Here is a 141,329-nt window from a genome sequence, read left to right as displayed (position 1 = left end):
AACCCTCGACAAATCAGGCAGCTGCTGTGGAGGGTGAACCTGCTACAGTTCCAGATCAGTGACCTGCCTTTACCACATTCTCAAGGGAATTTGGGGATAGACAAGAATTGTTGACCCTGCCAAGGATACCCGCATCCTGAAAATGAAAAACGAAGATATCTTCCCACAAGAAACATGGATTAGTAAGAATGTCTGGTCAGGGGAGATCGTCATTTATCTTTCCGCACCCATCAGTGTACCTTAACTTCTAGTGTTGATCTTTTGTTCTATTCGTGAAATGAGGGGTAAGGCAGACTATATCAGAATGGAGCACCTAGGAGAGGAAACAAAAACGGAAGATGGTGGAAATACTCCGCAGGTCAGGCAGCGCCCATGGGGAAATAAACAGTTCATCAGAGTTAACAGTAAATGAATTTTTTTTTAAAAGCACAAGGTGTAAGAACTCAGCAGGGTCTGGTGAAGGGTCCCAGACCTCAATCATTCACTGTTTCTCTTTCCATAGATGCTGCTTGATCTGATGAACTTTTCCCATATTTTCGGTTTTCATTACAGATTTCCAGCATCTAGAGATTTTGTTTTTGTTTTCAGGGAGAGGATGCAACCACAGGACAATCCACAGCATTTTACAGCTGATGAAATAGATATTCTGCGTGGTCACTGGTGCCAAGGAAGAACCGTGTCAGTCACCAGGTTCCACAGGCTGCTGCAATCTCCAGATAACCCAATAAACCTCTCAGGGTGCTATTCATTGATGACAGCACCCATTTCACTTTCATTGGCACAATTCATGGGGGGCACAGCTGCTATTCCTACCACATTGCACTATCTGCTGGAGCGCACAAGTTTGTCTGGGATCATCCATGCCCATACCAGCCATGACCTGTTCAATGGGTGGATTTATCTGAAAAATGTTTGTGGAGACTGGTTTAGAAACATAGATAGAAACATAGAAAATAGGTGCAGGAGGAGGCCATTCGGCCCTTTGAGCCAGCACCACAATTCATTGTGATCATGGCTGATCATTCACAATCAATAACCTGTGCCTGCCTTCTCCCCATATCCCTTGATTCCACAAGCCCCTCGAGCTCTATCTAACTCTTTCTTAAATCCATCCAGTGATTTGGCCTCCATTGCCCTATGTGGCGGAGAATTATACAAATTCACAACTCTCTGGGTGAAAAAGTTCCTTCTCACCTCAGTTTTAAATGGTCTCTCCTTTATTCTAAGACTGTGGCCCCTGGTTCTGGACTCCCCCAACATTGAGAACGTTTTTTTCTGCATCTAGCTTGTCCAGTCCTTTTATAATTTTATATATCTCTTTAAGATCCCCTCTCATCCTTCTAAACTCCAGTGAATACAAGCCTAGTCTTTTCAATCTTTCCTCATATGACAGTCCTGCCATCCCAGGGATCAATCTCGTGAACATACTCTGCACTGCCTCAATTACAAGGATGTCCTTCCTCAAATTAGGAGACCAAAACTGTGCACAGTACTCCAGATGTGGTCTTACCAGGGCCCTATACAACTGCAGAAGAACCTCTTTACTCCTATACTGAAATCCTCTTGTTATGAAGGCCAACATGCCATTAGCTTTCTTCACTGCCTGCTGTACCTGTACGCCAACTTTCAGTGACTGGTGTACAAGGACACCCAGGTCTCGCTGCACTTCCTCCTTACCTAACCTAACACCATTGAGATAATAATCCGCTAGTTTCTGGTGGTTCCTCCAACTTCTATTATAAGGATTAGTAAAAGATGGCACAGTGGTACATCTGGTAGAGTTGCTACCTTGCCACTACAGAAACCTGGGTTCGATCCTGACTTTCGATTCTGCCTGTGTAGAGTTTGCACATCCTGTTTAGAGCCACTGAGTTGTTCCCTAGTTGATGGAACTGTGGGGAGAACAGAAAGAGATTGGTGTAGCATTAGTGTAAATGGGTGCGTAATCCCCATCTGTATTGGGTGGGCTGATGGGCCTGTTTCCATGCTGCATGATTTTATGACAGAAAGGTTCAGTAGTCTGAGGGTTTTTAGTGAGGTAGATACTAGCTCACTAGTTGTTGAAAGGATGGTTCAGTTGCCTGACAACAACTGGGAAGAAACTGTACCTGAATCTGGAAGTGTGCATTTTCACATCTATACTTCTCACCTGAAGAAGGGTCTCGACCCGAAACGTCACCCATTCCTTCTCTCCCGAGATGCTGCCTGACCTGCTGAGTTACTCCAGCATTTTGTGAATAAATCAATATACTTCTCACCTGATGGAAGAGGGGAGAAGAGGGAGTGACCGGGGAGAGACTCATCCTTGATTACACCGATGGCCTTGCTGAGGCAGCGTGAAGTGTAAATGGAGTCAGTGGAAGGAAGGTTGGTTTGTGTGATGGTCTGAGCTGCGTCCACAATTCTCTGCAATTTCTTGTGGTCTTGGATGGGGCTCTTTCCAAATCATGCTGCAGAAGCTGGCACGAGTTGTTGGGAACATACCAAACTTCCTAAGCCTTCGAAGGAAGTAAAGGTGTTGCACTACTTACTTGTTAAAAGTTACTTTGTAGAACATGGAAGGCTCTGTCATAAATTTTCATTCATTTCTTTCTTCCCTCATTCGAGCTCTTGCCAAACTGATAATAGGACGGTGACAAACTAGATATGTGACATCCAGGCTCTTAACATATGTTTGAACAGCAAGCCAGATGAACTCGCCTCTATGGGTGCAACTGTCTGAAATAATGAGTAATACTAAAGATAGCTATGTTTTTCAGGTGTAATCATATTCATTCCAGGGACCCAGCATAACACTGGTCTAATAATGGAGGTTTTTAACCATTGAATCAATTCTAACTGTGACCCTGATAGGATATGTAACGTTAATAGAAACAACAGGATCCATTGGTCTTTCAAGCCAATCCCTTACACATTGTTTTCGCCTCTCCCTAATTTCACTGTCGCTCCCACCACACCCACCACACCCACCACACCCACCACACCCACCACACCCACCACACCCACCACACCCACCACACCCACCACACCCACCTCCCTCACCTAGGATCTCCAGGGAGAAGCCAAATGGAAGAGAACAGAAAACGAATTATAGGGAAGAAACAGCATACATTATAATTTGATTACTTCAAGTTATTAAAGTTAGGCAAGTAATATGTGGGACATGTATTATCTTTGAAGGCATTCCCTTCTGCATGGTGTGAACTTTGAACAACATTCTTCCCTCCGGCTTTCCATTTCGCTCCTCTCCTTATCTAACTCCCTTTCGTCTCCTTTTCACCTCTAGTCTTGGTTACTTACTCCACCCATCTGCCAATTAACCCTTACCAGTATCGACCTATTAATTGCCAGGCTTTGTCCCGCTCCCACTTCTCATTTCCAGTTTTCTTCCCGCTACTCCAATCAGTCTGGAGAAAGGTCCTGACTTGAAATGTCACCTGTTCACCCACTCCCCAGATGCTGCCTGATCCGTTGGGTTCCTCCAGCACTTGGTGTGTTTGCTCATGATTCCAGTATCTGCAGTCTATGGTGTCTCCATAATCTCTGGGCAGTCTGATCAAAACAAATCCAAGCTCTGTGAAAGAGAGACATCAGCCCAGCAAAGCAGTGATTTAAATGATGGGAACGATGTTTCCATCTCATTGTTCATGGTTACCCTGGCCAGCCAGCTTGAAAACCTGTTCCAAGCGAGTGAATTACAAGTTTATTTAATCAAAAGCATCACTCTGCGAGCCAGTGTCACTGCAGACTGCGTTAGTAACTTTAACTGAATTCAGACTGCATTATTTAACTTTTGAAGCAAGCTCTCTGTGGGACTGTAGCGCACATGAAGATTTGGTTCAGTGGATTGCTTGCCTGCCTTTAAGTCAGATGTCCCTGGGTCCAAGTCCCATCCCAGAGAGATGAAGACACAAATATAGGCTGACGGTAATAGAGAGGGACTGCTTGCTCTGTCAGAATTAATTCAACTGAGACTATCTCAGGTGGTTGCAAGAGATTCCAGGCTATTTAAGTAAAGCCCAGAGGATTGATCTCTGGTGTATTGACTGATATTTATCTCGGTTCCTATAACACAGAAGAGGACTTTCAGCTCATCTATTCCATCTGTCCCATTCCCCTGCCACTTCCTTATACCCTGACAATGTATTCTCTCTCACTTGCCCATGAGCTCACATCTGATTCTTTTGCCACTCTCCTACACTAAGGGCTAATTTACAGCAACCAGTTAACTTACCAACACCCATGTCTTTGAGATGAGGAAGAAACCAGAGCAGCTGGGGCGAAACCAAGCAGTCACAGGGAGAATGTGCAGACTCCACACACACAGCATTAGAACCTAAGTTTGAACCTGGGTCCCTGAAGATATAGGACATCTCAATAGACAATAGACAATAGGTGCAGGAGTAGGCCATTCAGCCCTTCGAGCCAGCACCGCCATTCAATGTGATCATGGCTGATCATTCTCAATCAGTACCCCTTTCCTGCCTTCTCCCCATACCCCCTCACTCCGCTATCCTTAAGAGCTCTATCCAGCTCTCTCTTGAAAGCATCCAATGAACTGGCCTCCACTGCCTTCTGAGGCAGAGAATTCCACACCTTCACCACTCTCTGACTGAAAAAGTTCTTCCTCATCTCCGTTCTAAATGGCCTACCCCTTATTCTTAAACTGTAGCCCCTTGTTCTGGACTCCCCCAACATTGGGAACATGTTTCCTGCCTCTAATGTGTCCAATCCCCTAATTATCTTATATGTTTCAATAAGATCCCCCCTCATCCTTCTAAATTCCAGTGTATACAAGCCTAATTGCTCCAGCCTTTCAACATACGACAGTCCCGCCATTCCGGGAATTAACCTAGTGAACCTACGCTGCACGCCCTCAATAGCAAGAACATCCTTCCTCAAATTTGGAGACCAAAACTGCACACAGTACTCCAGGTGCGGTCTCACCAGGGCCCGGTACAACTGTAGAAGGACCTCTTTGCTCCTATACTCAACTCCTCTTGTTATGAAGGCCAACATTCCATTGGCTTTCTTCACTGCCTGCTGTACCTGCATGCTTCCTTTCAGTGACTGATGCACTAGGACACCCTCTCAACCTTACATCAATAAACCAGATTGGGCTGAAGGTCTGGCTGGATGATATCCAAGAAAAACAGGTGTTGCTGAGTATTTCCATGGCTTTCTGTTCTTAATTCAGATTTCCAGTAGTTCTGTAGTTCTTTTTTCCTTTTCCATCCAGGCTATGATCAGTATGTAAAGTATGTAAATAAATTGGCCACATTGCACAGTTTGACTGTTAGTTTGATTAATGGCATTAGGAATTCACACGAGTGTCGAGAAGAAAGAAATCCCCACCAAATTCAGGACGTTCCAAACGGCTTTTCCATCACTGATCGGCACAGACTCAGGCAGAAGGGCCTATTTCCACACTGAATCTCTAGTCTAAAGTCTTAAAAAACAATGAGTTTTTCACCGGATAACTTGTTTTTGGTGTTAACTGTTGGGGAAATATCTTCATATTTCTCTGGTGCAATTGTGCCTTGCCCAAAATTAATTTAGAGACATGTGGTCATAGAGTACAGTTCAGTCTACCATGTCTTTATTGACCCTTTTGTCTTTCTACACTAATCCCTCTATTAGGTCTGTTGTCGTCTTTGCCTTGCCTATTTCTAATTAAATATTCCTGAATCACAATTGCACTCTCTCAATGAAGAATCAGTTTCAGCCACCAGCTCGAATCGAGCCTTATTAAAGGGTCTGGTGCATTTATCTTCCTTTTACAGACAGAGTACTGTGCATCTCTGCCAAACACATCTCCAGCATGACCCAGAGTGGAATCCTAGTGCCACATTCCTGGATGGTTTCAGTAGGTCCTTTAACGCAAAGTGAAGTGGTCACGAGGCCAGAAGAAATCCCGCATGTACAAAACAGGAGAGCAGCTGACAGAAGAATTGCCACTCATGACAGTAAGTTGCCAGAAGTGGATTTCAATTAAAAAACTTTGGGAGCCCTGCACTGCAGTCAGATACTCCCTCCAACAGTGTTTGCAAGAGTCGTATTCTTCAGTAGTGGGAGGTTTCCTACTTTTCTCAATGCATTTTCTCTCAACATTGCTGTAGAGTACTGCATGCTGGATCTCCCAGCAGGGACAGCCTGCAAGGATGCTGAGGCAAGGTGACCCTGACCTCCAGAGAGATTTGTGCAGATACTTCTAGTTGTTCACTACCAGTTTTTGACTCTCTCATAAAAGCTCTCATAGTTACAGTCAGATTTACCTTTGTTGTACTCCATTCCCTTGGCAACAATGGCCAATTTTCCATTTGCCATCCTAATTGGAAGCTGGTGGAGCTGCTGCCTCACAGGACCAGAGACCTGAGTTCGATCCTGATTTCGAGTGCAGTCTGTGTGGAATTTGCACGTTCTCCTTGTTACTACCCAGGTTTCCTCCAGGTGCTCCAGTTTCCTCCCACATGTCAAAGGCATGCAGGTTTGTAGGTTAATTGGCCTCTGTAAATTGCCTCCTAGTGTGTAGGGAGTGAATGAAACAGTGGGAAAACAGAACCAGTGTGAATGGTGATGTTGGTCGGCGTGGACTTGGTGGACTGCAGGGCCTGTTTCCATGCTGTAGAAAAGATGTTGCTTGCTGTGCCCAGATCCTTTGGTGCAGAAGCATTCTCGATTTTTGCACACCCTGTGACAATAGACAATAGACAATAGACAATAGGTGCAGGAGTAGGCCATTCAGCCCTTCGAGCCAGCACCGCCATTCAATGTGATCATGGCTGATCACTCTCAATCAGTACCCCGTTCCTGCCTTCTCTCCATACCCCCTCACTCCGCTATCCTTAAGAGCTCTATCCAGCTCTCTCTTGAAAGCATCCAACGAACTGGCCTCCACTGCCTTCTGAGGCAGAGAATTCCACACCTTCACCACTCTCTGACTGAAAAAGTTCTTCCTCATCTCCGTTCTAAATGGCCTACCCCTTCCTTACCACTGCCTTCCTTACAACTTGTTTTCTCACCAATCTGTGCTGCCTGCAGATATACTCATCCAAGTCACGACAAGAATTGTAAATGGTTACAGTACAAAGTGACGGAGTAACTCAGCGGGTCAGTCAGCAGCTGTAGAAGGAATGGATACGCAGTGTTTCCGTTCCGAAAACCTCTTCCACCCAAAACGTCGCCTATTCATTCCTTCCCCAGATGCTGGACGGGCCCGTCAGTCTCTGCAGTGGTTCACAGCCAGAGTGATGTCCTCTGAAGTTGCCCAGCCAGTCGCTAGGTTATTGCAAATTGTTTCAGATCTTCATAAACCAGGTCTCTGACCGGCATTTGTTAGGTAATCCGGGATGGGCAATTAATGTTAGCTTTGCCAGAAGCTATGAGAACTATTTTTAAATAGCACTTCCAATCCCTCCATTACAAGTGGAAAACTTGGAATCAATTTTTAAAAAGATTATCAGTTACGAGTGACCACAAATGTGCTCTTAACCTGGAAAAGTATTGTGCTTTGTATTCAGTAAGGTGAAGAAAAATAATGGACAGTGTGATTCGTTAATGTACAGAACATGAACCTGACAGATCTTGAAATTCAGGCATGTGATATTCATGCCCAGGAAATTAGCCTATTGGTACACAATTCCTGCTTCTGTTCCAACTGAAGCGTTCCCTCAGTGTGAGCATTGTGTGAAGAATTAATGTTTCTAGTGAAATAATGAACAGGTGTAGTATTATGTAAGCTCAGTTGCTGACAGAACTCCAAAGCTAGCTGAATTTCAGCTTCAAATTATATTGCTGACTATTAAAAATATATAATTCGACACGTTTCCTGCCTTTTGTTGTATCCCAGTTGTTTTCTCAACCTCAGTCTCCAATAGTTGGCCTGACTGATTTTTTTTCCAATACCTTACATTCAGATGTATATTGGTGGTTTAGCCAAGGATACAAAGTGCTGGAATATTCCAGCAAATCAGGCAGCATCTCTGGAGAACAGGATAGGCAACGTTCTGGGTCGAGGCACTTGTTCAGAGTTAAGGATGCTTCTTTGGAACTCACAGATTTATAAAAGCTGAGAGCACAGGAAGAAAACATTTCGCCATTTGTAATTGTAATAACTCTTAAAAAAAGGACCAGCCCATCTCATCCCCATCTCTGCTCTTTGTCTTGTTTACGTATGCCATACCTTTGTCCATTTTGAAAGTAATTATTGCATTGCAGACATTCCCAAACTACCATTATAAAAATGCCCTGCCTCTGAATCCTGCCATAACATCCTCTCCCTTGAAGTGAAACAACCAACTTAATCAGATTCGCTATGTGTAACTGTGTGTTAACATTTCAGGTTAAAAATGCTACATCTGGTTCCAGTAAATCTTGATTTCACCTTCTCCAAGCCCTTGTTAAACCTCCTTGAAGCCTGATGCCCAGAGATGAGCACAATGTTGTAACAATATATTCTGCCCTCTGTTTCCTGTAATACGATATTCTCCACTTTATTTCCTTTCTCAAAGGTTTTTCACTGCGACACGATACATGACAATAATAAGCTAACAACAATAAGTTGGCTGGTTTATACCAGCATCCCCTTCCTTTCTCTTACCTTACCCTATTGTTTAGCAGAAGTGCCTGATTTTATAACAAGGGAGGCCCATAAAATGTGCAGGGAAGAAAGCAGCTGGAAAAACAATGGGCAGGATAAGTCTACTGTTTTATTTCTTTAAATTAATCCCTCAGCATTAAAGTTAAAAGAAGGAAAAATTCCCGTTCATTTGGAGTTTTTTAAGGCAATTGGTCTTTGCTGGTGGGATTTGGAGGTGGGGTGTAGGGGTATAGATTTGGGATTGGTAACGGTGTAGATCTTTGCCTCAAGGCACATGCCTTTTCAACTCCCCTTCCTCAGGTAAATATTTGGTCCCCACTCCAGGACTGATACTGGATCTGCAAGCAAGAGCAGCAAGTTGGCAGGAGGACGGGATTGAATAAACCAGTGCCTCAGTGCTGAGAGCCGTGGCCAGAGGGTGCAGCAGCTGCCAAGTTTGAGTTTCCTCACCAGACCTGTCACTGTGCCAGTGTGGGGGGGATTCTCCATCAGAAAACAAGGAGATATCAGAAATCGGAGGTGCAAAGGGACTTGGGAGTGCTGGTGCAGGTTTCCAAAAAAATAAATCTGCAAGTCGAATCGGTAGTAAAGAAAGCAAACTCAATGCTAGCATTTATTTCAAGAGAGCTTCTGTATAAAAACTGGGATGTCATGTTGAGGCTCTATAAGGTGCTGGTAAGGCCACATTTGGAATATTGTGAGCAATTTTGGGCATCCTATCTGAGGAAGGATGTGCTGGCTCTGGAGAGGGTCCAGAGGAGGTTTACAAGAATGATCGCAGGAATGAGTAGGTTAACCTATGATGAGCATTTGTCGAACTGGGCCTGAACTCGCTGGAGTTTAGAAGAATAAGGGGGGACATCATTGAAACATACAGAATAGTGAAAGGCTTGGATAGAGTGGATGTGGAGAGGATGTTTCCACTAGTGGGAGAGTCTACGACTGGAGTTCATAGCCTCAGAATTAAAGGATGTTCTTTTAGGAAGGAGATGAGGAGAAATTTATTTAGTCAGAGGGTGGTGAATCTGTGGAATTCTTCACCACAGAAGGCGGAGGCCAAGTCAGTGGATATTTTTAATGCAGATATAGGTAGATTCTTGATTAGTACAGGTGTCAGAGATTATGGGGAGAAGGTAGGAGAATGGGGTTAGGAGGGAAAGATAGATAGAAACATAGAAACATAGAAACATAGAAACATAGAAACATAGAAACATAGAAACATAGAAAATAGGTGCAGGAGTAGGCTATTCGGCCCTTCGAGCCTGCACCGCCATTCAATATGATCATGGCTGATCATCCAGCTCAGTAGCCTGTACCTGCCTTCTCTCCATACCCCCTGATCCCTTTAGCAAAAAGGGCCACATCTAACTCCCTCTTAAATATAGCCAATGAACTGGCCTCAACTACCTTCTGTGGCAGAGAATTCCACAGACTCACCACTCTCTGTGTGAAGAAATGTTTTCTCATCTCGGTCCTAAAAGACTTCCCCCTTATCCTTAAGCTGTGACCCCTGGTTCTGGACTCCCCCAACATCGGGAACAATCTTCCCGCATCTAGCCTCTCCAACCCCTTAAGAATTTTATATGTTTCTATAAGATCCCCCCTCAGTCTTCTAAATTCCAGTGAGTACAAGCCCAGTCTATCCAGTCTTTCCTCATATGAAAGTCCCGCCATCCCAGGGATCAATCTGGTGAACCTTCTCTGTACTCCCTCTAAGGCAAGATCAGCCATGATTGAATGGCGTTGTAGACTTGATGGGCCGAATGGTCTAATTCTATTCCTATTTCTTATGACCTTATAACCTTAAGTGGCAGTGAAGCAGCTCACTTGGCGCAGGTATCCAAGGTTGTGCTTCCCACTGTGATTCAGCTGTTAGGCTCCATGTATTGACTTCATGTTTTAACTCTGCTCTGACTTTGGATTCAAGGGAAGTTCCCACACACCTGCAGTAGGAGTTACAGCCTGCTTGACACTTGGAAAAGTTAAACTGGTATCATGGAAAAAGGAAATGCTGGACACACACAACCGGTCAGGCAGCAGCTGTGGAGAAGGAAACAGAGTGAATGTTCCAGATCAACGACCCTGCATCTTAAACTGGTGCTGGCAGGACCGAGCATCCTCAGGCCAGTAGATTTAGTTGTATCGTAGGCCATCCCATGCACCATGCTCTCACTGGCTGAGATTGCCTGCTTTACCACTTCAGTCTTGAGTTGATCAATTGCATAGCTCTTTATCTGTGGAGACACAAGAAAATGCAGATGCTGGTTTACAAAAGAAACACACTGAGTGCTACAGTAACTCAGCAGATCAGGCAGCATCTCTGGAAAAGTGATGTTTCGGGTTAGGACTCTCCTGCAGTCTTTTGGCCATTTGAGGTGACATACCCACGACTACTGTCAACAGGATTCTCCTGATACAATGCCTCTGACCCAGCATATAACAGCGCACTGCGAGATGGATCAGGTATGCTTGGCTTGACTGTCAATCCTATCACATATCCAGCCACCAGACTTCAGAAGAGACTCCCAGATGTTCTGCCTCTTCATCCAGCTTTGCGAAAGCACGGAGACTCAATTGCACAGTGACTTGAACGTCCTTGGTGATAAAATCCAACGTTCCCTCTTCAAAGCCCTCACATGCAATTTCAGTGGTGAGACATCTGGAGAGCTTTCTGGAGAAACGAAACATTTTTGGCATCAATCCCAGTGTTAGGACCGCCAGGTTTTGACCCAGTTGGAACGACTGGTGCAGATTGGATCACATCTGGACATCTGATGAAAGATGCATCCAAACTGTCTAAAAATGGTGCCCATCTTGCACAAAGAAAAAAGCACACTCACTTTGAGTGCACTCTTCACACTTTTCCATAGACCTGACGGACATCCGCCAATGCAAGTTCTGGGTCATATCTAATTTTGCCGTTATATTGTGTGTAAGATAATGCTAGTGTATGAGATCACTGGTTGGCGCGGACTCAGTGGGCCGAATGGCCTGTTTCCATGCTGTATCTCTAAACTAAACCAAACTAAACTAAACTAAACTAAACTAAAAGAAAAGCTATCGGAGATTTTTATTGTATCCATGCCTGGGACATGAATGCTTCTGTCAAGGCAAACAGTCCCTTTGCCATCCCTTCTTTGCTCCTTGAGAAGGTGAAGGCAAAGCTTTGGAGTCTGCTGAGTGAACGTACTCCCACGATTCCGCGAGGGAGCAACAACAAAGGATATTTACTCCTCAGCATAAATCCGCTCCAAGGAAACACAACTTAGTTCCTTTGCTGACATTGGATTTAATATTGTTGTTCAAGAAAGGGCAACAGATCAATTTTTCCTTGAAAAATTTATGATGAAGTTGCTTTGTAGCTACTGATGTGGACATCTTTATTTCAGCCCACACAGCTGAACGTGTCACAGGGGGTGAGTCTGAGCAAAAAAATAAAAAACTTGCTTTCATGTCGCACTTTTCAAAATGTATCAGAGCCAGTGGTGTTGAAATTTTGAGATGCAATACTGAAAGTGCAATATTAAGGGTGGCACAGTGGACCAATGGTAGAGTTGCTGCCTTACAGCACCCGAGACCTGAGTTCGATCCTGACTATGGATGCTGTCTGTATGGGCTTTGTACGTTCTCCCCGTGACCGCATGGGTTTTCCCCTTGTTCTCCAGTTTCCTCCTACACTCCAAAGACGTACAGGTTTGTAGGCTAATAGGCTTCAGTAAAATAGTAAATTGTCCCTAGTGTGCGTTGTGGTATTGCAAGGACTACTTTGTTGTATTACAAGGACTATTTTGTTTGCCCGTATAGTAACATGTATATAAGAGAATGAGGTGATTTGGTGGTCACTCTGGTTCCAGGTGGCCGTGGAATAAACAGCCTGGATTTAAGCTCCAGCTTTTAAACCTTTTAAACACGTGTACTTGTGGTCCGTCCAGAGTCATAACAAAGGTATAACAGATACCGGACCACGAAGTACAACAGTGTGTAGGATAGTGATAGTGTTCGGGGATTGCTAGTAGGTGTGGACTCGGTGGGCCTAAAGGTCTTTTTCCACACTGTATCCCTAAACTAAACTAAACTAAACTGAAATAAACTAAAGATTAGCTGATAATGATCAAAATGTCTTTTCTTTAGACATTTGTATGAGTGGGAAATAATGGACATACCATTGAGGATAACTTTTCTATTACTCTTCAGAGTGGTACTGCAAGAGAGCAGAGGGATCTCTGTTTAACCTGCAATCTGAAAAGTAGCCCCTCTAAGGAATCACACTGAAGCTTAGGTCTGGACTTTTCTTCTTAAGCATCTGGCATGCAGGTGCATCTTAGGACATCCCTTACTTGGAAGTAAGGGTTCTGATAAATGCAGGTGACTCTGCCCCTTTAAGAGTAAGACTGCTTCTATTTGGCTGCTGTGAATCATATTTGTTAGTAATTAAAGACCTTGTAAAGTATCCGCCCCTCTAATCAGTGATGTTGGTGTGCATGAGTGATTTACACCATCCAAAGTGGTGATCACCCATTAAGGGCCCATTATCTGTGATAGGTTGAATAGGGCCCTGACAGAATGACTACAGAGTACCTGCAGATTGACGTTTAATCATGTTTAAGTAGTATAAGCAAGTACTTTGATCAGCATTAGTGCAGCGTGTTCAGGAGATTTGCTGCTCTTGTCCTGGTGAAATAGCAACTCACTGCTAAGGAAGATGCGGCTTGGATGTCAGGGGAAGCCGTCAGGGGTAGAATGGAAGGATGCTTGTGTTGTTTCATAACCACGTGGTCAGTGGCAGATGGAAAATGGTGCTGTGCAAAGCAGCCACATGACCACCTGCGAACCTCCCTCCCACCCCCAACCCTGGGACATCTGACCACTCATTGTCCTGAGTGCTGGAGTAACTCAGCAGTTCAGCAGTCAGCATCACTGGAGAAGGGACTGAAGAAGGGTTCCGACCTAAAACATCACCCATCCTTTTTTTCCAGAGATGCTGCCTGGCTCGCTGAGTAACTCCAGCACTTTGTGTCTATCTTTGGTATAAACCAGCATTTGCATTCTTTGTTTCTACATCTTCACCTACTATCCTATTTCTCAGCGACCTGGCCCCTCACCATCCCACCCACTCACAACTTCCCATCCACCCAACCACCCATCTCCAAACCCTGGGACATCTGACCACCCGTTGTCCTATCTGTCGGCCAACTGACCCCTCACCATTCACCCACCCTCAACCTCCCAACCACCTCACTAACCATTGCTAACTCATTGCCAGTCACTAGTCCATCATCTCTCTGTTGCTTGAACATGTATTGCTCATTTACCCCCAACTTCCCAGTCATGTGTCCACCGTTCCCCTCTCACTCCCCATCTCTTTGTCATTTGACCACCCATTACGCACTCCTCCCCCCCACCCCGCACACCCCAGGCACTTAATCAATAATTTCCTGGACAAAAAAACTACCTGAGCCCCCCTCACCCCCCAACAACCCCAGACTCCTGGACCAGCTGTGTCTATTTCAGTTAAAATCAGGGTTTCACCATAAACTATATGGTGATCTCAGTGCATAATGTAAAGACAACAAGGCGAGCGAGATTGGAGTGAAAATTGGGCAAAGTATGAATAAAGGTTTACTTTGAGTTAAATGCTTGTTTTATTATTCATAAGACCATAATGAAAAAGAACAGAAGCACTAATGCTCCTCAATAAGTGTACCAATTCTCAATCTATTCCATATTGATCAGTAGCCATGTGTTACTCATTTAAGGTTGATTATAAAGCTAGTTTCATGGAAACATTAAGCTTTATAAAAGGATCCTCTTTAATTCATCTGCAAATGTATCGAAATGCACCCAGTTGTAAGAAATGCCTATTAAAATAAGCGTTATTCCTTTATGGCCATTGGTGCAGACTTAAAACAGTCTGGTTAAGTGAAGATTACAATCTCCAGTATTATTATGGAATTTCAGTGCTCGCTTCAGTTGAGAGGAGGATTTTGTTTCCAGAGGGACTCATCAGCCCTCAAAAGTGTTTGACTGGCAAAGATTGTTGAATTGTGAAATTTCCTTCCCAGCTTCAATAATAAAACACACGGAGTTCTCGTTAATAAGAATTATCCGCCCTCCAGACTGCGAGGAAGACATAAAGTTCTCTCCATCCCCCAGTGCGATCCAATTATTGATAAATACATTTCAGGCCAGTTTTTTTATGTTCCCCCTCCATGGTTATCATCCCCAAAGGTTGTTTATAAATTTGATAACAGCAGGTGCAGTATTTTGATCCAATATCCTAAGATTGTAAGATAGACTTATGTGGGGGTGGGGGGGAATGGTTTTCCAGCCCTCAAGTCAGTATTATATGGGAACGTAAGGATTTATTTTCAAGAACTAACCTGGCAAGGAGCTGAAAGGAAGGCTCGCTGAAAGAGCAGGGGCAACAAATGGTAGCGGTCTCTTCGTGTAAGGTTTTCACGGTTAACAGTGCAAGTGACAGAAGCTGAGGAGCAGAAATAGAAATGGGGTGGATGAAGATGACAGCAGAGATGAGCAGAACGCTCTTATGTATTTGTGTAGGAAGGAACTGCAGATGCCGGTTTAAACCGAAGATAGACACAAAATGCTGGAGTAACTCAGTGGGACAGGCAGCATCTCTGGATAGAAGGAATGGGTCGAGAAGTCTGAAGAAGGGTCTCAGCCCGAAACGTCACCCATTCCTTCCATCCTGAGGTGCTGCCTGTCCCGCTGAGTTACTCCAGCATTTTGGGTCTCTCTTCGCTTTCATGTATTTGGCAGCTTTAAACATTTCTGAGCATTTGGATCTAATGCTACGGGTCTCACGGTGTTTATCAGTTCCTACTCCCATTGCTGCACTCCAGTTGACATGAAGCCCCATTTCACCCCTCTCTACAGAGTGGAGCACTTGTGGCTTTCATTGTTTGGCGAAAAGTGAACAAACTAACCTCAAGACACCCAGTATAGTATGGTTTATTGTCAATTAATTATTTGCTGAAATGCTGCAACTCTTGTAATACAGGAAAGGGAGGGAGAGCAGATAATGGATTAGACATTCAGTGGCTCGACACAAAAAGCTGGAGTAACTCAGCAGGACAGGCAGCATCTCTGGAGAGAAGGAATGGGTGACGTTTCGGGTCACCCATTCCTTCTCTTTAGAGGTGCTGCCTGTCCCGCTGAGTTACTCCAGCTTTTTGTGTCTATCTTAGATTTAAACCAGTATCTGCAGTTCCTTCCTAGACATTCACTGACACCTGAGAAGCTACCATTCAATTTTGTGCAAGTTACCGGGGTAGCAAATACTTGCAATCAAAAGCCAAGGTGTTTTGTGCGATAGAACATGCGAGTTGAAAAACACAGATAACCATAAACATATTTCCGTGCAACATTGAAGGAAGCCATTCAGCGCTTGGCGTCCATGTTGGCTCTCAGACCAATCCCGTTCTCATTACTTCACTAATCTTGACTGAAACTATTCTCCTCACGTTCCCAATGTTTCCATCAACAATTAGGGTGATTTTACTTTGGCCAATTAACCTACTAACCTGCATATCTTTGTGCTGTGAGAGAAGACCCACGCAGTCACACATATATAGAACCACAGAGGCCGGGATCGAACCCAGGCCACAAGGGCTAAGGCAATTTCTCCACCAGCTGCACCCACTATGCCACCTCTCTGGGTAATGGAGTCTATGTGCCTGTGATGGTGTCTAAATCCAGCCCAGTCCTCTGTAAACCACATTCATCCCTGCCTGACTCGCGTGCTGTCAAGCAGCAAAACTGATTTCTAATGGTCCCAATTAACTCCCCTGTTACCCTTTTTCCATTACTGTACTGATAGAATCTCTTTGGATTCTCTTTAATCTTATCTGCCAGAGCTTTCCCCTTTTTGCCATTCTGATTTCCTTTTTAATTATGCCCCTCAATCCTTTAAACTCCTTCAGGGTTATACTTGATCCCAGCTGCCTCTAGGTGACCCATGCTTCCTTATTTTTCCTGATCAGAGCATTGATTTTTCTTGTCATCCAGTGTTCCTTACACTTGCTTGCCTTGCATTTCACTCCAAGATGAACATGCCAATGTTCACCCAGACTCTCCCGATCACACTTTATTCACGTTATTCCCTTTATCATGTTCACTGTGGATGGCTCGATTGTAATCATGTGTTGGCTTTCCGCTGACTGGTTAGCGCGCAACAAAAGCTTTTCACTGTACCTCGGTACATGTGACAACAAACTAAACTCAACTGAGCTAAAAACATCCCACATTCCAGACAACCCTTTGCCCGCAAACAACCTACTATAATCAACTTTTACAAATTCTTGTGTAATACCATTAAAGTTTGCTTTTCCCCAATTTAGAACTTTAACTTGTGGATTAACCCTGTCATTATCCATAACAATTTTAAAACTAATAGAACTGTGGTCGGTAATCTCAGTAGGATTGCTCACTGACATTGCAGTCACTTGCCCAGTCCAGTTCCCTAGGAGTAGGTCAAAGCTTTGCCCTCTCCCTTGTGGGGCCCTCTATATATTGCCTCAGGAAATTTTCCTGAACAAGCTTGACAACTTTCACTTTGTCTAAGCCCTGGGTATTATGACAGTCCCAATCAACATTTGGAAAATTAAAATCCTCCAATTTGACAACCTTATGAGTCTTGTAGCTGTCTGCAATCTCCTGACATATTTGTTCTTCTAATTCCCATTGACTATTTGGGGGCCTATAGTACATTGCCAGCAACGTGATCATCTTGTTTCATTTTTCAGCTCCACCCATATAGCCTCGCTGGACGAACCATCAGTAATATCATCTTGGACTACTGCCCTGAAATTCTCTTTCTCTTTCACCACCACCGCTATCTCTCCTGTAGCACCTGTACTCTGGAACATTGAACTGATGTTCCATTAGCCCTCCATTAGCCAGGTTTCTGTAATGGCTATATTGTTCCTGTTGCACATAAATACCCATGTCCTGAGTTTATCCACCTCATCTGTCAAGCCTCATCTGAAATAAATGCAATTTATTGCAAGCATCTTTACCCACTCCCTGCCATGCTCCTACTTATCCTGTCAACTGAACCTGCTATCATTGACTTCTGCACCCAATTCCAGCCTCCCACCTACCTGACTATTGCATTGAATCCCATCTTCCTGCCGATCTAGTTTAAATCCTCCCCCACTACGAGCATGTCACCAGGACTTGAGAGCCTGAGCTATCGGGAGAGGTTGGACAGGCTAGGACTTTACTCCTCGGAGTGCAGGAGGATGAGAGGTGATCTTATAGAAGTGTATAAGATCATGAGGGGAATAGATAGGGTGAATGCATAGTCTTTTATCCAGAGTAAGGGAATCAAGAACCCGAGGACATAGATTTAAGGTGATAGGGTAAAGATTTAATAGGAACCTGAGGGGCAACCTTTTCACACAGAGACTGGCACATATATAGAACGAACTGCAGGAGGAGGTAGATAAGGCAAGTACAATGGCAATATTGTAAAAAACATTTGGACAGGTTGATGAATAGGAAAGGTTTATAGGGATAATAGACCAAGTGCCCGTTGGGCCCAAACCTCTCCTGCATTGGTCCAGCATCCTCTCCTCCCCCACTCTCCTCTCCCCCTCCTTCTCACTCCCCCTCCCCTCCCCCTCCCCCCCTACTCACCCACTCGATCCCCCCCTGAAGCCCCCTTGTCTCCCCTCCCCCTCCCATGACTCACCCACTCCATCCCCCCTCAACACCCCTCCTCCCCTCCCCCCCTCACCCACTCCATCCCTCTCAACTCCCCTTATCTCCCCCTCCCCCTCCCCTCCCCCTCCCCACCCCCTCCCCTCCTCAGCCATGTATTCACCTGTCCTATCTTTCTATTGCTACACTCATTGGCATTTGACACCAGGAACAATCTCAACACCAACACTGTGGACAGACCCAACACCGACCCCTGCAGAACACCACTAATCACCAGCAGCCAAGCAGAGAAAACCCTCCTCATTCCCACATTTTGCCTTCTGCCATTCAGCCAATCTTCTACCCATGCTAGTATCTTCCCTCTAATACTGTGGGCACTCGTCTTGTTGAGCAGCTTCACATGCGGCAACATATCAAAGACCTTCTAAAAATCCTAATAAACAACATCCACTGCTCTCCTTTGTCTATCCTGCTGGTTACTTCCTCGAAGAATTCCAACATATTTGTCAAGCAAGACTTCCCTTTCACAAAACCATGCTTATTTTATCTTCTGCCTCTAAGTACTTGGAAAACCCATCCTTAATAATGGACTCTAAAATCTTACCAACCACTAAGGTCAGGCTAACCGGCCCATAGATCCCCTCTTTTTCCTTGCTCCCTTCTTGAACAGTGGAGTAACACTTGAAATTTCCAGTCCTCTGGGACCACTCCTGACTAGTAATTCTTGAAAGATCACCACAAATGCCTCCACAATCTCTAAAGCTATCTCTTTCAGAACCCTGGGGTATGATCCATCTGGTCCAGCTGATTTATCCACCTTCAGAGCTTTCAGCTTCCCAAGCACCTTCTTGGTAATAACAACTTCACTAACTACTGTCCCCTCTTCAATCTCTGGCATGATTTTGGTGTCTTCCGCTGTGAAGACTGAAACAAATTACTTATTCAATTTGTCCACCATTTCGATATTCCCTATTACTGCGTCTCCAGCATAATTCTCCAGCAGTCCAATGCCTCTCTTTTACTCTTTATATATGTGAAGAAACTTTTAGTTTCCTCTTTTATATTATTGACTAGCTTACCCTCATATTTCATCTTTTCTCCCCTTGTTGTCTTTTTAAATGCCTTCTGTTGGTTTTTAAAAACTTCCAAATCCTCGAGCTTCCCACTAATCTTTGCAATATTTTACGCCTTCTGTTTTACTTTTACACTAAGGGAACAATTCAGTTCGATAAATGGCAGGGATTGTACACCAATGCACTCATTTTCTGGGAATGAATATTGCATGCCTAAAATCCAAGATCTGTGGGGTTCAGGTTCGTCACATTAATGAATCACACTATCCATTATTGCATTTTTAGTTGCCTTCTGTGGGTTTTTTAAAACTTCCCAATCCTCTAGCTTCCCGCGAACCCTCGCAATATTATATGCCTTCTCTTTTACTTTTATGCTGTCTTTGACTTCCTTCATCAGTCACGGTTACCTCATTCTCCCCTTAGAATCACTCTTCAATTTGAAAATGATCTCTCAAAAACCGTCCATATGTTAGAAATGGCTGTCATTGGCTGTCATTCTTAACTGTGATCATTTCAACAGTTGCCCAGAGAGGAAAAAATATGAAACAGTGAAATAGTCATAGAATCATGCAGTATGGAAACAGGCCCTTCGTCTATGATGATCATGATGCCCCATCGGAGTTAGTCCCATTCGACTGCATTTGACCCAAATCCCTCTAAACCTTTCCTATTCACATAGACGTCCAAATGTCTTTTAAATGTTGTTTCAGTACCTGTCTCAATTACAACCTATGGCAGCTCTTTTCATATATCCACCTGTGTGAAAAGGTTGCTGCTCGTGTTCCTATTAAATCTTTTCCTTCTCACTTTAAACCTTTGCTCTCTAGTTCTTGATTCACCTACCCTGGGAAAAAGACTGCATTCAGCCTATCTATTGTCATCATGATTTTATGCACCTTTATAAGATCACCCCTCAGCCTCCTACACTAAAGCTCTAGCCTGCCCAACCTCTCCTTACCGTTCAGTCCCTCTAGTCCTGGTACCATCCTTGTAAATCATTGAAGAAAATTTAATTGGGCTCCATTTTCATTTGCTGCCCAGGTGCTAAGGTGACACTAACCTTTGGAGTAATGGGAACCAGGGAATGAATTGTGTGCCAGATTATTGTACAGGCAACAAGATTGGAAATGTGGCCCGGAGCCTCGATACTTTTAGTTTACTCCTGGCAGCTGTTAATAGAACAAAAATGGAAATAATTAATCTTCCACTGCTGTTGGAATGGATGTTTAGAAAGGACAATGGTCCATTCCACAGTACAGATGATCCCAGTTAAAAACTTGAGATGAACTTAATTAAAGAAAGCTGCACTGTCATTCTCAAAACTTGTTCGAGGAGAAGCAGATTCCTTTGATCGTTGAACCACATGTGCAGTTCGATGGAGGCAAATCGAGTATAGAAGATGGGATGTAATGTTGAAATTGTACAGGGCATTGGTGAGGCCGAATCTGGAGTATGGTGTGCAGTTCTGGTCGCCAAATTATAGGAAGGATGTCGACAAAATGGAGAGGGTACAGAGGAGATTTACTAGAATGTTGCCTGGGTTTCAGCACTTAGGCTACAGAGAGAGGTTGAACAGGTTGGGTCCTTATTCTTTGGAGCGTAGAAGGTTGAGGGGGGACTTGATAGAGGTTTTTAAAATTTTGAGAGGGACGGACAGAGTTGACGTGGGTAGGCTTTTCCCTTTGAGAGTGGGGAAGATTCCAACAAGGGGACATAGCTTCAGAATTGAGGGACAAAGGTTTAGGGGTAACATGAGGGGTAACTTCTTTAGTCAGAGGGTTGTGGCTGTATGGAATGGGCTTCCGGTGGAAGTGGTGGAGGCTGGCTCGATTTTATTATTTAAGAGTAAATTGGATAGGTATATGGATAGGAGGGGATTGGAGGGTTATGGTCTGAGTGCAGGTAGATGAGACTAGGTCAGGGAGAATGGTCGGCGTGGACTGGTAGGGCCGGACAGGCCTGTTTCCATGCTGTAGTTGTTATATGTTATATGTTATATGTTATATGAGGCGAGTGATTATCACTTGCTCCTTTTCTGCCTGTCCCCTTGGACTCTGCTTACCTCTCCTACCTCCCCTAACACAAATCCTCTGACCCTAATTCAGATAACATGGACACTACTCAATATTATACCCAAGTCTGTCAATTTATCACACTGCTCACAACAAAACCATTCATAAAATATAGAAAGTTAGAGTGAATAAAAACTGTTTTAACACTTGAAAATCTTATTTATTTTACTGCATTTCCAAATAATTCTCGATTCAAAACTGCAAAAATTAAACCCTTTCCTTCTCTTGACGTTGGTACCTATGCAGCGGCATCTTTAACTGCTCTGCCACTTGCAGTTCGTGTGGCTCAGCCCGAATTACCAGACATTTCAGACTTTCTTTGGAAAAAAAAGCCTTTTATTTGAGAGATGGCTTCCAACGAAGCTTAACATAAATGGTTACCATGGGGATGTGGAGCAGACATTTGGGTACCTATTGAAAGGCTGGGTGGTGGAAAATGGAGATTTGCTGGGTCTTACAGGGAAGGATAATCTCTGTCTTCATTGAAAGCTTTCTGTGGAAAATGAAGAATGCATTATTGTAACTTGGCTTTCCTCCAACACACACACACACGATGAAGCAAATACACACACACTTTCCCCCTGTCTGTCTCGTCATCTATCTATTTGCCTCTCTCGTTTCCTCTCCCTGCTTCTCCCTCCCCTCCTCTCTCTCTTTCATTCAGTTTGCCCTCTTGTAATTTTCCGTCTCATTCTCCCACTCTGACAAACCTTCTTTGACATAGATTCCCCCCCCACCCCCCTCTGCCTTTTTTTTGGTGCTGTTTTTAATCTATGGTATATTAATTAGTTGAAAGAATTTACATCCTCTCAAAGTGCTTTAAACCACTGACGTAACACCTAAGAGGTACAGTTGCTATTGTGATGTAAAACCTCTGTCAGTCAATCAATTTGTGTATAGCAAGCTTTTACAATAGCAATGTGAAAATTACCAAATTCTTGACACATGAATTAATATTGCCATGAACTCCAGAAATAACACTCTGCTTCCTGAAAATAGACCCAGGTGGGATCTCTTGCCTCTATCTGGGAAATTAAGTGGAGTCTTGGTTTAACATTTCCTCTGAGATGGAGCATCTCCTACAGTATAGCCTCTCTGCAGCACTACCCTGCAGTCAGCCTTTGTGCTTAAGTCTCTGCATTGAGCCTTGAACACACAACCTGCTGACTTAGAGACAAAAGTGCTGACATTGACAGGCTGGCAACTAACACCATGCAGATTTGTACCCATTTTCCTGAGGACAGTTTTAATGTTCCACATCCCGTGGTAGCCTTCACTTCAGTTTTAATGGTTCACATCCCGTGGGCCTAAATAACATCCAAATATTCTTTCAAACGCTCTACATTTAAATCAGCATTGTATTTAGGCAGAAATGAGTCTCAGCACATTTAACACAGATGAGATTTGTTATTTTATTTTTCTGAAGAATCAGTCTCCAGCCCTGTGGAAATTACATCCAGGCACTCAATCAACATCGCAGACTAAACTCCAACACTGCTGTTGAAAACACATTGACACTTTCTATGATTAAATTGCTCCAAGACTATAGCTGCTCAAACCAATTTCTAGATACCGAAAGGTCTAATGCATATCTACTTTACCCATTATAAATGAATGTCTGTGGGTTGAAGATATTTAACAGGATGCATGTAACTTATTTAACAACCTACGGTCTCTTATCTTCCTCCAACAATAAGCCGTTGAGCTTATTTAGTTTCTCCCTCTTGGGGAAGTTAATTATTTTCCCTCCACAATGCAAATTTCAATGAAAAACTTATCAGGAAACCCGAGATAATTGTCGTAGCCTCATGTGAAATTCTTCGTTGCTATCTCGGACTGTCAGAGATAGCAGAACTCTGCAGTGAAAAGTAGAGGATAGAAAGGGTAAAACGCAAGACCAGAAAAGCAGTGTGAGCATCACGAACAGCCAGCGAACAGGTAGAAGAGTGTTTACATCAGGTTGGCCTTCATCACAGAGGTGCTGGAATACAAAGGGTGCTACAGCTCAAGTTCTGATCGCACCCTGTGTGGCACTGATTAGATTTTCAGCCGAGGCACAAGAGCAGCTGGCAGACTGACAAGCATGCCAATTAGGAACCCGAGTGGCCACTTGGCCCTTCGAGCCTGCTGTGCCGTTCAATAGATGATGCAGATCTGAATGCAACTTCAACTGTGTATAAATCTGCGGAGCATTTGGATAGAAGTAACAGGATCGTTCCGAGTCAGCATGGATTTACGAAGGGGAAATCATGCTTGACTAATCTTCGGGAATTTTTTGAGGATGTAACTAGGAAAATTGACAGGGGAGAGCCGGTGGATGTGGTGTACCTCAACTTTCAGAAAGCCTTCGACAAGGTCCAACATAGGAGATTATTGGCCAAAATTAGAGCACATGGTATTGGGGGTAGGGTACTGACATGGATAGAAAATTGGTTGGCAGACAGAAAGCAAAGAGTGGGGATAAATAGGTCCCTTTCAGAATGCAGGCAGTGACTAGTGGGGTACCGCAAGGCTCGATGCTGGGACAGCAGCTATTTACAACATACATTAATGACTTGGATGAAAGGATTAAAAGTACCATTAGCAAATTTGCAGATGATACAAAGCTGGGTGGTAGTGTGAACTGTGAGGAAGATGCTATGAGGTTGCAGGATGACTTGGACAGGTTGTGTGAGTGGGCGGATGCATGGCAGATGCAGTTTAATGTGGATAAGTGTGAGGTTATCCACTTTGGTGGTAAGAATAGGAAGGCAGATTATTATCTGAATGGTGTCAAATTAGGAAAAGGGGATGTACAACGAGATCTAGGTGTCCTAATGCATCAGTCACTGAAAGGAAGCATGCAGGTACAGCAGGCAGTGAAGAAAGCCAATGGAATGTTGGTCTTCATAACAAGAGGAGTTGAGGATAGGAGCAAAGAGGTCCTTCTGCAGTTGTACAGGGCCCTAGTGAGACCACACCTGGAGTACTGTGTGCAGTTTTGGTCTCTAAATTTGAGGCAGGATATTCTTGGTATTGAGGGCGTGCAGCGTAGGTTTCCTAGGTTCATTCCCAGAATGGCGGGACTGTCATATGTTGAAAGACTGGAGCGACTAGGCTTGTATACACTCGAATTTAGAAGGATGAGAGGGGATCTTATCGAAACATATTAGATTATTAAGGGGTTGGACGTGTTAGAGGCAGGAAACATGTTCCCAATGTTGGGGGAGTCCAGAACCAGGGGCCACAGTTTAAGAATAAGGGGTAGGCCATTTAGAACGGAGATGAGGAAAAACTTTTTCAGTCAGAGAGTTGTAAATCTGTGGAATTCTCTGCCTCAGAAGGCAGTGGAGGCCAATTCTCTGAATGCATTCAAGAGAGAGCTAGATAGAGCTCTTAAGGATAGCTGAGTCAGGGGGTATGGGGAGAAGGCTGGAACGGAGTACTGATTGAGAATGATCAGCCATGATCACATTGAATGGTGGTGCTGGCTCGAAGGGCCGAATGGCCTATTCCTGCACCTATTGTCTATTGTCTATTTACACCTTTCACCTTCTTCCTGATCGAAAATCTGTCTACCTCTGGCTTAGAAATATTAAAAGACTCTACTTCCACCACCCTTTGAGAACAAGAATTCCAAAGACTTATGGTCGTGAGAAAAAAAATTCTCTTCTCTTCACTTCTCTGTTCAAAATGGCTGACCTCGTATTTTTAAATAGTGACCCCTAATTTCACATTCTCTCACAAGAAGAAACACCCCATCTATATGTAACTTGTCAGTATGTGTGTGTGGGCATGTGTGTGGTATAATATATTCTCTCTGCATTTAAACAATGTTTTATTTTTCTGGGTTTTTTTCAAAAGTGACTTACTCCACGTTTCCCTCATTCTAATCCATTTCCCAAGGATTTGCCCATGCATTTAACCTAACCATTGAATCTGGGTCTCTGGAGCTGTAAGGCAGCAATTCTACCACTGCATCACCGCGCCGCCCTTATTTATGTGACATTGTTTGTGGGTGCTTTTTGCGGGCACATTGGTTGCACCACCGTGCTGCCCTGTTGTGGACGATTACAACCAACGCATCAATCTCCCTACAGCCTCTTCTCTGAAGATCTCTGAAGGTCCATGCCAACAAGACTAGTCTCCAGCATCTTATGTCCAATAACTGGAATTGTTTCCAGTTCTTCCCTTTTGCCGTATATTTACTTTTTTTTCAGCAGATTCAAAATATTTGTTCAAAGTCTAGCTCATTTCCTTATAGCCCATTATGAATTCCCAAGTTATTTCCTCTTTGGTACTAATATTTATCTCAGTTACTCCCTTCCAGTATATACACTTGTAGAAGGCAACTGCTCTTTTTGGGTTATATACTCGTTTATTTTCATCATCCACTTTATTATTTCTTTACATTGAGGTTGGGGGGAGAACCATTCACACATCAGCTCGCATTTTATCATTGTGCATAGTATGGGGCATTGATCTCTTAGTCAACAGCCCCAGATCTTTCTCCTGCTGAAAGGTGGGTGTTGTTGAATGGAGATAAAGCAGTGTATTTGAAGAATGCAATAGGCTAACATGGAACATAGCTGGTTTGTAGGTGTTAGTGAGGGTGCACTTTGGGACCATCGCCATAGTTCAATTAGTTTTTAAATACTTATGGAAAGGACAGAACTAGTTCACAAGTTAAAGTTCTAAATTGGAGCAAGGTGAGTTTTGACAGCATTGGAGAAGTCATTGGTTGATTGGAGAAGTCATTTGTCTGGCAAGTGCGAGGCGCTTAAAAGTCTGATAGTCAGAATTCAAGGTCTGCGTGTTCCTGAGTAAAGGGCAAGGCTGGAAGAAGCAGGAAACTCCGGATGATAAGAAATATTGAGGATCTGGTCAGAATAAAAGGAGGCATGGATCAGATACAGGTGACTAGGAGCAAGTGAATCCCTGCAGGAGGATAGGGGATGCAGGATGGTTCTTCAGGAGGAAATCAGGAGAACAGAAGGGGAGCATGAGCTGGCTTTGGCAGAGAAAATTAAGGAGCATTCAAAGAAAGTTTATTAGTACGGGGAAAGGAATAACTAGGGAGAGAATAATGTCCCTCAAAGACCACAGTGGACAACTACATGTGATGCTGCAGGGCATGGATGCGTTCCTCAATGAGTGCTTCTCTGTGGAGAAAAACAAGAAGATTATGGCACTCAGGCAATCAGGGAAATGGGCAGCATGGTGTCACAGCGGTAGAGTTGCTGCCTTACAGCACTTGCAGCGCCAGAGACTCGGGTTCGATCCCGAATGCTGGAGCTGCCTGCACAGAGTTTGTACATTTCCCCGTGACTGCATGGGTTTTCTACGGGTGTTCCGGTTTCCTCCCACACTCCAAAAGACGTACAGATCTGTAGGTTAATTGGCTTGGTATGAGTGTAAATTGTCCCTAGTGTGAGTATAGGATAGTGTTAAAGTGCAAGGATCGCTGGTCGGTGCGGACTCGGTGGGCCAAAGGGCCTGGTTCCACACCGTATCTCTTAACTAAACTAAACTAATCTAATGGAATAGTCAATGTTAGAGTGGAGGAGGTCCTAGATGTCTTAAAGCTTATGAGGGTAGATAAATATCCGGGTAGGAAGGAACTGCAGATGCTGGTTTATACTGAAGAGGATATAACAAAAAGTTGGAGTAACTCAGCGGGACAGGCAGCATCTCGGGAGAGAAGGAATGGGTGACGTTTCGATAAATCTCTGCATCCTGGACAAGTATACATGAGAACACTGTGGAAACCTTGAGAAGAAATATCAATAGCCCTGGTTGGAATATTGGTATTGGTTTATTATTATCATGTGTACCAAGATAGAGTGAAAACTTGAATTGTGTGCTATCACACCATATGGAAGGATATGGGCAGCTGGGATAGTGTAGCTGGGACATGCTGGCAGGTGTGGGCAAGTTGGGCCGAAGGGCCTGTTTCCACACTGTTTCAGTCTATGACTTTGACTATAAGTCAATGGATATTTTTAAGGTGGAGATTGACAGATTTCTGATTAGTATGGGTGTCAGGGGTTATGGGGAGAAGGCAGGAGAATGGGGTTGAGAGGGAAGATCAGCCATGATTGAATGGCGGAGTAGAATTGTTAAGCCAAATAGCCTAATTTTGCTCCTAGAACTTATGAACTTATGAATGTACCCTTTCCTTCTTAATCACCCTTTCCTGGCAATCTGCCTGGTTACTTGTGCCCACTTCTAGACATTCCTTGATGCAATATGGGCAGCTGCTTTTGCGATTTGTCCTGTTATGTCTCGCACAACCAAACGTGCACTGTAATGTAACGGTTAATGCTAATAAATTATTCCTGTCATGACTGTTGTAACTTCAGTGAGTTTTTGCAATCAATCTATTCGCTGATTTATTTTCCACCAAGTTTCAATGCCTGAACCATATGCTCAACACACCCGTCCATTTTACCTTAATTGAAAAATTACAACATGTAATTCCGTTGATGTTACTCAGCGGAAACATCAGCATATGGGACACATTACTGTACTGAGCAACCTCTGAATTCATGGAATGTGCACACTGTATGGTCTCAGTAAGAGAGTGCCTGATGTGGCAGAGGATGCACTGCTAACTTTTACAGAAAAATCTTGTATTTCACATATATATCGGCAATAGCATCAATAATATCCTGAAAAACCAAATGTAGGATTAGACATTGTAAATAGACAAATGGCTCCATTAAGTCTGGGTCCCTAATAATACGTCTTATGCGAATCAATTTATTGTAGGAAATTTTACTGTGCTGTGATACACATGGAGATGCAAAGGCACCAAGAGACTCTCTTCTACAACTGACAACTTCAATGGTCAAGTTTCTTGAAATAGTATGTGGATAGTCCAACCCAAGAAGGGAACATACTGGAGCTTGTGTTGGGAAATGAGCCTGGCCAGGTAACCAGTGTCTCACAGAGTACCAGTGGAAGAGCATTTTGGGGATAGTGATCACAACTCTGTAAGTTTTAAGATTGTTTCGAATAGGGAGAAGACCAGACATTGCTGGAAGTTACTAAAGTGGAGTGAGGCTAAATACAACTTTATTAGGCAGGAGCTTGAGAGGATACTCTGTGAGCAATAGTTATTGGGTAAGTCCATGCCTGACATGTGGAAGTCGTTTAAGCAGTTGATTGAAGTTCAGAATCGGCATGTTCCCGTGAGGAGGAGGTATAAGGATGCCAAGATAAGGGAAGCTTGGATGACCAACGACGTTGTCAGTTTGGTCAAAAAATAAAAGGAAGCACTTGCAAGGTTTAAGAAGATGGGATCAGACAAGGCCTTTGAGGAATATAAAGAAAGGAGGAAAGAACTCAAGCGGGCAATTAGAAGGACCAAAAGGAGCCACAAAAAGGACTTGGCAAATCAGATTAAAGAAAATCAGAAAGCTTGTTATACTTATATTAAAACCAAGACTCTTGATTTGTTCTTGGGATCTTTTGGTAATCTGCCTACCTATCTGTTCATCTATCTCCTGCTTGCTATTGGGGTATTAGGCTTGCAGTCCTATCTTCTCCCTTTTTTTCCATATATATCTAGGGAGAAGGTAGGACTTCACAAGGATGGATAAAGGAGGAAATTTGTGCTTGAGGTCTGGGAATGTAGGTGAGGTACTAAACAAGTACTTTGCATCTGTTTTCACCAAGAAGAAGGACATGGAGGACAATATGATCAGTGTGGAGCATACTAATATGCAAGGGCAGTTTGAGATCAAGATGGAGGAGGTGTTGGGCTCCTAAAGGGTATTAAGGTGGATACATCCACAGGACCTGATTATATTTACCCTAGGTTATCGTGAGAGACAAGAGAGGAGGTTGCGGGAGCCTTGACAAAGATCTTTACATCTTCTCTAGCCACAGTCAAGGTCCCATAGGACTGGAGAGTAGCTAATATTTTCCTTTATTTAAGAAGGGAAGTAGAGAGAATCTATGTCCTACATATCCTCATTTCACACAATTCTCTTCTCTTCCTCTCTCTGTCTCCAGTCATCTTGGCTTGTAGCTGACCACAAGTACCAAATACAAAACCAAACATCACAATTGGGCAAAGACACAAAATGCTGGAGTAATTCAGTGAGTTAGGCAGCATCCCTGGAGAACATGGAAAGGTGCTATAGACACAAAATGCTGGAGTAACTCAGCGGGACAGGCAGCATCTCTCGAGAGAAGGAATTAGTGACCTTTCGGGTCGAGACCCTTCTTCAGACGGGTCATTAGGTGACATTTTGGGTTGGGACCCTTCTTCAGACTAATTAGTCTGAAGAAAGGTCCCAACCCGAAACGTCAACCATCCTTATTCTACAGGGATGCTGCCTCATCTGCTTAGTTACTCCAGCATTTTGTGTCTTTTTTGGTAAACCAGCATTTGCAGTTCCTTGTTTCTCCATCACAACTGGGCACCCTTATGCTTACCCTTGCTACCTCTGGCACTAGCTTTTTATGTGTCTTCCCAGTTGCCCAGACCCCACACCATGCCTTCCAAGCTAGTGGAAGGCCGCTGTTTGTCAGATGCACCTCGCCTGAGATGTGGCCTGAGAAGATCCACTTTAGACGACACCCTCTCTCCGTGAATGGCACCGGTCTGGACTGGTTGGCAGGGACGTTGGTGCATTGACAGAGGTTTCAGGTCAAACACTATCAATGTGAGAAATCAGCCAATCTGTTCTTCTCTCTAATGAGATAGAGGAGGTTCAACTGGTTATCTATTGCAGGATGATGGTGGGGTGCCTTTTTTAACATGCTTCTGCAAGTTTTCCCCTCCTCCCCTCTCCTTCCTATGCCCACCCCCACCCTGCTGCACACCCATTTCTCCCCCTATCCTGCCTTTTCTTCCCTCATCCCCTTCCACCCTCCCACTGGCTTTACATTCACTCCTCTCCTTATCTGAACCCACTTGTCTCCTTTTCATCTCTAGCCTTTGTCCACCATCTACAATCAAAATCCCCCTCACCCGTATCCATCGAAGAAAAGTCTTGAGCCAAATTATCACCCATTCCTTCTATCCAGAAATGCTGCCTGTCCCGCTGAGTTAGTCCAGCTTTTTGTGTCCACCTTCCATCTATCACTTGCAGGCTTTGTCCCACCCTCACCTCTTTTCCAGCTTGTTGCCCCCTTCTACAACCAGTATGAAGGAGGGTCCCGACCTGAAACATCGCCTATCCATTCCCTCCACAAATGCTGCCGGCCAGCCTGTTGAGATACTGCAGTACTCTGTGTTTACACTCTCACCAGTGTTGTCCAATTTAACCCTGAAATGACCAGTGCTGGTGAATCACACACTGTGATCTCTGCACACAGTCACCACTGTGGTTCAGTTTTGTCCTGGTCTATCTGGAGTCTTCCCTTTCCCTGTAGGGAGTGCAAGCGGTAACGTATTCTCCACTTCCTATGGAAGAGGGTGTCGAGGGCAAGTTACGTTTTGGTGAACTTTAACGTGCTGGGGAACATCTTGCTCCCATCATCCCCCTGTGATTCTGCAGGCCTGGATAATGAAGACATTATATTCTTGTCATCTTGTCATCTGCAAGTCAGTGTGCACTCAGGTCATTAACATTCTGGTGATATATAGTCTGCAGTGTGACCATCTGACCACACTGTTTAAGACCCACACATGATGAGCGGTTGATGACAATTATGATGTTAATGTCTTCTCACATTTCCTTTGGGTCGCATGGCCAGTTCAGTCCATCAGGTTCATTGCAAAGACCTGCAAGGGCAGACAGAAAGAAGGGATGGGTTAATTGAGCAGATTTAAGAGCAGGCATCAGGCTTGTTTATAACTCACTGGCTTCACCCATGATGTTAAGAACGAAGCCCTCCATGAGCACAGAAGATTGCCAGCATTTGTTGCCTGAAGTCCCCCTGCAATTATGTGCTATGTCTCGTTGAAGCGAGAAACACATGCCTTTGAAATTGCTGTTCGGAGAAATGAAGAGCAGATGCTGAAAGTGAGAGAGAGCTGCTGGCAAAAGTAAGACAAAGGCTGATTCTTAGAACTGGACCTCCTTGAGCAAATCTGCAGGCCTTGACGGCATAAACTCCGACAATCAGCTGTCCAATTGCTGGGAAGTCCTGATGGTTTGGCGTCAGCTCACGGGGTGATGTTCCTTGCATTCTCTTTAAGCTCATTGCACCCAGTTTTCTGTCCTCCTTTTAGACACACTAGGGCCCCATTCCCACGCTCACTTTAAATTCACCTGGTTCACTGAAGAATTTCTAGAACTACTATATAAAATCTTAGAAAAAGCTGAAAATGCTTATGTGTATTAATAAGAGTAACATTTAATAATCCAGAATATCCAGTGTGGCACCATTAAAATCTCAAGGATCTCAGACAGATGGAGTTTGGACAACTAGAACTCTCAGCATTTATTTATCCCGTACTTACAAGATTGCCAATCCACTGCATCCTCAAGGGACGGCAGGGAAGGCAAGATATCAAAAACAATTCCCTGATTCTGAATTGGATCACTAAGATCAAAGAAAGATGAAAGCGATATTTTGGGACATTGGCAGCAAGTATCACGTATCCAGTGGAAGTGCACTTTCAGTCGTGAGCTTATGGACATCTGAGAAGTGATTCAACCATTCCATTCTTTCCTTTATTGACCACCGATGATACTACCTTGCTGAAGAGGACCGAGGCTCTTGATTTAGTTTACTGACGGAATTGCTAAAGGCAGGTTTATCCAGGGTTCCATGATATTTCTGGCAATGTGTAAAATGAGAACTGTTTCTGCTGCTGTTACCTGAGCACTCACCTACATGATCACCATTAAAGATAGAAAATTTGCGTCAATAACAAACTGCTCTGTGCCTGTACTGAGCAAAAATAAGAGAGCTGTTTGACTGGTGTCCTCCCATTATAGCTTAATTGAGAGGTCTAATTCTATTATCTGTGACTGTTTCTTTTGCATTCCAGTTGCCATGGTTTCAACAAGATACAGGCTTGAATATAAGATATTAGATTGGTAGACAGCGCAAAATGCATATATTTGCAATGATCTCTTATAATTTAGTAAAAATAATGGAAATCAGCAAATGTCAACCAGGAAATGTAAATTAATTTTGCCACCAATACATGTGCTCTTTGTATACCAAGCACTGGCAATATTAAGACTAATACGGAAAGTACATTTAGTTCCATCTTATTATCCAATATGAATTAATTCTGCAGTGAAGTGTCAGACTGAAACTATCTACACTTTAACAAATTATATTAAATATTTGAGATCAAAGTGAAGAGCCACCACCATAAGTCAACATTGTGTCTTTTACGGATGTGCGTTTTGACCTATTAGTGGAAAGTAGTAGGTGTCACATGGAGAATTCTTGCCACTCTATCTTATCGTACTAAAGTATACCAAGTGATCTATCTCATTTCCTTCAGGACATACGCCATACAACATGTCAATGGATAGCTTTGTTACAAACAGGTGGCCGATCAATACTTTTAAAACTTGACTTGAATCTTTGATATATCATTGGCAACTGGAATGAACTGATTCATTGTACAATTGAAATGATTCTTACTTTTGAAATGTAGAATCATGACAACTCCTCCAGCCGGCGCGTTTATCGAGCCCCCAGGCACTAACAGGAGTACTAGAAAAGACAATGTGATAGATCAACCACAAAATGATAGAATTGCTCATCAGGTCAGCCAGCATGTGAGGAATTCACGTCAAAGGTTGATATTCTTTCCGTTTGTTTTCTGACAATCCTGCAGCCAACACCACATTCCTTTGCAACCCACGCACTCCAGAACACCAGGTGTTCCCAGGTGGCACCACCAGCAGTGGCTGCCTCGCCAACAGTCTGTCTGTCCTTTCTTCTTTTTGTTAGTTTTAGTATGTGTTAAAAAGTATGTTTTAGTGTTCCTTGGTTTGTTTTATGTGAGGAGGGGGGTGTTGAGGAAAACCTTTTTTCAATCTCTTACCTCGACGGTGATGCAAATTTTTCCACATCACATCTCCGTCAGCACTGCGGCCTAACATCATGGTCTTTCCTGGAGACCGACGGGCGCTCCAAACCGCAGGAGTCTGCGGGACTTTAACATCGCGGAGCTTGCGATCCCTTTGCTGGGGATAGAAGTTCAAACCGCAGGGCCTGTGGACTTTAACAACATGAAGCCCGCGGTCTCTGGTAAGAAAAGGCCGACTTGGGAGCTCTATGCCACGGAGAGAGATTCAACCGCCCCGACGCGGGAGTTTCAATCAACCGGACGGGGGCTTCGATTGTCAGCTGCCCCGACTACGGATGGTTTGAACTTTATTGCCTTCCATTCACAGTGAGGAATGCGGAATCCACTGCGGTGGAAGTTTATGTTAAATTTTATGTGGTTGTGTGTCTTTTTGCTTTTCACTTAGTATGGCTGTATGGTAACTCAAATTTCACTTTACCTTAATTGGTACGTGTCAATAAACTGACCTCGAAACCTTGAAACTTTTACTTTCTAGATCAATTCAATGTATCAATCATCATAAAGTCTGGTTACGTCTTTCTGCCAATGCAAAGAGTTCCGTATATCTAGTCTATATTGGAGTGCTACTGATATTCTGATAAATCCAAGATCAATAAATCCACTTGATTACATGGTGCTCAGGATTGGAAATCCAAGTGCAATCAATGTACCTTTCACTCCTTGTCATGCTCAGAATGTCACAGAGCTGGTAAAGTGCATTGAAGTGTACTTACCATTGTAATGTAGAAATACAGCATGGATTATAAAATAAAGGTGAGAATTTTGTATTCCAAGCACTGCTCAAACAGGAGGAAGTGTAAGTCTGCAGGAAGAAGAGCACTGAACAAATTGAACTGGGATCGAGGGAAGAGACCTGGGTTCGTTCCTGATTATGGGTGCTGTCTGTACGGAGTTTGTACATTCTTCCCATGACCTGTATGGGTTTTCTCCAGGATCTCCAGTTTCCTCCCACGCTCCAAAGACATACAGGTTTGTAGGTTAATTGGCTTGGTATAATTGTAAAATTGTCCTTAGTGTGTGTAGGGTAAGGTTTGTGTGGGGATCGCTGGTCAGTGTGGACTCGGTGGGGTGAAGGGCCTGTTTCTGTGCCCTTTCTCTAAACTAAACTAAACTAAACTCTGGAGAAAATGAACGCATGATGTTTCAGGTCGGGACCACATTTTCTCCAGAGATGCTGCCTGAACCACCAAGTTACTCCAGCCTTTTGTGTCCATCTTTGGTATCAACAAGCATATGCTATTCATTTTTATTACATTTATTCCACCTTAGAGCAGCATTAACTTGGACTGATTACAGGCACTAATGAAAATGTTCAAGCTCTTTTCAAGTGCTAAGGCAATCAACACTGTGGTTCGAAGCAGAAAATATTATAATTACCAGGCAGCACGTCCAATTATCTGGCAGTGTCCCTTACTGATGATATCAGCATGACCTCTCTCTATGCTGTCATAAACAAGAAAGAGTGTACAGTGCTATAAGGTGCGACGTAATGTGGACCCGCAGAGGCAGAGGTATTGACACACAATGTACTCGAGTTATCTGCGGATAACCGAAAAATATGGCCTCATCAGGTAGATGCACAGAATCTCTTGCTCAGAGTAGGGGAATCAAGGACCAAAGGACATGGGTTCAAGGTGAAGGGGAAAAGATCTAATAGGAATCTGAGGGGTAACCTTTTCACACCAAGGGTGGTGGGTGTATGGAATAAGCTGCCAGAGGAGGTAGTTGAGGCTAGCACTATCCCAACGTTTAAGAAACAGTTAGACTGGTACATGGATAGGACAAGTTTGGAGAGTTATGGACCAAGCGCAGGCAGGTGGGACTAATGTAGCTGGAACATGTTAGCTGGTGTGGGCAAGTTGGGACGAAGGGCCTGTTTTACTACACTGTATCACTCTATGACTATATCTGCTCATCTGATTTCTTTAATGTGTATACCATTGATTCTGGGAGTGGGCATCAGTGGGCATTTTGTGTTGCCTGACCTCTGTTGCCCTGACAACAGAACCTGGTAGTCATGTTGACTGGGTGCATAGACAGACCAGATGGAATAGTGAACTGTCCTCACATCACTGATGAATGAATGCAAATCTGTTGTATTGCCGTAGATCTGAATGTTCTGATGCAGTCTACAAATCAGATCTCTTTTACAAGCATTAATGGACGCTGTGTATTTTAACTATTTTCATTGTCTATGTAGACCGAGTACATGACAGGCAGGCCATGTGCAGTTATAGGAGAAAACACAATTGCTCTGCTACTCCATGTCTATGAATTATGGAATGAGTGGACAGCACAGTGATAGCCAGTAGAGCAGCTGCCTTGCAATACCAGAGACCCCAATCCTCACCCCATGTGCTGTCTGCATGACGTTTGTCCATTGTTCCTGTACCTGCTGGGTTTCCTTCAGGTGCTCTGGTTTCCTTCAGGTGCTCTGGGTTTCTCTCACATCTTGGCAACGCATTGTTTTAGAAGTTCAATTGGCACAATGAATTGTCCCTAGTGTGTGGATGAGTGCTGCAGTCTGAGGGAAGTTGTTGGAAAGAGTGGGGAAATTTAAAAATAGGGTTAATGTGGGATCTGTGTAAATGGGGCGGTTAACGGTCAGTGTGGACTCGGGAGGCTGCAGGGCCTTTCTCTGTGCTATATCTCTCTACAACTCTATAAACCAGGTATCTATACCTACTGCTCTCCCTCTCCAGAAAAGATGATTAATTATCAGCACACCCCACCTCATTCCCCACGCTAGCATTTCCTTTCCCTTCTTCCCTGCAGATCAACACAATCCCGATCACAACAACACGTAGCTAAGTGCAAACCAACCCCTCTACAGACATTTAGAAGGCACTTACTATTTCAGGTTGACTGCTCTATAGTTTGTGGGACAACATGAAAGCTTCCCGAGTCAGTCTGAAGGAGCCATTGGAATAAAAAGTCACACTTGTTGAAGCTCCTGAGCCTCAATGAGTTTGTCCAACACTTCACACTGTGGTCAAACAGGGAAGACAGATGTTACACATCAGTATGTTTTTTTGCCATTATCATAAACCTGTGACTTCTGATTTCCAATCCTTCTGCCAACAGAAGCAGCTTAACTTGAGTGTCTTTGTTTCAAGGTGAACAATCCCATAATCACTCTGTACAACTGAAGTGTTTTTTTCCTGGTTTTCAAACTAATAAATCTCTTCCACATCTTGACCTCCTACCTAATATGTGGTTGCCCAGAAATGCACTCATTTTCTTCCCACTGAGCCTTTAAGTATCAAGTGATTGATATAGGACCAATTAGTTTGCACATTTCCATCAGGATGAAACTTTATGCTGTGTAATGTCAACAGCAAAGGCTTTTATTCCATTAAGATGTAACTGGTACCCAACCACTTGAGCAGAACATCAACACCGGCACCCAGTGCCACTGTTGAAGGCAATGTTTCAATGCCGCCGTTTTATCAAAAAATAAAAGCTGAAAGGCAACTACATGGACAAGGCACCTTACACCTGAATCATTTCTCTCTTCATAGAAGCTACCTGACCAGCTGTGTGGTGTGGCTGAAACATCTTGCTGGTAAGGCCAGAGGAAGCAGATTCTGTGGAAAGCTTCCAAAGAGAGCCTACTGTAAATGTAGATAAATGAACTAGTGGAGCCATGATGAAAGGTCAGGTGAGTGGGATCAATTGGAGGGTATTTCCAAAAGGCTGGTTTGGTCAGATGGGACGAGGAGCTTCTTCCGTTGCCAATTACATTACCAGCTGTGTCCGATAATGACTGATATGAAAACGTTATCTGTGTGACTAATGAGTCGCTTAATACTGATTGCACTTTTCAATCATTTTATGCGACCTCAATGCTTGGGGTCATGAGACTCTAATCAGGTTCTAATTGGCCCTCCTTCAATTATATTATCATCGTGGCAACGTGAAAGACTACAAAGTAGTCCAAAATTAAGCATAGTCGCTGATTTCTGGAGTGCACGTATATCAATTCGATATGACTCATTAATAGCATCGATGCCACGAGTAATGTAAACTGCTCTTTCTCTCTCTCCATGGACACAGATTTAAATTCATGTGATAAAATTAATTAAGTGGTGCACAAAGCACTGGTCGGCTTCACCTCCGTGTGTGCACTGCATTGTAACTCCCTTGAAATTATTATTTTTTAAAACCTCAGATGCTGGAACAAAAGCAGAAAATGCTGGAAACACTCAGCAGGTGAAAGACTCTTCTCTGTTGCACAAAACCATCTCCAGCTCTCACCTCTAGCTTTGTTTTTCACATGAACTTAAAACAATGTCCCCAGGTTATTGCCTCTGCTGCAAGTGAAAAGATAATTTGCTTTTATGGGCTCATAACAATTGTGAATGGAATCATTGCTTTCCAATACTTAGAATATTTGTCTCACAAAATGCTGGAGTAACTTAGCAGGTCAGGCAGCATCTAGGAGAGAAGGAATGGGTGACATTTTGGGTCGAGACCCTTCTTCAGCTGGTAGAGCTGCTGCCTCACGGTACCACAGACCCAGGCTCAATCCTGATCTCTGCTGTCTTTACGGAGTTTGCATGTTCTCTCTGTGGCCGCATGGATTTCCTCCGGGTGCTCCGTATTCCTACCATATTCAAAGACGTGTAGATTTGTAGGTTAATTAGACTGTGAAAGATTGCCCCAGATGTGCAGGAAGTGGGTGAGAAAGAGAGATAACATAGAACTGGTGTGAACGTGTGATCGATGGTCAGCATGGACTCAGTGGACCGAAGGGCCTGTTTCCATGGCACAACTCTAAAGAACTAAACATCCCATCTCAGGAGAGGAAACGGACAAGGACTGAGTATTACAGTTAAGTGGGAGACACAACTTTTTACCAGTATCTATATACTAAAACTCTCGTTTGTTAGCTTGTTTGGCTGAACTTTAGCCAAAACGGTACAGGATAGCGCAACAATTTTAGGCCCACCTTACTCACCATTGCCACTTTAGTGATAATGCAAGTAGTTTCATTGAAATCGGTGTTATATTTTTAGTTATTCACATTTTAAAGTTTAAAAGGAGGGGGGGAGGGGGGGAGGGGAGGAGGGGGGGAGGGGAGGAGGGAAGGGGGAGTGGGGGAGAAGGGAGAGGGGGGGGTTAAGGAGAGAGGGGAGAGGACAGGGTGCTGCACCAATGCAGGAGAGGTTTGGGCCCAACGGGTCCACTTGGTCTAGTGTTGATTAAAAAAGTCTCTTGACGTGTTTACGCATCCATTGATGCTTGATGGTCCACTTCAGATTTACAAAAACTCCTCAATACATGGCCAATTTTTGCTCTGTCAATGGTCAATGGTGCTTTATTGTCGCATGTGCAAATGTATAGTGATATTCTTCTTTTGCACAGAATTCAGTAAGGTATTGCCATAACTAATCACAATTCCCGATTAGCAAAGTGTGCAGAAATAGTCCACTAAGACCGCATGCAATAGGGGCAAGTCTCTGGCGCTATTTTCAAAGTCCAGTCCGCGCTCTAGACGTTATGAGTGGCGCCCGATCCAGGCAAGCCGCAGGCTACTGCAGAGCCTTCAGCCATCGCTTTCCTTGGACGTCTGGATCATCAAGCAAACCAAAGTCCCTCTCATCACCTGTCCACCTTAGTGCCACTGAGGAGCTTCCTGCTGCCGAACAAGACCAGGGTTCATTTCAGGCTTTGTTCCTCGCGTCCGTCGTCACTGAGAGAAAGTGAGGATCAGGATTTGGACGGGCTGGAATTGTGCAAGCAATTTGTAAAGCTCACATGAATAGAAGGAGGCCATTCAGCCTGTCTAACCTGTTCTTCTAATCAATCAATGCACAGCTGATCTGTACCTCAAACCCAGTTCTCCATCAACCTTTTAATACCTAAAACTTCCGATCTTCATTGAAAGCTGTAGTTGAGTAGCAACATCTTCCTGGAAAACAAAATTCCAAATTTCTGTTCCAGATATTGTATGGAAAGCTACCTTTAATTTCCTTCCTGAATGTTATGTTTTAAGATTATTTCTGCCTGGTCTCCCACACCATCAGGGATAGATTCTCTTTTCCTAACATTGTATCCTTTTAAGATTATCCATCAAGTAAAATTTCTCTCAAACTCCCAAACCTTGGGAAACTAACCCCAAGTTTACTCACAACTTAAGCGTGATACAGTACGCCAGCAGGTCAGGCAACATCTGTGGATAAAGAAACAAAGAGAAGGTATCTGTTTTTAGGGAGGGATGTCTTTCCGTACCGATGTTCCATGCCCACCACTGCCTACCCTCAGTGCTGATACCTCCAGGACCCAACCTGTAGAGTCCAGCCTCTCCACCCTAAGAGAATGATCTTTTCCCAAGTCATTCACACAATCTCGCACGATCCTGAAATTCTACCATGTCCAATTCCTGCTGGACCTTCCGCAGGGTCTTTCCCTGAATTCTGCAGTGCCTACACCCAAACCCTTGCCCAATTACACACAAATATCCCCCTCTGAATACAGCTCGATTGTGTATTTAACTTCTTGATTCCTATTGTACAATCTGGCAATTCATCATTTTATGCCACTATTTAATCTATTGAAGTCTTCAATCATTTCTTCCCAGTGCACTAGTTGTCTCTTAACCATCACTTCCATAGTAGATGAAAGACTAGTGTCGGGAAGTGTGCCAAAATTATTCAGTCATGCGTGACACCAGGCACCTCACGTAGGATAGAATTTTGTTGCTATAGGGTTCTTGTGCTAAAGGGATCTGCACAGCATCAATTTAATGTCTGTCTGACAGTACGTTTCTTGGTCAATCTCCTACATAAGTTTATCCTTAGCCAGACCTTGTAAAGTTGTAAAGCTCAATGCCTGCAATTGTGTAGAGTTAATCCAATGCAGGCACGTGAAGCAAGAAATAACTTCCGTATTTTTCACCAATTCAAGATGTCTTAAATTCACTTTAACCATTTAGTACTTTGAACTGTAATCATTGTTGTAATGTAAGAAGTTTAGCATCGCAGTTATGTACACAAAGCTACAATAAACCCCTGTGGGATAAGAGAGTAGATCTTTAATCTCAGCAATGCTGAGTGAGGGTTTTACATCAGTGAGACCATTGGGAGGAATGGAGTGATCTTCTAGAAATTGTCCCCCAGTTTGATCGTGACTATGGGTGGGTGCTGTCTGCACAGAGTTTGTACCTTCTCCCTGTGACCGCTTGGGGTTTCTCCAATTGCTCCAGTTTCCTCCCACATTCCAAAGACGTGCAGGTTTCTAGGTTAATTGACCTGTAAATTGTCCCTAATATGTAAGATGGAACTAAATGCATGGGTGAACATTGGTCAGCACAGACTCGGTGGGCCGAAGGGCCTGTTTCCACTCTGTATCTCTGAGCTAAAAATAAAGTATTTGGGTGTAAAGCACATGTGGTATGTTCTTTATTGAATTAATACTACTTTGAGAAACTTCTCACTTCTTTGCTTATAATATGCTCATCGTTAGAAACTTCTAATATTTCTGATATTGCACCTCATATTCTGCTTGAGTAGCTTTGAACTTAACGTTATGAACAAAGAATTTTCCAATTTTAGGCAACAACCCAACTCCCATTCCCCTCCCCCTATTTTCCTTTCTCTTCCTAGTGCTCCACCCAAATGCACACACAATTCTCCCACTGTCCCACTTTTTTGTTGTCTGGGCTGATATATCAGTGAATGGGTTTTTTTAAACTCTAGAAATCAGAAGATGATATTAGTTAAATCAACTATGAAGTTTTTGGATTCATGTAACAATGCAGGTGATTCATTCATGCCCTATAAGGTCTTGGCCTGGACCTGATGACACATAGTTCACCTTTAGCCGCCTTCTGAGGTTAGATGATGTTGCACCAAGTTGCTACAAAATGAATGATTAATGGTCAAAAAGAAGACCTGGCATTGTATATTCAAGATGACTAGGAATGTGCAATGAAGACCAATGATACAAGAGTGGGTGGAAGGATATATTGTGATGATGATATTGCAACTCTGCAGTGGAGTGAGGATAGGTTGAGTGAATGGGTGAAGACTTTTCAAATGGAGTTTAATGCGGGACAGTGTGAGGTCATAAGAGGATTCCAAAGGCAGATTACTATGTAAATGGATGGAGACTGCAAATGAGTGAAGTGTAACAAAATCTAAGTGTTCTAGTGCATCAATCACAAAAAGTCAATAGGCAGGTGGAAAAAGATGTTATGATAACAAACAGAATAGGAGTAAATAGGAGTAATAGGAGTAAAGAGGTCCTTCTGCAGTTGTACAGGGCCTTGGTGAGACCACATCTGGAGTATTGTGTGCAGTGTTGGTCTCCTAATTTGAGGAAGGACATCCTTGCTATTGAGGCAGTACAGCGTAGGTTCACAAGGTTAATCCCCGGGATGGCGGGACTGTCATATGAGGAAAGATTGGAAAGACTGGGCTTGTATTCACTGGAATTTAGAAGGATGAGAGGGGATCTTATAGAAACGTATAAAATTATAAAAAGGACTGGACAGGCTAGATGCAGGAAAAATGTTCCCAATTTTGGGGGAGTCCAGAACCATGGGCCACAGTCTAAGAATAAAGGGGAGGCCATTTAAAACTGAGATTAGAACAAACTCTTTCACCCAGAGTTGTGAATTTGTGGAATTCTCTGCCACAGAAGGCAGTAGAGGCCAATTCACTGGATGAATTTAAAAGAGAGTTGGATAGAGCTCTAGGGGCGAGCGGAATCAAGGGATATAGGGAGAAGGCCGGCACGGGTTACTGATTGTGGATGATCAGCCATGATCACAATGAATGGCAATGCTGGCTCGAAGGGCAAAAATGGCCTCCTCCTGCACCTATTATTCTATGTTTCTAGAATATTGTCCTTTATTGCAAAGGTGATAGAGTTTAGAAATAGGGAAGTTTTGTTATAATTGTACAGGATGTTGATGAGGCCTCACCTGGAATACTGTTCACAGTGATGGTCTCCTTCCCAAGTAGATTTGGGCATTCTCCAAATGAGTTTCACCAAGCTAATTCCTGGGTTGCCCAATCAAGAGACATAAGACAGTTTGGGTCTGTGCATATTGACATTTAGAAGAAAGAGTGTAATCCGATTGAAATTGTAATATATAAGGTCCATAAGGGTCTTGACAGGATATATGGCAGGAAGTTTCTACAAGTGGGGAGTATTGAATGAAGGAACATAATTTCATGACAAGGGACTGGCTAGGTTAATATCAAAGCACGTCATATTTTCTTCTCTGTGCATAGAGTAGTGAATCAGTGGAATTTCTGCTCCAGAGATGTGGAGAGTAGCTCATCAGAAGCATTTTAAATGGATATAGATATATTTTTGAAGAACCAGGAGATTTAAAGCTGGCACAGAGGAGTTGAGGCCTGGTGCAGATCAGACGTGATCTTGTTGAATGATAGGGCAGGCTAGAAGCTGGCCTACTCCTGCTCTTATTTTCTTGTGTTCTTGGGTCCTAGTCTTCTTGACTGGCCTCACCAGCTCTGATTATACCATGGGTTCAAATTTAAACAACAGCGACATAAAGGAGCAGCCCTTTTGAAAGAATCACCTGCTAAACATTATCCAACATGTTCCTTACATTACATCATTTCAGTTGTATGCCTTTTAGACTGTAAAGCATTTTGAAATCGTGAAAGGCACAAAGAATTGCAAGTTTCTTTCTTTTTCTGCAATCCCAGTTTCTCTTGCTCCATTGAACACAAACAAAAACTCTTTCAGTGAAGGGGATGAGTGTCAAGCAAGTACTATAAACTAAATGCACCCCTACTTTAAATGATCCACAGCTGAATGCTCACAATTTGTTTTTCCCCCACATCCATTGAAAAAAAATAATTACAACTGTCCATGTGAAAAGATATGCAGTTGAAACTCTGTTTAAAAAAAACCCTTCATTCTTTGAAGTACAAGGAACGTGGTCTAGGAATTCCGAGAGTCTGCTTTACAAATTAGATGATGGAAGTCAAGTTTGCTGGATGAAGTGCATCAGGAGTGAATGGTGTCTAGCTGGTTACTTTGGCTATGAAGTGCTGCTTTTGATTAGTAATACCAGCCAGGCAAAGGTACCATCATTCACAGTGATGGGGTGGGGTGGGAGAGGCAGCCATTCAACCAGTACATATCTATCCAGTCACGAACATTGCAGAATGAACAAACCCTTTTTCACGGGAAAAAAAACCTGAAATGTTTATCACAACATTTAAAAGGCGTTTGGACAGTACACGGATAGGAAAGGTTTGGGATTTTTGGCTAAACGCAGCCTGATAGGACTAGTATAGATGGGGCATCTTGGTCGATGTGGGCATGTTAGGCCGAAGGGCCTGTTTAGTTTTGTTTATTGTCACGTGTAACGAAGTACATTGAAAAGCTTTTTGTCACATGCTATCCAGTCAGCGGAAAGACTATACATAGTTACAATCATGCAGGGCACAGTGTACAGATACAGGGTAAAGGGAATAACAATCATGCAGGCCACAGTGTACAGATACAGGGTAAAGGGAATAACAATCATGCAGGCCACAGTGTACAGATACAGGGTAAAGGGAATAACAATCATGCAGGCCACAGTGTACAGATACAGGGTAAAGGGAATCACTTTTAGTGCAAGATAAAGTCCAGTAAAGTCCAATTAAAGATAATCCGAGGGTGTCCAATGAGGTAGATGGCAGCTCAGGACTGCTCTCTAATTGGTGATAGGATTGTTCAGTTGCCTGATAACCGAACATTGATAACAGTTTTCATGCTGCATGACACTGTGACTCTATGAAATACCAGTGAACGAACTGGACAGGAAAATTCCTGTTGATTATCCAAGCATTATAATGACTGTGGTTGTGGACTTCCCTTTTCCAACCCCTAACACCAATACATTCCCTGCAAAATTCAGTGTGCCCGGCCTGGTATGGACTATGAATCCTCCAGAGTTTTATTTAAATATGCAGTAAGCTTGTTTGAAAAGAAAGCAAGTGCTGGGATGTTTCTGAAGCTTTCATATTTCCTGCCTAAAATATAACCTGTGAAGTGCAATTTGATTGATATTCTTTTTCCACTGAAACTTTATTAAAGGAAAGGAGCTCTTGACATTCTGCACAATCACCTGCTCTGTGGCACTTTCCAGAGACCCAAATTCAATCCTTACCTCCATTGCTGTCCGTGCGGAGTTTGCACATTCTCTCTGTGACCACATGGATTTCCTCCAGGTGCTCTGGTTTCCTCCCACAGCTCAAAGGTGTGTGGGTTCGGGGCTTAATTGGCCACTGTAAATTGCCGCTAGTGTGCAGGTCAGGGAAAGTGTCGTGCTGAAAGGAAATATAAAATATGGAGTGTAATTCAGAATTTATTACCTCATTACATTAAATATTAAAACCACAGACAGATCCCAGGCAGGAGTGGGGAAGACAGATTCAGCCTGTTTGCTCAGGCTGGATGAGGAGGGACAGCACAAAACTTTATGTTAAATCAAAGGAGGTTTAGGTTTATTTATTGGCAGGTTCCAAAGTATAGTGAAAGCTTTGTATTGCATGCTATCCAAACAGATTAGATATACCATACATAGATACATTCTGTTCAAGCTCAAGTGCAATAGGTAGAGCGAAGGGGAGATAAGAGATTTAGAAGAGTAGAACGATTGTATCGGATGGTCGTAGACCCTGCTCTGGGAAGAGCATGCAAAGAGTCGCCACGCTCCAGCGCCATCTTGGGTAATGTTAGGAGAGTCTACCATTGTTTATTTAAGTAGAAGTTTACCTTAAACATAAAACCTCTCAGCAACAAAGGTAGTGGAGATAAAGGTGTTTGGTCAGTCAGTAGGAGATGTGGTCAAGTGGACCATAGGCACAGGGCTGCAAACAGGGGATGGTGACATGATGAGTCACTGTTTGAGATACTCCGATCAGCCAAAGCATTATGACCACTGACAGGCGAGTGAATAACATTGATTATCTTGTTACAATGGCACCTGTCAAGGGGTGGGATATATTAGGCAGCAAGTGAACAGTCAGTTCTTGAAGTTGATGTGTTGGATGCAGGAGAAATGGGCAGGAGTAAAGACCTGAGCAACTTTGACAAGGGCCAAATTGTTATGGCCAGACGACTGGGTCAGAGCATCTCTGAAATGGCAAGGCTTGTGGGGGCTCCCGGTCAGCAGTTGTGAGTACCTACCGAAAGTGGTCCGAGCAAGGACAAACCACAAACCGGCGACAGGGTGTTGGGCACCCAAGGTCCGAACCAATTGTGGGAAGACGACAAGCCGGTGGAGGGAGTGTGATGCTCTGGGTAATGTTCTGCTGGGAAACCCTGGGTCCGGCCATTCATGTGGACATCAATTTGACACATGTCACCTACCTAAACATCGTTGCAGACCAGGTACACCCCTTCATGACAATGGTATTCCCTGATGGCAGTGGCCTCTTTCAGCAGGATAATGCACCCTGTCACACTGCACACATTGTTCGGGAATGGTTTGAGGAACATGATGAAGTGTTCATGGTGTTGCCCTGGCCTCCAAATTCTTCAGATCTCAATCCGATCGAGCATCTGTAGGATGTGCTGGATCGACAAGTCCGATCCACGGCGGCACAAGGATCTGCCGCTGTTTTGGTGCCAGATACCACAGGGCACCTTCAGGGGTCTTGTAGAGTCCTTGCCTCGGCTCCACCACACCCTGCCCCCCATGTCCAGCAGTGGAAAGACCCTAATGAGTGGGTGATTTGTTGGCAGATGGAGTAAAATGCATAGAAGTGTGAGCTCATGCACTTTGGTAAAAGAAATCAAAAGGCAGATTGGTATCTGAATGTAAAGATACTGCAAATGACTGCAAGAGATATGTGTTCCTGTGCATGAATCAACAAGATTTTAGCAGGCAGGTGCAGCAGGTAGTTAAAAAGGAAAATGGCACATCGACATTTATTGCAAAGGGGCTGGAGTTTTGAAATATGGACGTTTTATTACGATTATACAGAGATTGGCCAACGCCTTGTCTGGAGTACTGATATTGGAGACATCATTTCATGATAAGAGTCTGTAGTAATTACATAGTAATTTCTGCTCACAGAGGGTAGTAAATCTCTGAAATTCTCTACCTCGTAGAGTTTGCAGAGGCAAGATGATTGAAAGTATTTAAAGTTGAGGTAGAGACATATTTGAAAGACCAAGGGAACTGACACAACAGAGGAGATGAAGCTAGTGAAATCTCCCATGATCCTATAAAATGGGGGGGTGGACCTGAGGCACCTGCTGGCGTACTCCAGCTCCTTGTTGTTTTGTTTAGTTTAGTTTAGTTTAGTTATGGTTTAGTTTAATTTAGTTTAGTTTAGAGGTATGGCGCGGAAACAAGCCCTTCAGCCCACTGAGTCCGTGTCGACCAGCAAACCCCACACACTAACACTATCCCAAACACGAGGGACAGTTTACGACTTTACCAAGCCAAATAGTCTACAAACCTGCATTTCTTTGAAGTGTGGTAGGAAACTAGAGATCTCGGAGAAAAGCCATGCAGGTCACAGAGAGAACGTTCAAACTCCGTACAGACAGCACCCATAGACAGGATCTAACCTGGGTCTCTGGCGCTGTGAGGCAGCACATCTACCGCTGCGACACCATACCACCGTGTATACAAGGTTAACAGTAATTCAGTTACTGGTTGGTTGTGAACATGGGGGCATACTCCAGTGCAATGATTCTTTTTGTACCTCCTGCCCTCCCACAGTGACTAATGTGGAAAGGTCACAGGATAATTGCCTGTCATGATCCTCCACAGCCATCACCATCTTTATAATAACCCATTGCATAATTGGCTCTTTAGGACAAGGAATAACGAGGGTGGAGACCATTCAGCCCATTGAGGCTATGTTGGCTCTCAGCGGAGCCTTGTCAGATCCATTCGTTGCCCCAAACTTATTTCCCTGTAACCCATTCTGCCTCATATACCAATCAACTCCCACACCAACCTAAACGCCCAAACTTCCTTGTCATTTTCCTGCACTTAGGGTAATTCAAAGTATTCAATTACCCTATCAGGAAGTCTACGTGGTGTGGATGGAATGTGGAGAACACCTGGGGAAAACCCAAGTGGTCGCAGGAAGAACGTACAAGTTCCACACAGACAATGCTTGAGGTCAAGAATGAATTCTGTACAGAAGCAGCAGTACCACTGTGTTACTGCTAGACAGCCACTCTCATGGTATATGGGTATAACACAGATTTATTTTAGTTTAGAGATACAGTGTGGAAACAGGCCCTTTGGCCCACCAAGTCAGCACTGACCAGCAATGCCCGCACACTGACACATATACTAGGGCCAATTTACAATTTTACCAAGTCTTTTAACCTACAAACCTGTATGTCTTTGGAGTGTGGGAGGAAACCAGAGCACCCAGAGAAAACCTACGCGGGTCACGGGGAGAATGTACAAACTGCATACAGAAACCACCCATAGACAGGATCGAACCCTGGGTTCTGGCGCTGTAAGGCAGCAACTCTACCACTGCGCCACCATGCCACCCCTGAGAACCAATACTTAAATCTCTGCTCGCAAGGAAGAGTTTAAACTGTGCACCTTCCAACTCAGAGATGGGAGTGATACCACTGAGCTAAAGGCTGCTTGCAATTGAAGTAGACAGCCAAATCAAAGCCCTATTGTTCCTTCTTTCCAAACTGGTTATTGTTGGCTCAGATTCCCCTTCACTTCACTGAAACTTGAGTTCAAATAGATGTGAACTGGTTAAAAATCAATCTAGGAAAAGGAACAAAGCTCAAAACTACCATTAAAAGAGTGCAATTATCTGGATACTAGCCTCCTTTCTCCAGCTAAGTGTCACATTTCCTTTGATATTATGCAGCCTGGTCACAGATAATGTTACAGGTATACTGTTGGTTCAAGAATAAATTCATTGAAAAGCAGAGAAGAAGTGAATGGAGAATTTGGTGAGAATGACAGATTTATAGTCTGCTGTGGAATTAAAGGATACTCCTTTGTCTTATTTGACATGTTCTGTGGATTTTTGATCCTCGCATTACAACAAATAAAATAAGCTTCTCTAAATGCCTGTTTAGTTTGGAACTCTGACGCCTTTGCTCTCATCTAGCACCTGCACCAGCTACACACCAGACAGAAGTCACCATTATGACAAAACCCTCATCATGTTGAGCTTCCAAGGTAATGCGGACAAAGGTGGAGTTGAATATGCCCTTATGTCAGCTAGAAAAAACACTGGAAACACTCAGCAGGTCAGACACAGGAAACTTTGAGGTGAAGCAATGACTCAAACATCCTCTGATTGCACTCTGCTGGAAACTTAACTTGACTACAAATTCAGTGGCTACAAAGAACATCGTTGCATTGGGATCTTTAGTCCTACAGCACAGAAACAGACCTTCAGCCCTTCATGTCCAGGCCAACCATCAGGTACCCGGCTAAACTAATCCCGTTTCCCAGCACCAGTTCCAAAGCCTACAATGACTTGGTGATTCAAGTGGTCATCCAGATACTTTTTAAATGTTATGGAAGCATCTGCCTCCATCATCACCCCCTCAAGCAGTGTGTGCTACAGATTGTAACTACCCTCTGTGTGGAAAATAGTCTTCGTCAGATTCTCTCTCAAACTCTTGCTCGTTATGTCAAACCCATGTCCTCTTGGGCTGTTTCTTATGATCATGGGGAAAAGTTTCTTATGATCTTCCCAATCTATACTTCTCATCACTGTACATATCTCTGACAGCTCATTTCTCAGTCACCTCCATTACAAGGAAAACAAATCCAACCTCTCCGGTGTCTCCTCATAACCAAGGCAACATTCTGGTCAATCTCCTCGGTACTCTCTGCTGTATCATCACACCCTTCTTCTATTGTGGTGACGAGAATTGCTCACAAGACTCCAATTGTGGCCAGGAGCAGATCGCTCGATATTTCGACTTTACTTTAGACCAGAGATACAGCATGGAAACAGGCCCTTTGGCCCACTGAGTCAATAGACAATAGACAATAGACAATAGGTGCAGGAGTAGGCCATTCAGCCCTTCGAGCCAGCACCGCCATTCAATGCGATCATGGCTGATCACTCTCAATCAGTACCCCGTTCCTGCCTTCTCTCCATACCCCCTCACTCCGCTATTCTTAAGAGCTCTATCCAGCTCTCTCTTGAAAGCATCCAACGAACTGGCCTCCACTGCCTTCTGAGGCAGAGAATTCCACACCTTCACCACTCTCTGACTGAAAAAGTTCTTCCTCATCTCCGTTCTAAATGGGATGAGTCCGTACCAACCAACAATCACACCGTACACTGCACTATCCTAAATGCTAGGGACAATTTACAATTTCTAGAAGCCAATTAACCTACTAACCTGTATGTCTTTGGATTGTGGGAGGAAATCCCGGAGAATCTGGAGAAAACCCATGCGGTTACAAACCCATCAGGTCACAAACTCCATACAGACAGCACCATTAGTCAGGATCTGACCAGGATCTCTAGCGCGGTAAGGCAGCAATACCGCTGCGCCACCACATCATCCAATTTATTAAACTCACATTGCCTGTACTTTTAGTAGGATTGAACCTAGAATCTTTGTTTCAATACAAATGTGGAGGTGACTGTTTTTGTAAATTTATTGCACAGTATAACAAGAACATCTTCAGCATACCAAAGCATCCTAACATGTAATATACTGTCTCTCCGTGTACTACACAGAGAGGGAGTATATTGAGCCTTTGAGCTAACATGTTGTGCTCCCGCATATCTGATTGCCTTGTTCGGCAGATGCCTCTGTCGACTAGTTTCTTGTGAATTAACAAAGGCCATGATTGCAATCAGCAAAGATAAAGATAGGAAGATGGTCTTTTCATAAAGCAGAGGAACAAATGTAAAGACAATGAAAAGCAGAAACTCTGAAAAGCACCAAATGATTTCTTTCAGCTGAGCAGATGGGAGCAATCAGACTGGCGGCAGATGAAGGGTGCATTTGAAGAAAGTGGGAAGTGCCTGAAGCAACTGAAACAATTGAATAAACTGTTAACAAAATCAACTGGTCACGTTTCCAATAACAGCCTGGCCTGTGTTGGAAATGTTGTCAGACAAACCTGCACCCAAAGAGCTCCAGTCAAAGATGCAAAGAAATGATGCCTCCTTTCCCTGAAAATAAAATGATTATTTTTCTGACAATGATTCAACCTGGCTTTGAAAATCAGCACCTGAACGGAGAAGAATTCTCCATCATTAAATATCCAACCTACTGTCTGAAGAAGGGTCTCGAACCGAAACATCACCCATTCCTTCTCTCCAGAGATGCTGCCTGTCCCGCTGAGTTACTCCAGCATTTTGTGTCTATCTCCAACCTACTGCCTGTGGATTCAGCGGGATTTAACTTACATAGATACATAGACAATAGGTGCAGGAGCAGGCCATTCGGCCCTTCGAGCCAGAACCCCCATTCAGTGTGATCATAGCTGATCATCCACACTCAATACCCCATTCATGCCTTCTCCCCATACCCCTTGATAGCCCTTAGAGCTCTATCTAACTAATTTTGGTACGCTTCCACTGCCTTCTGAGGCAGAGAATTCCACAAATTCACAACTCTCTGTGTGAAAAGGTTTTTCCTCATCTCAGTACTAAATCGCCCACCCCTTATTCTTAAACTGTGGCCTTTAGTTCTGGACTCCCCCAACATCGGGAACATGTTTCCTGCAACTAGTGTGTTCAATCCCTGAATAATTATATATAATCTTATATGTTTCTATAAGATCACCTCTTGTCCTTCTAAATTCCAGTGAATATAAGCCCAGTTCTTTCATCATATGACAGTCCCGCCATCCCAGGAATTAACCTTGTGAACCTATGCTGTACTCGCTCAATAGCAAGAATGTCCTTCCAAAACTGCACATAATACTCTAGGTGTGGTCTCACCAGGGCCCTGTACAACTGCAGAAGGACCTCTTTGCTCCTATACTCAACTTCTCTTGTTATGAAGGCCAACATGCCATTAGCTTTCTTCACTGCCTGTTGTACCTGTATGCTTACTGTCAGTGACTGATTTACAAGGACACCCAGGTCTCGTTGTACTTCCCCTTTTCCTAACCTGACACCATTTAGATAATAATCTGCCTTCCCGTTCTTGCCACCAAAGTGGATAACTTCACATTTATCCAATTATACTGCATCTGTCATGCATCTGCCCACTCACCCAACCTGTCCAAGTCACTTTGCATCCTCATAGCATCCTCTTCACAGTTCACACTGCCACCCAGCTTTGTGCCATCTGCAAATTTGCTAATGTTACTGTTAATTCCTTCATCTAAATCATTAATGTATATTGTAAATAGCTGCTGTCCCAGCACCGAGCCTTGCGGTACCCCACTAGTCACTGCCTGCCATTCTGAAAGGGACCCGTTAATCCCTACTCTTTGTTTCTTGTCTGCCAACCAATTTTCTATCCATGTCAATACCCTACCCCCAATACCATGTACTATAATTTTGCCCACTAATCCCCTGTGTGGGACCTTATCAAAGGCTTTCTGAAAGTCCAGGTACACTACATCCACTGGCTCTCCCTTGTCCATTTTACTTATTATATCCTCAGAAAATTCCAGAAGATTTGTCAAACATGATTTCCCCTTCGTGAATCCATGCTGACTTGGACCGATCCAGTTACTGCTATCCAAATGCGCCGCTATTACATCTTTGATAATCAACTCCAGCATCTTTCCCAAAGATGTAAAGATTACATCTTTCTATTTGTTAGAGCTTCCTTCTGCCCATCAGGACTGGATGCCAGGCAAGCTATCGGTCGTGTGTTTTTCCTCCTCATTACCCAAGATTTCAGGATGAAAAATTAGTATGAACCTATCTTGTGTCTGTTAATCAACTCTACTTTAACATTTCTCGTGAAATGTGGTACCTCCATCAGCACTGCACTCCCTCAGTAGTGAGGTGTCAGCCTGAATTCTGCACTGATAACTCTGGAGTGGTTTTGACTCATTCAGCAGTGGAGTAATTTCTTAACCACTTGTCTGGAGAGTGGGTTTTTGAATAAGAATGGACTCTCACCTCACTCCCCACCCACCAAGTTCTCCCCACCCACCAAGTTATCCCCACCTCCTTGCCTCCCAGTTTGAGATTTATACAGTTGGTAGTGACTGTTGTGATATTGCCTGGGACTACTTTGTGTATCCCAAGGACTACTTTGTTTGCATGTGCAGGAATGCGTATATAAGAGGTTGGTGTGATTGGGTGGTCACTCTGGATCCAGATGACCACGGAATAAACAGCCTGGAGTTGAGCTCCAGCATTGTAACCTTTTATACACGTGTACTTGTGGTCCGTCCAGAGTCACTAAAGGCACAACAGGTACCGGACCACGAAGTACAACATGGTGGCAGCGGTTTGGTGATTTGCCTAGAAAGGTAAAGAGAAACCCAAGCGGAAAAGGTTCACAAGTCATTAAAAAAATTAATTAAAAAAAAAAAAATTTAAAAAGTTTTTGGTGAAAATTATACTACGAAAATAATTAAACTAGTGCCATAGGGGAAAGAAACAGAAATGAAGAGTAGTTTCCAGCTCGTACGGGACGCTGGATTGCCTCTCGACAGGGCCTACCGTGTATGTGCACTTACCTGATCTGTAGTCAGCGAGCGCTGAGCTGCCGACGGGACGTTGCAAGCTGCTGAGGGAGGTGTGTGAAGGCCCACACCGACGACGACACCGTCACCGACAGGGACCGGTGAGACCCGACATCGCGGGGGAGTGCAGAGACCGGTGAGACCCGACATCGCGGGGGAGTTCGGCGACCGGAGGGACCGACCACCCACGGAGGCGCGACGACCGGTAAGGTCGAGGCACTGCATCTTTCCCCAGGCGCGGCGACCGGTGAGTCGGGAAGGCCCTGGGCCCGAGGCAGCGGCAGCACGCGTCGACTGAGCAGCAGCGGCCGGGAGCACCTGTGGGCGGGGCCAACGCGCACCGCAGTCGAGGCCCGATCGCAACGCGGTTACAGCAGCTGGGAGCTGCATCGTTGCGAGCCCATCGTTGCGAGCCCATCGTTGCGGGCCCATCGTTGCGAGCCCATCGTTGCGAGCCCATCGTTGGAGCCCATCGTTGCGGGCCCATCGTTGCGAGCCCATCGTTGCGAGGCAGATCATAACAGTGGAGCAGCGACCTTCACCCATCTAGAGCCTACGCTACGCTGATCTACACGGCCAGTCTGCTTCTTGAAGGGAAGATTTGGACATTGCTTTGTGTGCTTATCTGTGTGTAATACTGCAAGACTACTGTTTGCATTTGATACTATGGTATATGTATGTTTATTTCTGTGAATGCATATAGTGCTATAGATTTGCTGATAGCAAGGGTTGGGGTCCTGTGATACGGTTGTTTTTGGTTTTGTTTATAATTGTTCAAGTTACCGTGTTTCCGCCATATAGTGCAAATAATATGTCTCGGTTACCTGAAATGAACTGGCAAGTGCTGGACATCCCCACTGAGTTCTCCCTGTTCAAGGAAAGGTTGCAACTGTGCCTGGAAGACTTAGAAGTTGCATCGGAATCTAAGCAGGCCACGAAGATAAAAATCGCTTTGGGAGTGGAAGGACTTCGTCGTTTGAATGCGTCAGGTCTGAGTGTGGAGGATCGGAGCAAACCGGAGTGCATATGGGCATTTTTTGAGGACCAGCTGAGGACGAAGGTAAATTTCAGGGTCCACAGGTTGGAGTTGATGCGGTATCGCCAGAAGCCGGGGGAGTTGCTTGCTCAGTTTGTGACCCGGTGTCGCGAAAAAAGTCTCCAGTGTGACTTCACTGAGCAGGAGCTCACTGACAGAGTCATGGAGTTGGTAATCACGTCCACGCCCCATGAAGGTCTACAGCGAGAGCTTATACAGAAGCCTAAAGGTCACACCATTCCAGAGGTGCTTACGTTAGGCAGGCAGTATGAGGCCATTGCAGCGGGCAGACAGTGCATTGCAAATTTAGAGCCCGGGTCTAGCCATATTGATGCTGTCAAGACACGAGGGTCGACGAAACAGAAGTCGCAGGATGAGAGACAAAACCCTTGTGGCTACTGTGATTTGTTTCATAAGCCCAGGCAATGCCCGGCGTATCGCGACACATGCAAGAAGTGTGGCAAGAAAGGGCATTGGGCAAAATGCTGTAGGAATAAAGTGGATCCTGTGCGCCCATCTAAATGGTCCAGGGGCAAATACAAGCGAGTTGACGAGGTGCAGCAGCAGTCCCATGACGGTGATGCATCGTGCTGTGACAGTCAAGAGGAAGGATCGGATATGTGTTTCCATAATATCACCATTTCAGGTATGGACAGGATGCCTCCAATGGGTGATGAGGCATTTGCGGTGTTGAACATCAAATGCCCGTTAATGAAGGGGCAACATCGACTGAAGGTGAAGATAGACACCGGGGCTGGAGGAAATACTCTTCCCCTTCGGATCATACGAGACATGTATCCCAATGACAAATACAAGCAGCACCTACGACCATGCAAAGTCCGTCTGACAGCATATAATGGGACGGAAATCATGTGTGTTGGAACTATATCCGTTTCGTGCCGATACCAAGGGTCGATGTGGTGTCCTCAGATGCTCGAAGGAGCAAGACAGTTTCAACTCGGTGGGGGACCTAATGAAGAGGTGGCCTAATCAGTTTGATCGGATTGGCAACTTCAAGGGGCCAGCCACCCTTCATCTCAAGGAGCAGGCCAAACCACACATTGATGCGTCAAGGAAATGTAGTATCCATCTCAAAGACAAGTTGCGGGCTGAGTTGGACAAGATGGAAGATGATGGAGTCATCCGAAAGGTGACTCACCATACGGACTGGTGCAGTTCAATAACCACCTCCGTTAAGAAGGATGGGTCAATCAGGGTATGCCTAGACTCGAAGCGTTTGAATGCAAGTCTCAAACGTTGCCCGCACAAGATCCAGACACTTGAGGAGATCAATCCGGCTTTGGCCAATGGGAAATTGTTCTCCAAACTCGATGCTAAAGCGGGTTATTGGTCTGTCCGACTTGATGAGGCTAGCCAGGAACTTACCACGTTCCGCACGCCTTTTGGCAGGTATTGCTACAGGAGGTTGCCTTTCGGTTTGTCGGTGAGTCAGGATATATTCCAGCAGCGTATGGACACGATCATAGAACAGGTTCCTGGATGCGTCTGCATTGCGGATGATATTGTCATAGTGGGATCCACAGCGCAAGAACATGATTATAATCTACAGAAGCTGTTAGAGGCAGCGTCCCGGGAAGGACTAGCTTTCAACAGTGCTAAGTGCGTAGTGAAGGCTAACTCCATCAACTTCTTCGGGACAATGTATTCAGACACAGGCATTCGGCCAGATCTTGGTAAGGTGCAGGACATTCATAAGATGCCAACACCACAAGATAAGGAAGATTTACAACGGTTCCTGGGGATGATGAATTTTTTATCGCCCTACATCCCAAAGTATGCTGACCTGGTCGCCATTTTGAGGGATTTGCTGAAGAAAGATGTCCCATTCTTGTGGCAAGAAGACCACCAAACGGCGTTCTGTAACCTGAAGAGCTGCATACAGGGGGAATCTGTCCTCCAGTACTATCGCCCTGATGCTCCTGTCACCCTTGAGGTAGATGCGTCAATGAAAGGAGTGGGAGCATGCCTTTCGCAGGAAGGACGGCCTGTTGCGTACGCTTCGAAGGCACTGTCTTCATGCCAGTCCAACTACTCCAATATTGAACGCGAGACCCTTGCATTGGTTTTTGGCATCACAAGGTTTCATACGTACCTATTTGGGCGGGATTTTAAGGTGCTGACTGATCACAAGCCTCTTGTCACTATCTGCGGCAAACCATTCACAAGTGCCCCACCCCGACTGCAGCGGTTGCTCATCAAGGTGCAAGGATACAACTTCACCATAGAGCACAGACCTGGGGCTGAGATGATCATTGCTGACACTCTCAGCAGGCTGCCCAATCCGGAGAAGACAGAGAGCATAGATCTCGATGTACATGTAGAGAGCATCTTCTTCGACAACATCGAGGACACGCTAGGTGTCGACTTGATACACTTCGGCAAACTCAAAAGGGTGGAGCTGCAGACAGAAACTTGTCGTGACCCTATACTGCATAGGGTTATGCAGTATGTCCATTCCGGATGGCCGGCGACCCTACAGGAGATACCTACCGACCTGCGGCCCTACTGGTCTTTTCGAGATGAGTTGGGCATGTCAAATGGGGCCATTTTCAAAGGACGGCAAGTAGTCATTCCTGAGTCGATGAGACAGGATGTATTGCAGCAACTTCATGTTGGCCACCAAGGCATTGAGAAGACGAGACTTCTAGCGAGACAAATGGTCTATTGGCCCAACATGAACCAACACATTGATGACCTTGTCCGAAGGTGTAGTCCGTGCCAGATGCACATGCCAGAGCAAATGAGGGAAACACTCATGCCACATGAGATACCAGTCACACTAGCAGATACCAAAATAGCAATGGACATGTTTGAAATTGACAACGTTCAATATCTTGTCATGGTGGATTACCATTCCAAGTTTCCGGTGGTGAACCGACTGACTAGCACCACGAGTGCCATGGTTGCTAATATGGTGACTGCAATGTTTGGTCTGCTAGGAGCACCGACGGAGATCATCTCCAACAATGGTCCACAATTTGTGGGTGAAGCTTTCCAGTCCATGTGCAAGCAATGGGGAATCACCCATACAACGTCGTCGCCTAGGTACCCTCAGTCGAATGGGCTGGCTGAGCGCATGGTACGAACGGTGAAGTCTGTTATCAAGAAGTCCTTGGCAACAAGACAGAGTGTAGCAGCAGCTTTACTCAACTTGCGCACTACACCGATTGATTCCAAGTTACCGTCACCGGCGGAGATGATGTTTGGAAGACAGATTCGGACGCCTCTCCCCACGAACCTTGACATGAACAAGGCATACGAAGGGCAGAGGACCTTTGAGCGACTTGAGGAGCGTAAGCAGAATATGAAGGCACAGTTTGACAGTTCAGTCAAGAGACATGACTTGTTGCCATTGCACGCTGGACAGAAGGTCCGGGTTCTGGATAGAGCGAATCAGGTCTGGGTTCCAGCAGAAGTGAGATCGGTCTGCGACGAACCCCAGTCAAGGTCTTACTTTATTGAGACGCCGAATGGAAATCGGTTCAGGAGGAATCGAGTGCAGTTGAGAGATCTTCCACTGGAGAAGCCAGGGGTTGGTCCCCATTGTGTCCCCCCAGACAGCGATAGGGTTGAGACCCAATGTGAAGCGGAGGAACGACCGGCCCGTAATGATGATGGGGATTATGTGACACGCTCGGGACGTGCCAGTAAGAAACCTGCACGTTACTGTTGATATTTGTTAATGTTTTATGGTGTTTCAAAAAAACGTTTGTGTTTAGAGTTTGTTGTTACATATATATATATATATATATTTCTTTTATAAGACAAGGGGGATGTTGTGATATTGCCTGGGACTACTTTGTGTATCCCAAGGACTACTTTGTTTGCATGTGCAGGAATGCGTATATAAGAGGTTGGTGTGATTGGGTGGTCACTCTGGATCCAGATGACCACGGAATAAACAGCCTGGAGTTGAGCTCCAGCATTGTAACCTTTTATACACGTGTACTTGTGGTCCGTCCAGAGTCACTAAAGGTACAACAGGTACCGGACCACGAAGTACAACAGTGACCAGTAATATTATGTCTTTACGTGCAGTACATTCTCGGAGTGATGATGAGAATGGAAGTGATCATTTCCTAAATGAAAATAAATGTTGAACTGATGAACACTTTCAAAATTATACATCTAAGTTGTGGTCTTAATTGCTTTTGTTCTCAGAGAGGGCATTCAATGATCATTACTCATTTTAAGCACCATAATAGGATTCAAAAACTACAAACCTTTGAAGGGTGAGACCACCTGCTGTCTCATTCCCAACACATTAATAAATATATAGACACTGGAGTCCTGTATGTAATTTAGCACGCTGTAAGCCCAATGACATAACCATCCATGACATTCGTGTAATGATGTTCATTTCACACTTCTCAAAGCAGTTTAACACCCAGTAATGTAGACCAAGGCCTTCAAACAGAGTGGTTAAATATGTTTTTTGGAAATCCATGTTCATGGTAAGGTACGGGAGGAAGACGTCCAAATAAACTGATTGGCGTTGAAGGGAAGTCAGTGAGATCTTTAGTTTTTAGAGCTACAGCATAGAAACAGGTTCTTCGACGCGCTGACCATCGATCAGTCGTTCGCACTAGTTCTATGTTATCCCACTTTCTCATCCACTCCCTACACACTAGGGGCAATGTACAGAGGCCAATTAACCTACAAACTTGCATGTCTTTGGGATGTGGGAGGAAATCGGTGCACCAGGTGGAAACCCACGCGATCATAGGGAGAACGTGCAATAACCCCACACAGACGACAATCAAGGTCAGGATCGATCTTGGGTCTCTGGCGCTGTGAGACAGCAGCTCTACTGTGGCTGTACCACTGTGCCATTCTGAAGGGGTGCCTGTGATGAGATAAATGGAAGTGACCACCCGGCCTCCCCACAGATTCTGGTGAAATCCCATGGACAGGAAGGGAAGTTCCATGACTAAAGGAAAATCAGAAATGTGAAGCAACAATACTGACAAGGGTTGGGCTTCACTGGCACAGCTGCAGTTTTAGCCACATCTGCTGACACTCGTACAAAACCAGTGAAGCGCACTTTGTCACACTTTCACTTTCATTCAGCAACAGCTGCTGACATTCACTGCAAACTGTTGTGATCTCTCCCTCCAAAACCTGTCATTCTGAAAGAGACCCTCTCAGGCCCGTCGCCAGGGTTTTCCCCAAAAATCTGCAGAGGTTTTCAGCTGCAGAATAGCTGCTGAAGAAGTTACTTCTCTTTATTCTCGCCCTATCCTCACACTGGCTCCAAGCCAACCCTCACCCCACCCAATGCTAGAGTTTAACACAGAAACCCCTGTTCACTTCAGAAGTACCGACAAATCAGACAGCAATCTCGTCGGTAGACAACTGCAGCGTATCTAGACAGTACCCCACTCAGACAGACAGGGAATCCTCATATAGACCACTCCACTCCCCACACACACAACTCCATGCCCTTACCCAGTCAACCACAGTGCATTTACACACATCCATTAACTCACCCCTGAATCTCCCACTAGCCACCCATATCACCGGCAGTTTACGGTGGTCAATTAACCTACAACCAGCACCTCTTTAGAATGTGGGAGAAACCTAAGCGCTCCAGGGAAACCAACACAGTCACAGCGAGAATGTGCAAACTCCACATCAACAGCACGGGGAGGTCAGAGTTGGTCCCAGGTCGCTGAAGCCAGGAAGCAGCAGCAATATCGGCTGAAACTACTGTTGCTCTCCATCTAGACAGTCCCACTCTCATCACCCAGAGAGTCGCACACTCAGCCCAGACAGTCACACTCTCATCACCCAGAGAGTCGCACACTCAGCCCAGACAGCCACACCCTCTACCCGGACAGACACACTCTCATCACCCAGAGAGTCGCACACTCAGCCCAGACAGCCACACTCTCTACCCGGACAGAAATACTCTCTACCCGGACAGCCACACTCTCATCACCCAGAGAGTCGCACACTCAGCCCAGACAGCCACACTCTCTACCCGGACAGCCACACTCTCTACCTGGACAGAAATACTCTCTACCCGGACAGCCACACTCTCATCACCCGGACAGACACACTCTCCACCCGGACAGACACACTCTCTACCCTGACAGACATACTCTCTACCCGGACAGACACACTCTCTACCCTGACAGCACACTCTCCACCCGGACAGACACACTCTACCCTGACTGCACACTCTCCACCTGGACAGACATACTCTCTACCCGGACAGACACACTCTCATCACCTGGACAGACACACTCTCCACCCGGACAGACACACTCTCTACCCTGACAGCACACTCTCTACCCGGACAGACACACTCTCATCACCCGGACAGCCACACTCTCCACCCGGACAGACACACTCTCTACCCTGACAGACATACTCTCTACCCGGACAGACACACTCTCTACCCTGACAGCACACTCTCCACCCGGACAGACACACTCTACCCTGACTGCACACTCTCCACCTGGACAGACATACTCTCTACCCGGACAGACACACTCTCATCACCTGGACAGACACACTCTCCACCCGGACAGACACACTCTCTACCCTGACAGCACACTCTCTACCCGGACAGACACACTCTCATCACCCGGACAGCCACACTCTCATCACCCGGACAGACACACTCTCACCACTCGGACAGCCACACTCTCATCACCCGGACAGACACACTCTCACCACCCGGACAGCCACACTCTCATCACCCGGACAGCCACACTCTCTACCTGGACGGACACTCTCTACCCGGACAGCACACTCTCTATCCGGACAGACACATTCTCTGCCCCGACAGCACACTCTCTACCCTGACAGCACACTCTCTATCCGGACAGACACACTCTCTGCCCGGACATCACAGGCTCCTGGCCATACAGCCAATATAAATACATCCTTGTCCTGCAAGGAATCTGTGGACAACTGCAGTGTTTCCTCAGATCACAAGGTCACAGGAAAATAAGAGCAGGAGTAGGCCACAGGCCCCTCAACCTGCCCCACCATTCAATATGGTCATGGCTGATCTTTCCAAGCCTCAACTCTTAGCTCACTAATCAAGGACTTCCAATTGTTTAAACTGCTTTGTTGACTTAAGGATTCCAAATTGCTTCAGAGAATTGAGAATGAAAATTTATCAATCCTTATTTTGTAAAGATTTGCTTACTAAACCATGACACGTGGAAGGGTGTAGGAAAGAACTGCAGATGCTGGTTTAAATCAAAGGTAGACACAAAATGCTGGAGTAACTTAGCTGGACAGGCAGCATCTCTGGAGAGAAGGAATGGGTGACGTTTCAGGTCGAGACCCTTCTTGGACACATGGAAGTTCGATTTAGCTCTTAGGGCTAAAGGAATCTTTCTGTGAGAAATCCACTCCCATATTACTTTCATGCTAAGGGTTTGAAAAAAATCATCTGCAATTGGAAGGGGCTGTACATACCTCATCTGCATCCACCTATCACTTGAGATACTCCCACAAAGTGCTGGAGTAACTCAGCCAGTCAGGCAGCCTCTCTGGAGAAAAAGGATGGCTGACGTTTGGGGTCGGGGTGGTCTACTACACCTATCACTTGCCAGGCTTTGTCCCACCCCCACCTGTTTTCCAGCTTTCTTTCCCCACTACAATTAGTCTGAAGGAGGGTCCTGACCAGTATGTCGGCTAAAATGTCAGCTCTTCTAGAGATACTGCTGAGTTACTCCAGCACTTTGTGGGTTTTTTTGTAAACCAGTGTCTGCTGTTCCTTGTGTCTGCTTTGCCACGAGCTTTGTTTTCAAATTCATTTGAATGGGAACTACTGGTGCAGTGTGTCTGTGTTCACAGAGGCCGTGTCAATGCAGGGAAAAGCAACCTCTTCCCAGCTTGGTTTGGAATTGTTTTGGGCACTTTGCCAGTTTGTTCAGACCAGTTACACTCAATGGTGAGGCCTGTGCATGTAATCACTGGAGATGACATGGAACTGAGCATGGATTATTCTGCAACAGACCTGGCAGAATTGCCAGGGATTAGCTCCCATTCACTGCAATTTAAAGCTGCTCTCGTTTCTGAACAAGCTGGAAGTGCACAAGAGAGACTTAAGAATTCCAAAATGCATCAGGCGAATTGCTAATGTAAATTTATCAATCCTCATTTCATAATGACATGTTTATTGAACCAGGACACGCGGAAGTACTCAGTATGTGCTATTTTCAGCACTGTGACTTCCCCATCTGTCATAGTTTTTGTGTCTGTGACTCAGTCCGTGCAAATCTCTGTGAGAAATTCACTCTTAAATCATGTTCATGTCAAGGGTTTGCAGAATTGATCCACAGTTGGGAGGGGCTGACACTACATAGACTCTGCTTCATGACGCATGGTTGTGGGGATGCCAGAGGCCACTCTCAAACACTGCCCACGACCTTTTGCAAATGACACTTGGATCAGTGCAGCCCATTACAGGTGCACCTCACCTGCCCACTTTATCACCCACTCCCTGCTTCACCAGCAGCCCAGATTCCCCCTTTCCACACCCCACCTGCAGACTATTGTAGGCACAGAGGATAGACGCAAAGTGTTGGAATAACTCAGCGAGTCAGGCAGCATCTCCGAGAAAAAGGATGGGTGACTTTTCGGGTCAGGACCCTTCTTCACAGGACCGATTTGTTACATTATCAGCCCCCCCCAATCCATCTTCCTCTCTCAGCTCACTAACAGCCCACTACAGCCCTCTCTCTCAGACCCACCTCTATGCCATGAGCAGAGCATCAGAGCCAGATCAAGTTCACCAGAACCTGATATCCGTGCCAGAATAGGCAGGCTTGTTAATGCCAACAGCTACAGGGCAAAGGCTGGCACAGAACGACCAGCACGGTGAGGTCTAGTGGAATTCCCCCACTCCTCCAGGTTAATCTTTAGCGATCACCACAGCTGTCTGCAGTTAAAGACTTGAGCCCCTCAGCCCTAATCCAGGCAGAGACCTTCCTTCTTACAACAGTCTGACGTCTCACCATGGAGATGCCCCTGCGCTAGTCTGCCATCTAGTGAAGATATTAGAATGTACTCAATGAAATGTACAAAACGTTGCTTCTCTCCGGGACTGAAGCAAACTCAGACAGCAACAAACACTTTGTGCTTACACCAGCCTTAAGCCACCACCAACAATAAACAATTAACTACAATTTCAATGGCTATAATTGAATTGGGTTCTCCTAAGCTTTAATATTTTGAGTGTAGACAAGTATTTAGTTTAGCTTAATTTAAGGACTTAGTAACTTTACAGAATTACATACTTGCAGTGCGAGGGTATTGTAGCTGTCAAGGCATCTCTGAGTAACCTTGCTGGGGCAAAGTAATTCATACGGATGGTCTAGAAGCCTCTCAGGTCTGAGATACCAGGCACCCACAATTAACGCTGTGGGGGCTGACTCTCGAGTAGAAAAATACCCCAATTATTGATAGAAATAAATACCATAGGTCATGTTTAATAGACAATAGACAATAGACAATAGGTGCAGGAGTAGGCCATTCAGCCCTTCGAGCCAGCACCGCCATTCAATGCGATCATGGCTGATCACTATCAATCAGTACCCCGTTCCTGCCTTCTCCCCATACCCCCTCACTCCGCTATCCTTAAGAGCTCTATCCAGCTCTCTCTTGAAAGCATCCAACGAACTGGCCTCCACTGCCTTCTGAGGCAGAGAATTCCACACCTTCACCACCCTCTGACTGAAAAAGTTCTTCCTCATCTCCGTTCTAAATGGCCTACCCCTTATTCTCAAACTGTGGCCCCTTGTTCTGGACTCCCCCAACATTGGGAACATGTTATCTGCCTCTAATGTGTCCAATCCCCTAATTATCTTATATGTTTCAATAAGATCCCCCCTCATCCTTCTAAATTCCAGTGTATACAAGCCCAATCGCTCCAGCCTTTCAACATACGACAGTCCCGCCATTCCGGGAATTAATCTAGTGAACCTACGCTGCACGCCCTCCATAGCAAGAATATCCTTCCTCAAATTTGGAGACCAAAACTGCACACAGTACTCCAGGTGCGGTCTCACCAGGGCCCGGTACAACTGTAGAAGGACCTCTTTGCTCCTATACTCAACTCCTCTTGTTACGAAGGCCAACATTCCATTGGCTTTCTTCACTGCCTGCTGAACCTGCATGCTTCCTTTCATTGACTGATGCACTAGGACACCCAGATCTCGTTGAACTCCCCCTCCTCCTAACTTGACACCATTCAGATAATAATCTGCCTTTCTATTCTTACTTCCAAAGTGAATAACCTCACACTTATCTACATTAAACTGCATCTGCCATGAACCAAGTAACAAAATAACTCTCTGCCATTCGAGCCTGCACTGCCATTCAATATGATCATGGCTGATCATCCAACTCAGTATCCCATACCTGCCTTCTCTCCATACCCCCTGATCCCTTTAGCCACAAGGACCACATCTAACTCCCTCTTAAATATAGCCAATGAACTGGCCTCAACTACTTTCTGTGGCAGAGAATTCCACAGATTCACCACTCTCTGTGTGAAAAAAAACTTTCTCATCTCGGTCCTAAAAGACTTCCCCCTTATCCTTAAACTGTGAACCCTTGTTCTGGACTTCCCCAACATCGGGAACAATCTTCCTGCATCTAGCCTGTCCAACCACTTAAGAATTTTGTAAGTATCTATAAGATCCCCCCTTCACCATATGAATGTAGTTGAATTTAACAGTTTTTTTCATTTCCCCATATGTTTACTGAACTATGCTAAAGCAATGAAATGGCGGGGGCACTGCATAGCATATTATCAATGAAATAAAGGCATTTTTGATTTTTTTTTTTGTGTACAGGTGAAAATCTAAATGATTTTAAAATTTTAATTTGGAGGGTGTTATCCGAAAACTGCATTTTTTGAAGTCTGGCAATAATTTGTACACTGACTTTTACAGTAATAACCAAAATATGCAAATGATGGATAGGAACAATGTTTATTTTTGTGAATGAGAAATTGAAGACCACCACATGACCTTATTGATTCGTGGAACAGGTATTCCAGCTCCAATTTCTTATGCCATCATGACCAGATTATGGGATATTTATTTTCATAAATTGATGTCATCGAAGCAATATGAGTCCATTTAACCCATTGAGTCTATTCCGCCATTCAATCATGGCTGATCTTTCTTTCCCTCTCAACCTCATTCTCCAGCGTTCTCCCTTACTAATCAAGAATCTGTAAATCGCTGCCTTAAAAATACCCAATGACGGCCTCCACAACCATCTGTGGCAATAAATTCCACAGATTCACTGCCCTCTGACTGGAGAAATTCCACCTCATATCCTTTCTAAAGGTGCGATATTTTATTCTGAGGTTCTTCTCTCTGTTCCTAGACTCTCCCACTAGTGGAAACATCCTCTCCATATCCACTCTTTCCAGGCATTTCACTATTCGGTAAGTTTCATTGAGATTTTCAATGGGAGGCGAGACCAGTAGTATAGAGATCTCGAATGTAGGACCATGTACAAAGAATAAGGAAGAGGGAAGGAAGTTTACATGGAGGTTGTGTCAGTTCCATTTAACAGGTTCACATTGAAAAGCACAACTATGGTGAGCCTGTGTCCAGACTAAAGAGGCCTGGTGTGCATCACCCATGATCATACTGAATGGTAGGGTGGGGTTGAAAGGCAAAGTGTCCTACTCCTGCTCCTATTTCATTATGCTCAGCCTAAGGAGATCCAGAGATTCATGTTTCAGGCAATCATAGAATAAGGATCCATTCAGACCTGGGAAAAGCAATGGTACTCTCCCGACCCCAAGGTTGTCTCAGTAGCCCATTGTAATCTCCTCCCACCAAGACATGCCTATTGGACACCAACAAAAGCCTGAGATGAATGGCTTTGCTTGGGATGACCTACATGTGATCACCAACAGCTCTTCCAGAGGTGACACAAGAAACTGCAGATGCTGTAATCTTGAACAAAATTGCAGGGGCACTGCATAGCATATTATCAATGAAATAAATGTACTTTTGAATTTATTTTCTTTTGTGTACAGGTGAAAATCTAAACAGTGGAGGGAATGGACAATGAGTCTGAAGAAGGATCCTGACCCAAAACATTGTTTGTCCTTTCCCTCCCCAGGATTGTATTTAATTGTATTTATGTATTTATGCATTTATTGCATATATGTTTGTACGCACCGTCAGGATTGGCTATTTTTTAATTTCGTTGTACTCGTTGCAATGACAATAAATGAATATTATTATTATTATTAGATGCTCCTTGATCCGCTGAGTTCCTCCAGCACTTCGTGTTTTGCTCACAGAAAGGACCCAGCCCAATTTCCATCATTCCTAATTTCGGGCCTGCCTTACAACTTACTGGCTTTGAAAATTATCCCCAATTTCTAGTTCATGTGAATTTAATATCAAACCATTCCTTCCTCTGAGCTTGACAGAAAATGTAGAATGGAAGGAATCAAAGACCAGACGAGTTCTCCCTGCTAACAGATGGTTTTCATCCCGGATCATCATTGCATCGCTATCCCTGGAAGCTTGCTGTCATTACAATGATATCCACACTTCGAGAGTACTGTAAAGTGTTGTGCATGTCATGAGATTGTGAAAGATGGCTGTGGAAACAAAAGCCTTTAAAGACCAGTTATTATTTTGTTTCATTGATGTTGAGTGAGGGATATCCACAGCTTCACAGCACTTGTAGACATATTCTGACCACATTATGTGACATTTAGACGTGGAAAGACATACTCCTCAATTCCTTGCCTTCCTTGGATAAATGATAATGCATCAAACATGTTTAATATGTTTTATTAATGTGGACTGAGGGATGAATATTAATCCAGGATACTTGTTAGAATTTCTGTGAAATTTCTCAAAGAGTCATTCATTAGTGGGGATAAATAATCTTTAATACCCAGCCTTTCTTGGATAAAGTACAATGCTACTGATGTTTTCTGCTTTGAAATTTGATCAGTAATTGATGGCTGCTGTTTTTCCCTCTGATTTTCAGAGAACTCAATCAATTTGAGATGATCACAGGCTGACCTGCCCTCTCTGATAAGAAGTCTTTAACTCAAACCAGGGTGGAATGGGAAAACTGGGATTGTCATTGGGAGGGTGTACTCCCTTTTCCCTTTCCACCTATCTCCACCTCTGATAGATTGGCTGTTCTTAGCAGCAAAATCAAAACCACCTGCCCCGTGCTATTGTTTGAAGATTTGAACCTGCAGTACACAACCTGATAAATTATCCCGTCTTATAACCGAAGCAGCATGAGGCTCAAAATTCCAGTCGGCACCATTAGAATTTGACTCAAAGTGTATGGAGAGGAGAGAAAAATCAAACAAGTGTAAGGGGTTGGCTCATTGCCATTAACAACAAGCAGTGTTTCGCAGAATATTACACCAACAAATATCTTAAGTTGTCACAATCTCAGTATGTCCCAAAGGGCAGTACTGGCAAATAAATTATTTTAAATAGAAGTCACTATTGTACATTGGAAAATTTTACATACAGCAAGATCCCACAAAGGACAATGTTGAAATGACTAGGTGATTGGTCAAGTGAGGGACATGGGCAAATAACTCACTTGTTCCATTACTAATGATGCCATGGAGTTTATTCTTAATGATTACCATGAGGGCAAATCTATGTTGTATTGAACAGCACCGTCAACAGTACAGCACATCCTCGGTTTCCATGAAGTTTGGGCCCTAGTTAGTGGAGCTGGAAATCCTGCAAACCTTATGCTGAATGGCAGTTTTACATGAGATTAGGCATGCTGAGCCTAAACTGACTTTCCTCTCAAGGTGGTCTCATAGACAGGGGAGATGTGGTTTGCATTTACTTTGGCTGAGTATCCAGAACCGGAAAACAGGTAATAATGTTCTTCAAGCACAAGTTGATGAATCTCTCAAATTATCCACCAAGGAGAGATATGGAGGCTGAGTTGCCAAATGTAATTAAGGAAGAAATTGATTGACCTTTGGATATTAAGGGATTAAGGGATTTAATGAGGTTAGTGCTGGGGTTAATGCCTCTTGGTAGTCATTAAGTAAAAACTCCATGGCACTGCGGTCAGATCATGGAACCTGAGGGTGCTGAGGGTGACAAATAAATTGACTATTGACTATTGACAGTGTTGTTCCATATAACATTAGACCTGCCTTGCTCCTAGTCATGAAGAAAAAGACAGGCATCATTGTAAAATAATAGGCGAGTTCATTCCTCATGTCCCAAAACCATCATCCCTTAACCCAAGGTAGAATTTGAGCCATCATGATTTTATTGAACGACAGACGGGGTGGCATCGTGGCACAGTGGTAGAGTTGCTGCCTGATAGCGGCAGAGACCCGGATTCGATCCTGAATGCAGGTGCTGTCTGTATGGAGTTTGTATGTTCTCCCCATGACCACGTGTGTTTTCCCCGGGTGCACCGGTTTTCTCCCATACTCGAAAGACGTACAGGTTTGTTGGGACCCGCCCGAGTGACGGGAGTGGCGTCCAATTGGGGGGGGACGGACGATGGCTGCCGGGGGCGGGACTTGCCAGAGTGACAGGAGTGGCGGCTAATGAGGGGGGGGAGTGGGGCTTCTGAGCCGACCAGCTGCCGCTAACTTTAATAAATGCGCTTTCCCCCCCCCCCCCCCCCCGCCGGGAGGACCGGCGCCCGTCCTGGCATGCCCCGTGCCTGACCTTCCTCCCGTGGTGCAGGGTGGCGGCAGAGGGTCCAACAAGATGGCCTTCGCCGCCGTGCTGCAGGAGAGGCTTCGTGTCCACGGCGCTGGCAGCACGGGGCCAAGGTGAATGGCTCCCTCTCCCCTTCCCTGTCCCCCCTCGCTCACCCACAGGGACAATCAGTTGGGAGAGGCTTGCCGGGCTCGCAGGATCGTCAGTTGGGGGAAGGTTGCCAACTGGATGCTCCCCGACTTACAATGCTTCCACTTACGATATTTTGACTTTGCGATGGTGCAAACGGCAGGGTGGGGGTTGATGTTTGGGAGGGATGGTGTTTGATTGGGGCAGGGGGGAGGGGAGGGGGTTAAGGGGGGGATGGAGTGGGTGAGTGGGGAGGATTAGGGGGGTTCAGAGGGGAGGGAGTGGGGGAGGGGAGCAGGGGGGATAAGGGGGTTGAGGGGGGATGGAGTGGGTGAGGGGAGGAAGGGGGATAAGGGGGGGTTGAGGGGGGATGGCGTGGGTGAGTGGGGGGAGGGGAAGGGGGGATTGGGGAGGGTGCTAGACCAATGCAGGAAAGATTTGTGAGTTTGGGGGGGATGGAGTGGGTGAGTGGGGGGTGGAGGAGGAGGGGGGAGTGATGGAGGAGAGGCTGCTGGACCAATGCAGGAGAGGTTTGGGCCCAACAGGCCCACTCGGTCTAGTGGGTTCCTAAGAAGGTGTAGCACAGAAACAGCCCACCTGCCAACCTCGTCAATGCCGACCATGATGCCTGTTACACTAATCCCATTTGCCCACATTAGGACTATGTCCCACTACACATTTCCTGTCCAAGTACATGCCCAAATGCCCTTTTAAACATTGTAATTTCATCTGCTTCTGCAGCCTCTGCTGGCAGCTCGTTCCAGATATGCACTACCCTCTGTGCAAATTTGGGTATAATTTGTTCCCTGTGACAACAGCTCCAAATAATACACTTGCTTAAAATAATGCTTTCCAATTTATTTATTAATTTTACAGACTGAAATAATATTGTTCTTGTACTCACGTGGTTTGTAATTCCAGACAGAATACTTATTATGCATTTATTAAGAACAGTACTGAATCACTTAGACAATGAGGGCTGTTTCTATACACAAGAAAACACTTGACAATGCACAATTATTACCATTGGAAAAGGAGCCAGCTATTCATCCTCCCAAGTTTGTTCTGCCTATTAGTAAGCTTACACCTGGTCTGTGTCCCAACCATACCAAGGTACGTGACATCAAATGGCACCTTCTCAATCCAAAAATTATCATCTTAGCTCATGAAAGTGAGAGGTCGGTTTTCGAGGTGGAGTCCCGCAGTTCGAGTCAGCCTTTAGTTTAATTCTATGGTCTCGACCCGAAACGGCACCCATTCCTTCTCTCCTGAAATGCTGCCTGACCTGCTGAGTTACTCCAGCATTTTGTGAAAAGATGTAAGGGAGAAGGCTTTGCCTTCAAATTTACATTTTAGAAGTGAATTCTGTTTCTTACCAGACTCATTGTGTATTAAAAATGGAGTCTTAAAGTAAGCAGCAAATAATGCCAGGCTATTTCACCTGGACCTCTGGACTCAGTTTTTTGTAGCAAGCATTTTTGACCTCTCGATTGAAAGCAATCTTGTACCGTACTTATGGAAGAAGACAGGGTCTATGTACACATTAGCCTTTCTGAGTTACGGGTAAGAATTAATCATCTGAAAGGATCTTTTGAAGAATTGCAAAAGAAATATTCTTGGGTCACATCAATCATACTGGAGTCACCACAGTTCAGTAGAAAACCAGTATGCAGCAACTAAAACCTTATGCTCAGCTAATTCAATGGAGGACCGAACCACTAACCCAAATTTCTCCTGATGAACTGCATTTCCATGAATTTGAGGTTTGGGATCAGCTCTCCAAGATTTATCCTATTTCACTATCAATTCATGTGACATGTGCCAATTGATTCACAAATGGCTTTCAGGGAAGCAAACCCAACTCTATGTATTTAATATGACTTCCATCTTACAGATACTAGGTAACTTAACAGAAGGTGTTTCAGACCACGTTCCATGCTGACTTCCAGCAGAACAAGCCCATCAGCCCCATTCTCCGTTTATTTCCCTGTAGCTTTGCAAATCTTTCTCTCCCTCACATGCTCACCAATCCCCCTCATTGATTCTTCTGCCGTTTACAAACACTAGGTGTCATATACAATGTCCGGTTAGCCTACCGGAAGGTTGTTGGAAATGGAGCACCCAGGGGTAACACATGCTTTTGCAGGGACACTGTCAATTCTCCTGGTCTCGGGCACTGTGAGGCAGCAGCACTAATGCCCAAGCAAGAGTAAATATATGACGGCCAACAGCACAGGTCTGTCTGAGGGAGACACAAGGGAATGTCTGAAGCTGTGATTAGAAGGTGCACGTTGAACATCTACACAAATATTAACTGCACACTGGCTGCCAGAGCTTTTGCTAAATTATTAGCCGGTTATTGAGTCCCCTTGATTGTATGAACTTTTATCGGGTGAGAAAACTGTGCTCTCCTCATTCGAGATGTTCATGATTCTCAAAAACGACCATCGTTATCAATAGACAATAGACAATAGGTGCAGGAGGAGGCCATTCGGCCCTTCGAGCCAGCACCGCCATTCAATGTGATCATGGCTGATCATTCTCAATCAGTACCCTGTTCCTGCCTTCTCCCCATACCCCCCTGACTCCGCTATCCTTAAGAGCTTTATCCAGCTCTCTCTTGAATGCATTCAGAGAATTGGCCTCCACTGCCTTCTGAGGCAGAGAATTCCACAGATTCACAACTCTCTGACTGAAAAAGTTTTTCCTCATCTCAGTTCTAAATGGCCTACCCCTTATTCTTAAACTGTGGCCCCTTGTTCTGGACTCCCCCAACATTGGGAACATGTTTCCTGCCTCTAACGTGTCCAACCCCTTAATAATCTTATACGTTTCGATAAGATCTCCTCTCATCCTTCTAAATTCCAGTGTATACAAGCCTAGTGTATCTGCATTACTATTTGGCCAACCTTGTAGCAAATCAAAGTGATGGTCCATAGTTCATCACCAGACACCTTGTCTGCCAACAGCATCAGGCAGGACCTGGCGTTAACTAGAACGCAGAGTGGTCTTCAGGTTGTCCAACAAAGCACACCAATGATCGCTTCGGAAGACATGGCCAGAACACATGTACCAAATGAAATTTCACACCAATTAATCTGGAGTTTTCTTATGCCAATTAGTTTAGAAGGACACGAAGCAGGATGATGCAGTAAATCAGCCCACTGCACATTGCTTGGGCTGTGAGCCTGCACAGTTGTATGCGTTTCCTAGATCAATATTAAATTAAACATGTACAGTTAACTCACAACCCCAAAAGTGACAGCCCAAAGCACTTATCCAAATAATTACACAATAATTACAAAATATTGCACTTTCATTTACAAGCCTGTTTGCAACTATTGAAAACTGGGCATCCATCTTGTATACAATCTGAATTCAAAGCATCGTCAATTTAATCCTGAAACCCTACCAACCATCTACCTCATTGGAGACCTTCAAACTATTTTTAATCAGACTTTATCTTGCACTAAATTTTCTGCCCTTTATCCTTTTATCCTGCACGGTGGATGGCTTGATTGTAATCATGTATAGTCTTTTCTTTGACGGGATACGCACACAAAAACATAAATATTAGAGAAATTAAAGCTTATTTTTACATTTAAAATGCTACATAAAAGTCACACATTTAAATCAATTTAAAACATATAATTTAAAACAATAAATAATAGTCTCAGCAGCCCATGTCTCCAATTCATGGAGGCATACAGCACCAGAACAGCCCATTGGACTATCGTATCCATGCCAATCGTCATGTACCTAACGAAACTAATCCCATTTACCAGCATTTGGTCTCTAGTCTTTTATGTGCTGATGCATTAAGTGTTTGCCTGGATACTTCTTAATAGTAGTGATATCCTCTGCCTCCACCACCCAGTCAGGGAGTACATTACAAATTCCAATCCCCCACTGCGTGGAAACGTTAATCTCAGACCCTCATCAAAACTAAACCCTTACCCGAATCCTATGCCTTCTCGTTCAAGCAACATCTTCGTGGATCTCCTTTACATCCTCTCCAGTGCAACATATCCTTCCTATAGTCTGATGACCAGAAGTGTACATCTTATTCCGGCTGTGGCCTAACTAAAGTTTTACAACATTCTGCCAGAACCTCCCAGCTATTATATTCTACACTATCCTGTAAGCCTTCCTCACCACCTTACCAACCTGAACATCCATATTAACAGGACTGCTGTACTTGCAACATGTTTAGCCATGAAAATATCTAGGTAAGTCCCAGCATTTATGCCGATGTCTCAGTGGAAGATCTGGCCCTTTCATTCTTGCAGCTATCCAACAATTATTTTGTTGATCCACTTATCCAATTTTATAATGCATCTTTCGCAATCTTAGGAAATCTCAAAAGACATTACAGCCAACAAGTTTGCTTTAAACAACATTGACAATATTGAATCAACCGATAGGTGCAAGAATCGCAGCAAATATTCCATTGGACAACGTCAATTTACTCAGAAAACAAGTCTAAAGTTAAAGAAGCTACGACTTCTCCCAATAAAAGCCACAATATTTCTCCAGGAAAATGCAACGAATGGAGGATAGTTAGACAAATTATTTGCATGAAAGCACTCAGTCCCCAGTGTGGTCATTAGGCATGATTACCACATCATCTTCACTCTGGCTGTAGAGACATGAAAATGTGAAAGCCAAACTTCACATGCAAGCTCCCCTCTCACAAAGATCTAGCTGATTGGAAACATAGAATCTTTTTGTTCAGGAGAAAAACTGCAGATGCTGGTTAAAATCGAAGGTAGACACAAAATGCTGGAGTAACTCAGCGGGTCAGGCAGCATCTCAGGAGAGAAGGAATGGGTGATGTTTCGGGTTGAGACCCTTCTTCAGACTGATGGATGTCATCAGTCTGAAGAAGGGTTTCGACCCGAAACGTCACCCATTCCTTCTCTCCCGAGATGCTGCCTGACCAGTTGAGTTGCTCCAGCATTTTGTGTCTACCTTTAAGCTTTTTTTTCTGTGTGTTGATTGAAGGGGAATTGTCGTCGAGGAGATCAGGGTCATTGCATTACTCTTCTTAACTGCAATGATTTGGGATATTTCCAGTTCATCTTAGGAAACAGGCAAGGCCTTGGTTCAGTGTTGCATCCAAAAGAGAAAGCAGCACTCCCTCATTAAGACATCTGAAGGTCATCCAGCACTTAATACTCTAGCCTCTGGAACTGGACTTAAGCCTACATCATCATCATCATCATCATCATATATATACAGCCGGAAACAGGCCTTTTCGGCCCTCCAAGTCCGTGCCGCCCAGTGATCCCCGTACATTAACACTATCCTACACCCACTAGGGACAATTTTTTACATTTACACAGCCAATTAACCTACATACCTGTACGTCTTTGGAGTGTGGGAGGAAACCGAAGATCTCGGAGAAAACCCACGCAGGTCACGGGGAGAACGTACAAACTCCTTACAGTGCAGCACCCGTAGTCAGGATCGAACCTGAGTCTCCGGCGCTGCATTCGCTGTAAAGCAGCAACTCTACCGCTGCGCTACCGTGCCGCCAACCTACCGCTACCTACAACCTCCTGACACAAAGCTAAGAAAGCTTCTCCCAGTGCCACAGCTGCTGATCCCTTCTAGATTTTGACGTTCAAACTGCCTCATCCAACTCGCTTGATTTCTGTCAATTTTATACTGAGGTTATTTTGTCTTGCTTTACTTATCAAGGATGGGATCTTGGATTTTTTTTAAGGCTCTATATTTGTTGTTTGTATGCCATTATTTCATGCCTTTTCTGAGAGTTTATTGATCTTGGCATTTTAATTGCAAATCCAGAGCACCAAAAACCCTAATGTCATCTCAATTAGGCTTTGAAGATGGTTAAATAAATCCTTATATTTAATTAGCAACTTTTTTGAACCATTACATACAGGCCCTTTCTAACAATACCGTGGTTGGAATTGGACAGTGAAAGGTACAACTCACGATATTGATGGGCATGTCTGTTTCAAATGCCTTTTCCCCACCACTTTGACAAAAGCTTTAAGCAGTTAACGTAAATGGTTTAACACAAGAGAAAAGACTTTGATAAGGAACACATCAAAAGTGCACATATTAGAATTAACACAACATTGTTCGTAATCAAGATTTGTTCATTGTTAATAATCTTAGCAATGGAGTGCATTTCTGGTAGAGCTAATGATAGAGGAAATTTCACCAGGCAAGCATACTGTTTACACTCTTGTGCAATGTCACTCATTTTTCCAGTAGTATATCAGGAAGTCCAAATATTAATTGTGGCCTTATTTGATATAATACCCAAAGGCTTTTTTTAAAACATTGTGTTCTGGAAAACTATTCATAATTGGATAATGTCCAAACTTTTTACAGTAATAAAAACTGCCAGTCTTCTGATTAATGAGAGAACATGCAGCATTATAACATAAACCCCAGGATATTCCAGTGCCCCATATTATTCAGAAGGAACATTTTTGATTCACACAACTGATCAACTTTTGACTATTGGTTGAGTAAATGAGTGTTTCATATCGACATGCTCCATTTTTGCTGGTTTTTCCCCACTCCAACAAACAACAGTTTGTGTTTATGTAGTCCTATTAACATAGTAAGATAGGGCATCACAGGGCACAAAACCACGAAGGCTGGGCAGTTAACTAAAAGCTAAAGTTGGTTCAATTAGTGTTTGTGCATGAGAGAGGGAGAGAGCGAGAGGCAGGGTGGCAGAGGGAGAAGGTGAGAAGTGGGGAGGGAGAGGTAGGGGACAGGTGGGGTGTAAAATCAGATGTGCAAGAGGGTAGTACTGAAGGACGATAGATACCTATCAATATCTTAAATGGCTAGAAGGTTAGACGGTAGCAGTACCCAGGAGCTCAGCAAATGGAATTTGACCCATTCAAACTTTGCATCTCTATGGGAGGAGGGTAGTGTACCTGAATAAAATAGTGAGGAAACAGAAAGCATGAAGGCTACTTTCTTCCTCGATTTATGCATATTCTACTGGGATACTAAGGGGTTGTTATGAGGCTACAGTCATTGGGGCAAATGTTAGGTTGATGCTTAGGTTCAGGCACTGTACCTCAGGAAGAAGAGTGCAACAGGCATTCACCAAGATGATTTTAAGGATAAAAGTGCTAAGCAGTAATTGCATAGACTAGACGTAATGGTTCACATAAACTGGTTGAGATGAATTGTATAAATTCAATTAAGAGGAGGCTAGATACGTACACAAGGGGAAAGGAATCGAAAGATATATTGTGGCATTAAACAAGGTCAGTGGAGGCTCAGTGGTTGGCATGTTTTCTTGCTGTAAATTCTCTCAAATGTTTTGGAAATAACGTCAATTTGTAACGTCACCAGACGTTTTATGAGCTAAATGACAAATTAAAATGATGTTTTCAGCACTGATTTCTTAGTTTATTTGCCTTGAATTCAAACGCACTTGCTAAGGGAATGTCGTGAGGTAAGTCAGTCACCAATATTGAAATGTAACGTACTTATAATATTACCCCAGCTGAACAAACCTTTTGGACAAAGCTGGCAGTTCAGAGCTTAATATAAGACGCATCATCTAACACCCAGCCAGGCTGTGATTCCAGCTTCTCCTCCTCTTCTGAAAGAGATACAGGACCGGTCCTCGCTATAGGCCAGTCCCCTTGGCTGACCTGTGCACGGCTGCTTGTCTATCTCATGAGCAGGCTTGCTGTTGTTGACTCAATGTTCAGTATTCAATTCACTTAAAGGTCGCCATGCCCTGAGAGTTCAGCCACACCACTGTCCATTCCCTCCTAAAGCAAGAACTTGGCAAGGTTGGCACAACAAGGGGGAGGGTGGGGTGGGGTCAGTTGAACATGATTGACTCAGGGTCCTGATTTGCCATCTGGGCCATGTGCCTTAATACATCCTTTTTCGTTAAGATGCCCAGGAGGCGTCTGCAAAAAGAAGAAAAAAATACCTGCATTAAGATAATGCTCAAACCAATGGGTATTAATGTAGTTCAAGCTACAGAGAATGACAATAGACAATAGACAATAGGTGCAGGAGTAGGCCATTCGGCCCTTTGAGCCAGCACCACCATTCAATGTGATCATAGCTGATCATTCTCAATCAGTATCCTGTTCCTGCCTTCTCCCCATACCCCCCTGACTACGCTATCCTTAAGAGCTCTATCTAGCTCTCTCTTGAATGCATTCAGAGAATTGGTCTCCACTGCCTTCTGAGGCAGAGAATTCCACAGATTTACAACTCTCTGACTGAAAAGGGTTTTCCTCATCTCTGTTCTAAATGGCCTACCCCTTATTCTTAAACTGTGGCCCCTGGTTCTGGACTCCCCCAACATTGGGAACATGTTTCCTTCCTCTAACGTGTCCAACCCCTTAATAATCTTACATGTTTTGATAAGATCCCCTCTCATCCTTCTAAATTCCAGTGTATACAGGAATATTACAAACCCTGTGATTTCCATCCATGCAGGACTGCATATATTATCTAGGAGGCCCGGGGACCACAGCAGCCTTTATATATCGATCACAAATTGTTTTGAATAATTGCAGGTTAATTGTCGCTGCCTTAAAATGGCAGCATCTATCATCAAGGATCCCCACAATCTAGGTCATGTCCTCTTCTCCCTGCCACAATCGGCAGGTTACTGAAGCCTGAACTTCCACACCACCCGGTTCTGGAACAGCTCCTTTCCTACAACTATCAGGTGTTTTAAACAACCTGCATAACCTTAATCCCACCTTGGCAACAGAACACTACATTCTCCTTTTGCACTACCATGGACATGATTTTTTCTAATTATGTAAATGTACTAATGTCTTGGTTTTTGCAGTCTTCTTTCATTGAAAGAAAAATTGTGATTAATTTATGTATGACATGCGTGTTTGTCTACTGCTTGCTTCACCTCTGCTCCACTCTTACCTGTAATGTCAAATGGTTACTAATTTTAATGATCATAATGAGCCAACCATATCGCACATATCGCTTATTCAACTACCATGACTTTTGTGAGAAATTGTCACATCACCTTTTGGAGAAACACTGTGTACCTGTCAAGGGAACAACTTGAACCTATAGCCTCAAGCAGCCTGAAACAATACTTTGCAAAATTTGCCTGATAAGATCCCACTTTTATCTGAAGTCATTCTTACAAGTTGCACTAAGATATAGTTGTTCAACTTGAAACCAACATAGATGGCAAGGGATGGGTTGAGGCAAAGTTTTGGATAGATTCATGTTTACTGAGGGTGGAGCGTGGAATCACTGCCAGACGTGCATTTGTGTCATCAGGTCAGTGTTGGAGAGCAGGAAAGTGTTTTGGTATTCCAAATTTCCCAGGTCTCGCAGAGGTTCCAAGTGGACTGGGATTGTGCCCTGGATCTTGAATCCTTTCCTGAAAAGTTTCAGCAAAACACACAAGAGGATTGTGTACCAGGCAGCTGTCAAGAATTAACAGCCCCGAGATCTACCTGATCTTGCCAGATTCATACATTCACAAGAGGCTTTCTGTGCGGTACAGGAATCTAGAAAAAAAGAATATGGAACATAGAACCTAATAAAGAGGAGAAGGAGAAAATTAGTCAGCCCTCCAGTCTGCCCCTTATTCACTAGTTCATGGCTGGTCCAATCTTGGCCTGAAAACCACTTCCCCATTCTATCCTCACACCATTTTGACCTTCTTTGGAGTTCAAATATTTGTCAATCTCTGTCTTGAATATATTCAACATCACTGGGAAGAGAATTCTCCAGATTTCTTCCTTCCAAAGTGGATAACCTCACATTGTGCTGCATTATACTCCTTTTGTCAAGTTCCGGCCCTCCTACTCAACCTGTCTATATAATGTTGCATGCTCTTTCTGTCCTCCTGGTAACTTGAGAATTCATAAATCTTCATATCATCAGCAAATGTGGTTGGAGCACACTGGGTTCTTTCAACATAAATTATAAATGGTTGAGGCATCAACCCTGATTCCTAGCAGCACCCTTTCCCAGTTACTGATTGCCAAATCAAAATTAACACACATATCTCAGCTGTCTGCTTTCTGTTCATTAGGAAATCTCCCTTCCATGACAAAACATCATCTCCAATCCCAGATGTTCTTGACATAAACAACAGAGAATGCCATGGCACCACATACTTTGCGACACCTTAACCTAGATACAAATCACAAAGGCATTAATGAGCAGTGACTTTTAGAAGGAAGCTGTGTAGATTCAAACAAGCACCAGTTCACAGACTTACCAGAGGAGCACTATGCGTTAAGGATCTGAACTCTAGTGCTCTATCAGAGCAGAAAAAGGGATTTGATGCAAGTGTACCCAGTTGCACTTAACAACTTCCCAGCCCTCTCGTGACACTCTGTTCCGCTATCCTCCCCGAATATGATCTTTATGTTCTTTATCAAGCCTTTTTCGTGAAACCCTTCCGTGAGACTTGGCCTTAAAATTCTCCCAAATGAAGCACCTTGAAATATTTAAGAAAATTGAAGCTGTTGAACTTTACAGCCGACGACATTACCATTTTTGAAATCTGTTTGGAAGCACTGTCTCAAGGGGACAGTCATTATAAACATGTGGTGAACATAAAGATATTTGTGGCTGTGACTGTTTTGTGGGTGCGTTGTGTGCAAAGGCAGTGAGATGATTGACAAAGTTGACTACATGCTATTCATCACCGGGCACTTACCCACTATGAGTGACCAGACACTGTCGCAGGCCAAGCTTGCGGAAGATGTCCACCACCGTCTCCATGGGCGTGTGGTCCGTTACCGTGAAAGGGCTGAGGTTGAGGATTCTCCGCAGTTTGAGGGGTGAAGGGCTGTTGCCTGGCAACGAGGGAGGTTCTTCTATGAAGTACACAATGGAGTTGCTGACCACACCATCTTGTATTTTTCTTGCATTTTCTGATGGAGAGGGGAAACATCAACATTTGGAACTATCAAAGTCTTGCGATGATTCTTTGGGTTCCCAACAACCCACCCTCACCCACACCCCAAATATCTTCCTTTCTTTCCAGAATTTCATTCTGGGGAGTTTTTCTAATGGACCTGAGGACCATCCGAGAGACCGAGGACATCAAAGACTGGAGCTACATTGAGGTTTTCACACCCAAGGCACAGGCGTAAAGTAGATGGGTGACCACCAGGGAGGTTAAAGGGACAGAGTGCAGGAGTTCACGTCATAGGAACAGAATTGGACTTGGGTAGAGTGGATGTGGAGAGGATGTTTCCACTAGTGGGAGAGTCTAGGACTAGAGGTCATAGCCTCAGAATTAAAGGACGTTCTTTCAGGAAGGAGATGAGGAGGAATTTCTTTAGTCAGAGGGTGGTGAATCTGTGGAATTCTTTGCCACAGAAGGCTGTGGAGGCCAAGTCGGTGGATATATTTAAGGCCGAGATAGATAGATTCTTGATTAGTACAGGAGTCAGAGGTTATGGGGAGAAGGCAGGAGAATGGTGTTAGGAGGGAGAGATAGATCAGCCATGATTGAATGGCGGAGTAGACTTAATGAGCTGAATGGCCTAATTTTGCTCCTATCACTAATGAACTAGGCCATTCGTCCCATTGAGACTACTCCGCCATTCAATTATGGCTGATCTATCTTTCCTTCTCAACCCCATTCTCCTCCTGCCTTCTCCTCGTAACCTTTGTCACCTTTACTAATCAAGTACCTGTCAATCTCCGCTTTAAAAATACCCAAAGACTTGGCTTCCACAACTGTCTGGGGCAACAAATTCCACATATTCACCACCCTCCAATTCTTTTCACCTCTATTTGTATTTTGTCACAGTCAGTGAAAAAACTGAGCAAGGCACAAAATTACTGTAAATACCAATATCAGAATTGAATGTCATCCACAAATTTTGTTGCCATCCTGCCAACTTCCAAGATCAAGTCATTTATGTAGATAATGAATGCCAGATGTTGGCTTATTTACAAATCCTATGTAAATATTTCTGACATGTTATTGCCTCGTAAAGGGGGCATTCTCATGTTGTCGGCTTGTTAGAACCCACATGTAGTTTCTTTTGAAGTTGCCAGTCACTTTTGCTTATTTTCTGGGTTGGAATTTAGCAAATAACTTTACTGAATTGAAATAGGGTGCAAAGATTTGGAGGCTTATTAATACTCTGATAGACATTGATGAACACAGTCCCTTTGTGGGTTCCAACCATTTTTATACTTTACAGACCTGGTGAACAGGAGGGGTTTAGAGGAGGGGGTTTATCAGGATCCATCAGACATGATATCCCTCATGACTTCTCACAGATCAGGCGGCTATTCATTCTCCTGTCAATGCCAGCTCTCAAAGCATTCCCATTAATCCTCACAAGCCATCGCCTATCAACTTTCTCCCGATTCATCTGCGACCTACCCACCCTGAGGGCCATTTACAGCAGTCAAATAACCCTTTCAACAGCACCTACTTGGGATGTGGGAGGAAAGCCTAGCACCTGGGGAGAAACACACTTAACCACAGGGAGAACTTGCAAACTCCACAGACAGCACAGAGGTCGGGATCAAACCCGGATCTCTGGAGCTGTGCCATTCTAATGCATGTGATATGCAGCCAAATCGATAAAAGTTCACAGTTCGGGACGCACTTATTGCAAGGATGAGATCTCTCCGTTGGACAAAGCCAATGAGCCGCTCCGATTCCCTGCTGACGACAACTGGGAAGCCATTGTAGTCTGTGTCCTTAATGAGCGTCTCCACATCCTCCACCGTCATGCTGTCTTGAGTCAGAACCGAGAGTGGAGGCTCGGTGCGTCTCGGCCTCATCACATCTGTCGCCAGTGTCCTGTGTCTGAACTCGTCCTTTGAATCCAGGAAGGGGTAGCCGTTCAGGTGTATGTGCGCCTCGTAGATACCCACTTTCCCAAAGGCATCTGCTACCCACTTGCTGGTCACTGCCGCGGCCATTAGCGGTACAATGTACTCCAAGCCTCCAGTGAGCTCGAACATGATCACCACCAGAGACACAGTCATCCGAGTCACTCCACCTGCAACAACATTATCAACAAATAGTATAAGAAAATAACTGCAGATGCTGGTACATCAGTCTGAAGAAGGGTCTCGACCCGAAACGTCACCCATTCCTTCTCTCCCGAGATGCTGCCCGACCTGCTGAGTTACTCCAGCACTTTGTGAATAAACGACATTATCAACACTGTGCTCAAGCTTCAGTCAAAATGTGAAATGAGGGACAATAGCTTAGAAATTGGACGAGGAAAAAGAGATAACGTGCCCCTTTTCAATGCATAAACAGCACATGACGTGATTTTGGGCATGTTCTGAAGTGTTTCCATTAATTTGTTGTTGAAGTCCCACCTTTGTAAAATTGGACTGGGCATTCTCGTTGTGGTTCACCTGAATGACAGCATCATGTGCCACCAGTATAAGTGATCACAATGTGGGCAAGTTAGGCTTCAACATCTCCTTAAAGGAGTAAACCATGTTAGCGATTTCTTAAAACAAGGACACCCCAAATCTGATATTTCTTCGTGTCTTCCTATGAGGGAAAAACATAGCGGCCATTAGGTGCATCAAGTGTGGAGATATCAGATTTCAAGCTGAATTTGTTATAATCCCTCCCCACTCACTGCCTTTGCAACCTTCTCCAGCCTAAAGAAGCTACACTCCCCCAGTGCTGGCCTCTGATCTATCTCCAACTTCCTTCGCCACACTTTGTTAACCCTGCTTCGAAATCTCTCCCTGACTCCCGACATCTTCATCTCAACCTCTTCTTTCCAGATGTTCAGTAAAACCTGCCGAATGACCAGGCTTTAAACAACTTGTCTCCGTCCTTGCCCTGGAGCCAACTTCTGATGTCTGATTACATTCCACGACATGTTATTAGGTCTATGTAGAGGTGTTATTGTGTATTGTGGGGTTGTTACAACTCTTCCACTGCAGAAGCGGAAACAATTGAGTTTACACAATGTTAAACTGTACACATTTGACTTCATTGGGATTTACAGGTCCTCCCCAGCTTACGAGCGCGCGCGTTTTATGTACAGTCCGTACATACAAGGGAGTGTTTGGGAGCCTGGCAGGATGGATTTGCTGGCTGCTGTAAGCAACTTTGGCCACCTAGGAACTTGTTTTGTGGTTGTGTTTCCAACTTGCAATCTGTTCAATTTACGAACAGTTCACTGAAATGGAACACTGCCATAATCTGGGGACATCCTGCACATCACAGAATGGAACCATTTGGCCCATCCCTGGGCTCAGCGGCAATGCAGAAAAATGTGAGGTGTTGCATTTTGGGAAGTCTAACATGGGCAAGATCTACACAGTGAATGGTAGAGCTCTGGGTAGTGTTGTCGAGCAGAAGGATCTAGTAGTGCAGGTGCATAGCTCCCTGAAGGTGGATAGGGTGAGCAAAAAGGCTTTCATCTGCCAGAGAATTTAGTATAGAAGTTGGGAGGTCATGTTGCAGTTGTATAAGACATTGGTGAGGCCACATTTAGAGTATTGTGTTCAGTTTTGGGCACCGTGTTATAGGAAAGATGTTGTCAAGCTGGAAAGGGTACAGAGAAGATTTACAAGGATGTTGCCAGGACTAGAGGGTTTGAGCTATAGGCAGAGGTTGAATAGGCTGGGACTCTATTCCTTGCAGCACAGGAGGATGAGGGGTGATCTTATAGATGTGTATAAGATCATGAGAGGAATAGATCAGACAGCACAGCCTCTTGCCCATAGTAGATGAAATGTGAAGGGGAGAAAATGTAATAGGAGTCTGAGGGGTAACTTTTTCAACAAAGGGTGGTGGATATATGGAACAAGCTGCCAGAGGAGGTAGTTGAGGCAGGGACGATCCTAACATTTAAGAAGCAGTTAGACAGGTACATGGATAGGACAGGTTTGGAGGGATGTGGACCAAATGCTGGCAGGTGGGACTAGTGTAGCTGGGACATGTTGGGCGGTGTGGGCAAGTTGGGACGAAGGGCCTGCTTCCACACTGTATCACTCTGTTTGTATGACTCTATGATCTCTTAGCCTTACTAACAGGGGTGAAACATGCCAGACAAAGTGTTAAACCAATGGCCTGCTGCCCTCTCATGTGGACATTAGAGAGCCAAGTTAATTCTTCTGGGATCCTGGCCAACATTTACCATTCATTCAACATTATTAAAATACATTATCTAGTTATATTTCTCTTAACTTTGTGTGCAATCTTGCTGCATATTTGATAACTAAGAAAACTAATAATGCTTCAAAGACCAATGGCCATAAGATGTTTTTTGTCCGATGTCCGCAAAACATCAAAAGAGCATTCATAAGAATATTCTCAGAATTTATAGTACATTATGATATTTGTTCTCACCCCCATTCCCAGATTTTACCCATTTAACTTCTACTTCAACTTTCCACTTCACTCTCTACAGGTCTTCTCTAGGTCCAATCTATCTGCCCCTAAAATAAAATACATGGCAAGAATGCCTTATACAATCCAAAATACTCTAAACTATTAACAAACACTGAGGTAATTTTTGAAGTACAGCCAAGAACCAATTTGTCCACATATGTACTTGATTAGGTGTCCCATTACAGGCTATGGCATAAAATGATAACATACTATGTGGGAGGCACCATAAGAATGAGTGTATTAACAGATAAACAGGAAAAACTGTAGACATAAGTCAGTCCTTTTCTTTTACATGTTGTGTGCCACAGGAATAAAGCTGGGGCCTCATTTTTTTTACAATTTATTGAAGTAAATTGAAGGCACTAAATGAATGGTCACTAAATTCACTGAGGACACAGTCTGGAAACAGTATTGGTCTGCTTATTTACAGTAGATTGAAGATCTGTTGGAAGTTGCTCAATTATTGTTTACTAGACTGAAACCTGGAAGGGATGTTTGTCTTTTGAGGATAGGTTTATATTCCAGGCAAACTTATATTCACTGGATTTAGAAGAATGAGAGGGGATTTGAATAAAGTACATAAGATCCTAAAGGGACTTAACAGAGTGGGTATGGAGAGGATGTTTCTGGTGGGGAAAATCCAAAAATAGGGGTCACTGTTTAAAAATAACCATTACCCATTTAAGGCAAGTACAAAGCAAAACTTGCTCTCTCAGAGGAGTGAATGTCTTCCTCAAAGGATGAATGTAGCAGGTTCTTCAAATCTTTTAATACAATTATACAAATTATTGGTGCAAAAGGGAGAAAGGTCAATGGGGATGGGGCAGGGGGGAGGATGGGAAGCTGAGATTACAACCAGACCAGCCATGATCTTATTAAATAGGAGACTGACTTAATGGGCCAAGTGGCTTACTCTTGCTCCTGATTCATAGGAGTGTTCTCACCAATAAATGTGCTTTTAAGTACAAAATATTAAAGTTATTGGCTGGACTGCGGAATAATGTTTCCCTTCAAGGCTATTTCCTGAAGTTCATTGTGTCTCCTTCTTATCCATTTATCAGATGCGGTCCTCAACAATTGGCACAAATTCAGAAAAAGAGGTTTCACGTAGACAGTGACGGCCGTGAAGAACCATGACTGTAAAATAGCTTCAGGTCAGGCTGTTGAAGCGAATCAATATTAGGAGGATTGCTTTTAAGTTTATAGAAACATATAAAATTCTTAAGGGGTTGGAGAGGCTAGATGCGGGAAGATTGTTCCCGATGTTGGGGGAGTCCAGAACCAGGGGTCACAGCTTAAGGATAAGGGGGAAGTCTTTTAGGACCGAGATGAGAAAACATTTCTTCACACAGGGAGTGGTGAGTCTGTGGAATTCTCTGCCACAGAAGGTAGTTGAGGCCAGTTCATTGGCTATATTTAAGAGGGAGTTAGATGTGGCCCTTTTTGCTAAAGGGATCAGGGGGTATGGAGTGAAGGCAGGTACAGGCTACTGAGCTGGATGATCAGCCATGATCATATTGAATGGCGGTGCAGGCTCGAAGGGCCGAATGGCCTACTGCTGCACCCATTTTTTTTTCTATGTTCTAATCATTTGGTTGAGAGAATGCAAGCTCTTTTTTTCATGCTATATTGGACCACAATCTATTCAGGTAAAATAAATGTTATATTTAGCAGTTCGGAGGTCGACAATGGAAGGTGGTTAGTGATATTCAAATTCCACTTGAGCAATGACATGGACATTTGAACAGGTACAGGGATAGGAAAGGTTTAGAGGCATATGAGCCAAATACAGGCAAATTGGAAATGTCAATGGGCTATCTTGGACAAGTTGGACCAAATGGCCCGTTTCTGTGCTGTGTGACTCTATGCTGCCTGACCCACCCAGTTACTCCAGCATTTTGTCCATCTATCTTCTGTTTAAACCAGCATCTCCAGTTCCTTCCTACACTCTATGACTCTGTTAGTCTATCGATGGTCACTCACCAAGACAGGCTGCAGCGCCGACCATTGCGTAGAGCCCGGGTGTGACGCAGTCGGCTCCTGGCCGACACCAGCTCCTGAAGATGAACCAGTCATGGTGGTGATAGGCCATTTGCTCCACACCAATGCCAACCATTCTACCAGCTATTGCCCCAACAGCCATACTTGGTATAAACAGTCCCGATGGCATCTACCGGAACATTGGGGAAAAACATATCACAATACACATAGGTGTAACACACGAAACATTTACAAACATCTCCATTCAGTAATACTACATGGACAATTCAGTTCAGCCACCATCCCAGGATGCCACCATCACGAGAGCTAGTTTTCACTCCACATAACATCATGATCAATTTGAAAACATCGGACGGAGAAATACCACCCCAAATCATCTCGTCCAGAATACTGCGGTCATAGCATTATAAAAAAGTACAGCACAGAAACAGGCCCTTCAACCCATTAATAACCCGTATACACTAATGCTATATCAGTCTATTTTTTAATATTCTCCCCACATCCTCAAGATTCACGAGGGTCAACGTCATATGTACTGGGACCGAAACAATTACATTCTTACTTACTGGCATATTAAACACAATAACACAACAAATAAACATAAATAAATGATCAGTATTCTACCAATCCAGACCAAAATACACAGTGCAACTTTAGTAGTGTAAAGTCCATCGAAGTTTGGTGTAGAGGTAGCAGCGAGATGAGAACGTTGGCCTTTGATTTTTTGATGACATGAGCTGCCTTCTTTAGGCTCGGTGTTCTGTACATCGCTTTGATGGTGGGGAGAACAATGCCCGTGATGGACCAGGCAATGTCCACAACTTCCTGCAGTCTCCTTCAATCTTGAGCGTTCGAATTACTGAACCAGGTCATGATGCGACTGACTAGTCATTATGCTCTCTACCATACACCCGTAGAGGTTCGATAGAGTATTCAGCAACATGCCAAATCTCCTCAAAGTTCTCTCACCCTGGGACTTGATGGCAGTAAAGTGTCATATTTGACCAAGATGACTAAGGGTTACAATGTCCATGCCATCACCAAGAAAATTGAGAAACATTGGCCAACTTTTCATCTGGACAGCTGAAACCCTCATCCACATCCTTGTAACTTATTACACACAAAACCCCCTCTCATTCTACCCTCTGCAATACCAAGGTCACCCAAAACAGTGCTTACTATTCACTTACTCACCTACAAGTCCTGTTCACCCTTCACTCCTGTGCTCACTGAATCATGCTGGGTCCCATTAAGCAACATCTTGATTTCAAATTCCAACATCTCTTTACACATTTTAACTCTGTAAACTCCTCCAATTTGAAGCCTCTCGAGTTACCCGCTCTCCTCCAATTCTGGTCTCTCGAGTATCCCTACTTAATCAGTCCACAACAGATATTCGTATCATCAGCTGCCTGGGACCCAGGCTCTGGAATCCATCACTAAAACCTTAACGCCTTTCTCCTTTCAGATTTGATCCCAGAATTCAAACTGTTTGGCTTTAACATTTCCTGATGTGGCTCGTAGACAACTTGTCCACGATGGTGATTTGGTGAAGTGCCTTTGAATGATTTGCTATATTAAGTGTGCTTTACAATCTGTTGATGCGAACAAGTGAGCTGTGGTAAGAGAGTGCTGCAGCATTATAAGTATGACACAGGGCACACAAAACCACAATGCAATACTGCTCACATAGCTAAAGGGAAGAAGGTTATTCTCTTTGAAGCAATGAAGGTTAAGGAAAGTCTTAATAATATTGTTTAAAATTATAAAGCAGTTTTGAAAGAAAGAAGCTGTTTCCACTTGCAGGCTGATATGTACCCTTTGTCCTTTAGCTGTGCACTGTGGATGGTTTGATTGGTTTCATGTATAGTCTTAACTTTGACTGGAGAGCACACAAACAAAAGCTTTCCACTGTACCTTGGTACACGTGACAATAATAAACTAAACTCAACTAAATTAAATGTAGTTGGTGTATTCTGCTGAAAACATAATGAAAGTAGATTTGTCACTTCCAGTAGCAGTCCTGTGACTTCAGTTTATCAAAGACTGAGATCCAGTGGGTGGTGGACATGGGGATGTGGGAAAGTGGAGAGGGTGCAGGATCAACCAAGGTCTTGTTAAATGGTCAAGGAGGCCATTTGGCTAACTCCTGCTCCTGTCTTCTGCACTGCAATGTCCTTACTTGATTCATTCACTGCCACGTCAAGAAAACAGAGGAAACATGTAGCTATATATGTTACTTAGCAATTGCAAATAGTGTTGCTCTAGGGAGAGGTTAAGCAGGCTTGGACTTTGTTCCTTGGAACGTAGAAGGATGAGGATTGATCTTATAGAGGTGTATAAGATCATAAGGGGAATAGATCGGGTGAATGCATGGAGTCTTTTATCCAGAGTAGGGGAATCAAGAAACATAGGACATAGGTTTAAGTGAGAGGGGAAAGATTTAACCTGAGGGGTAATTTTTTCACACAGAGGATGGTGGGTATATTGAATGAGCTAGCAGAGGAGGTAGTTGAAGCAGGTACAAAAAGAACATTTAAAAGAGAGGTACATGGATAGGAAAGGTTTAGCGGGATATGGGCAACATGGGCAGATGGGACTAGTGTAGATGGGGCACCTTAGTCGGCATGGGCAAGTTGGGCCCAAGGCCTGTTTCCGTGCTGTATGACTGTGACATCCACTCCTCTAAATTACTTTTACCTGTGAGATTAGTCCAGTCTATTTGAAAGCAAATCTCTCCAAGTTATTGTATTTAAAGATTATTTTTTGATAAATTTTTTTAACATTAAATTCTCTGTCCCTTCTTGTTGGCATTTCCCAAGTCACCTCCCTATGCTGGGTCTCCCCCATTCCCTTGAAGTCCATAGCCTTTCTCTCCTCTCCAATACTGGATATCCAATCTACCAGTACCCGTATAAGTGGTACTCAACTACCCAGTTGAGTAGCTCTTACTTCACACAGCCCAGTGCTCCATGAATTAACTTTCACAACTTCGGTTTATCCAACCAATATCTTAAATCAGTTTTCCTCTCCCCACAGATAGTGCCCGACACACTGAGTGTTTCCAGCATTCTTAGTTCCATTTCAGACTTACAACACCATTACCAAACCTGGTCTGCCCTTGTGTGGTGGTGATCAGGTCACTCATCCCCCTCCATAGTGAATGGTTTACCTCTGATCCAATAGGTTTTTCACCCAGAGAGTTGTGAATTTGTGGAATTCTCTGCCACAGAGGGCAGTGGAGGCCAAATCACTGGATGAATTTAAGAGAGAGTTAGAAAGAACTCTGGAGGCTAATGGAGTTAAGAGATATGGGGGGAGGTTGGGCACAGGTTACTGATTGTGGATGATCTGCAGTGATCACAATGAATGGTGGTGCTAGCTCGAAGGGCCGAATGGCCTCTTCCTGCACCTATTTTCTATGTTTCTATGTTTGATTGGTAAATTCACCCTGTGCCTATCAAGCTGTTACCATGAAGACAGTTCTCACTAACAGGGTGGCACAGTGGCGCAGCGGAAGAGTTGCTGCCTGACAGCGCTGGAGACCTGGGTTCGATCTTGACTGTGGGTGCTGTCTGTACGAAGATTGTACGTTCTCCCCGTGACCATGTGGCTTTTCTCCGAGATCTTTGGTTTCCTCCCACACTCCAAAGATATACAGGGAGTAGGTTAATTGGCTTGGTGTATGTGTAAAGTTGTCCCTAGTATGTGTAGGATAGTGTTAATGTGCGGGGATTGCTGGTCGGCAAGGATTCGGTAGGCCGAAGGGCCAGTTTCAGCGCTGTATCTCTAAACTAAACAGATCAGACTCCCCAACATTGACTCCATCTACACTTCACAAGGCCTTGGAAAAGCCACCAACATAATCAGAGACATCCCACCCTGCTCATTCCCACTTCTCCCCACTCCCAACGGGCAGAAGATACAGAAGCTTGAAAGCACACACTACTAGACTCTGCAACAGTTTCTTCTTCTCTTTTATCAGGCTCTGAATGGTAGTAAGCTGGGGTACTGTCCCATTCACCTCTACCTTATTGTGAACATTGGACTTTGTCAATGGAACTGGTGCGCTACAATATGTAGGAAAGAACTGCAGATGCTGGTTTACACCGAAGAGCGACACAAACTGCTGGAGTAACTCAGCGGGTCAGGCAGCATCTCTGGAGAAAAGGAATGGGTGACGTTCCGGGTCAAAGGATCTGAAGAAGGGTTTTGACCCAAAATGTCAACTATTCCTTTTCTTCAGAGATGTTGTCTGACCCATTGAGTTACCCCAGCATGTCTGAGAACTATATTATGCACTCTGTACCTTCCTCCTTTCTCTAACTATTATGCTTCAGTCAGTCTTAATTGTATTTATATACATTATTATCTGGTCTGATTGGACAGCTTTTCACAGTACTTCGGTTCTCGTGGGGACAATGATAAACCTAAAGCTAATGGTTCACCTCTGGTCCGATAGATTTGATTGGTGAATTCACCCTGTGCCTATTAGGATGTTAGCATGAAGTTGGCTCACTAACAGTGGGCTTGTGGCCATCCTTACCTTCATTCCAAACGTGAATATGGTGATGATGATTTTGAACACAAGGGCGAGAGCCAGCTGCCATATCGCGGCGTATACCCCAGGGCCAGCTGGCCGGTCAGGTATATCGTCCACGGGCCGGGTCATGTTGGGGTCATTGATATAGTCGCAGAGCTGTGAAGATTCAAGCGCCCCGCAGTCGTTGAAGAGCTCGGAGATGAGCTCACTGGTGCTGCGCCGCGTGTACTGGTTGGGAAAAGCAAAGATGGCCGTGATGGCCGTCACGGCTATCACCTCCAGCACCGGGTACCGGCCCAGGTTCGTGCTCTTGCGCTTCCTGCACCAGGCGATGTTCCCTCGGATGAAGAGCGTCCCCCACAGACCGCCAAAAACCCCCAGGAGGATGAAGGGCACCAGCTCTGCCATGTACCACGGCGTGTGGTACTCCACGTAGAACAGTACCAGCCGACTGTTCCCAAACGGGTTGATTGAGCGGAGAGTGAAAGCGGCCACCAACGCAGCGAAGAACGACCTCCAGAGAGTCTTCAGTGGGAAGTAGTAACTGACCTGGAAGACAACAGGAGAATCCACCATCACCTACTCCGATTCAACAAGATCCTTGGCGGGGCAGGGAGCAGAGAAGTCGTGGTACTCCCCAGCAACCCCCCCCCCCCCACAAACAGGCCTTTCAGCCCTGCTCGCCCACACTGGCCATCTACACTAGTCCCACCTGCCTGTATTTGGCCATATCCCTCTAAACCATTCCTATCCATGTACCTGTCTAAATGGCTCTTAAATGTTGTTATAGTACCTGCCTCAACTACCTCCTCTGGCAGCTTGTTCCATATGCCCACCACCCTCTGTATGTAAACGTTACCGTTCAGGTTCCTATTAAATCTATCCACTCTCACCCATGTCCTCTGGTTCTTGATTCCACTACCCTGGGTAAAAGACTCCGTGTATTTAGCAAATCTATTCCGTTCATGATTTAAGGCACCCAATTTCTTCTTGCACATTCATTTTATGGGGATTTTGATGTCACTTATTGCCGGGACGCTTGCTGGGCCATTCCAGAGAAGCCTCAAGTCACAGCAAAACTACTGAGTCAGACTGGATAAGGATGGTTGATTTTCATCCCTGAGGTTGTTTTAATAATCAGATGGGATTTTACATTAATCTTGAGTTTTGTGATCATCTGAAACAAAAAAAATCAATGGCAGAAACACTCAACCAGTAAGGCAGTATCTGTAAAGAGAGAAACAGAGCTAACCTCTCAGGCCGAAAAACTTTAAATCAGAACTGAAACGTTAATTATGTTTCTCTTTCCACAAATGCCGCCTGACCTGTAGGATGCGTAAAATTAGATTTTTAGACCACTGCTATGAAAAATTGGCGGAAGTATTTCCTGATTTTATTTCACATTTGCAACAGTGGAGAGAGCTGAACTCTGCTCAATTTAGAAGCGGGAACACCGGATTCCCAACGGATGCAAATACGGCCACTGGATGCCACCTGTCTGGAGTAGGCCTGAAACGCATAACCATCTGTCACAGTTTCACCTCTCAGTCAAGACTCTTTCTGAACTTACTTGGTGGTTATTGAGGAAGTTCATTGGTAACCATTCATAAAACAACAGTGCGTAAGATTTAGCCCGGGAGGGTTAGAGTAGGAATATACTTTACCTCTTCCAAGCTGAAAAGCACACCGCCAATGGGTGCTCCAAAGGCAACCGAGACTCCCGCGGCAGCCGCGGCCGACAGCACCTGGAAGGTGGACAAATGCTCTGGTTAGAAACTGCCTGTCAGCTTCCAGGTCACAGTAAAGATACAATAGAAACCCTTCCCCAACCATCTTTTTAACCACTTGCTTCCCAAATCACACTAGCGATTCCATCCATCTACAGTTTAGTTTAGTTTAGTTTAGAGATGCAGCGCGGAAACAGGCTCTTCGGCGCACCGAGTCCGCGCTGACACTACCCTACACACACTAGGGACATTTTTACATTGATACCAAGCCGATTAGCCTACAAACCTGTACGTCTTTGGAATGTGGGAGGAAACCGAAGATCTCAGAGAAAACCCACGCAGGTCATGGGGAGAATGTACAAACTCCATACAGCCAAGCACCCATGGTCAGGATCAAACCCAGGTCTCTGGCGCCGTAAGGCAGTAGCTCTACCATTATGCCACCGTGCCACCCTAAAGGACATGATCTTCACTGCAAGACAACTTGAAGAGAAAGATCAACTTCTGTAGGTGGCTTTTTATTTTACCTACTTAAAGCCTTTGACCAGATGGGACCATGGTGAACTCGCCTAAAATTTAGTTGCCCACAGAAATTTGTCTCCATCTTACAATGGAACCAAACTCAATGAAGACCAGGGTCAAGCAATGGTGCATCATTGCCTTGACATTTCTCTCAAGCCTTTTGAGGTGCTGCAGCTCATCTCCAACAAACCTCCTGCAAGAGGAGAGCCAATCTTCAAAACTAATGGGGATCTCTGCAACTCTCACCCCTAACCAACATCTAATGAACTCAGCAGTGAAGCTGCAGTTTGCAGTGGTTGTATTTGCACTTACCCAAAGCCTACATAATCAAGGCAACATTATCATCACTGAGACATATACATGAGAGGCCGTGTGTTACATTTGAAAGTCCGCAAGACAAAGGGTCCTCTATAACCTGCCCTGGCTGCTCCACTACCCTCCAGCAACCAATGTTCCTGGCAAAACCCTGGAAAACGTGGATCACTTTTATATCTTGGAAACCCTCTTGATGAAAGCAGGCATCAGTACTGAAATTCACCTTTACTCTCAATGCATCCGCAAAGCGTTGGGTCAATTGAAGAAAAGGATGTTTGAAAATTAACACCTCGGACTTAGAATGAAACTCATTGTCCACAGGACAGCAGTGATCCATTCCGAAATACTTCTGAGACACTCAGGCAGCATCTTGAGGTATTGCTGAGATACCACCAATGCTGCCTCCACAAAATCTCCAAATATACCAGAAGGACAAGTGAACTAACATTAATGCCGTTTCTAGTATTGAGTCTCAGACAGCTATAGAGCCACATCATCCGCATGCCCAACATGCGATTCTCAAAACCGACACACGATCCCGTGCTCTATCATGGGAAGAGATTACCAGGTGCTCAGAGGAAAAGGTTCAAGGTCCCACTCACTGCTGAGAATACTGCCACAGGACTGCTCAGTGTGTGAAGGAGCGTTTGGGACAATATTGGGAACCTCGACTCCTTGTATCAGGAGCACACGGAATCCATGAGTTACCTCACAAACCACCTACCCTACTGTCATCACATCAGCCCACCTGCTGCCCCATCTGTGGATGAATCTGGGTCCCCACATTGGCCGCAAAACCCACTATAACAGAGTGGAAGTGAGTCATCGTTGATCTTCAAAGAGGGTCAAAGAAGAGGGAGTTATCAGACTGGCAATGGACTGATGTTTGTAAGTTCAACTCCATTTGGAATTGGAATCCCAGGCCCCACCAGATATTTATCAGCCAGCAATGTCACTTACCTCTCTCCTCTTTCCTTCATTCTTACTGTACTTTGAAAACAAGCAGCAGAAGAGGTTGCCACAACAACAAGCCACGTGCACCAGAGGTCCTTCCTTCCCAAGGCTGAGGCCAGAGGATACGGCCAACACTAAGGTTACGGTTTTAATCAGTAAAGTCCACTTGCCCAGGTAACCCCTGATAATGAAGCCACTGAGGATAGTTTTAATCTAGAAAAATAAAATTGAAGTCAAATTAAAGATTATTTGAGATACAAACATCATTCAGTGAAACACAGATCAGACCAGAAAAATATTTTAGTAAATAAATAATTTGTTAAAATTGGAAAACTGTTCAACTACAATTAAAACCCCAGCAGTAGCATGACAGAAAATATTATTATACCGAGACCCTACTCATGCCTTAACAGTCCTTCGTTTCTTCAGTTTGCAGCTCTGGATTCCTTGTCAACCTCTCACTTATTTCAGTTCACAATTAATGGCTGTGCCCCAATCTAAATCAGGAATTCCCTCCCCGATGCTCTCTTCCTCCCTCCCTCCATGACACTCCCTCCATACCTGTTGCTCTCTCGCTGTCTAACACTCCTTCTCTGCCTGGTGCTTTTTTTGATCTTGACACTCTTCTTCCCTCCCTGATGCTCCTTCTCTGCTTAATGCTCCCTCCCTCCCTGTCCATCTGGTCCTCCTTTAAGACTCTGCCAAAAATCTACCTCTTTGACCAGTCACCTGTCCTAATGTCTTTTGTGTGGCTCAGTATCAATTTTTTTGTCTCTTTAGGCTCCTGTGAGCAGCTTGGCGAGTTGGATGACATTAAAAAAGTACAATTTAGAGACAACTTGTTCAACAAAATCAAAGGGGGAAGATATAAAACAAGGCAGCCTCCTGCAGAGGTTTTGCTTCAGTGCGGTGAGCTTGCAGGGAACTACCGAGGTAGAAGCTCACTGAGCTGAAAAGTTTAATCCATTGGCCTCTCTCTTGAAAGTCCCTCTCCTGCTGAGTTTTACCAGCATTCTATACTTTCTTGTGTAATTTCCAGAAGCAGTCACAACTTCTGCTGGTAAAGATAAGGTGCATTTTATTACACCAAAGTGGAATGGATGGAGATTATGATAATCAGGAATGCATTGATTTAAAGATGGTGGGAACGGATGATTTCCATGACCTGAACAGGAAATTAAAGGGTAGGGGAAAAGAGGATGGGAGTGGGGTGGGTTGCAGAGAGGACAGACCGCAGAGAGGCAGTCAGGCGGCCAGGAACAAAGAGGGACCTGTTGGTGGGGGGAGGGGGGGGGGGGGAATGCCGAGAACAAAATGGGACCATCGGGACTCTAATGGGTACTTTTGTAACATTGTCGGTGCCATATACATGGCGGCTCGTTGCGTACTTTGTATATTGTATGCAAAACAAAGAATTTCATTGTACCTAGGTACATGTGACAATAAAGTATCATTGAATCATTGAATTAATTGGAAATGTTTTTCAAAATTGCACCACAGACATGATGGGCTGAACAATTTCTTTCTACACTGCATAACACCAATTTTATAAAGGAATTGGATGAGTCATTGTAATAGTTATGAAGCACGCTTCAGGCTGGGCACAGTGGGTTGGCTCACCTGATCAAAACATTTCTTAGGAATTTTACACCAGCTCACCACTCACTGCCTGCTGCCCTGAGCAGAGGGGGAGATACCGGGCACCAGAGTGTCCAGTCTTGGGTCCCTTGACTAACTTTCAAAATGGGCTTCCTGAAACAGATTTAAAGTCTGCTGTTGTGGCATTGCCCTCCCTAGGATTGGGAAACGTGGCCGCTCTCAACTCTTTCAGCAATCCATGTGGAACAGGAAGAGGGATTCTTACCCCAGTCTCCTCAACAAAGCCTGTGACTACCTCTGCTCCATAATATAGCTGGCTCCTCTCACCTTCCCCCATCCCAAACTCCAGACCTCTCTGCCAATCATTGTGGACCATCCACAAGTGTTCCCCCCCATCCATACTTTCATCAGGAGCGAGGGGCATAGATGCAACATTAAATGTAACTTGTGTAGGAAGGAACTGCAGATGCTGATTTAAACCGAAGATAGACACAAAAAGCTGGAGTCACTCAACGGGTCAGGCAGCATCTCTGGAGAAAAGGAACAGGTGACGTTTCGGGTTGAGACCCTTCTTCAGACTATGTATTGAGGAAAACATTCAAGAGGGTTTATTACATGGAGTTTTGAGACAGTAGAGGGCAGCAGAGAACACTCTATACTACCCAAGTCACAGGGTCATGGGGTTATACAGCAGACACAGCCGTGCTGACAAGCTGCCCAACCAAGCACCTGACCCATATCCCTCCAAACATTTCTTATCCCTGTACCTGTCCAAGTGTCTTTTAAATGTTGTAATTGTACCCGCCACTACCACTGCCAACTCATCCCAGAATCGTACCACCCTCTGTGTGGGAAAAGTTGTCCCTCAAGACCCTTTTAAATCGTTCCCCCTTCACATTAAACCTATGCCCTTTAGCTTCAGATGCCCCTACTCTGGGGTAAATACTGTGAGTCAGGGATAAACTGGGAGATTAGGATCCAGCCCCTGTAGAAGATTAAAACCAGTTCAATGGAACAGGACACGTTGCCAATCTATCTGGTGTTATTTCTGCACAAGGAGTTCCTGACCATAAGTGGCTTATTGTTTGAGACCTTGAGAAGCGCTCTGCTGCTTCCTAAAGGCAAGACAGCGAAATGGTGAGTTTAGTTTAGTTTAGAGATACAGCCCACTAAATCCTGTGGATCCACGTGGCCCATCGATCGCCCGTACACTAGTTCTATGTTATCCTAGTTTTGCATCCTACGCATTAGGGGCAATTTATAGAAGTCAATTAACCTACAAATCTGCACGTCTTTGGAATGTGGGAGGAAACCGGAGCAACTGGAAAAATCCCATGTGGTCACAGTGATAACGCACAAACTCGGTACAGACAGCACCCGTAGCACGATCAAACCCAGATCTCTGGCACTGTCAGGCAGCAACTCTATCGCTATGCCACTGTGCCACCCTATAGCTGTGAGCTATCTCAACTTTGTACAGGATCATCCCACTGTCCATGTTATGCAAACTTGGCCCTGTTCAATAGACAATAGACAATAGGTGCAGGAGTAGGCCATTCAGCCCTTCGAGCCAGCACCGCCATTCAATGCGATCATGGCTGATCACTCTCAATCAGTACCCCGTTCCTGCCTTCTCCCCATACCCCCTCACTCCGCTATCCTTAAGAGCTCTATCCAGCTCTCTCTTGAAAGCATCCAACGAACTGGCCTCCACTGCCTTCTGAGGCAGAGAATTCCACACCTTCACCACTCTCTGACTGAAAAAGTTCTTCCTCATCTCCGTTCTAAATGGCCTACCCCTTATTCTTAAACTGTGGAACCTTGTTCTGGACTCCCCCAACATTGGGAACATGTTTCCTGCCTCTAATGTGTCCAATCCCCTAATTATCTTATATGTTTCAATAAGATCCCCCCTCATCCTTCTAAATTCCAGTGTATACAAGCCCAATCGCTCCAGCCTTTCAACATACGACAGTCCCGCCATTCCGGGAATTAACCTAGTGAACCTACGCTGCACGCCCTCCATAGCAAGAATATCCTTCCTCAAATTTGGAGACCAAAACTGCACACAGTACTCCAGGTGCGGTCTCACCAGGGCCCGGTACAACTGTAGAAGGACCTCTTTGCTCCTATACTCAACTCCTCTTGTTATGAAGGCCAACATTCCATTGGCTTTCTTCACTGCCTGCTGTACCTGCATGCTTCCTTTCATTGACTGATGCACTAGGACACCCAGATCTCGTTGAACTCCCCCTCCTCCTAACTTGACACCATTCAGATAATAATCTGCCTTTCTATTCTTACTTCCAAAGTGAATAACCTCACACTTATCTACATTAAACTGCATCTGCCATGTATCCGCCCACTCACACAACCTGTCCAAGTCACCCTGCAGCCTTATTGCATCTTCCTCACAATTCACACTACCCCCAGCTTAGTATCATCTGCAAATTTGCTAATGGTACTTTTAATCCCTTCGTCTAAGTCATTAATGTATATCGTAAATAGCTGGGGTCCCAGCACCGAACCTTGCGGTACCCCACTGGTCACTGCCTCCCATTCCGAAAGGGACCCATTTATCCCCACTCTTTGCTTTCTGTCTGTCAACCAATTTTCTATCCATGTCAGTACCCTACCCCCAATACCATGTGCCCTAATTTTGCCCACTAATCTCCTATGCGGGACCTTGTCGAAGGCTTTCTGAAAGTCGAGGTACACCACATCCACTGACTCTCCCCTGTCAATTTTCCTAGTTACACCCTCAAAAAATTCCAGTAGATTTGTCAAGCATGATTTCCCCTTCGTAAATCCATGCTGACTCGGAATGATCCTGTTACTGCTATCCAAATGCTCAGCAATTTCGTCTTTTATAATTGACTCCAGCATCTTCCCCACCACTGATGTCAGACTAACTGGTCTATAATTACCCGTTTTCTCTCTCCCTCCTTTCTTAAAAAGTGGGATAACATTTTCTATCCTCCAATCCACAGGAACTGATCCTGAATCTATAGAACATTGAAAAATGATCTCCAATGCTTCCACTGTTTCTAGAGCCACCTCCTTAAGTACCCTGGGATGCAGACCATCAGGCCCTGGGGATTTATCAGCCTTCAGTCCCATCAGTCTACCCAAAACCATTTCCTGCCTAATGTGGATTTCCTTCAGTTCCTCCATCACCCTAGGTTCTCCGGCCCGTAGAACATTTGGGAGATTGTGTGTATCTTCTTCAGTGAAGACAGATCCAAAGTAAAGGTTTAACTCGTCTGCCATTTCTTTGTTCCCCATAATAAATTCCCCTGCTTCTGTCTTCAAGGGACCCACATTTGCCTTGACTATTTTTTTCCTCTTCACGTACCTAAAAAAACTTTTGCTATCCTCCTTTATATTATTGGCTAGTTTACCCTCGTATTGCCTTTTTAGTTAACTTTTGTTGCTCTTTAAAAGAGTCCCAATCCTCTGTCTTCCCACTCTTCTTTGCTATGTTATACTTCCTCTCCTTAATTTTTATGCTGTCCCTGACTTCCCTTGTCAGCCACAGGTGTCTCTTACTCCCCTTAGAGTCTTTCCACCTCTTTGGAATAAATTGATCCTGCAACCTCTGCATTATTCCCAGGAATACCTGCCATTGCTGTTCTACCGTCTTCCCTGCTAGGGCCTCCTTCCAGTCAATTTTGGCCAGCTCCTGCCTCATGCCTCTGTAATCTCCTTTGCTATACTGTAATACTGACACTTCCGATTTTCCCTTCTGCCTTTCCATTTGCAGAGTAAAACTTATCATGTTGTGATCACTGCCTCCTAATGGCTCTTTTATCTCTAGTCCCCTTATCAGATCAGGATCATTACACAACACTAAATCCAGAATTGCCTTCTCCCTGGTAGGCTCCAGTACAAGCTGTTCTAAGAATCCATCTCGAAGGCACTCTACAAACTCTCTTTCCTGGGGTCCATTTCCAACCTGATTTTCCCAGTCTACCTGCATGTTGAAATCTCCCATAACCACCGTAGCATTACATTTTTGACACGCCAATTTTATCTCCTGATTCAACTTCAAGTTAAGAACCTTTGACTCGGGGGGGGGGGGGGGGGGGGGATGTAAAGGGTTCCTGCAGTGAAATAGCTTTAATTTCTTGTGATTGGCACCTACCTCAGGAATTCCAGAGCCACAAGCATAGGGGGCAAACACCTTGACCAGCGACACTCCCAGGAAAGCAAAGGTCAAGGCCCACAGAACGTACAAGAGATAGTTCAGAATGTACGCACTGGCACCCTGGGGAAATAAAAACACATTACAGTGCTGTTTAATTTTGTCGAGTAGTATAGCACGGATGCAGGCCCTTCCGCCCACTGAGTCTGTGCTAACCATCAAGCACCCATTCACACTAATCCCATTTTATTCTACCCACATTCTCATTAACTCCTCCCAACTATTATAACACACCATAATGGACAACTTTTAGTAAAACAGTTGAACTACCAATCTGCACATCTTTGGAATGTGAGCGGAAACCAAAGCAATCAGGGGAAACCAGTCACAGCGAGAACGTGCAAACTTCACATAGACAGCACTGGGTGTCAGGATTGTGGGAACGTGTGAGGCAGCAGCACTAGCAGCTACACTGCTGATCAGCCAACACACAGTACAGAAACTGTGACAGACACAAATAACCCTTACAGGAACAGTTTGATGGAGGAAACCCAATAGGCTCCTTTTAGTCAAATGGCATGTTTTACAAAACAGTAAGCAATAAGCGAGTTCAGTATCTCGACCGCACATGTGCAGGTCATAGGTCACCTGTGTTAAACATTCTCGCCGGCTGAGATGCTGCGTGCATACAGACCTGCGTTTCATTCGTATTTTCCAGTTTTGCTTCTTCGAGGTAAGAAAATACTGCTTTCAAAACTATTAATTAGGTGTATTTATGGTTAATTTGTACAAAACTACGATGATAGTGTAGGTTTTATTGCTTTATGCTTCGGTGAGTGAGCGATTTCCCTTTGCATTGTAACTTGTACCAGAGCTGCTCCTCTAACGGGAATATGTCGTATCCTCCCAAACCATGAGTCAATCTTGGTTTTCTCAATCATTCTTGGATTGTCAGCGATGTAAAAGAAAAACTAATCGTATGAGTGAATGAATTGCTGCTTTGTGCGGGCGGTGGCTACAGTCCGGAATGTCAATGGATGACCACTGTGAAGCTGCTGTTCGTGCAGCGATTAGACAGCTGCGGAGGTCAGCATCCTGCAGAGCGGTTTGTCTGGTCAACCCCTCCCTATAATATCACCCAGAAATACATCATTCCGGTAGACACAAAATGCTGGAGTAACTTACCGAGACGGGCAGCATCTCTGGAGAGAAGGAATGACTGACGTTTCAGGTCGAGACCCTACAGAATAACTCATGGTTTGGGAGGTGCGACATATTCCCGCTAGAGGAGCAGCTCCGGTACAAGTTACAACGCAAAGGAAAATCGTCACGATCTCGCTCACTGACCGAAGCATAAAGCAATAAAACCTACAATATCATCGTAGTTTTGTACAAATTAACCATAAATACACCAAATTAATAGTTTTGAAAGCAGTATTTTCTTACCTCGAAGAAGCAAAACTGGAAAATACGGATGAAACGCAGGTCTGTATGCACGCAGCAGCTCAGCCGGCGAGAATGTTTAGCACAGGTGACCTATGACCTGCGCATGCGCGGTCGAGATACCGAACTTGCTTATCGGGTGTTCAACAGACACAAACACCCATTAAATACGTTGTTTTTTACACATCATCACCTTTGATCAAGGACCCAGGCAGCTACAAGCAGGTAGCTGAAGATCGCAAGTACATTCAGTCATGGCAAGGAAGGTACCACTCAGTGGGCAAATGTTCATTACATCAACTCAGGCCGGGTCCTGGCAGAATTCAGTCGTCTGCGGCACCATACAATGGCGGCTGTGCGTTTTCCTCCACTACTGAAGTGAACATTCAGGAAGCTGAGCACCGTGCAAGTGATGTGCATTTGTTTCATGCAACTGGGGTTGAGATTCTACCCCTATGTGTCTTCACTCATCCAAACGTGTTAATCCAATTGGACTTACATCAGCTATTGCTCAGTGGCTTCAGTCTTGTCTCCAAGTTAGACAATGTCCTGCTCTCAGATACCACTGCACACAACGTAGTATCTGGTCCAGACTGACATTGCTGCACAACTTTAAGGAACTATCGACTTTTTTTAAAAGTTACGAGGAAGGCAATGAAACACCACCCTATCCCTTCTTCACAATTAAGGTGCACAATAAGTAGAGGCAGCCCAAGACATTACGGTGCACCAACCTGATGCCCTTGCTTATGTAGACATCATTCAACTCCTCCACCCTGTCCACTCCACCAGCCCTGACAAAGGTCACCAATGCAAACAAGATGCCACCTCAAGCTGGCTCTTCAAGACCTAGGGCTGCTCCATGTTGCCCTACAAAACCAACTAGTCTTCACTGAAAGTCAGCAGTTTCCCACCAGCCCCGCTGCAGTCACAGGAGGGCACTGCCTCAGAGTACTTAGCGTCAGAGTCACCAAGCAGAGAAACACCCCGTCCAGCCCAGTTTGTCCATACTGAGTACCACATAACCACCTATTCCATTGAACAGCATTTTGTGCATAGAAAGGCAAACACAAGGCAGACAACAAGGGGATATACAAAAGTGACCAGTTGATGTTTCTATGCTTTGATTTATAAATCTACTTTCGAAAGTTGATTTTGTAGTGCATTTATGTTTCATTGTAATGAATGAACAGCAGGGGTTAGAGAAGATGGGGCAGTTGATGAACGTGGAACTGAGAACGATGTTACTGGAGATGTACCCGTGCGTTGTTACTCAGCCATGTTGTCATTACTGTCGTCCGCATTCTCGTACCTGGCCTCTACTTCCTCCCCTTTCGTTGACATTGTTACTGAGTAATACAAATGCAAAGAGTACTGCTGCACAATAAAGGCAGCAACTGTGCGCAGACTGGGATACTGCATGGGAGATACCAGCTCTTGCCTGGTAGGAGACAGGCCCATAAACCTTGGCAACCACTGCCAGTGAGGTCTTTGCCCCCTCTGCCAACGTGGCTTCAGCAGGACAAAGCAGGTTCAAGTAAGCACACCTTTAGTGAAATGTGGGCAACACATACACATTTCTCGCTGAGGTTCCAGTAGATCCATGGACCTCCGTGGTATAATCTGGTGTTGTGAGCACTTCTACCCCGCTCCTCTTCCCTTATCCACCTCGTGAGGTGACTGATCCATCTCCTAGTCATGCTGCCTCGTAATATTCAAGCACTTAGGTAGCCAGACACTGGTTTGTGTAGATGTATAAAGTCAGCAAAATGATCTTCAGCACCTGACGACTCACTCCCAGTAAACCATAGTTGATGTTTGGAACAGCCTGAAGAAATCATCACAGTTAGAAAATGGAGCACATGACAGACACCAGCTTCTAAGCACCAATGAGATCCAAGTTAATTCCAGAAACTTTAAGGGGGAAAAAGGAAAAGGAAATACGAGAGCTAAGGATCCATGAAAGAAGTTTAGAAGAGGGCATAGAAAGGTGCAGGAAAAAAATCCACTGGCATGTGTTGGGGAAAAAGGTTAGAGGAGACCAACCAGAGACTAAAAAGGCAGAGAGCATAGCTGAGGTAGCAAATCAGTCTTTAACAAAGGGAAGGTGGTACTGGAGTCTCAACAAGTGAAGATGTATTTGAGATTCTGAATGAGATAAAAATTGGTAAAGAAGTACCAGAAAGACTAGTTGCACTTAATGTGGATAAATCACCTGATCCAGATGAGAAGCATCCTAGGAAAATAAGGGAGGAAATTGCACAGGCCCTGGCCATTATCTTCCAAACTTCTAGAGATTCAGGAGTGCCTGAGGACTGGAAAATTGCAAATGTTACACCCTTATTCAAAATAAATAGAGCACAGGGATCAACCCAGTAACTATTGACCAGTCAAATTAACTTTAGTGGTGGGGAAACTTGCAGAAGTAGTAAAGAAGGGACATGGTTTGCTTGTCTTCATTGCTCGGGACACTGAACATAATAGTCAGGAAGTCATGATGCAGCTCTATAGGACTTTGGTTAGGTCACATTTGGAGTATTGCATGCAGTTCTGGTTTCCCCATTACAGGAAAGACATGGAGGCTTTGGAGAGGGTGCAGAGGAGGTTCACCAGAATGCTGCATGGATTAGAAGGTTTCAGCTACAGGGAGCGGTTGGATAGACTTGGCTTGGTTTCTCTGGAACATTGTAGGTTGAGGGGAGACTTCATGGAAATATATAAAATTATGAGAGGCAGATAGGGTAGACAGTCTGAACCTTTTTCCCCAGGGTGGAAATGTCCAACACCACGGGGCATAGCTGGGTGAGAGGGCGAAAGGGGGAGATGTGTGGGGCATTTTTTTTGTACACAGAGTGTAGGGGCCTGGAACACATTGTCAGGGGCAGTAGTGGAGGCAAATAAGATAGTGGCATTTAAGAGGCTTTTAAATAGGCACAGGGTAGTGCAGGGAACAGAGGGTTATGGATCATGTGCAGGCATGAGTTCTGTTTAACAAGGCATCATTTTCGGCACAAACAGAGTGGGTCGAAGGGCCCGTTCCTTTGCTGTACTGTTCTATGTTCTATGTTAATCAACAAACAGGGACAAAGGTAGCAAATATGAGTTTTGTTTAAAGAAGACCAACATGGATTATAGATGAAGTATTGGAGAGGGTCAATATAAGAATTGCAATTGAGGTGTAATGAACTTCCAAAAGATATTTGATTAAGTACCACATAATAAGCTTGTCATCAAGACTGAATGTTTTATAAATAAGGTATAAACAAGGAATAAATGTTGTAATAGCATTGACACAAAATGGACGAAGTAACAGGTAATAACAAGCACCAGTGAAAGGTTGTTTCTGGATGAAAGGGAAGAGTAGAGTGGAATTTATCAGGTCAGTACTGGGACCGCTGCTTTCTCTGATAAATATGAATGGCTTGAACTTTGGAACACTGGGCATCAATTCCAAATTTGGAGACAAAAAATTGTGACAAGAACAGGAATAGGCTTCAAGTATATATTGTCACATTGGTGAAATGGGTAGACTGATGCAAGAGAAAGTTAACAATTTGAACTGTTGAAAAGAAAAACACGAAGAGATAACTGAGGATGCAATTTTATAACAAAAAGAAAAGAGATCTGGGGATGCATAATTTGACGAAAGTAACTAGGAAAACCTCATGGATTCTATTTTTAAAATCAAGAAGTAAATGCAAGGAAGTCACGCCGATCATAAAACGCTGATTTGACCACAGCCTGAGTATCATGACCCATTCTGGGCATAATATTTTATGAAAAATATACAGGCTTTGGAGAGGGTCAGAAAATAATTATCAAAATGATTCCAGGAATGATGAGAAACTGGGTTGTTTTCCTTGGAAAAAGGAGATCTCACTGAAGGATTTGAAATCATGATGCATACTGACCGAGCTTGCAGCGAGAGTGCAGGGGTCAAGAAGTGGGACACATAGAATGAAGGTGGTTAGCCAAAGAACTAGAAGTGGCATGACAAAATGCCCCTTCACCCAGTGAGTGGTTAGGATCAGGAATGAACTGCCAGGAGTGGTAATGGAGGCGGATTCAACCGAAGCAGTCAAATGGGAGGTAGTATGTATGTAATACGAATTAAATTGCAGCAATTAATTAATTTTTGAGAGGCGGGAGGGAAGTGAGATGAACAGGATTGTTCTTACATAGAACCAGTATGGACAAATGGCCTCGCTCCATGCTACTGCCATTCTTTGATCATGTGAACCTGCAACTAACCTGGAGGTGGTGGTAATGGGCATGGGAGGGTTGGTGAGAGTGTTAAATCTCGCCGCACATTGTATGTCCAGCAATGCAAGTCTAAAACAAGACAGCATCTCTGACTTATGTTATCATCTGCCTACTCTGTGTACAACTGCCACCATCAACCATGTGGTTAACACCCTCACCAATATGCATCAGGAACGTTGCGGCCCAAAGGTGTGCTTGCACCACATGCTGTGTGGGATCTCGAGACACTGGTGGCACTCAGATAAAGGCCTCCCACGATTCTAGTCTTTCACTCAATGCATTTATGCCTGGTGGGTTGTTATAATATTCATAGGTCTCTCTAACTGGTTTGTTCTGGATTTAACAGGATTGTGTACTTAAAGCCCCGTCCTTTAGAAATTGACAGCCCAAGTCCTGCAAGGCTGGGCTCCGAGCACACAGAGTTGACTTAACTCAATTAGCAAGTGAATAATAAATGAGGTTCCCATTGCACTCTTCCTCTAGCTCATTATTGATAAGCATGAGCTCCGGCAGCAGCAGAGTCTTCGCCGCCCCGAACCGCGGAGCTTGGGTTGGCCCCCCGCGGACCTTTCAACGTCCGGCGCGGCGCTTCAATGTCGGGAGCCCCGACCACCCCGATGTGGCAACTCCAACAGCCTGACCGCGGGAGAAGACGGCAGGGGAAGAGAAAAAGACATTCTGGCCTTCCATCACAGTGAGGAGGTGACTGGAGGAGACTCACTGTGATGGATGTTTCTTTTGTTTGGTGTTGGTTTATGATTGTATGTGTTATTGCATATTCTTATTGCTTATTTTTACTGGTCTTATTGTTGAACTGCGGGTAATTTTTCATTTCACTGCACATTTATGTGTATGTGACAAATAAATTGACTATTGACTATTGACAGTAGCAGAGACCTGGGAGAAGATTACTTGCTAAGAACCCCAGTTGGTAAATGTTTTGTAATGGGATAGAACACAAAGAAAAATAACAAAAAATCGAGTTTGGAGCTGGAATCAACTTCTTTCATTCTTGCAACATTTCACTAAGTTACATCTCAAGAAATGTTCCTGGTAGATGAGGCACCTAAATGTTAAACTCCATTGAGCAGAGGTCTGATCAAATGGATAGTCCAAGGGGAATGTTTTGCTACAGCTTTGAATAAAGTTGTGCGTTTAAGTGGAGATAATTATGTTCAAATTAATTAGCAGCAGTGACATGGCTCCTGCAGTCTGTTTACAACAAGCGCCAAATGGAATCCCGTGATTTCTTACTTCTGATCGGTTGGCCAAAAGCTCTGACCACGTCTTCCACTGAGGGCATTTATCTCTGTCCTCGAAGGTTGTCTCATTGGACGTCCAGCAGCACTGCTCGTGACTGAACCAAAATCCGGCCAAGCACACCCCTTCCTTCAGGTCCGTCATCCAGTCGACAGCCAGATCAATCACTCCAGCCAGTGTCCCTGAATAAGGCAGAGCAGAATGTGTCATGTGGAAACCAGCAATGATCGGAGACACTGTTTTACTGTTACATCAGTTGGACATCAAGATTTGTGATGGGAAACATCACGACGGAGGACAAACTGTCCAATTTGAGAGAGACCTCCCGTGCCTTTACAGGACTATTGAGAACTCCCTCCCACTGCTAAAACACCCGCCACCCCCCCACCACTACAATCCGTATCCTGTCTGGGATGCAATGCATCAAGCTTCTTCAGCAAGATCTCCAAAGTCCCACCTCCAGAGGCAGCAGGTATATAAGGAATTGTTATATCCATGTGACATCCCGACCTGTTCCTACATTGCTGCTCAGTCAGGAAATAGAAAAAGGAGCAGGTCTATTACAATTTCTTCAGTTTCTATGAAATCCCCTCTCATTAATCTCTACTCGAGAGAAGTGAGTCCTAACTACCCAACCTCTCCTCATAAGAACATAAGACCATAGGAACCAGCCCTGGCAATGTGCTCCTAACACCCACTACCCTTTGTGTAAAAAGACTTGTCCCGCACATCTCCATTAAACGCTCCCCCTCTCACCTTATAGCTATGCCCTCCAGTGTTGGACATTTACACTCTGGGGAAATGATTCTGTCAACCCTATAATGTTATATACTTCTATCAAGTTTCCCTCAACCTACAAAGTTCTCGGGAAAACAATCCAAGTTCATCCAATCTCTCCTTTCAACTGAAGCACTCTAAGCAAGGAAACATTTTGGTAAACCTCCTCTCCAAAGTCTCCACATCCTTCCTGTAATGGAAAAACCAGAACTGCACATACTACTCCAAATATGCCCTAACAAGAGTCTTATGAAGCTACATCATGGCTACCTGACTCTTGTACTCAATGACCCTAGCATTCAAGGCAAGCACATCATATGCCTTCTTTACCACCCTATCTACTTGTGCTGCCACCTTCAGTGAACAATGAACTTGGACTCCAAAATCCCTCTGCACATCAATGCTGTTAAGTGCAACACCTCACACTTGCTTGGATTAAACTCCATCTGCTATTTCTCTGCCCATTTCAGCAGCCTTTATATCCCGCTGCATCTGCTGAAAACCTTCTTCACTGTCTGCAACTCTGCCAATTTTCATGCCATTAGCAAACTTACTCACCAACCCATCTACATTTACGACATTTATGTATACCACAAGCAGCAAACATCCCAGCACAGATCCATGCAGAACAGATCAACACAGATCCACACGGACCTCCAGCCAGAATATCTACCTTCCACCACAACCCTGTGTCTTCAATGAATAAGCCAGGTCTGAATCCATGCGACTAAGTCATTGTGAATCCTGTGCATTTTAATCTTCTGGATCAGTCTACCATGAGGGACTTTATTGTCAGTCCTCCGATCGCAAGAGTCAAATAACCTTCATTGCATTCCCACCATGGCAAGAAAATTCCTTCCTCAGATGGAGAGACCAAAGCTCCATGGAGTTCCATCATGGCCCAGTACTCAAATGCTCTCGCAAAGACGACCAACGTTCCATCTGCCTTTCCAACTGCTTGCTTCACCTTCACCTTTGCACAGGACACCCAGGGCTCATTGTACATTCCCGTTGTGTAATCTATCACCTTTCAGATAATTATCTGTCTTTATGCTTTTCAAACCAAACTGGATAACCTCACATTTGTCCACATCAGACAGATTCAGAATATACACCCGGGTTCACTACTTGCATGAAGCTCATAGAATAAACAATATGCTTGATAACAATAAATACAACGCCAAAGGCAAACAGCAGAATCCTGCAAAGATTGTAATCCAATCTGAAGTCGTGCAAAAAATAAATAATAATGTCCACTAAAGGAATAACCAAATGAGGTATAGTTAAGAGCAGAACGTGGCAGCAACTCCGGGAAGGGTATTTCAAAGAGGTGAATAGATCAGTTGGATAGCTGTGGTAAAGAAGCTGTTCTTAAGCAGGAGGTCTGGCTTTTAAGCTCCTGCATCTTCCCACAGAAGGTAGAAGAGAAAACAAGGAACAGCCAGGATGCCAGGTATTCTCGATGATACATCCAGTCTTCATAATGCAACATGCTGGGAAGATGGACTGGATGACAGGAAGTGATGAACCTGTGATGGACTAGGCTGTGTTCACCACTTTCTGCAGATTCAGGCAGATAAGGGCAGAGAATCTGCCATATCAGGCTAAGATACTTCCCATCAGAATACTTTCTATGGTGCAAGAGTAGAAGTTAGAGAGCCCTCTTGGACATCCCAATTTTTCTCAGATGCCAAAGGAAGTAAATAAATACACTGATGTGTTTTCATGATCACTGCATCAATGTAAAGGGACCAGGTTAAGTTGCTGGTGATATGGATCACCTAGGAACGTGCACCCGTCGATCATCTGTACAGAGCTTTTTGATGAGACAGGGTTGTGTTCATTCCACCTGCAATGCACTTGCCTACCTAATCTAAATCACATTAGAGATTCTTTGCATCTTCCTTATAACTCACATCCCCCTGGTTTTATGTCATCTGCATATTTGAAGATGTTATGTTTAATACCTTTGTCCAAATCGTTGATATATATTAAGAATAGTTGTGGTCCAAACAACGTTCGATGTGCTCCCAGGCTTGCCACTGCCTAAAAAAGCTTTATTTGTTCCTACTTTCTGTTTCTTGTTTATTAATAATTTCTCAATCTATGCTAATATATCACCCTCAATCCCATGTGTCAACACACAAGTATGCACGTGCTTGAACCTTGAGTGAAAAAAACCCAGCAGGAGGAACTCAGTGGGTCCGACTGCATATGAGGGAAATGGACAACAGATGTTTAAGTTGGGCCCTTATTCAGATTGTTCAGCAATCTGAAGTGTCTCAACCCAAAACGTCATCTGTCCATGTCCTTCACAGATGCTGCAGGACCTGCTGAGTTCACCCAGCAGTTTGTTTTCTACCCAATCCCATATGCTTTAATTTTGCACATTAACCTATTTTTGTTGGACTTTACCAAACCCTTTGAAAGTTTGAATTTATCACATCCACTGGTTCTGCCACATCAAAAGACTCCAGAAGATTTACTAAGCTAGATTTCTTTGTCCAATCCTGTTAATGCGTTCCAAGTGTTTTGTGAGTGCATCATTTGGATGAGATTCTAGCATCTCCAGCATGAGTGAAATTAAACTTACTGGTTTTCTTAACTTGTCTACTTAACCGTTTTTTCCCCCTTTTTCCTTTCATTTAATGTACCCCACCAATTTGTAGAAACATCCCCAGAAAATCCTGGAACTTGTGACCTCCCACTGTAAAGGAGGCAATTTCACTGCATGAATGCGGCCTACCATTGTTCACGGACAACTGAATACAAACGGTAAGCACTGGACTTGCCAGCGATGGTTATTATTTATTACTGACTCCCACAGCTATCTTGACCAAACCTATTGACTCCCACAGTTATCTTGACTACAAACCTACTGACTCCCACAGCTATCTTGACTGCACTTCTTCCAAACATCTGCAGTTAGTATTTAAAAATACACCAGGGACAGGAATAGAAGTGAGAGTCACGCAAAAAAAATTATAACAAAGCACCTTTATCCTTTAATCAATATGTGATTGCAAGAAACTAAATATTATTTCCTTCCAGAAAACATCCTAGGCCATGCTTGCAAAAGCATACATTAGAGCTATGGACAAACTTGCTTTCAAATACTTTTGATGTCTGAAGAGAAATTAGTCTGATGTTTTCTCCCCACCAGTTTAGGGAGTAGAATAAACTGTGAGGAACTATATGAGGGATTTACCTCAGCAGAACGGGGTGATAAATGGCAGTTGGAGTTCAATGCAAACAACAGCACAGTCTGGGAAAAAAAGTTAATGAGAAAAAAGCAGCAAACTCTGAAACTCAATAGTTGGAACTCCCTGGGGACACACGACTGGCCCTATATAAAGTTTCATCTTTCCTTCTTGCAAATGAGATTGGTGAGCATGAGGATGTTGATGCTGCAGGAAACAACCCAGGCACTTCTTCCACGGAGCACGGAATTTAAAAAACGTATCCATTACAATTTTGCAAAATTACGCTGGGCCTTGAGATGAGAAACCAAGCTTGTTTCTGGGGGGTGGACAGTCAACAGTGAAGGAGAGAGCAAGAAAACCCTTCTCCTTGATGACTACACTGATACATTTAACAGCAGGAACTGTTTCACCAAAGATCACAAAATGTTTTTTTAACGGGAGAGTATCATCAAACACAAGAACAGAAGACTTTGGGGAATAGAGTCAAAATGAAATTAGATTACCTCCTGCCCTGAGCAAGCGTGAAACATGTTGGAATGTGATCTATTTTCTAGATTTCGAGGGCTCGTTCCGACTGATGTCTTTGCCATCCCAATCTCTACAATTACGTACTGAGGATGTTTAAAGGGCTTTGCTAAAGTATCTACTGGACCAAGGCCTCTGCCATAATGAGTGTGTTTATTGATTTAAATTCATAATGAATCAAGCGCAGAGTTTCTGAAAGTGACAGGAAAAAAAACGTCTGGTCCATCACCTGGCCTCCACTCGTGACAGATGGAGTGTCTTTACAGGATGTTCCAACTCCCCCGCCACACCATCCACCTAACCACCCCCCCCCCTCACACTCTCACCCTACCATTACGATTTATCCAACCCCACCTCCTGCCTAGGCTGCCTCTAGGGATTGGAGATAACTTGAGAGCTCTGAGATAGCTGATGAGGCCAATGTGGGACCTGTAGACTCTGCCACAGGTAGGACAGGAGACATTTGATAGGATAGATGGGTGCACACCTTCTTTTATTTGCAATGGGCTGCTGTGTGCTCTAAAGGAACAGGCTCAAAGTTCTCAATGTCATCCTGGATCGTCACATTTCCATTTCGAACCATCATAGTCCTGTGGTCCTAAGAGTTAATGATAATATTATTCGTATTCCATGGTGGCTTTGAGAACATCCTATATCCTCCCAGTAATCTTCTAATGTGCCAGGGCTCAGAATATAGAGCCTGTATTTTGCATGTCAGTTGGCTGCAATGAGCCTGTTCATGAGCACAGAGTACGATCAGAACCTCGATGCTGAAGAAAGGACACAGTTGTTGATCCACTTATCCTGCCAATGGATTTGGAAAGTTTTGTACAGAGAGTTTTGGTAGTGCCTCTCCAGTGCCTTGAGCTGGTAGTTCATGTTTCACAAGTTCATGATTCACTGGATGAATTTAAGAGAGAGTTAGATAGACCTCTTGGGGCTAGTGGAATCAAGGGATATGGGCAGAAGGCAGACACGGATTACTGATTGTGGATGATCAGCCATGATCACAATGAATGGCGGTGCTGGCTCGAAGGGCCGAATGGCCTCCCCTGCACCTATTTTCTGTTTCTATGTTTCTTGGAGGGCAGGATAACTGATGCCTGTTCGTTCATGAGATTTGTACTGAATTTGAGGTTCCTATCTTCAAACCATGTCCTTCAAGAGCAAAAGACTGATGCCACACTGAAATTGCTCACAACACCAACATCAACACCTGCCTTCACGAAAGAGATGACTCTGGAGATCTGGGAACTGGTCGCTGCGACGTCCATTTTCTCACACATTTCAGTGATTAGGTCTGAATCTCAGGCTCTTGTGCCTTCTTCCCAATGATAGCAAGAAGATGAGAGCATAGTCACAGTCAAGTGGGTCTTTGATGATATTAGCTGCCTTCTTGAGGCAGCGTTTCCTGTAGACCCTTTTGAAGCTGGGTAGCTCAGTATCTGAACATGCGTATACAAGCTCACTGACCAAGGTTCGAGTGATCTTGGTTCTGGAATGGAGGTGAATATGGGTTGGACAGCTTCCATGTTTCCCAGAAGATTAGCTCCTCTTTGCCAGAAATCTGTATGTGAGGTGCAGCATTGTGGTGAGAACAGTTGAGAGAAGGGTTGGGACCATGAAGCAGCCTTCCATCTTACCAGACTGCAGAGAGATTAGGCCTGTTATGGACCACAGGTTGGATCACAGATTGCATGCAGGAGCGGCACGGAGACTGATTTCCCAAGGGTAGCCCCAATTGTAAAGAATGCTCCACTGTGTCTCTCAGTTTATGGAGTCGAAGGCTTGTATGAGGTCTATTGGTTGGTTGATGCTTTTCCCTGTGATTCATCATGGGTATTGACCTTACCAGCATCGAAGGGATCTACAGGAAACACTGCCTCAAAGCGACAGCCAATATCATCAAATGCCCAGACCATCCTGGCTATGTTCTCATCTTGCTGCTATCAATGGGATGAAAGTACAAGAGCCCGAGAACCATTATCTCCACGTTCAAGAACACTTTCTTCCCATCAACAATCAGGTTCTTGAACCAACCTCAACAATCCTAAACTACAAACCTACCTTAGCTATGAACTACTGTGGACTCTGCACTTGTAAGGTTGCATTATGTACTTTGGCTTGCACTATTGTGGTCTGGTGCAACTAGAATAACTGATTAATGTATTATATATTTATTTGTAGTATTGTTGCCGTTAATGTGCCTGCGAAAGTGAGAATATCATTGTTCTGGTCCGAGTGCCTATGACAATTAAATACTCTTGACTTTTCATTTCTAACTATCAATTATCCCACCCACCGCCCATCACCGCCCATCACCCTGCTCCCATCCATCAACCTGATGACCACTGTGTGCAGAAACATTATCCAACCACTGAAGAAACCCCCGGCACTAACATTAATTTAATTCCTCATGGCCTTAGATCCCTCATTAGAGGGATGTTATTTTCAAGTTCTCCTTAATTCTTTTACATTTTCCATCCAATTACCTTCTAAATGTGAGTAGTAAAGCCTGCTTTGTTTAATGTTGCCGCGTGAGACATTGCGCCCTTCTTGATAGAAGGTATTCCTTCGGCATTTTGACTGTGCTCTGCCCTTGTCTAGCAGATTTTGGAAAAGACTCCAAAATAAAACACTCTGTCATGTCCCTGCCCAAGCCCATTCAATCATTTGACAACAGCTCCTGGAGGTGACAGACACTACACGAATAACAGTAAATCCGAGATGTTGTACCTGCCAGAAGTCCAATGAGCAACATCACCACCCATCCTGACCACGCGTCCAACAGGCCTTTGATACATTCCCATATCGACTCTTTACTTTTGATTGTGATCTGAAAGTAAAGGCAGAACAATTATAGAATGGATTTGAATTGGTCTTATTGTAGCCATTAAATTTTTATTGTAAATTATATGAGGTAAGTGTAGCAGTAGGAGAATCGGCCCCTCAAATCTGTTCTGCCACTTAATAAAACCAGGGCTCAGCCGTTTGCAACCTCTATTCCACATGCTCATCAATATGCCAGAACTTTCACTCTCTGGCTTATTAAAAATGTATTTAGCTCTGCCTTAAAGCGTTCAAGGAGTCTGCGTTCACCACACTTTGAGGAAGAGATTAATTACTTGCTGAAAGAAAAGATTTTACCTAATTTCTGTCTTAAATTAGACAGAAATTTAAGACAGAAATTAATATTTAATTTAATATTTAAACAGTGACCCTTTGCTCTAGATTATCCCAAAGCAGGAAATGTCCTCTTCACATCCATCCATCCATCCAAGACCTCTCAGGATCTTGTTTGTTTAGTCTGTTCTGCTGTAACACGCAGAAGAATAAAATGTGGTCATTGGTAACTGTTCACAATGAAAAGGTTATAAACAGCAAAATAAATCATTCAGTTGCCGGTTTTGCTCGGTGATTAGCTTTGTTCACACCATGTCCCATTGTGGGAAAATAACTGCAGATGCTGGTACAAATCGAAGGTATCACAAACTGTTGGAGTAACTCAGCAGGTCAGGCGGCATCTAGGAGAGAAGGAATGGGTGACGTTTCGGGTCGAGACCCTTCTTCAGAACCCACCACATTGTGGTATGTTCCAACACCACCCCTGATCCTTGCAAACAGAATCCATGCTGTCACCCGGAGAGAGTGCATCACTGTTTGAGCACCTTCTCCCATCTTTAGGTGTTTGAAGTAGAGATGGGCTATTTGCCCAGAATGGTGTCCAAGATTTATTTCTTACTCAACATCACAAAAATACATTGCCTGTACATTTATCCTATTACTTCGATAGGAAGTAATCCTGCTCTAGGATAGTAATCCTGCTCTAGGCAACTTGACTGCCATTACAACAGTGACTCCATTTGAAAGGACATTACTAAAAGAGTGGTAAAGTACATAGGGCAATTTATAAGCACCTGGAAAATAGGAGACTACCACCATAAACTTGGTACACAAATATTGGTTAATTCCTTTTCTTCTTTGCAGCAGAACATTTTACACAAGGGTTTGCCAGTTTCTTCCAATGTTAACTGAAATCATGTTGGCAAAGCTCCTTCCTTGGTATTTCATGCCCAGAGCAATGCTGACCAGGGAACTGAATGAGATGTTGAATAACTTTTTTTAAATCCTGGGTTCAGGCAGCATCTCTGGAGAAAAAGAATAGGTGACGTTTTGGGACGGACCCCTTCTTCAGATTTTAGATGGGGAAGGAGTGTTCTGATTGGAAACATCATCTATTCTTTTTCTCCAGAGATGCTGCCTGACCTGCCGAGTTACTCCTGCATTTTGTGTCTATCTTTGGTATTAACCAGCATCTGCAATTCCTTTCTACACAGAGAAATGGCAGTCGTTTAATCTGGGCAGTGTGAGATGTTGCATTCTAGGAGATCAAATGTAAGGGGAAAGTAAACAGTTAAAGACCTTCAACATCATTAACGTCCAGAAGAATCGTGGAGTCCAGGTCCATTGGTTCCAGAAAGTAGTCATGCAAGAAGATAAAGTGGTATAGAAGGCATATGGTATGCCTTTCATCGGTGGGGACATTAAGTTTAAGGTCAGTAAGTCATGTTGCAGCTTTATAAAACTTCGGTTAGGTTGCATTTGGAATATTACATGCAGTTTGATCGCCTCATTTTAGGAAGGATATGGAGATTTTGGAGAGAGTGCAAACACAGTTTACCAGGATAGACACAAAAAGCTGGAGTAACTCAGTGGGACAGGAAGCATCTCTGGAGAGAAGGAATAGGCGACGTTTCGGGTCGAGAACCTTCTTCAGACTACAGATTTTATCAGGATGCTGCCTGGATAAAAGTGGTATTAGCTATAAGCAGAGTTTGGACAAATTTGGATTGTTTTCTCTGGAGTGTCCGAGGCTGCGGGGTACCCAATCTATATACTAAAACTCTCATTTGTTTGTTTATTTGTTCCTGAACTACAGCCAAAATGGTACACGATAGCGCAAAAATTTTGGGCCCTCTTTACTCACCGTCTAATGTGCTAATGGAAGAAGTTTCATTGAAATCGGTTATATTTTAAAAGTTATTCACATTTTAAAGTTTAAATCTATCCAGACCTCGCAACATTTGATTTAGCAAATTCATAATTTTGATGTCCAAAATTCTGAATTTTACATCAAAATACATAATATTTTGATATTTAATAATTCATAATGCAACTTTTCAGCAAAAAAAGTATGCACACCAAATGCGCGTACACGTTGCGGTACATTCATGTGTGAAAAATGACTATTATTTCCAACAGTCTAGTTCTTGGACTACATGTACAATGTCAGGCCTACCATGAGCATATTCTGCTATTTATAGTAAGGTTATTGAACAGAAATACTTTTTACAACACAAAGAAAAAATTGTTTTGTTTTGTTTTATCTATTTTACTTTTTCCTTACACATCCCAATATTCTGTTGTATTGAATAAAAGAACAATGGTCATAAAATGTATGACCAAGTTATGAAGAAAGAGTTTCATTTAAAACTGCACATACCTAATTTCATTGAAGACATACTTGCTCCAGTGGTCTTCAACAGCAAATCACAATGGTCCATGTCCCCCCCCACCCCCCCCCACCCCCACTAACCTCCCCCCCACCCCCACTCCCCTTCCCCACCCCCTCCCCCCCACTCCCTCTCTACCCCCACTCCCCTCCCCCACCTTCCCCCCACCTCCTCTCCCACTCCCGCTCACCCCCTCTCCCCTCCCCCCCACCCCCACTCTCCTCCCATCCCCACTCCCTTCCCCATCCCCTCTCCCCCCTCCCCCCACACCCCTCCCCTCCTCTGCCCCCCTCCCCCGCATCCCAACCCTTCCCCCCATCCCCTTTCAACATCAACTGGCCTCTCACGCTACGCGGTGAGGCCAGGCCAGCGGTGAGGCCAGGCCAGGGGCGAGGCGAGGCCAGCAGCCAGGCCAGGCCAGGCCAGCAGCGATCAGTGACGCCAGCGGCCAGGCAAGGCGAGGCTAGCGGCGAGCAGCGAGGCGGGGCGAGACGAGGGGCAGGGCGAGCGGCGAGGCATGTGTTTTGCAGAAAAATGTGAGGCGAAATCGGAATGGCGGAAATGAAATAAGAAAGCGGAAACTTTCCGCCAAATTCGGAAGGGTTAGAAACATAGAAAATAGGTGCAGGAGGAGGCCATTCATTGTGATTATGGCTGATCATCCACAATCAGTAACCTGTGCCCAACTTCTCCCCATATCGCTTGATTCCACTAGCCCCCAGAACTTTATCTAACTCTCTTAAATCCATCCAGTGATTTGGCCTCCACTGCCCTCTGTGGCAGAGAATTCCACAAATTCACAACTCTCTGGGTGAAAAGGTTTTTTCTCGCCTCATTTTTAAATAGCCTCTCCTTTATCCTAAGACTGTGGCCCCTGGATCTGGACTCCCCCAACATTGGGAACATTTTTCCTGCATCTAGCTTGTCCAGTCCTTTTATAATTTTATATATCTCTTCTAAGATCCCCTCTCATCCTTCTAAACTCCAGTAAATACAAGCTTCGTCTTTTCAATCTTTCTTCATATGACAGTCCCGCCATCCCAGGGATCAATCTCATGAACCTATGCTGCACTACCTCAATTACAAGGATGTCCTTCCTCAAATTAGGAGACCAAAACTGTACACAATACCCCAGATGTGGTCTTACCAGGGTCCTATACAACTGCAGAAGAACCTTTACTCCTGTACTGAAATCCTCTCGTTATGAAGGTTGGGAGGTCTGTCTATCTCCAAGCAAGGGAGGGGGTAGGGAGGGAGGGAGGGAGGGGGAGGATAAGGAGGGTTGAGGGGGGTGGAGTGGGGGGGAGGGGAAGGCGAGGGGAGGTGGAGGGGTGTGGGGAGGGAAGGAGGGAGGGAGAGGAGGGTGGAGGGGGGGAGGAGAGAGGGAGGGGGGAGGTGTGGAGGTGGGAGGGGAGAGGAGGGAGAGGGGGAGGGAGTGGGGGAAGGCGGGAGGGGGGAGGCGGAGAGTGGAGGGGTAGGGGGGAGGAGAGGGTACTGCACCAATGCAGGAGAGGTTTGGGTCCAACGGGTCCACTTGGTCTAGTATTTATAAAAATTATAAGAGGCATTAACAGGGTAGACTATCAAAACCTTTTTTCCAGCATGGAAATGTCAAATACTAGGGGGCATAGCTCCAAGGTCAGAGGGAGAAACGTTAAAGGAGACGTACGGGACATTTTTTAATGCAGAGTTATTGGTGTGAATTTTGTGTTTCTCCTGTCACCTGCATACGGTTTCACGTAGGGTCCACTTGCCCTCTTAACTATGGAATGGAAACAAAGAACATCTTGTAGAGCTGTTGTGCGTTTCTCAAAAACCTTTAACAATGCACACTGGGAAAAACTGAGAGAAAACAAAATGTTTCAAATATTCGCAGCACCCAGAACATTCTTATATTCCCACAACACAAGGGTTGCATATGGATTTCACTTCTGAAACAATCCACCATTGATCAACGTTTTAAGCTCCAGGTCCTTGCCATCGGAAAACAATTCCTCCATTTACCTAACAAATGGATGCAAATCCTACGCCCAGTTCACCATTAATCATGTTCAACCTCCTGTTTCCTGTCATTACGAGACAATTCCTCCATTTCCCGAACAAATGGGTGCAATAATGGACACCTCTATTTCCTGTTCATATGGAATTTACACCTGATAAATCTATTTATCTATCGCCTCTCCTAATATCCTCTTCACTGTGTTGGCATCTTTCCCTTAGGGCTTTCCTAGTACTATTACAGCCCCAACCCAGTCACCATCCACTAGATTAGATTCACTGGATTACAGCCCCCCCCCCTCTCCCCAGTCACCATCCACTGGATTACAGCCCACCCCCCCCTCTCTCCCCAGTCACCATCCACTGGATTACAGCCCACCCCAAGTCACCATCCACTGGATTACAGCCCACCCCCAGTCACCATACACTGGATTACAGCCCCCCCCCCCCCATCCAATGGTTTACAGCCCCACCCGTCATCATCCATAGTATTTCACACCTCACAATCCTACAGAAACTATCCACAGAATTACAGCCCCATCCATTCACCACCCACCCATAGGATTACAGCCTCATTCCAATCACCAACAAAGCATTACAGCCCATACCTAACCACAGGATTATAGCCCCACCCCAATCACTAACCACAGAATTACAACCCCATACCTAAAATAACCAAGGAATGGCATTCTACCACGTAAAAACTTCCTCCCCCACAACCATGCAATATAATTTCAAAACAAAACTGAAGCCTGCCCTCCCCAGACATCCTGATGTGCAGGTCCCATGCAGTAAGCATGCCAGACAGGTGGGAGTTCAGGTGTAGCTTGGGCTCTGGCTTGCTCTGACCCAGTGCCCACAGGCCAAGAATACGTTTGAAATCTGCAATGTGTCTTTACACACAGAGCTCTGCCTTCCTCCAGCTGTGACCTCCTCAATGTGCCATCCTTCCTTTGGCCCACCATTGCCTTCCGTCGTCTAGCCCTGAAACTTCAGAATCCCTTCAACAAATCTTCCCTCCTTCATCTCTCCCTCTTGTGGACCGAGATGAGAGCCTGGATTTTGTGCCAACAGCTCATTCTACACACCTAACATCTTGAAACATGCCTGAAATTCCTCAGCTCATGTCACCTGGAAGAGAATTATTGTTCCATGACTAATTACAATCATAACCTTATAGACTAGTCAGCACACCAAAGTTATTGCCTGTCAGTTGCATCAACAGAATTTTTGTCTATTTTACAAATTAGCTTCTGATCATGCAAATATGTACTTGCTCTCAGTTTTGTAACCTGCGTACTGAGATGGAATTCAAATGACCCCCTGCACATTGCACAAAAAGTAGCCAGATTACAGCACCTAGCTACTGTAATGTGTGTCCCTAGTGTTCATATGACCACTTATTCATGGGCTTGTGTGCTAAAGAAGGAGCACTGGAGCAATTAAGTTGAAGGAGTTCATTCCCCTTGACTATGCATAATCCAGGGTACATGCCGTCAGTTAGTCCAGGGAGTGATCAAACATGCTGAATAGAAACGCACTGAATGGGGCACTTTGGTAGAAAAGACCTGAATTCATTGAGCAACATCTACAACCTCAGGATATCAAAACACCTTCCCATCCTGATTTTGAAGAGTCACCACGATTATTAATGAAGGAAGTGCAGTCAGCAATTTTGGCCAGACTATCTCCCCCGCTTAACGATGTGATTAAGACAAGATAAATGGGTTAAAGAGAGCAAGTGTTAACCAGAGTACTAAACATCATTTGAGGAGCAAGTGTTAGCCAAGACTAATCAAGAATCTATCAATCACCACCTTAAAAATATCCATTGACTTGGCCTCCACAATGGTCTGTGGCAATGAATTCCACATGTTCACCACCCTCCGACTAAAGAAATCCCTTCTCACCTCCTTTCTAAAGGTATGTCCTTTTATTCTGAGGCCATGGCCTCATCCTAGACTGTCCCACTAGTGGAAACATTCTCTCTGCAGTCACTCTATCCAGGCCTTTCACTATTCGTTACGTTTCAATGAGGTCCCCGCTCATCCTTCTAAACACCTTATTATAAATACAAGAGGGTAAAAACTTTGCAAAACATGCATTAACCGAGCTTTTTTCTCATGTGATATCCAGGTTGCTCTCATTGAAACTCAGGATCACAAACATATCTTCTTTAAAAGCTGTGTATATCTCAAACTGGTATAAGCATCAGACCTCAGTGATTCTCCAGGCGCAGCGGTAGAGTTGCTGCCTTACAGCGAATGCAGCGCCGGGGGACCCGGGTTCGATCCCGACTACGGGTGCTGTCTGTACGGAGTTTGTACGTTCTCCCTGTGACCTGCGTGGGTTTTCTCCGCGATCTTCAGTTTCCTCCCACACGCCAAAGACGTACAGGTTTGTAGGTTAATTGGCTTGGTAAATGTAAAATTTGTCCCTAGTGGGTGTAGGATAATGTTGATGTGCGGGGGTCGTTGGTCGGCGCGGACTTGGTGGGCCGAAAGGCCTGTTTCTGGGCTGTATCTCTAAACTAAACTAAAAAAGCCTCCGCATTTGAAAAGCAATGGAAATTATAAACCACTTATGCTTTCAGCACATTCTTCAGTTGAAAACTCTTCCAACCATGAGGAAGGAGTGGAAGATCTAAATTCAGCCTTGTAATTATTTAATATATTTGTGGTGCTAGGAATGATTTGAATACTAAGGACTCAGTTCAATTATTGCAGGTACATCACCCTGTTTAAAATTAGGGTGGATCTATGAAGTGAGTGTTAATACTATACTATACAGTCACAACTACTATCAAAACTTTCACCCTCAGAAGTCTCAAAGTAATCCTGTAGCACATGAGATGACAGCTTGGATAATGCTCGTTTCGAGGTCATTCAAAGTAATCTCTTAAAGGGAGCACAGAAGGAAAATGCTGATAACAGAAATGTGGGAACTATTCATTCGACGGTGCACACCCATATACAGAGAAGCAAAGTTAACATTGTTTATTTCCCTTTGAAAGGGGCGCCGATCTCTGGCCGTGGAGAGTAGGGAATGTTTGTAAATGCAGTAAACCTCGTTATAATGGACCATGGGGGAGGGGCGGAATGATGTCCGTTATCGCTGATTGTCTGCTATAACCGAGTAATGCATTATCATTGTGTGGAATTGAAACAAAGAACTGCAGATGATGGTTAATATACAAAAGGACACAAAGTGCTGGAGTAACTCAATGGATTACGCAGCATCGCTGAATAACATGAATAGGGACGTCGGGACCCTTCTTCTGGCTGGTTCAGTCTGCTGAGTTACTCCACAGCACATTGTGTCGTTTGACTTTAAAACTAGGCGCCGTTGCCGCTGCTCTGTTGTAGCTCCCGGCCAGCAGTACTTCCAACAGGATGCGCTGGGTCACTGTGGCGCTCCCTCCCCTCTCACCTGCTGCCACTTCCAATGTGGAGTATGTGTGAATACCTTTCTATGTCTGTCGGTGTCACGGGACTTTTCTCTCAACCAATCAATGGTGTGAAAGTCCTCATACATGCCGACCTCTGGGATTGATTCATCCAAGAAGTCCATTAAATTCCCAGAGCCATTGATCTCGCCTCCTGTTGCCATACCCAATCCTGTCAAAAGAAAAGCAAACATTCAAATAGATAAGAATATATTTCAAAAATGTACTTAGTCATAATTTAGTTTCAGCAGATAACATTGTTAATATAGAGCTAAAGAATATAATGTTACAATTCTGCAGATAGCTTTAACAGTAAATTTTGTACAAAGTGTAACAACTTTCTTTGATAACAGTCCTGCAAAGTACTTTGGAATAATGTACTAGGTTAAAGGCACAATATAAGTGCCAAATATTGTTGGTGTATATTTTGTACTGAGACCTGTGATTAGTTATTCTCTGGACATTATGTACACTCCAATCATATAACCCGTGGGTGTTAAAACTCAATGCTATGAACAGCACAGCAATGTAGTCCATGGACTGTACGCTCTATGCTCTGTAAACAGTTCTGCTTTTATTTACCTGTACAAGCCCTTCCCAACGTACAAACTACTGATTTACGTACAGCCTCCACATACAGGCAAGCGATTGGAAGTGGGGGTGGGGGTGGGGTGGATTCACCGGATGGTGTGGGACTGCAGGCATTTTCTGTCGGGTGGGAACTCGGTTTGTGGCCACATTTCCAATTTGCAAACTGTCCGGGTTGCACACTCTGATTACAGACCGCGATTTTACACTCTAAATGGTGCTGTGATTAGACATTTTATGGGAAATCATTACTTTACACAAAACAACCCACGTTACAGAAGGGGGGTTGCGCCCCTAGAAAATTGTCCGTATCGCGATTTGGAAAATTTCGTGAAAGTAACTTTTATTCCATTTATCACATTTTGGGCGGTAATTTGTGAATTCTGTCACTTTAACATCCGCAAGGCGGGGGTCGCCTGCACTCTGGAGTATTTCTGCAAGTGCTGACTCCTTCAGTTGGGAAGGAATGTGGAATAACCTCATATGCAAACACCACAGGGATTCTTCTCCAAGTTACGTTTGCTCCACGGGTCCACAGCAGAACCGAATGCAGCGGCGAACAGTGTCAACCAAGGCTGCATTAAAGCACCAACACCTTCCTCTGTCTTCCTCATTGCAATGTTTGAACCTCACCTTCCTGCAGGAGTGCAAACCTCCGTCCACAGCGCCGCTCCTCCACAACAATGATCACCGAAACCCCTTGGTAGTCAAGCTGCAGTGCTCAGACGATATTTGGGTTTGTGCAGATTGTACATACATAAAGGACCGTGCAATCTACCTATGCACTGTTGCACCACAGTGACCCATGCAGCATATGCTCACAGAAGCAGCGAGCTGATCTAATTTTAATCACATTAAATGGCCAAGGCAGCAAAGGATTTGCTTTCCCTTTAAAATGTTACCCTGGAGTCCGTTCCGTCCACCGGCGAGCCCTCTGCTCAGCAATGCACGTCCAACTTGCAGTAAAGTTACAAAGGGTCGTGACCACAGTTCAGGCTCCCAAGCAAGAGCCACATCTGACATCTAAAGGTCAGCGACGGTATTGCAACAGAATGCATAGTGGACAGTGTTAACATAGCACATTCTGTACACACACAGTAACCGATAGCAGTACAGAGTATACGGTATTCTTTATAGACTACATTGCAACAGCAGCAGTGACGATTTATTCCGTACTCGGTATTGTAACAGTGTGCACTGTCAACAATGATCTGCTTAAAATGCAAACGGTACAATGACGGCATTCTCTGCGGGCAGAAATGAATAGTGTAGAAAGTGCACTTTGTGTACAGTACAGTAACTGTCCACTCCAGCCACCATTGGAACAGTGTGTACTGAAGACAAAACTATAGAATAGACTAGCAGCGGTCACTGATACCTGGCAGGAAGCAAGTTATCCTTATCTGAAGGGTCTCGACCCGAAACGTCCCATTCCTTCTATCCAGAGATGCTGCCTGTCCCGCTGAGTTACTCCAGCATTTTGTGTCTATCATCCTTGTGATCTCCTGGTTCGATTTAGTCATCCTCCTGACATGATGCTTGGAACTCTCCTCCTGGAAACAGCCGCAACCCAGGCAGTGGTGGATTATGATATTGCCTGGGTTGGGGCTGTTTCCAGGAGGAGAATGTACCCTGGGTGGTGTATCCAGAAAGCGAGTTCCAAGCATCTTGTCGGAAGGAGGAGAATGTTGCTGGGGTGAGCTTCCCCTCCTCTTTCCCTGCCAATAATGCGTCTTTACAGATTTGGGCAGCCAGGGCACCAGGTGGATCAGTCCATCCCCCTCTTGGGAACCCAGATTCTCCTTTGACCTTGTCCATTGCATCCGGGGTTGGGAAATATATGCTGGTGGCCAGAGCGAATGGACTCCGGAGGTTCAAAAGACATTCACTTAACCCCACTGGGGAGGTCCTGAGATGCCTTTGCAGCCCACCCCTTCAAGACAGGAGGTCCTCCAATTGTAGGGAAAAAAAGCAATTGCAGATGCTGGTTCACAACACAAAGACACAAAGTGCTGGAGTAATTCAGCAGGTCAGGCAGCATCCCTGAAGAACATGGATAAGTGACGTTTCGGGTCGGGACGTTTCTTCAGACTCAATTGACCCACTGAGTTACTCCAGCACTGTGCGTTTTTGTACCTCCTGGTGGCCTTTGCAGATGAAGGTGCAGCCACCACCTTGGTCTTTGGTATTTATTCACAAAATGCTGGAGTAACTCAGCAGGTCAGGCAGCATCTCAGGGCATTCCTTCTCTCCTGAGATGCTGCCTGACCTGCTGAGTTACTCCAGCATTTTGTGAATAAATACCTTCGATTTGTACCAGCATCTGCAGTTATTTTCTTACACTACCTTGGTCTTTGGGGTGGTTGTTGCTGACCGTTCACTCAGGGCAGATGCATTGACAGGCTGCAGCACACTGTTGGAAGTGTCAGGCTGCAATAGCAGAGAAATGTGTAGGAAGGATAGACACAAAAAGCTGGAGTAACTCAGCGGGACAGGCAGCAACACTGGAGAGAAGGAATGGGTGATGTTTTGACTTGAGGCCTTCTTCAGACTGGTTAGGGATAAGGGAAACAAAAGAACCGTCCAATTTCCCTCTACTAACACTCTATTCTGCCTACTCCTCACCCTTAATAACTTCTCCTTCGACTCCTCCCACTTCCTCCAAGTCCAAGGCGTAGCTATGGGCACCCGCATGGGCCCCAGCTATGCCTGCTTCTTTGTAGGGTACGTTGAACAATCCCTGTTCCAGCCGTACACTGGCCCTATCCCTGAACTCTATCTCTGTTACATTGACAACTGCATTGGTGCTACCCCCTGCACCCATGCAGAACTCATGGACTTCATCAACTTCACCACCAATTTCCATCCTGCACTCAAATTTAATTGGACCACCTCCGACACCTCCCTCCCCTTTCTTGATCTCACAGTCTCCATCACAGGAAATAGACTATTGACTGACGTCTATTACAAACCCACTGACTCCCACAACTATCCCGACTACACTTCTTCCCACCCTGCTTCCTGCAAAGACTCTATACCCTATTCCCAATTCCTCTGTTTAAGCCGCATCTGCGCCCAAGATGAGGTGTTCCATACCAGGACATCCGAGATGTCCTCATTCTTTACAGAACAGGGGTTCCCATGTAGATGAGGATATACCCCCCATCTCCTATCATAGATGAGGCCCTCACTCGTGTCTCCTCAGTACCCCGCAGCTCTGCCCTCGCTTCCCCTCCCCCTAGTCGCAACAGAGACAGAGTCCCCCAAGTCCTTACCTTACACGCATCAGTCGTCGCATACAACACATAATCCTTTGAAATTTCCGCCACCTCCAATGGGATCCCACCACTAGCCACATTTTCCCATCTCCACCCCTTTCCGCATTCCACAGCAACCATTCCTTCTGCATTTCCCTGATCATCCCTTCCCACCCAAAACACCCCCTCCACAGGTACCTTCCCCTGCAACCGCAGAAGATGCAACACCCGTCCCTACAGCTCCTCCCTCGACTCTGTCTAGGGACCCCGACAGTCCTTTCAGGTTAGGCAGAGGTTCACTTGCACCTCCACCAACCTCACCTACTGTATCCGTTGTTCAAGATGTGGACTCATATACATGGGCGAGACTAAACATAGACTGGGCAAACGTAGACTGGGTGACCACCTGAACCTACCCGATCTCCCGATTGCCAAACACTTTCATTCTCCTTCCCATTCCCACATAGACCTTTCTGTCCTAGGTCTCCTCCATTGTCAGAGTGAGACTAAATGCAAATTGGAGGAACAGCATCTCATATTTCCCTTGGGCAGCCTCCAGCCCAGTGGTATGAATATTGATTTCTCTAACTTCAGGGTAGCCCTGGCATTCCCTCTCTCTCTATCCCTCCCCCACCCAAGTTGCACTAGCTTCACATTTTCACCTAACAAACAGCTAACAATGGCCTGCTTCCTTTGTCATCGTTACTTTTTTGCATATCTTTCGTTCATTGTTCTTTATCTCTCTACATCATTGCCTATATCTCTCGTTTCCCTTTTCCCTATCCAGTCTGAAGAAGGGTCTCGACCTGAAACGACACCCATTCCTTCTCTCCAGAGATGCTGCCTGTCCCGCTGAGTTACTGCAGCTTTTTGTGTCTACAATAGCAGAGAGATGTTTAGGTCCGTTACTTGGGCTGTCAATGTTGTTACAGGTTTGAGATTTGCTGTGAGCGTTGGAGTGATTATTTCAGACTGGTTAATAGCTCTTCCCAAAAGGAGGGAAAGAATTAGATGAATTTGGGACAACCCCATTAGGCATTTGTGTGCTAGTATTACTGATAATATTGTTGTTAAGACTGACATATTCTAAGAAAATTGCCACATTCATCTGATGGGTATTCACTCTGGCCATAGCAATAATGCCACCTGGCTCACTCTTGCCAAGTGTGTCCATGCATGACACTGGGCCACTTCCAATCTCTCAGAGCCCATTTCATGCTTACTTATTTTGAGATAAATTCCCTCCTTTGTATTCCCTGCTTCCCTTCACGAATTGACAAGTGGAGCCAGTGGTCGATAACACCAGCGGAATATGCACGTCACAACAATATTAACAGTAATACCATCATACAAATACTTAATGGGGTTGTCCTTAATTCCTCTAATTTTCCCCCTCCTTTTGTGAAGAGCTATTAACCAGTCTGAAATAATCACTCTGATCCTCACCAAAGCTTAAACCTGTAACAACATTGACAGCCCAAGTAACAGACCTGAACACCTCTCTGCTCTTGTAGCCGTACACTTGTCTAACCAGTCTGAGATAAGTGGGTAGTCCCTCTCTTTGAAGGAGTGAGTTGTGTCAGAAGAATGTTCCGATGCTGTAATCAGGTGTTAAAGATGTAATAATCCCAACCACCGCCTGTAAATAGAAAGAGCTGACTATCTAACCACAGGCACCTCCCTGTCTGTCTCTGCACCTTTCCCAGCCCAGCAACAGGTTCCAGCGCCTTGTGTGTCTCTGACTTATTTTGCTCTACCAATAGCTGCCATACCTTTGGCTGTATCTGTTCATGAGTTCCAAAATTCATCCTCTGCATCTCTCTACCTCTCTTCTTCTCTGTGTTCCTTTAAGGATCCCTTCATATGCTAAGAATGAATTCCTGATCTCTTGCACTTTTTTTTTAAAGCTGCAGTTTCTCTGCAGCTGTAACACTATTTGCTGCACTATTTATTTTCTTTGCACTACCTTTTGTACTTGAGTATTGTATGATTTGCCCAGATAATATACAAAACAAGATTTAGTTTAGTTTAGAGATACAGCACAGAAACAGGTTCTTTGACCAACTGAGTCCATGCTGACCATCCATCCAGGGTACTTAGGGGTATGGCAAGTGCCCTGGGCGCCACTTGAAGGGGGGCACCACAGATCAGCTTCTATTAAAGTCAGACAAGCCATCCTCGGATAGTGAAAAAAAGAATGGGACTGTAGGCATTCTCATCCCAAACACCCGCACCATGAGGCCAGTATCGCTGCTTCGCCAAACGCTGGTCCTTGGTTAGCTAGGACATTTGAGCAGGTCGGCGGTCACCCTCGCCAGTTATTACATGCAAAATGTATTTAGTTTATGGGGGTTGACGTGAGTAGATGTAACGGGCCTCCAGGTCGAAGGCGTGTGCAATTGAAACATAAAGGCAGAATGGGGCGGCGGGTGGAGACCATCTCCATGCAGGCGTTGCCTCGCCTCGCCTCGTCCACCCGCTGATGGCCGGCACAGTCCGGGAAACGCGCGCCCAGAGATCCCTTGATTGTAAAAATAATCCCTTGGCTCGGCTAAAATATACATAAAGCAGGCAGGCAAGGTCGGAGGCGGCTGTCTGCTGCCACGGCCGCAGGCAATGAGTGTTTAACCCCGACCCTGGAATGATTCCGTCGGGAAAGATGTCCCTTGGAGACTGAAGGTCCGGCGCTCGCTGCTTCACGCACTGGCCGGCCCGGCCCAGCCCGCTCTTGTCTCACACCTGCCTCTTTGGTGTTTCTCTCCGTCCACCTTTGGTGTGGCTAAGGTCAATGGTTCACAAACTTGCAATTCTATGTTATCCCACTTTCCCATCCACGTCTTACACACTAGAGGCAATTTACAGAGCCAATTAACCTACAAACACACAAATCTTTGGATGTGGGAGGAGACCGGAGGACCCAGAGGAAGCCCATGTGTTCACAGGGAGAAGTTGCAAAGGTCAGGATGGAAGCCGGGTCTGCGGTACTGAGACAATAACAAGCGGATACCGACCTCTCAATGTCTCAGTCTGACCTTGTATCCTAGTGTCTCCACTTGTCAAATCATGAAGGGAAGCAGGGAACACAAAGGGGGGTCGTATCTCCTCCTTCCCCTCGCTCATTCAGATTGAGCGGCTGTGGCAGACACTTGGAAATGTGACTACATCAGATGGTCTGCAATACAAGCTGTCAGAGAAGGGTGGTGGTCTCAGCTTCATGCTTGCAGTTCAGTGTGGGGCAGGCATATACATACACGAGGGGGGGGGGGGCAGCACGGTGGTGTAGCGGTAAAACTACTGCAGTTTGTACGTTCGCCGTGTGTCCTGCGTGGGTTTTCTCCGAGATCTTCAGTTTTCTACCACACTCCAAAAACATACAAGTTTGTAGTTTAATTGGTTTGGTATAAATGTTAAAAAAATGTCCCTAGTGAGTAGGATAGTTAGAAATGCAGTGCAGAAATAGGCCCTTTGCCTATGAGTGTTAATAGACAATAGGTGCAGGAGGAGGCCATTCGGCCCTTTGAGCCAGCACCGCCACTCAATGTGATCATGGCTGATCATTCTCAATCATGTGTGGGGATCACTGGTCAGTGCTGACTCGGTGGGCCGAAGGGCCTGTTACCGTGCTGTATCTCTAAACTAAACTAAACATACTTAGATCACTAATTCTTCCCTACTTCATAAGAATCTGCCTGGCTGCAATGTTGTCATGGATCAGCCATAATACCTGCAGGAAGAGACATTTCAAATGTTGCCATGCAACAGCACTCACAGCCAATGGCTCCGAGCCTCAAACATCTTTTGTTAATGCAAGTTTCTAAACAGTAATCAATATATCAAAACAAAACAAACTGCACAAGCTAGAAATCTGAAATAAAGGCTCCGAATGCTGGAAATACTCAGTGGTTCGGGCAGCATCTGCAGAGAGAGAGAGAGAGAGAGAGAGGGCATTCGGAGTTGCACACCCTTTGTCAGAACTGGGAAAATGTAGATGTTTTCTTGGTCTCTCAGTCTCCACTCTATTACTGTAATGTTCTCTGTTCTCCTCACCTCCTTTGCAATTTAAGGCATATTCGATTTCTAAAATTTACTAGATTTGTTTCTCCCGCTTCACTCACTGAATAATTTAAGCATTTATTATTTTTATTTTTTAATAAAACTAATCAAAGACATTACTCTAATTTCTATAATACTCTTGTAGGTAACATTTGTCACCAAATGATTAAAATAAACAGTGCAATAGGTGGTGCCGCTGCCCCATGGATCCAGCAAGCAGGGGTAATGTGTGTGTGTGTGTGTGTGTGTGTGTGTGTGTGGCATCAGGTGTGTGCGTGTGTGTATGTGTGTGTGTGTGTGTGTGTGTGTGTGTGTGTGTGTGTGTGTGTGTGTGTGTGTGTGTGTGTGTGTGTGGCATCAGGTGTGTGTGTGTGTGTGCCATTTTAACATTCTTTCCTTCAGCGCTTGTGCTTTCCTCTGGGTGCTCCTGTTTCCTGTCAGGTCCTAAAGATGTGCTAGTTAGGTTAATTGCAAAAAGAATCAAAGAGGCGTTGACAGGCTTATGTGAGAGAGAAGAAATTACAGGCATACAGGGAAATCGGATTAATGGTATTGCTCCCCATAGGAGCTGGCATGGACCCAATGGGCCAAATATCCTTCCTCGGTGTTCTTATAAGATAGGAAAATATCCAAGATATTAAAATCTGTTGACCAGTAGATCGTCTGGGAGTACAGGAAACTGGCAGCAAGCATCAGAAAAGGACTGAGATATTCATCACTCAAGCCTGACTCGATACAATTCCTTGTAACAAAACATTCATTGTGCTCGATAGTCAGCAACTATTCCAATGTCATTATGATCAAACAATCTATATTGATTTAGGCATAAATTTTACCCGAGCTGTAATTCAAGCACTGTGGCTACTTGCAATCAATTCACTACTTGCAACTGCAAAGATAATTTATTTTCGTAGCCCCACTCAAGAGTTTTAAAGCTGCCATTCTTTGTTCAGGCTTCCTGGGGTGATGGCTTCTCCTGAGCGAGGATGTCTGACAGAGCCATTGTGCTCTGGTAGGGTGTGTGGCTTCGGCTGAGAAATCTACTCCATACCAGCAAACTGGCCCAAGTGGCTTCATGCAAACCACCCAACCGGATGCTTAATGAAGCAGGTGGAGTGTTTACTTCTCATTCTACCCACTATGGGGCATCTGGATAAAAAGGCCTTATGCATTAGGCATGCACCTCAAGGCACTCTGCCACTAGTTTTTATGAAGTGTTGTGATGCAGGAAATACAGCAACTAATTTCCTCACAGCAAGGCCCCACATAGAGCAAGTTGTTAACAACCAGATACTGTGTAATAACTGTTATGTGAGGGATTGGTTAGGAGTATACTCCAGGCTTCTTCGAACAGTGCCACAGCACCTTTCAGCTCCATGTGCGTACATTAACACATTTCGGAGCTAGTTTCACAGTGCAGCTCATTTGCTTTCAATGTTGTGCCCTGGCCTTGTGACATATATTCCTTGGCTGCATATACCAGGCCTGCTTCTCTCAAATGAAGCTGTTCACAGGAGAAAGACGGTGGTTTAACCTTTGAATTTTATTGCAGTTTAACACATGTGGTAAATGTGGTTGAGAGAATAGTCTGGATATATATGTTCTATGTGTTGCATAGGAACATCCCAAAGCACTCTGCAACAGTTAAGACATTTTTGAAGTGCTCACTGCTGTAATGTAGCAAACATGTTGACTGATTTTCATGTGTCAAGGTCACAAAGAAAATGTCATTCGTAAGAATGGAATAGTGTTACAGCTACAATGCACTTTAAGAGGTTAAAGATGCTATGTAAGTTTAAATTATTGTCAAAGTCCGTATTGCCATGACAAAAATATGGTATCAACTTCACCCATGACTGCACAAAGACTGTGCTCAAATAGATTATCCAGGGAAGCTGGCATTCAGAACACAGTCTATAGTCTTTGTAGAAACTGCTTCGCTGCTTTTGACAACTTGGTGGAGAAGCTGAGGAGGTGGTTGAAATGACATGCTATTTTCTTCTCCCCATCCCAATAACCTGGGAGGTTTCCTCAGAAATATCGCCTGAAATGTTCGAGAAGCCTGGGATCAAAGGGTGGTGTGCGCTGCCACATAAGCTGCCATGTGCTCAAAAGAGGAACTATACAAGAAGTCTTGGCCTGGTTCCTTAAGCTGAGCCTGGAGGACAATCTGCATTGGCAGTGTATCCATCTTCCACCTTTGTGGGCTGCATAGCTCAGTCACTCTACTACAGCAACGAGGTCCATCAATATGATGCAAATCACCTCACATTATTACCAGAGGTCAAGTCATGATCAGAGAAGACCACAGTGGAAGCTTTTCGTTTTGTGAAGCAGGAATACTGCTAATCTTATGAAGTATGAGCTATCTGTTACTTAAGAGGTCAACTCCTTGCTGTGAGACTGGCAAGACTATCGCCATCACCTATTCAAGAAAGCGGCTCATTACTGCCTCCTTGAGGGCCAGTTAAGACAAGCAATAGATGCAGGCCTTCCCAATGACACCCACATCATGAATGAACATGAAAGATGTCTAGGTGGCTTGGCACACAAAGCAATATTTTTCCAGAATGTTATTCTCAACTCAGGACTCCCAGAGTGCTTTACAATCAATGAAATACTTCTTGTTATCAATATAGCAGACAACTTGTGAATAGTAATGTGCCACTGATAGTTGCAGTGAATGCAGTCTGTGCAAACTGTAAAGCATGCTGGTGCAGGGTGTTAATTCAAGAATTTTGACAATGTTGAGTTTCTTCTACAGTTTTTGTTTCAGATTCCAACATTTGCAGTCTCTTGTTTCTCTGTAAAACATGCTGCCATTTTGTTGCTGTCCACCTTCAGTGACTGAGCTCACCTCCATCGCATCTTGCAGTTTGCAAATTCCCATTCTACTTCTATGTACGATGTCACCAGTTGCAGCAGCACTTATTGTCCACTCTGAATATTCTTGAACTGTGGACACAATTAAAAATCAATCATGTTGGTCTGGAGTCATATCGCAGGTCGCATTGGGTGTATCCTTCCTTGAAGGACATTAGTGAACCAAAGGGTTTGTACAAAATTGAACATAAATTGGAAAAAGCCTGCAGACCCTGGCAATCTAAAATAAAACCAGAGAGACTGGCAAATTATTGCCAACACCAATTCAAGAAAGCAATCTTGAAAGAGTTAAGAAAGTTGAGGGAAAATGAAGGCGAGTGATAAATCCAGGCGTTTCAGGTCTGAGACCCTTCATCAAAACTGAATTGTTAACTCCGTTTCTCTCTCCACAGATGCTGCCTGACCTGCTGAGTATTTCTAGCATTTCCTGATTTAAATAACAATTAGTTCCACCATTACTGATCCTCATATTTTATCCCAGATTGGATTAATTTTTTTATTTTTTTTAACTTCAATAGTGTGATTTCAACTCATGTCTCTGTATGATCACCCTAATCTTGGGACTTGCAGTGAACAGTATAATGGAAATATGCAAGAACTATGGGTCATGAATTGGTTCTGTCACAAACCAAGTATCAAACATGACACAAAATATGCTCCACACTATAGCCTAATTCCTTTAAAATCTCTAATAAAACTAGAGGGCAGAAAAGAAAATAAAGTACCGATTAAACAGCAAAGAAGCAGAAATGTCCAACGCAAGACCACAAATGGAAACCACAAATAAACAGAGACATTAAAACGCAACAATTCCCACAACTTTGCGTTTAACAGCATTGCCTTTCATAGAGCATCCCTAAATTCATTCATTTCTGTTCTTATTTTTAACCCCTGCAAATAATTATAGAGCACAAGAATATCTTAATACCATTTCAAAGTCATCGCAAGTAATTGCAATTGAACTTGTGTAGATTTTGCATAAAACCAAGCAAAAGTAGCATAAAATCTTATGGAGATGCTGGAAAAATTCAGGGACTTCCACGGACTGAAAAAATTCCACGGACTGTCTCCGTGGAAAGAGAACCAGGTCAATGAATTTTTCAGGTCAATGATCTTTCATCAGAATTGGAAAACATTAAAGATACAACAGATATAGGCAGCAGAGTCGTGCAGCTAGTAGAGCGTGACCCACAGTTTCAGCAATTTGGGTATAATCCTGACATCCAATTTGGGTACAATCCTGACTGCCTGTTTAGAGTTTGTGCATTCTCCCTGTGGTTTTACCCCACATCCCTGGGATGTGCAGTTTGGTAGATTAATTGGATACTGTAAATTGCTCCTGGTGTGTAGTAGGTGAGTGGTAGAATGAAGAGGGGGGGAGGGGGGGGGGGGGGAGAAGGGGGGATTATTGGGAATGTAGATAGTAAAACGAGATCAGTGCAGGCATTATAGTCAGCATTAGACTGGGTGGGCTGAAGGGCCTGTTTCTATGCTGCAGGACTGTCATTATGTGAGAAATGTAAGGGGTGATGGGATGGAAGACAAGGCGATAGTCAGGGTAACATCCTGATCGTGGGAACAGATGTGTCTGAGAGCAGACATGTGGGAAATGGAGCAGACACGGAGGAGGCCCCTGTTGCAGTGGAGGAAAATCCCTGTCTGTGAATAAAGAGAGACAGTAGTAACCTTCCTGATGATGGATCTGGACCTGAAGATGTAACTGTTTTTCCCTCCACAGATGCTGCTTGACCTGCTGATTTATTTTCCAGCACTTTGTTTTCATTTCTTAATTCCATCTTCTGCAGATTTTCAATTTTCAGCCATGACCCCACCTTCCATCTTTAGCCAAGAGATAGGGTCATTAACTAATATTACATTTATTTTCTAATATTACATTTTATTTGAGGTCCCTCCACATGTAGCCAGACCTGGAAAACATTCATGCAGAGTCTGAAAGGTGGCAAGTAACATTCATGCCACTAAAATACCAGGCTATGCCGATCTCAATCAAGAGAGATTCTAGCCACATAATCTCTAGCATTACCATTGCCAAGCACCAAGCTATTGACACCTTGGGGAAGAGGGTCAGTATTCACTGGAAACTAGCCAGCCACATAAATACCTAGCCTATGAGAACAGGTCAGAGGATATCCCATGGCGAGTCAGAGGCTCTCCCATCAGATGTTCTCAATCTGAAGTCTTTCTGCCATCCACAAAGTGCACCAGTTGTGCAATGGAATACTCAGTGGAAATTCTTGCCTGCACAAGTCCAACCCCAACTTCATCCGGGAACAACATCCTTTAGAACTATGTCTACTTGAATAGTACCCTATCTATCAGCCTAAACATTTCTTTCTCCACCACTGGTGCAATCGGGCAGGGTCTACAAATGTAATTACTCCCCAATGCAGCAGGCCCCAAAACTGTTGACCTCTACCGCCAAGGGGGCCGAGGACAGCGGGTACATGGGAACACCACAACCTGCAGTACCTCTCCATTCCTCACACCACCCTGGAAAAAATATATCACCATTTCGTCATGTTGCTGAGTCTAAATCTTGAAACTACTGAACCAGAAGGACTGCGGAGATTCAAGATGGTTCACCATCAATCTGTTGGGATAATTAGAGATGGGAACAAACTATACTTGAGTCCTCAAAAACTAATAGGAAAAATAGAAAAGCAAGATTTTTTTTCCCTTTTTCCATACAGCTTGTTCCATACACCCACCACCCTTTGTGTGAAAAAGTTACCCCTCGGATTCCTATTAAATCATTTCCCCTTCACCTTGAACCTATGTCCTCTGGTCCTTGATTCCCCTACTCTGGGCAAAAGACTCTGTGCATCTACCCGATCTATTCCTCTCATGATTTTGTATACCTCTATAAGATCTCCCCTCATCCTCCTGCGCTCCATGGAATAGAGACCCAGCCTACTCAACCTCTCCCTATAGTTCACACCCTCTAGTCCTGGTAACATCCATCTAAATTTTTTTTGAACCCTTTCAAGTTTGACAATATCTTCCCTATAACATGGTGCCCAGAACTGAACACAATATTCTAAATGCGGTCTCACCAACGACATATACAACTGCAACATGACCTCCCAACTTTTATACTCAATACTCTGACTGATGAAGGCCAAAGTGCCTTTTTGACCACCTCATCTACCTGCGACTCGACCTTCAAGGAACCATGCACCTGCACTCCTAGATCTCTCTGCTCTACAACACTACCAAGAGACCTACCATTACTGTGTAGGTCCTGCCCTTGTTTGACATCTCAAAATGCAACACCTCACACTTTTCTGTATTAAATTCCATCAACCATTCCTCTGCCCACCTGGCCAATCGATCCAGATCCTCCTGCAATCTTTCACAACCATCTTCACTATCTGCAAAACCACTAACTTTTGCATCATCAGCAAACTTGCTAATCTTGCTCTGTATGTTCTCATCCAAATCATTGATATAGATGACAAACAGTAACGGGCCCAACACCGAACCCTGAGGCACACCACTAGTCACAGGCTTCCAAGTCCGAGAAGCAACCTTCCACTATCACCCTCTGCTTCCTTCCATGGAGCCAATTTGCTGTCCGTTCAGCTATCTCTCCTTGGATCCCATGTGATCTAACCTTCCAGAGCAGCCTACCATGCGGAACCTTGTCGAACGCCTTACTGAAGTCCATGTACACAACATGTACACAACATCTACAGTTCTGCCCTCATCAACCTTTTTGGTCACATCTTCAAAAAAATCAATCAGATTTGTGAGACCCGACCTCCCACATACAAAACCATGCTGACTATCCCTAATCAGCCCCTGCCCATCCAAATGCCTGTACTGTATAACCTATCCCTCTGAATACTGTCCAGTAACTTACCAACTACAGATGTTCAGCTCACCGGCCTATAGTTCCCAGCATTTTCCCTGCAACCCTTCTTGAAAAGAGGCAGAATATTTGCCACCCTCCAGTCTTCCTGCACCTCTCAAGGACGACTTGTAAATTTGAACCAGGTAAATTTGAACCCGCAATTTTCACTCTAGTTTCTCGCAATGTCCACGGATATATCTGATCAGGCCCTGGAGATTTGTCTACCTTCAAACACAACAGTACCTTCAGTACTTCTTTGACAGTAACCCTGACTGCTCTCAAGATCCTTCCAGTGACTGCTCCAATTTCTTCCGTCCTACTGTCTTTCTCCTCGGTAAATACATAGGAAAAATACTCATTTAGTACCTTGCCCATCTCCTGTGGCTCCACAGGTTCCACTCTCCTGAAAGATCCCACTCTCTCTTTAGTTACCCTATTCCCACTTATGTATTTATAAAATCTTTTGGGATTGTCCTTAATGCTACCCACCAGAACTATCTCCTGGCCCCTTTTTACCCTTCTGATTTCCTTTTTTAGTTTATTCCTTAGTTCCCCAAACTCCTCCAGGGATGAACTTTGATCCCAGCTGCCTATACCTGTCCCATGCATCCTTCTTGTTTTTGATTAATGTTTCAATTTCCCTCATCAGTCAAGTTTCCTTACGTTTGTTTGCCTGATTTGCCCATCACTCTAACGGGGAAGTATACATCCTGAGCTTTCTTCAGTACACTTTTTTAAATATCCCACTTGGCTGATGTTCCTTTCCCCTCAAATAACCTGTTTCAGTCAACCTGAGCGAAACCTTCTCTCATACCCTCAAAGTTGGCCTTCCCCTAGTTGAGCATTTTAATACGTGGACCCTCTCCGTCCCTATCCATAACTATCTTAAACCTAATCAAACTGTGGTCACTGGTTCCAAAAGGCTCCTCCACAAACACTTCATAAACTTGTCCTTCCCAATTTCCCAATACTAGATCCAGCGTTGCCCTCTCACATGTGGGGGCCTCCACATACTGCTTCATTCTCCTGAACACTTTTGAGGAATTGCAACCCATCTAAACCCTTCATACTAAATTTCCCAGTCTATATTGGGAAAGTTAAAATCCCCTACTACAACAACCCTATTTGACCTGCAGTTTTCTGCAAACTCCCGGCACATTTGTCCTTCTAATTCCCATTGACAATTCAGGGGTCTGTATTAAACCCCCAACATGGTGATCATCCCTTTCTTGTTCCGCAGCTCCACCCATATCGCCTCTCTAGACGAACCGTCCGTAATGTCACCTCTGAACACAGCCGTGACATCCTCATTAACCAACAATGCAACCCCCTCTCCTCTTTTTCCCTCACCCCTGTCTCTCCTGAGGCTCCTGTACCCCGGAACATTGAACTGCTAGTCCTCTGCCCGTCCCTTAACCAGGTTTCAGTCATGGCTGATCTTTCTCTCCCTCCTAACTCCATTCTCCTGCCTTCTCCCCATAACCTCTGACACCCTTCTTAAATGACTAGTCAATTTCTCCTTAAAGTTCCTTCCAAACAACAAACAAGTTTCTCAGAAGGATGAACCTTCAGATGCATGTCTTTAGACCTGATGCTTTGCTCCACACACTTACAATATTATCTCTTTCCTGCCATTTATGACTTGCATTCATCTGTTACCTCACCTCCTGGATCTTGCCTTCTCAGGCTCAATTCTCACAATTCAAGCTATTACTTATGGTGGGGTTGGTGAAGCACTGTCGACCTTTGTCCCCGCTACATTCACCTTCAATTCTTTGGTGATTTGCTTTGCTAATCCATAGCACTTTACCGATTGGATGGCCTTAACTACTCCCTTCCAACTAAGTGGAAGTAGAAAGCAACCACCATCGGAGGTTCAAGGACCATCATGGTTGCTCACTTTCCAGCCATTTTCAGAGCAGTATCAAGCAAGTAGGTTGATCACTGCTGGCTTGGCTCTAGATATCCTACGCAGAGCTCAAACATGCAGAAGAGATTAAACGCCGAACCTTCCTTCCTCGCTCCATTTAAAAACATTTTAATGTAAACATGTTCCATTCAAAGCATGGAAGCAGGATTTAGTACATCTCTCCTGTTTCGTACAACATTCAAAGCATTGAGTTCATGTTCATGGCCCAGTGCAAGCCCATTGAGCCAGTCTAACCCAATCGTTCTCGCACACCGCTCATTCTCCCCCAATTCTTCTACCACTCACCTCGACACCAGAGGCAATTTACAGCAGCCAATCAAGCCACCAGCCAGCACATCCTTGGGATGTGGAAGCAAACCAATGCACCCATGGAAAACACACACATCCACAGGGAGAAGGTGCAAACTCTACACAGATAACACCCACGATCAGGTTCTTGGCGTTGCCAGGCAGCAGCACCTACTGCACCACACTCCCAACAGACACTTCCACTTGTGACATTCAGTCATCCCCTTCCCCTATTACAGACTCTCTCTTTATTCTCTCCACCACCCCTCCCTCTTCTTGAAGCTCGTTCATTTTCAAACTTCCACCATTCCTGCTGAAGTCATCCACCTGAAACACTAACTCAGTCCCTCTCTCCGCAGATGTTGCCTGACCTGCCCTGTTCTCCAGTAATTCCTAATGTTTATATCATATATATTAGCTGGGATTTCCTTCCTCCCCCCTCCTCCCCTCCGCACACACACATGAAACTGATCTTCCCCAGTGAGCTCCTTTCCACTGCATCAATGAACAGCTTTGCTGAATATCTTGTTTTGATTTCTCTCTCCTTGTGCAGTGACAACTCATTATGAGTCAGAAAATAATAACTAGTCAGGACCCTTACATTAACTGTTGAGGAATCATATGTTAACTAGTCAGAAATCTTATATGCACTAGTCACAAGCTTAAACGGAGGTACGAGGGGTGGAGGGGGAGGGGGGGGGGAATAGGAATCACACAATACCCTTGAGAACCTGCAGTCTCCTGCTGTCTTTCCTCTCCAGTAACCCTTCACTGCAATCAGCCATCTGCTGCCACACAGTGCTGCCTCTCGCAGAGGACTTCACTGTGGTGCATTATAACTGCTTGCTCTTAGCTAAATCTCCTTACATATGCAAATCGCTGGTGTTCCAGCTCCATTTCATTCCATCACCACTCAATAGACTAGTGAGTGGTATCGCTTAAGCAGTCTCTATCAGCATTCATTATCTGTTCAACTGGCGGCTGTGGCATAGAACCGTCCCGGCCTGTGCCACACATCTCTTCCTACCTGTCCTCTTGCACAATCTACTGCAGACTGACAGCCTCTGCTGCCATCCTTTCCAGGGGACAGCTGAGAAAAGCAGTGATGTCACCAACAGGAAAGAGTAATGGTCACATGACTAGGTGCAAGGATGTCAGATCCAGGAATAGGACTGTATATTTTATTCAAGGGATTCTGTCAGACTGCCACACTACAACTCCCATTCTAAACTAAAGGCTGAGAAAAAAATTAATTGTGTAAAGCAAAGATTTAGATTACTTTAAAAAAAAACTTGGGAAGCATCTCTTTCCAGCCATCAGCCTGTGCTAAAATCAAATTAGTTGATAATTAAAATCAAATTACTCTGAAGAAGGGTCTCAACCCGAAACGTCACCCATTCCTTCTCTCCAGAGATGCTGCCTGTCCTGCTGTTATTCCAGCATTTTGTGTCTATCTTAGTTAATAATTAATTAGGATAGATAAATGTCCATGTCATAATTATACATCATGGAAACAGGCTTTTCGGTCCAACTCATTCATACAGACTAGAATGTTTAACTGAGTTAGTCCCACTTGCCTGTGCCTGGCCCTTTTCCCTCCAAATCTTTTGTCTCCATGTACCTGCCTAAATATCTTTTAAATACTGTTATTGTACTGGCTTCTACTACTTCGTCTGGCAATGATGTTCCATGTATGCACCACCCTCGTGTGAAAAAGTTGCCTCTCAGCTGCCCTTTAAATCTTTCCCCTCCCACCTTAAACCCATGCCCTCTGGTTCTGGATCCTCCAACCTTGGGGAAAACTGTGGCTATCCACCTTCTATATGCCACTAACGATTTTATATACCTCCTTAAGGTCGCCCCTCAACTTCCTACCTTCCAGGGGGGGGGGGGGGACTGTATATCCAGCCTCTCCTTGTAGCTCCAGCCTTGCAGAAGGATAATAGCCAAAAACA

At 44.5% G+C, this 141,329-nt stretch overlaps 1 protein-coding gene across 4 annotated transcripts; it reads right to left on the bottom strand.

Moving 5' to 3' along the window:
- Positions 1-73,815: 73,815 nt before the first annotated feature.
- On the bottom strand, positions 73,816-140,482 carry LOC144598891 (H(+)/Cl(-) exchange transporter 4). 4 transcript variants are annotated; one of them, XM_078409454.1, is made up of 12 exons: positions 140,402-140,482; positions 122,522-122,673; positions 114,282-114,381; positions 107,035-107,222; positions 100,075-100,197; positions 94,338-94,544; positions 92,478-92,558; positions 90,817-91,362; positions 86,253-86,439; positions 81,502-81,900; positions 79,584-79,800; positions 73,816-76,827 (listed from the first exon to the last, which is right to left on the bottom strand). In XM_078409454.1, the coding sequence occupies exons 2-12, from the start codon at positions 122,663-122,665 to the stop codon at positions 76,737-76,739; spliced, it is 2,283 nt and encodes a 760-aa protein (XP_078265580.1). In that variant the 5' UTR covers positions 122,666-122,673; positions 140,402-140,482; the 3' UTR covers positions 73,816-76,736. The 4 variants fall into 4 exon arrangements, with proteins under 4 accessions (XP_078265580.1, XP_078265581.1, XP_078265583.1 ...); XM_078409455.1 differs by lacking the exon at positions 140,402-140,482 and adding an exon at positions 123,723-123,825; XM_078409457.1 differs by lacking the exon at positions 100,075-100,197.
- Between the last annotated feature and the right edge of the window lie 847 nt (positions 140,483-141,329).

Source organism: Rhinoraja longicauda, chromosome 12 (genome assembly GCF_053455715.1).
Source record: "Rhinoraja longicauda isolate Sanriku21f chromosome 12, sRhiLon1.1, whole genome shotgun sequence".
NCBI classification, from domain to species: Eukaryota; Metazoa; Chordata; class Chondrichthyes; order Rajiformes; family Arhynchobatidae; genus Rhinoraja; species Rhinoraja longicauda.
The sequence above is the reverse complement of the archived record's forward strand: the minus strand, read 5'-3'. Positions and strand labels throughout refer to the sequence as shown.

Excerpts from the sequence above, each read along its gene's own strand:
- LOC144598891 (XM_078409454.1), bottom strand. The coding sequence starts at position 122,665 with ATGGCAACAGGAGGCGAGATCAATGGCTCTGGGAATTTAATGGACTTC. Across the intron at positions 114,382-122,521 it reads ACACCGACAGACATAGAAAG|ATCACAATCAAAAGTAAAGA; the intron begins GTATTCACACAT and ends CTTTACTTTCAG. Across the intron at positions 100,198-107,034 it reads TTTTGGCCAACCGATCAGAA|GGTGCCAGTGCGTACATTCT; the intron begins GTAAGAAATCAC and ends TTATTTCCCCAG.